This window comes from Cryptomeria japonica, chromosome 6 (genome assembly GCF_030272615.1).
Source record: "Cryptomeria japonica chromosome 6, Sugi_1.0, whole genome shotgun sequence".
In the NCBI taxonomy this organism is placed as follows: Eukaryota; Viridiplantae; Streptophyta; class Pinopsida; order Cupressales; family Cupressaceae; genus Cryptomeria; species Cryptomeria japonica.
In genome coordinates this window covers 276,027,622-276,171,800 of record NC_081410.1, presented here as the reverse complement: position 1 = coordinate 276,171,800, position 144,179 = coordinate 276,027,622, and the positions used below count along the sequence as shown (strand labels likewise).

General features: G+C 38.2%; 1 protein-coding gene across 1 annotated transcript; it reads left to right on the top strand.

Annotated features, from left to right (window-relative positions):
• Window positions 1-48,888: 48,888 nt before the first annotated feature.
• Window positions 48,889-143,405, top strand: LOC131062623 (uncharacterized). Its single transcript, XM_057996329.2, has 6 exons — window positions 48,889-49,313; window positions 70,999-71,155; window positions 96,373-96,423; window positions 136,728-136,820; window positions 141,651-141,741; window positions 142,866-143,405. Exons 1-5 carry the CDS (start codon window positions 49,168-49,170, stop codon window positions 141,720-141,722), a joined length of 519 nt encoding a protein of 172 aa, XP_057852312.2. The 5' UTR covers window positions 48,889-49,167; the 3' UTR covers window positions 141,723-141,741; window positions 142,866-143,405.
• The last annotated feature ends 774 nt before the right edge of the window (window positions 143,406-144,179 follow it).

The following is a 144,179-nucleotide window of genomic DNA, read 5'->3' as shown; positions in this document are numbered from 1 at the left end:
GTTAGACAAAACCTGTAGTGGTATAACACATATAAGAAACAACAAGAAACAAAGAGTTGTTAGTGTTAATCAACCAAAGACTATTCTAAGCAGGCATACCAAGAGAGACACTAAAAACATAATAAAGCATTTGACAATGAAAGAAAATACAATAAGGCATCTCCAAATGCCTTCCACCATGCTTGTAGCTCTTCCTCCCTTGTTCCTCTCCTCTCCAAGTTCCAAATTAGTGTAGCTCTTAGCATCTTTTTGCACTATGAATGCCTTATGGAGGTTCAAGATTGAAAAATGATTAATCTAATGTTATGCAAGTGTGAACAAAAGCTAAAATGCGAGATTATCTAATTAGCTAGTGTTGATTTTAAACCAAAAGAGTGAATATGATTGATTTATACTAAATGCTCTCTAAAAATGATTATAATGTAAATGCATACAAGTTTTTAGGATCTGGATTATGAAGAAATGGGCTCTATTTATAGGAAAAATGGAGCAATGGATGGTTGAGATTGAGTAATCTCAACAAGGGTCATGATTGAATGGTTTATGATCTATGTGAGGACTTTCAACCCAATCCCAGGATGGAAAGTGTCAACATGAGATGGGTTGAGAGGGGAGGGAAGAAGCATTAAATGCTTGACATGACCTGAGGGTTAACTTGAGAGGTAGGGTTAAGGTTGAGTTGAGAGAATAAATTCATTATTCAAAGAATAATGCTTTTATCCAATGGATAAACTCTTGTGCAAGAGCTAGTGAGGATAACCATGGTCAAAGCAATAAATGTTTGAGGAGACACATGGGTTACATGAGGTTTGAGTTAGGGGTCAAAGTCCCTAACCATGGGTGCAAGTGGATTTCACCATAAATGGTTATGTAAGAGCCTTTAATGGTTTGGAAGACTTTAGAGGTTAACCATTTGAAGACATAAAGCCTTAAATGATTTTCAAAGACTTTGGAGTCTTTGAGAAGTGACTTCAAGTTGCTTAGGAATGTGACAATATTTAGGGGATGGATTAGGCTAATTAGGAAGGGGTTAGAAGAATCTAGAAGGGGATTAGGTTTGTAAGTGGGTTTGGTGGGTGAGGAAAAATAGGATTTTTATTAAAATAAAAATCATTTATTTCAACAAATAGGTGCAACTTGCATTTCTACGAGAATGCAAGTGGGGGGGATTTAATGATTTAAATAAATGTTTTATTTAATTTATTTAAAACAGGAAGGGGATTAAATGAAATAAATAGGATTTATTCATTTAATTGATTGTGAATTTAGTTTAATGAATTAATTAAAATAAATTGAATAATTTATTTAATTAATAGGAGAATGTTTGAAGATGAATTAATTAAATATTAATTTAATTAACTGATGGCTAGTGGATTTTTAATCAAATAAATAGCAAATATTCATTTAATTAAATTGGACAGATTTATGTGACTACATTTGCCCCTCTTTGAGACGGTGCGATTTATCGCGTCGTTTCAAAGAAAGAAAAATAGATGTGAAGAAATATGCTTCATAAAATGTTAATTTAATGGGTGGTATGCGCCCTTGAGAGATGGGCCAAAAATTTCAAAAAATCGGGCGATCTCTTGAAAAAGAAGGAAAATTGGCGGGGTGGTAGAAGCGAAGAATTTAACAATATTGGTGAAAAAATAGAATAAAATCGGAAATAAAATGGGTAAATGGGAGGCTCTGGAAGTTCACGACGACCACGGCAGTGAGCAAGGTAAAATTAGGGTTACGACGAAGGGTATATATGGGGTGAAGGGGTAAAAACAGGGTCATTTGCATTCGTCTCGATAGTGATTTATGAGCTCTAATAGTGACCTTTTTGAAAGAGCAAGCAGCAGTCAGGATGCCGGTACCGATAGCAGATCATTGGCTAGAGTGAGTTCATCGATTCCAGTGACCAGATGACTACATACCAGCGGTATGTGAATTTGAAATTTTGTTTTTCATGCATTTTTTATATGTTTTTTAGGTTGTCCAAGTTGAGTCAAAATAATAGCACTAAAACCGTGTTTTGGCGTTGTTGTCAAGTTATTTAGTGCTATTGTGTCGCTATAGCGCTTCTGCATAGTGGTTTTAGCGTTTTTGTTTGTTTAGCGCATGTGCATAGTTATTTAGCGCTTTTGCAGGTTTAGCGCTATTGAGTCCTTCTTGTAGCGCTATTGTTTTTAAATGGCGCTTTTGCATAGTGTTTGTAGTGTTATTGTGTAGTTGGTTTAACGCGATTGTCAGAGTATTAGTGCTATTGTTTGTAGAGTAGCGCTATTGTTGGCAGAGTAGCATTATTGTTAGGAAAATAGATGCCCCATGGTTTTGAAAAATAATCTCTTGATACCAATGATGGATGGATGGAGAGGGGAGTTGTTTTGAACCATAGAAACCCTATTGAGACTAGGTCATTAGGATAAATGCTTGTTGTAGTCTAGGTGTGTCATGATTGCTTACCTGTTGAGACCCGAAGATACTAGATCAAAGTATCTATTGATAGTCTAGGTTTAAACTTAAGAAAATTTGAAACAAAACAACTGATGATGATGGTTGATGCACGTGTGTAGGAGGAGATTCGTATCTTACAGATGCAAGAGAGGCATCTAGCCACACAGGTGTTGCAAGATCGATTGACAGAGGCCGAGGTTGATTGCATTGCAATGATATGCATGTACAATGTGATGTATATGCCTGTGATTCGAATGAATCACGGTTTGATTACAGCATTGGCAGAGGGGTGGCATAGTGAGACGTGTACGTTTCACTTAGTGCAGGGGGAGATGACAGTGACATTGGAAGATGTGTGGCGCATCCTTCACATTCTTATTCGAGGAGAGCTGGTGACGTATGATCGAGCTTGGGGGACAGCAGCAGTGCAGAGATTTTTTGATGAGGATGTGTTTATTGATGATGACTCAGTAGCATGGGAGGATATAGTTGCCATGTATGAGCCACTACCGGCTGTGTTATTAGGGATTGTTGGGGGACTATTATGCCCAGATCGATGATCGCATGGACTGGTCATTGGTTGGGGCCAGGTTATAGAGCAGATGATGACTGAGGGGACCCTCTTTGCATGGGGATTGTGTGTTCTGTCGCACTTATATCAAGAGTTGCATTAGGTAGTATAGCGAGAGGTGAGCTCACTGAGAGTGGGGATCACTCTTCTTCATATTTGGGCATGGGAGCACCTACTTGTGACTCAACTAGTGAGGCTGAGATTTAGGGCAGTAGACCAGCTCTATGTATATATGTATGGCGGTATGATGAGTTAGCCCCACCTGGGGAAGTTAGAGTGGTGGCGGCAGGCACTTGACAATTTAGATACAGTGATCTGGAGGCCGTATATTGATTGTGAGCCCTGGGAGGATGATGCAGAGGCCTTGTCATATGTTTTTATGACACGATACCTCATTGGTAGGACAACCTACAATGTGGAGAGACAGGTACCTGGGAGAGTGTTGAGACAGTTTGGACGAAGGCAGGGGTTGTTGAGTGGGTCTGGAGAGTATGCACAGGTGGTCTGAGAGAGGTTCCAATGGGGGCCAGTATTACCCTATGATCAGGCTTTAGCCGAGTTTCAGACTCTATAGGAAAGACCATGGCAGATGAGGCCAGGGATGGTAGATGCAGGGGGTTATTGATGAGTATACGCAGTATATTGTGGCACATCTGATTTTGCGGATATCAGATCCAACAGAGCCTATTCCATCCTTCGAGGAGGAGAGGAGACAGAGACAGAGGAGGAGAGGAGGTCATGGAGTGGTAGTAGGTGGACAAGGGAGAGGGGATGGAGGTGGTGGCAATGGAGGAGGAGTGATGGAGGAGGCGGAGGAGGGGGTGGTGGATGGTTACAACAGAGAGGGAGAGGTGGTCAGTCATTGCGGCTATCACAGGGACCTTTGATGCAGGGAGGCATGAGATTAGGTGCTAGGGATGCGGGGGAGGGAGAGGCACCTATGGATATATGGGAGGGAGCCACTCGAGAGGGAGCCACTTGAGAGGCACCTATGGATATGGGGGAGGGAGCTATAGGTGGTGGAGATCTACGGGATCATATGATATTAGTTTTGCAGAGTCAGTTGGAGGATATGGAGGCAGAGGTGGCAGCTAGAGATGTACATCTTTTTGCACGGGAGTCAAAGTTGACTGTAGTGTTGCGGGAGAGAGATCAGGTCGTTGACAGGGTGATTCAGTTACAGGAGAGAGTTCAGGCCTTGGAGGGAGTACAGGGACATGGGTTGTCAACTGATTCCCTAGTGAGAGAGTTACAGAGAGTCGGTGCAAAGGTTGATTATTGGTGGGGTCTATATGAGCACGAGGTGCCATCTAGTTGTCGGGCACTGAGTTATTCAAAGATGCGTCGGGAGAGATCAGAGCGGTCTCAGAGGATGTAGAGCAATGGTGGTGTGATGGGTCCTCCACGGTGAGGTAGTGTAGGTGGTGCAAGGGGTAGTGGGGGAGCAGGTGGTGATGGTGGTGCAGCATCTAGTCAGAGTGGTATTTGAGAGAGCATTTATGTATGTTTTTACATTGTCATTTTGGACTGTATCTTGGATGGCTCTTGGTAGCTGATATTTTGGACTTCATTGTACTCTGATACATGTATGTTTTTGCAATGTGATATGATATATGAGGAGGTCCCATATTTTGTGATGATATGCATGTTGAGGATATGTATGGATTTTATGCAGGATGAGGATCTATGATGTATGCTTAGATGAATACTTGTACTTGCTATATGTAGGTGTTGATGAGATGTTTCTTATATGCATGTTATGTTTGATTTATATGATGTCTATATGCATGTTTTATGAATGTGATGCTAACATGTGGATGCAGGCTTATATATGCATGATTAGTTGGTGAAATGCTTTACGTATGTAATGCCATGATGATTATGTATGCATAATGAAATGGTGCTACCGATGATATAGACAATACTTGTGCTTTATGTCGATGAGATGATGAGATGATGAGATGATGAGATGATGATATGTAGTGATGTTTGATGCAATGTATGAATGATTTATGTAAATGCATCTAGATGGTTAAAAATGAATGCAATATGGATAAACAAATGTAAAGTACAAATGTTTATATGATGATTTCTAAATGAAGGCATATGTAAAATGTATAAACCAATGTTGAGAAGAATGGTTTTGTTTGTTATGATCTAAATGTTTGATACAATATGATTTGAGTGAAATGTTAATGTAATGATAATGCAACTCATGGGTAATGAATAACTAAACCTTAATGCAATTAAAAGGATAATGAATGCATTCTAATGAATCCTAAATGAAATTTGTTGTAAGATGAAATGAATGAGTATAAGAATATACGAGATGGATAGATGAATGCACTTTAACTAATGAATGAATACATGCAACTAAGGAAATCTAAACAAAGGTATGGTAAACAAGCTTAAATGATGGTGAATGATGATGTGTAAATGATACTAAATGAATGCACAATAATGGCTAATAATGATAAGATGTAATGATGAGAAATTTAGAAAATGAATCAAAATGTCATGATTGTTGCAATGATGAAAATGATGTAATGATACTAATATAAGTAAAGGATAATGAACTATATGTATGCAAATGCAACTAAATGATATTAAATTCCCCGTAATGAACATCTAAAAATTAAAGCTAATAAACCCATATGCACGTACATGATAATGAACTAGGTTTACTCAAATGCAACTAAATATAATGAAATGATGATGTGTTCATGATAGATGAATGCAAGGTTGTTTAGACTTTTGCATGATGCACTGATGATGTATAAGAGAACTTTGTCATGATTGTATCCAAGACCAATTCATTTTTCAAATAACTTCTCATATTAATCTTGTTCACACTTGCATACAAAACCATGCATATGAATAAAGAATGATTAAATGGACGGGTGATATGCCATGAAATGCAATATTAAATGGACGGGTGATATGCCATGAAATGCAATATAAACATATGAGATGGAATGACGATCCATAGTGCTTTATTTTTATCATTGAGCATGGTAGTATCAATCTTGGACGAGGCAGTAGGAACCGAGGATGGAGCATTGTACCTGCAAACAAACAACATAAATAAAGAATAAAGAATATGGACTCTCCATAATGGTTCATGCTCATATGGTCGAGGTATACGTTGTAGTCAGCAAGCCAAAATGATCCATGACTGTATTTTGCATATGATCACATAGCTTAGCGATTTTCCCACGTAGACACCATTAGTACATGCCCCAGAACTTCATTGGAATAATTTGCAGAATATAAACAAACAAAATGATACTTAGGAACCATCCTGGCCACTCTAATCACTTGTGGATATCCCCGAGTAGCGTAGGAAACTGATATAAATGAATAAATAACCTACAAACCAACCAAGTCCTTGATAGCTTAAACATAATTTTCTTGTCAAAGAAAAAATGTCATCTTGTCTTTGTTTTGGTAAGGAAGGATGCATCCTTGTTAAGGCAGTTTGCATGTTGATGTTGATTGTTTGGTTGATGTGATAAGTGGTCATCGTTTGAGTATTTCACATTGATTGCTTTGGTATCTACTTGGATGTGTATGTACAAAGGTGGTTCCATGTTTTTGATTGATTTTTCATGTTTTCTCATGTTTTTGGATTTTGTGAGTGTTTTTGAATGTTTTCGGTATTTTGTGAGATAGTTTTCCGAATGAAGAACCCAATGGATCATAAGTAATGCAAAACCCACTTCCATCAATAGGTTAAGGGCATTGCCCCCAATTTAGATATGACTATGAAAAAGCGGGATGCAAGACGCATGAAGTACTATCCTTGATTGCACATCAATAACAAGCCATGGTTTGAATGATGGATGAGTGGATGCAAAATCTGATCGCAACAAGTCTGAAAGACAATGGAGCCATAGCCTTTATGAGTGGTGCTTGTTTGCCAGGTTTTCACCATCGCACTTACCCAAGGTGCGACCGAAGTGGTTGTTCACCATTTGGATGCATGATTTTTCTTTACTATTTTGATTTTTTTATATTTTCTTCAGGACATTTATCTGAATGTTTTTGGTGTTTTTTTGGTATGTATGGGAGTCTGATGCTCTATACAGCTTATGTATAAAACCTTTTGAGGTGCATGTTGTTGATTGGATCTGCTAGCGGTTCTCCTTCTGAAGTAGCCAACTAATATGCCCCGAACCCAAATACAACAATGATAACATATGGACCCAGCCAGTTTGATTCAAACTTTCCTTAACATTCTTTGTTTGTTTGGTTACGAGGATTCTCTCGAAGAACAAGATCACCTACCTCAAATGTGCAAGGTCTAACTCGATGATTATAGCTTCTGCTCATGTGCTGCTGATAGGCTTCGAGGTGATTGTATGCAGCTTGTCATTTTTCATCAAGGAGCTCTAAATCTTGGAGACATGAGACTCTATATGCTTCATCATTTATGAGATTATGCAAGGAAACTCGTAGTGATGGTATCTCAACCTCAATAGGTAAGATAGCTTCTACTCCATGGACCAGTGAGTAGGGAGTTGCGCCTGTAGGGGTTCGAATTCTAATTCGATATGCCCATAGTGCTGGATTTAATTGAACGTGCCAATCATGACCAACATCATTGACTGTCTTCTTGAGGATTCTCAGTATGTTTTTGTTTGATGCTTCAGCCTGACCATTTCCTTGTGGGTAATAGGGAGTGGAAAAGCGAGGTTGGATGTGAAACTTTTCACAGAGCTCACGGACATCCTGATTTTTGAAAGGAAGACCATTATCTCTGATGATGGACATGGGTACACCATACCAGCAAATGATGTAATTTAGAATGAATGAGGCGATCTGCTTGCCGGTGACTTGGGTAAGTGGAACAACTTCGATCCATTTTGTGAAACATTCGGTGGCGGTAATAATGAACTTGTGGCCATTGGATGAAGATGGATGGATTTTACCCACAAGGTCAAGGCCCCATTGACAAAAGGGCCATGGTGTTGTGATTGGTTGCAATTCCTATGCTGGTGCATGTATCAGGTCTCCATGAACTTGGCATTTCTTGCATTTTTTGACAAAATAATAGGAGTCTTTTTCCATGGACGGCCAATAGTATCCAGCGCGTATGATTTTCTTTGCTAGGGACGGGCCGCTTGCGTGAGTTCCACAAATTCCTTCATGTACCTCTTCTAAGGCCTTTGTTATCTCATCATGTTCCAAACATTGAAGGAGAGTACCATCAAGACTACGTCGGTATAGGGTTTCAACAATGATGGTATATCGAGCGGTTTGTCGAATGAAGGTTTTACGTTGGTTATTTGAATGGTTAGGAGGAAGTGTGTGATCGCGTAGATAGGTGTAGAACTCACCATACCATGGGGATTCAAAACTGGCAAGGTGACATATCATCTCAGATTCGGGGATATCATAAGCAGGAATCAAAAATTATTCTACCAAGAACTCATAGCATGTTGAATTATGTGGAAGATCTAAGAGAGATGCAATGGTAGCCTTGGCGTCAGCAGCTCGATTCTGATCTTTGGGTATCTGCTCAAAGGTGATAGTAGTAAATGATGCATTTAAACTATCCACCATTTGTTTGTACAACATGAGTTTATCATCCTTGGTCTGATATTCATCTGTGACTTGTTAGATGACCAGTTGGGAGTTGCCATATATCTGTAACTCTTTCAGTTTTTATTGTATGGCTAGTTTGAGTCCTGTGATCAAGGCCTCATATTCTGCTATGTTGTTTGTACACGGAAAAATTAGCATGTAAGACTTCGGGATGTTGTCACCTTGAGGTGTGATAAATAGAATGCCTACCCCCGAGCCATGCTTAGTGTATGAACCATCAAAGTATGGTTTCCATGGTTGTGCGGTTGTGATCATGAATATCTCTTCATCTGGAAAATTGGAAATAAGAGGATGATTGCCTATGAGGGGTGCATCAGCCAACTGATTTGCAATAACTTGACCCTTGATAGCCTTACGGTCCACATACTTGATGTCAAATTCACTTAGAATCATCACCCATTTGGCCAAGCAGCCAGTCAATGCTGCTTTGCTGAGTAAGTACTCTAGTGGATCTATCTTTGCAATGAGTTGTACTTTATGTGTTAACAGGTAATGCCTCAATTTAGTGGCTACCAAGATTACTGCTAGGAAAGCTCACTCGATAGGGGTGTAATTGAGTTCATAGCCGACTAGTGTGCGAGAGATGTAGTAAACATCGCACTCTTTCCCTTCTGCATTGTGTTGAGCCAGTAGTACTCCCAATGTTGTATTTGTTGCTGAAATATAGATTAATAAAGGTTTACTCGGATCTAGTGGGATCGGCAATGGTGTATTCATGAGATAGTCTTTAAGCATCTGGAATGCTTGCTAGCATCTGGTATCCTATTGAAAGTGGATGTTCTTGTGTAATAAGTGTGTAAAGGGGTGACACTTATCTACCAATTGTGCAATGAATCTTTTGATGGATTGTAGTCGTCCTTGTAATGTCCTTAGCTGACTGATGTTCCATGGAGGTGGCATGTCCATGATTGCTTTGACCTTTGTAGGATGGGCCTTAATGTCTTTGCTTGAGACAATGTATCCTAGAAGTTTACCCAAGGTTACTCCAAAGACACATTTCTTTGGGTTGAGTCAAACATGATATTGTTCCATTCTATCAAAAAAATTCTCTAATATGGCTAGATGACCTTCTCTTGTGAGTGATTTTGCCAGTAAGTCATCAACATAATCTTCCATTATAGTATGCATCATATCATGAAAGATGGTAGCCATTGCTCTTTGATAGGTCGCTCCTGCATTCTTTAGACCGAAAGGCATTACATTCCAGCAGTATGTTCCCCATGGACATGTGAAGGTCATCTTATGTTGATCCTCTAGTGCGATCTTTATTTGGTTGTACCCTGAAAAAGCCATCCATGATAATCAATTGGTCTAATAAAACCAACATCCAGGAGTTTCTTAAGTTCTGCTTTGACTAGCACCGCAATCTAGGGGTGCATCTTGCAAATTTTCTGTTTGACAGGCTTGGCTCCTTCTGTGACGGTGAGGTGATGCATGACTAAATCTGGATCAAGACTAGGCATGTCTGCATATGACCATGTGAAGTTGATCTGATGCTTCTGGAAGAATTTGACAAACTTAGGTTGTTCCTCTGGAGTTAAAAGAGATGCTAGATGTATGTGGTGAGGAGTTTCAGGAGTCCCCGCGTTGTATTCTTTTGTCTCTTCAATAAGGATTGTTGATCGTTCCTGCTATGTACTAGAGGGGAGGATGTCAAACCTTTCATCCTTAGGCACCTGAGAGAGGTTTTCACCATTGGATACGCTCTTTCTTTTTACTTTTGTGGGATCAAATAGTGCCACAGTGTGGATTTCACTGGAAGATCCATGTTTTATTATTATATTTTTGCAGCTGAAAGGTTTGGCATCCGCCCCAAAGTATGTTGCGCTATTAAGTTCAATGGTGAATCCAACTTTGTGATCCCTGCTTGGTATGTTATCCCTTAGTTCCAAAAAGTCAATGATCGCCTCATCATTTTGAAATTGGTCAAGGCATGGGGGATTAGATTGGTTCCATTCGATGAGTTCAGGATGTTTAATAGGCAATACCTCACCGATCAGGTTAAGTTTATAAGAGGTGTCAGTGAGGGTTAAGACATTGTGGTAAAGGTCATTGATTGTACTCTCCCTATCAGAATCGGGCGTAGGATGTGATGTAGGGTCTGTGGAAGGTGTTTCCAGTTCAGGAACCCAAGAGGTCTTTATCTGTGCTTCTCCATAACCAGGGATGTCTTTGCGAGGTGGAGGTAGTGATGCATCTTCATCATCTAAAGTATTAAGATGTACTGAATCAAATTCCCACTCATGTGAGTCGGTCTCTAAGTTGCTTTCCAGTATCCAATTACTATACCATATTGGGATGTCCTTTGAGTTAAACACTACAAGTGTGATCAGTTGATGTACCCTTGTAGATGAAATGATTGGTGCTACAAGAAGGATTATGGGGATCAGTGAATCTGATATAGGTAGCATCGGCGTTGTTGAATCTATTGCTTCTGCTAGAATTGCCGGTGTTGTCAATACTGTTGGGGGTTCTCATATTGCTAATGGTGTTGTTGATGTGGTTGCTACTGTTGATGGAGTTGTTGGTTTGATTGGTGGGATGATTGGTGTTGTGGATGATATTGCTAGGATCTTTAGCCTCAGTGGGGCAATTGGTATGGTGCTTGGTGTTGTTGATATAATCAAAGGTGACCTCTTTATGTTTGTATTAGGTTGATATAGAGGTTTGTTGGGTTTCCCTTTGAATCCGAGCTTAGGAAGGATCTCCTTTTGAAAGCCTAATCCAGTGTTATCTTTAGGTTTAATTCTAGCTGTAGCGGCTCATGTCGTCCTTGCTTGCAAGGTCCCAAAGCACTCTGACCATCATAACCCATTCTTTGCATAATGAGAAGGCCTTTTCCATATTGATCTGTGGGAAGCTTAGCTTGTGGGATGTAGGGGGTGATAGGATCTTTATAAATCCATTCTGCTAAGTCCTCATCTCTGGTCTCTTCTTCTTAACTCTTTCCAAGATAAAAGGCATCAAAGTGCATGCTGGTTTGACCAGTGGCATTTGAAGTAACCTTTGAGGTTTACCATGAGTTCTAGGGGAAGTAGGTAGCTGCCAAAAACAAAAGAGTTGGCTTAGATTGTATTCCCTAGGACCTTCCTCTGCCATCTTCATCTTTATCTTCTCTTGCTTGGGTATAGTGGTGTTTGAACTGGAAAGAGAGGCTGGACTTACATATGATGTGGATGGGATAGCTTCTCTATTATTGGGAATGGTAATCTCTAGTTGATGGTTGATTTTGTTACAATATGCAAAGGGATTTGCATCACCCAGGATTGTAATTTCTACCCCATTATGAGGAAACTTGATACACCAGTGGTAGGTGGATCAAATGGCTTGCATGGCGTGTATCCAAGGTCTTCCTAACAATAAATTATACAACAGAGGAAGGTCCAGAACTTGACATATGAAGCGCTTCACCATTGGGCCCACTCAGATTAGTAACACAACTGCTCCTTTGGATGAACATTTTGCATCATCATAAGCTTTTATGGTTATCTTTTTGCGGGGATCCACTGATTCAACTGCATACCCCAATGTTGTGACCAATTGTAGTGTACAAATATTTAGGTCAGCTCCATTGTCGATCAAGACTCGCTTGATCCTATGTTGCTTGATAAATCCTTCAATATGGAGTGAGGCGTTATGAGGTTGCTGGAAGGACGTATTGTCACTTTTAGAGAAAGTGAGACATGGTGATGACCTCATATTTCCAACCATAGCTTGGAATTGATCTGTATTTAGATTTGCAGGGACTAATGCCTCTTGGAGAGCTTGATCCAAGATTTTTTTATGAGATGGGGATAGGTGCAAAATCTCTAAGATGGAGATAAGTGCAGGTGTCTTATCTAACTGTTCCACAAGGTTATACTGCTTTGGGATGGAAGGTGTGCCTTGTGGAGTTGCTTTGATGGTGATCTTGCTATGTCGCGTAACAACATTGCAAGTAGAGATTGTATTTTTTATGGTAATGTTTGCAATTTGTTCATTAGCGTCATATAGGTGATTCACAGTGTAATTATAGGCGGCTCATGTATAATCAGTGGTATCTGTGTTTCACCCTGAAGTGGAAGGACCCCTTTGATCTTGTGATGGAAGTGGATTTTTAAACATAAGATGATCATTGTTTGTTGTTTTTGGGTCGTGTCCTTCAATTACAATCTTGCCTCGATCAATAAGATCCTGAATAAGATCTTTTCATCTGTGACAATTTCTTGTTTTATGCCCTTTCCCTTGATGGAATTCACAATGTTCATTATCCCTCCACCATGAAGGTTTAACCTGAGGTTTGTAATTGGACATCTTTGGTAGGGTCGCCAGATTTGAAGAGACCAACTAACGTAACATTGTTTCAATAGGTTCCCCTAAGGGAGTGTATGTACGTTTTGGTTTATAATTTTGTTGTCTTTGCCTTGGTTCTTCTTGTTGAACATTGTGTCCTTGATTTGGGGGAACAACTGTGTTATTCTTGGGTGAGGGGTTTTGCCTTGCAAATCAGACCATAGGTTGTGCACTCTTAATATTCCTTGCATCTATAACCCCATCATTGACGATGTTTTTGTTTTTATTCCAAAAGTTAGGTTTATCACTGTTGAATTGCGGGCAAGGGGCATCTTTGGGTTCATTGTATATTTTGATAAGCCCCTTTTTGATGAGGGTCCGTTCACATTTTAAACCCTGGGTGATCATGTGGTGCAGGAGAACCCTTCAAAGGGCTCCCACCATTTGTTTTTGATTGTGTTCTTGCTTCTTTATGAAGCCATTGTATATAAAATAAAGAGCCATGTGCTCATTGGTCCTAGTTAGGGTCCTAGTTGAGGTCTTAGGGTCATAAGTCAAGATTGAGATTTTCTTGAAAATAGAGGGTATGTGTGTCTTTGTGGTGTTTAGGGGTCCTTCATAGCATGATGGTGTCCTTAGGTTAGCCAAATGTGGGCCTAGGAGTCAGGAAAAGCAACATTGAGAAAGTTGCTCAAAAGTTGCAAAAGTTGCATGACAACTTTTAAAAGTTGTCAAGCAACTTTTTCCACCTAGAGGTCAAAATCCTTAGGTTAGCATGGAAAACCCTAATATGGGCACACAGGCCAAGGAAATGGTAGTATAAGTAGTTGCAAACCCTAAGTTAATGGGTTGGATGTTAGATGTTGTACGGCCCAAGCAAAGTGACTTGACTGTGACTACAATTTTGTTGCCAATCGGCACAAATGGAGTAAAGGAAGATTGTTAATGGATTGATTCTTGTGCAAAAATATGTGGAGTGTCTTGTATGGTGTGTTCACTTTAATTTTAAGCATTTAGATTAGGTTTTGATTTGTAAGTGAGGTGTGTTTGTAAATACTTTGTAAATTGCCTTCTCACTATCCAGTTTTGGACTGTTTTGAGAAAATGGGTTCATAACTCCATTCCCCAATGTGGAATCACCATGAAACCATGGGGAATGGGAGTACAGACCATGTACTATACTTCACAGCAAGCAGGGCCCTTGAAAATGCAAGGAGGCCATTTAAAGACCCACTCCTAGGCGAGATTGGACAGTGCCCGGCTAGGAAGGGTTAAGTTGCAAAGGTCTTGGAGAGCAAGGAAGGTCAGAGGAGGAGGCACCCTTTGGAGGAGTTGTAGAGGGGTGAGTGAAGCACCATTGGTGTGAAGGAGGAGTTTCCACCAATATAGAAAAGGTGGCAAGAGCACCAAACCTACACTGTGACCCTGGCAGGCCTAAAAACCCTCTTCAAAAACCCTTAAAAACCTTAAAATCCACTTAGGGCAGTGTACGGACACATGGAGGCCTAAAACCTAAAAAATCCTTGAGTCCTTGCCAAATGAATAGCATGTCTTTTAGGAAGTTTCACAAGAAAGTGCATCGTTTGCAAGAGGGAGCCCTAAAGGACCGGGTAGGAGGCCTAATTGGTCACAATCCTTGTAGCCCTATTTTGTAGGCAAAACAAAAAATAGTGAAATCGGTAAGGGGTTGAAAGCTTGAAACCTCTTGGGGGCATATGAATGGGTGGAAAAACCATGTATTAGACCTGACCTATCCTTGCTAAGACCTAGGAAGGTGTGGAGCAAGCCAAACCCTTATTAGCCTAAGTAAGGTTTCTTGAATCTCATGAGTAGGTGAGACCTTAGGAGTAGTTTTTCAACTTGTTGGTGGGTGGATTGGGCAAGGTCAGGGGATTCCACAAGTAGGGGAAGTCCTAGAGACCCTAGGGTGTGGTTGGAACACCTGGTGACCCAAGGAAAGGATCCAAGAGCATAGACTAGACTATTCTATCCCAAACCCCTTCCCATCAAATTGGTATCAGAGCCAATTAAAGATTTGGTGGACTGTGTATGTCTCTGTACTCTGGTGAATCAGTAGGGGAAAGCACAATGGTCACCAATGCAGAGTTGGCTAGGGAGGTAGAAGAACAGAAGGAGAAGGATAGACTCCTTAAAGAAGCTATGAGCGAGATAAGGGATAAGCTGCAGGAAGTGGTGGATCAGAGGACACAAGGACCTTGGGGTGAAGACACCAAGGATAAAGGCAAGAAAACCATTGACATAGATGACTTTATACCTAAACCAGATCCCTTGTTCAATGAAGAACCTTTTGTAAAGGCTATTAAGGCTTTGAACACCAAAGCTTTTGAAGGATTGCCACATTTTAGTGGAAGGATGGACATTGACACTGTCATGGAATGGATTGAGGGCATGGAAAACCACTTTGAGTGTGAGGGAGTGACAAAGGCTCAAAAGGTTAAGGTTGCCAAATCAAGATTAAGGGGAGCAACTTTAACATGGTGGAAGTACCTGCAAGAAGAGAGAGTTAGCATGGGGAAGCTACCTATTGCCAATTGGAAGGCCATGGTGAGAAAGATCAAAGAGAACTACTTACCAGAGGATTATGAAGTCCAACTTCATAAGAAGAGATAGGGATTGAAGCAAAAAGACCTTGATGTGACCTCCTACACCGAAGAATTTCAAAAGCTTTGTCTTAGATCCAAAGTCCAAGAAGATGAATCTATTAAGGTGGCTAGGTATCTAAGCGGCCTAAAGTGGAACATTCAAGAGGGGATAAGCCTATGGACTCCTACTACTGTTCAAAAATGTCATCAACTTGCTGCCAAGGTGGAAGAGAGGAACAAAAGGAAAGGAGACTCCAATAACAGGGGTAGAGGTAGAGGTAGAGAACAAATGAGTCACCTTGGTGGTTACCAAAGCAAGGCAAATGAGCAGAGGAACCAAGGAGAAGCCAAGTTGACTGAGCATAACAGTGAAACCAATCTTAGAGGGGGCCATTCTAGAGGAAGAGGTGCACAAGGTGGTCCAAATAGGGGTAGAGGTACCGACAAAGGTAACTCCTATTTTGCAACTATGAAATGTTACAATTGTGGTCAATTGGGACACCCGGCCTATTGATGCCCGGACAAGCCTACATCATCAAACAGTGGAAAGAGGGTTGCTTATGCACATGAAGACTCTTCAAGTAGCAAGACACCTGAGGTGGACCATATTGAATTAGAGATTGGAGAAAACCTGATGTTCAATAGGGTCTTGATAAGACAGCCAATTAAGAATGAACCTAAGCATAGGAGAGCATTGTTTAGGGTGAGATGCAAGATCCTTGGTAAAGTTTGCAAGGTGATAGTTGATTCAGGGTCAACTGATAACATAATATCAGAGGAGGCAACCAAGAAGTTGAAACTCACAAGGAGACCCCACACTAACCCATATAAGGTGACATGGTTGAATCATGAGCAGAGTGTGCTTGTCAATGAACAGACTTGGGTAGAGTTCTCTATTGGAGGATACAAGGATAAGATCCTTTGTGATGTGTTACCCATGGATGCCTGTCACCTATTGCTAGGTAGACCCTGGCAATTTGATAGGAAGGTAATCTATGATGGAGAGGAGAACTCCATTTCCTTCAAGAAGGACAGCAAGACCTTTAAGATTCAGTCTTTGACAGAGAATGAAGAGGGAACTTCAAGAACATCTAGTGTCTTATTGGCTATTAGTAAAGAGTTCTTACACTTTCTACATGAGGAGGAGATAGTGAGGTGTGCCATCTTTGTGAAGCTAAAGGAGGAGGAAGACAAGTTGTACGCAGAAGTACCCAAGGAGGTGAAGCAAATGTTGCAAGAGTATAAGTACATAGTGAGTGATGGAGCACCTGCAACACTCCCACCAAGAAGGTCTATAAGCCATCAAATAGACTTTGTTCCTGGAGCATCCCTACCTAACAAAGTTGCATATAAGCTCACACCTGATCAAAACAAGGAGGTGGCAAGGCAAGTGCAGGGGTTATTGGAACAAGGACTAATTAAGAAGAGCATCAACCCATGTGCAGTCTCGGTAGTGCTAGCATCAAAGAAGGGAGGCAAGTGGAGACTTTGCACTGACTCAAGGGCAATCAATAGGATCACCATAAGGTATAGCTTCCCTATTCCTAGAATAGAGGATTTGATGGACTGTTTAGGAGGTGCTATGTATTTTACTAAGCTGGACCTCAAAAGTGGTTATCACCAGATTAGAATTAAGGAGGGAGATGAGTGGAAGATTGCTTTCAAGACCACAGAGGGATTGTATGAATGGCTTGTGATGCCATTTGGACTCACCAATGCCCCAAGCACCTTCATGAGGTTGATGAATGAGGTGTTGAAAGACTTCACAGGTAGGTTTGTGGTGGTGTACCTAGATGACATTCTTATCTATAGCAGAACCAAAGAGGAGCACCTTGAGCACTTGAGGTTAGTCTTAGAGAGGTTGCATGAGAAAAATTTATCCATCAACCTAGAAGTGTGACTTCTTGAAGCAAGAGCTTGTCTACTTAGGATTTGTGGTGTCTAAGGGAACCTTGAAGATGGATCCAAGCAAAGTGGAGGCAATCTTGAATTGGCCTGCACCTAGAACAGGGACTGAAGTTAGGAGTTTCCATGGTTTAGCCCAATTCTATAGGAAGTTTGTGAGGAACTTCAGTGGCATATGTGCAACAGTCCTTGACACCATAAAAGGAGGCCTTAAAACTAAGTTTAAATGGACTGAGCAGGCTGACAAAGCATTTCAATTATTGAAGCAAGAAGTAGCCACAAAACCTATCCTACTCTTACCTACTTTTGATAAGCTATTCACATTGGAGTGTGATGCAAGTGGAATTGCAGTAGGAGGTGTATTAAGTCAAGAGGGAAGACCTATGGCATTTTTCAGTGAGAAGCTCAATGAAGCAAACAAGAAGTACTCAGCCTATGACCTAGAGTTGTATGCATTAGTGTTGTCTCTAAAGAAATGGAGGTATTACCTACTTCCAAAGGAATTTGTGGTGTTCATAGACAACCAGGCATTGAGTTACATTAACACTCAAGAGAAGCTTAGCAATAGACATTTGAAATGGATGGAATACCTCCAATCCTTCACCTTCACCATCAAGCATAAGAAGGGGCAACTCAACAAGGTGGCAGATGCTTTAAGCAGGAAGTTGTTGACAGTTCAAGAACTATAGTTGCAGAGCATAGGAATAGAAGGTTTCAAGGACCTCTATGAAGGAGATGAAGACTTCTCATCAGCTTACAAGGTTTGCAAGGAGTTTGAGAACCATTTCCATGGTGAGTATGCAGATTACACTCTCCAAAATGGTCTCTTGTTCAAAGGTAATTAGTTGTGTGTGCCAAGAGGATCCATGAGGGAAAACCTCATCCAAGAGAAACACAATGGTAGTTTAAGTGGACACTTTAAAGTCAACAAAACCTTGGATTTAGTACAGAGGTACTACTATTGGCCAAAGTTTCCAAGAGATGTGAAAAGGTATGTAGAACAATGTGGTGTGTGCCAAAGAGCAAAAGGAGGATCAAGCAATGCTGGTCTCTATCAACTATTGTTGGTCCCAAATAGGCCTTGGGAATGTATAAGCATGGAATTTTTAGTAGGACTCCCTAAGACAAAGACAATTGTGCACAACATCTATGTGGTAGTAGATAGATTTTCCAAGATGAGCCATTTCATTCCATGTAAAACTACACATGATGCTAGCTATGTTGCACATCTCTTCTTTAAGGAGATTATGAGGATTCATGGACTCCCTTTAAGCATTATTTCAATAGGGACAACAAGTTCATGGGTCATTTTTGGCAAACATTATGGAGGAGACTTGGAACTAACTTGCCATTAGCTCAGCTTACCATCCACAAACTGATGGTCAAACTGAAGTCATTAATAGGGTGTTAGGCAACTTATTGAGGTGTTTAACTAAGGAGTATGGGCAGACATGGGACCTAATCATTCCTCAAGTAGAGTATGCATATAATGACAGTGTGAATAGGACCACTGGGAAGAGTCCTTTTGAGGTTGTCTATGGTAGACATCCAAGAGGAGTGTGTGAATTCAGGGAACTTGGTTCCATGGAGATGAAGAGTGGCCATGCAGAGGACTTCACTCAAACCATCAAGGAATTCCAAGAGCAGGTCAAGAAAGCCATCCTTGAATCCACTCAAAAATTGAAGGCCAAAATGGATGAGAAGAGGAGAGAGGTTCAGTTCAAGGTGGGTGACTTTGTGATGGTCCATTTGAGCAAAGCAAGAATGCAAAGTGGCAAGCCTACTAAACTGCCAATGAAGAGGGTAGGACCTTGTAGAATTCTGGCAAATTATGGTGAGAATGATTATAAGGTTGAACTTCCTTCAGAATTAGCCATTTCACCAGTCTTCCATGTTGTTGATCTGATCATGTACAAGGGTGAGATAGAAGGGCAGACTGAGAACCAAGCCAAGGTGCTACAAGACTTGGATGTGAATACCTTACCTCAAGTGAAGCAGCCTATAGCAGAGGATATTTTGGAGTCAAGGGTGAAGAAGTCTACTAGACAGTAGGTCTACATGGAGAATTTGGTGAAATGGGTAGGCCAACCTGTTTCTGAAGCTACTTGGGTGGAGAAGAGCAAGTTCAGGAAGCTTGGCATTGATCCAGCTCTTCTCACTCCCCTAATTCCTTAGCTTGTTGCAGAGGGGGAGTATGGTGCAGGAGCACCCTTCAAAGGGCTCCCACCATTTGTTTTTTATTGTGTTCTTGCTTCTTTATGAAGCCATTGAATATAAAATAAAGAGCCATGTGCTCATTGGTCCTAGTTAGGGTCCTAGTTGAGGTCTTTGGGTCATAAGTCAAGATTGAGATTTTCTTGAAAATAGAGGGCATGTGTGTCTTTGTGGTGTTTAGGGGTCCTTCATAGCATGATGGTGTCCTTGGGTTATCCCAATGTGGGCCTAGGAGTCAGGAAAAGCAACATTGAGAAAGTTGCTCAAAAGTTGCAAAAGTTGCATGACAACTTTTAAAAGTTGTCAAGCAACTTTTTCCACCTAGAGGTCAAAATCCTTAGGTTAGCATGGAAAACCCTAATATGGGCACACAAACCAAGGAAATGGTAGTATAAGTAGTTGCAAACCCTAATTTAATGGGTTGGATGTCAAATGTTGTACGGCCCAAGCAAAGTGACTTGACTGTGACTGCAATTTTGTTGCCAGTTGGTACAAATGGAGTAAAGGAAGATTGTTAATGGATTGATTCTCATGAAAAACTATGTGGAGTGTCTTGTATGGTGTATTCACTTTCATTTTAAGCATTTATATTAGGTTTTTATTTGTAAGTGGGGCATGTTTGTAAATACTTTGTAAATTGCCTTCTCATTGTCCAGTTTTGGACTATTTTGAGAAAATGGGTTCATAACTCCATTCCCCATTGTGGAATCACCATGAAACCATGGGGAATGGGAGTACAGACCCTGTACTATACTTCAAAGCAATCAGGGACCTTGAAAATGCAAGGAGGCCATTTAAAGACCCACTCCTAGGCGAGACTGGACAGTGCCCGGTTAGGAAGGGTTAAGTTGCAGAGGTCTTGGAGAGCAAGGAAGGTCAGAGGAGGAGGCACCCTTTGGAGGAGTTGTAGAGGGGTGAGTGAAGCACCATTGGTGTGAAGGAGGAGTTTCCACCAATCCAGACAAGGTGGAAAGAGCACCAAACCTACATTGTGACCCTGGCAGGCCTAAAAACCCTCTTCAAAAACCCTTAAAAACCTTAAAATCCACTTAGGGCAGTGTACGGACACATGGAGGTCTAAAACTTGAAAAATCCTTGAGTCCTTGCCAAATGAATAGCAAGTCTTTTAGGAAGTTTCACAAGCAAGGGCATCATTTTCAAGAGGGAGCCCTAAAGGACCGAGTAGGAGGCCTAATTGGTCACAATCCTTGTAGCCCTATTTTGCAGGCAAAACACAAAATAGTGAAATCGGTAAGGGGTTGAAAGCTTGAAACCTCTTGGGGGCATATGAATGGGTGGAAAAACCATGTATTAGACCTAACCTATCCTTTCTAAGACCTAGGAAGGTGTGGAGCAAGCCAAACCCTTATTAGCCTAAGTAAGGGTTCTTGAATCTCATGAGTAGGTGAGACCTTAGGAGTAGTTTTTCAACTTGTTGGTGGGTGCATTGGGCAAGGTCAGGGTATTACACAAGAAGGGGAAGTCCTAGAGACCCTAGGGTGTGGTTGGAACACCTGGTGACCCAAAGAAAGGATCCAAGAGCATAGACTAGGCTAGTCTATCCCAAACCCCTTCCCATCATCATGTCATTAAAGGACTATGTGCCTTTCATGTCTAAATGAAATTCCATTTCTTCGTTCAAGTTGGAAATAAATATTTCCACTAGCTCTTTTTCAGGTAGTTGAAGGGAACGTCAGCTAGACATTTATCGCCATCGTTGCAGGAAAGCTGAAAATAGCTCCCCTGGTTTTGCCTTGGTGTTACACAGATCGGCCATGGTGATATCACGTTCAATGTTATGTGAGTAATGTGCAAGGAATTTCTAGACCAGTTCTTCGAATGTTCTAATACCACCTACTCTTCAAGAAAACCATGATGTAGTTGTCCCTCCCAAACTTTGGGGAAAGAGTTGCATTAGGTATGTGTCCTCATATGCCACTTCTAGGCATGCTAAATGAAATTCTCTAACATGATCGCGAGGGTCTCCTTTTCCTCGATACTTTTCAAACTTAGGTGTTTCAAACCCTCATGGAAAAGGTGGCATATGTAGATTCCTATCAAAGGGATAGGGACAAATATCATTAAGTGAAAACTGGTTTGTTTTCACACCACTGTGGAGTTGTTGGGCGAGATTCTCGATTTGTTGCTGCAACATGTCAATGTCATTTCGAGGAGGAGGTGGAGGATTTCCTCGATGAAGGTTGTATCTAATGTGATCTCGACCTCTTTCATCCTCGTTATGACTTTGGCATTCCGATGCTTGCCTTAGTTGTGCAATATCAAAATCACAGGGCAGTTTGGCTCCCTCTTGGTCAAGTTTTAAAAAGTGAGCATTAGCGTTGCTCCTAAGTATTTCGTCAACAAGTCGATTAAAGAGAGGGTTGTGTTGTGCCCTTTCTATTGCTGCAGGAGTAGGAGTACTTGGATTTTCATCATTTACGTTTCCTCCAAGGGCTTCTTGGAATTCATTTAGATTTTCCTCCTCTTCCTCTTCAATTTCTAGTTGTTTAGACCTTGATCTGGTTTGAGCCATTTTTTTTACAAGTTTTTGTTGAAGTTTGGTGAAAATGATGACCAGTTGATGATGAAATGAGAGATTAATGTTTGGTGGAGTGTTTTGCATATGGATCTCTAGCACCAAAGGTAGATGTTACCAAAGTTCTTCCTTGAATAGCTTGTTGTGTTTTGTTGACAATGTTTGATATGATAAAGTTTAGAGAGATCTGAGATGTGTTACAGACCCAACTACCTAGTAATGAGAGGATTCACTCATAGACTAGTTTTAACCTACGTAGAAATGCCTCTTAGGATGAGTTTATCCTAGATGTAGAGACACTCTAAAAAGTGATGTGTTGTGTTTGATTCACGCAATATCGAAAAAGAACTTAGGACAAGACCTCTTTATGTTTTGAGAGTTGGAATGGATTGATGATGTGTGAATGTGAGAATGGATGAAATGTTAACTTCAATAAAAACTCTGTGTTATAAAAGGAACAAACTCTTCCTCTTCTCTTTCAGGGGTTGGTGGTTCTTCCCTAGATGAGTTATATGTGATGCAAATGTCTGAAAAGAAGGCGGGATTGATTTTGCCTCCCTTGTTTTTATGATAACTCAAAGCTCTATATTGAGTAAAAGCTTTGTGGTTTAAAGACTCTTGATGAAACTCGTTGGATTTTCCTTGAAGATATAGACGCATGTGACGTAAGAAGGTTCTATGTGAGACAAAGATTTGTCTATTAAGATAGAAGAATTTCCTTCTTTTGATGAAAGCCTTTGAGCTCAATGGTCTTTTCTTCAAGTTGATGTGTTGATGAAGATTCTTCTTTCTCAAAATGTGAAGAATGGTCATATAGTTTGATACTTTGTTGTTTGCATTTTGTTGTTGATTTTTGTTGGCTTTTGAAAATGTTTGTGTTGGATGAATACTTGTTTTGGAATTGATTTTTTATTTTTATTTGACAAGAAAACAAAGCAAGCACACAAACACAAGAATGTTGCCTCAAAAGGCACAAATAATTGTGGGTCTAGATCAACCCAATCTTTGGACTTTTTATGACCCTTTATTTCTAAATTTTTTTGAGTATGTTTTTCCAAAAGGCTTGAAGTTGGCTCAGTTTATCACTGGTCTTGACACAAAACGAAGACACTTCAAACACACTTTATCGCTAAGGTCAAATGGCCATTTGCGATAATTTCAGCCCACATCTTGATCTTTTTTCAACTTTGGTACAACATACCTTATGAATCTCACCGTGGCAGGTAAGGATGTGATATACTAAGTCTTGCACGAGCATAACAAATAGATGATCCCTATGATGGGGGAGTCACCACTTTTATCAAGCTACAAGTAGCCTTTCAAAAAGCTATGTTTCTATCAAGGAAATATGTATGGTGAGTATCTTCGGAGCAAAACCTTCTATGCTCTTGCACTGAATTTATCACAAATATCCTCAATCAATAGAACGGGTGGGCTACTACATAAAGGTGTTTAGTAAGTTTCGATGTCTTTGAACATAAGTTCATTCTGCAGTGACTCACTTCAGAGCCTTGGAACTTGTGGTGGGGCCCATTTGTCCTTTCGGCAAGTTACACTGTAGGAACAACTATACCCAAGGCTACAACTTTCGCTCACACCTGATTTCTATAGCGGCTAGAAGGATTTACCACGCGAGGTCGTTCCCAAGAGTGATGTGTCTCTTGGCAGGCCTCTCTTAAAAATATAAACTTTGAGTGTTACTAACACTTTTCTCTTGCACCTAGGGCCACGAAAGCCAAGGGAGAGGATAGTGTGTGTTAGAAGTAGGACCACTCAACAAACTTTTGCACAAGCATGCCAAACACAAAAGACACTTGTTCTTTTTAACTCATCATTGCAATGTGATCTAACTATTTGGAGATGTTGCTCCAACAATCATGGTGTTCTTTTTATCCTTCAAAGACAATATGTTGAGTAAACTAGGAATTTGAAATACTAGTCAACTGAATTTGGAAGCACGTTTGCTTGAAGTAAATCGCTTTGAACTTGAAGGAAAAGTGGCTTGTTATTATTACTTGCGCAAAAATTTGAAGTGTTGATTGTGAATTCCCTTATGTTTGATGCAAGAAAAGCAAAGTTTGTCTTGTTGATTTTAAGCACCAAAAAAAGTGTGTCCTAACTTGCAATGAAAGTAAAATTGTTTTGTTGAGTTTTAAAGCACCAAAATGAAGTTTTTGAAGTTCCCTGACTTGCAAGAAAATCAAAGTTTGTTTTGTTGAGTTTTAAACACCAAAATAAAGTTTGAGGTTGATTTTTAACTCGCAATAAAGGAAGTGAAGTTCTAAAGTCCTAAGAAAAATGGGGTTAGTTCGTACCTGCACAAAAAGCAAAAAGTTAGCAAAATCCGCATACATGGTGGGCCTCTACAAGCCTAATTTTTTTTATTTGTCGATTATAAGGTATTTTTTACAACTCTCTGTTACAATAGCGCTACTCTATGTGAGAACAAAAGCGCTATTTAACATGAAAGCGCAACAGTAAATACAAAAGTGCTAAAATAAATATTGTCGAACTGATTTACCTCTGTAAAACAGAAAACCAAAAGCGCTAATTCTAGAAAAATAGCACTACTTAAGGGTCAATAGCGCTAGACTATAAACACAAGCACTAATTTGGGGACAATAGCGCTATTGGGGAATAATAGTGCTAAAATACCAAATTGCGATAGTGCTAAAGCGTGAACAAAAGTGCAAGAGTGCTACCTGTGTGTCAATTGAAACAATAAAAAATTAGTAGTTTAAAAATAGTAGCTCTTCGATTCACGTCGTGTTCACCCAATGATGCTCTGCAAAATGGGAGATGTTAGACAAAACCTATAGTGGTATAACACATATAAGAAACAACAAGAAACAAAGAGTTTTTAGTGTTAATAAACCAAAGACTATTCTAAGCAGGCATACCAAGAGAGACACTAAAAACATAATAAAGCATTTGACTATGAAAGAAAATACAATAAGGTATCTCCAAATGCCTTCCACCATGCTTGTAGCTCTTCCTCCCTTGTTCCTCTCCTCTCCAAGTTCCAAATTAGTGTAGCTCTTAGCATCTTTTTGCACTATGGATGCCTTATGGAGGTTCAAGATTGAAAAATGATTAATGTAATGTTATGCAAGTGTGAACAAAAGCTAAAATAAGAGATTATCTAATTAGCTAGTGTTGATTTTAAACCAAAAGAGTGAATATGATTGATTTATACTAAACGCTCTCTAAAATGACTATAATGTAAATGCATACAAGTTTTTCAGGATCTGGATTATGAAGAAATGGGCTCTATTTATAGGAAAAATGGAGCAATGGATGGTTGAGATTGAGTAATCTCAACAAGGGTCAGGATTGAATGGTTTATGATCTATGTGAGGACTTTCAACCCAATCCCACAATGACAAGTGTCAACATGAGATGGGTTAAGAGGGGAGGGAAGAAGCATTAAATGCTTGACATGACCTGAGGGTTAACTTGAGAGGTAGGGTTAAGGTTGAGTTGAGTGAATAAATTCATTATTCAAAGAATAATGCTTTTATCCAATGGATAAACTCTTGTGCAAGAGTTAGTGAGGATAACCATGGTCAAAGCAATAAATGTTTGAGGAGACACATGGGTTACATGAGGGTTGAGTTAGGGGTCAAAGTCCCTAACCATGGGTGCAAGTGGATTTAACCATAAATGGTTATGTAAGAGCCTTTAATGGTTTGAAAGACTTTAGAGGTTAACCATTTGAAGACATAAAACCTTAAATGCTTTTCAAAGACTTTGGAGTCTTTGAGAAGTGACTTCAAGTTGCTTAGGAATGTGACAATATTTAGGGGATGGATTAGGCTAATTAGGAAGGGGTTAGAAGAATCTAGAAGGGGATTAGGTTTGCAAGTGGGTTTGGTGGGTGAGGGAAAATAGGATTTTTATTAAAATAAAATTCATTTATTTCAACAAATAGGTGCAACTTACATTTTTAGGAGAATGCAAGTGGGGGGATTTATTGATTTAAATAAATGTTTTATTTAATTTTTTTAAAAGAGGAAGGGGATTAAATGAAATAAATAGGATTTATTCATTTAATTGATTGTGAATTTAGTTTAATGAATTAATTAAAATAAATTGAATAATTTCTTTAATTAATATGAGAATGTTTGAAGACAAATTAATTAAATATTAATTTAATTAACTGATGGCTAGTGGATTTTTAATCAAATAAATAGCAAATATTCATTTAATTAAATTGGACAGATTTTTGTGACTACAACATGGATACCACAATCCATAATCAATTGTTCCCTTTAGATACCTAAGAATCCTCTTTACCACTACCAAGTGGGATTCTCTTGGACTTTTCTGAAAACGGGCCACTATGCCCACTGCATGAGTAATATCTGGTATGTGTCCACCACATAGTGCAACTTACGGATCATTGACCGGTACTCCTTCTCATTCACCAATGTTGAATCATCCTCCTTAGTCAATTTGCAACCAATCACCATCGATGTTCCAACCAATTTGCTCTCCTCCATGCCAAAGGTCTTCAATACCTCTTTGATATACTTGGACTGGGTAATGAAGATACCCTCTTTCATCTGTTGAATCTATAGACCAATGAAAAACTTTATCTCTCCAATCAGAGATATATCAAACTCCTTTTTCATCACATCTACAAATGCATGACTCATATCATCATCTCCACCGAAGATTATATCATCTACAAATACTTCACATATCAGTATTTGATCACCTTTAGATTTCAGGTAGATGTTGTTGTCCTCACTTGTTCTCTGAAATCCTATCTTCGCAAGATGAGAGTGTAAATGTCCATACCACGTCCTTGGTGCTTGTTTCAATCCATACAGGGCCTTGTGTAATCTACACACCATATTACTATCTTCTGACAAAGCAAACCCATCTGGTTGTTCTATATACACTTCTTCTTCTAGGATTCCATTCAAGAATGCATACTTCACATCCATATGGTATACCTTGAATCCTTTGAATGTTGCAAATGCAAGTAGCATTTGAGCACCTTCCAGTCTAGCCATTGGGGCAAAGGTTTCTCCATAGTCTTCTCCTTCTTCTTGAGCATATCCTTTGCATACAAGTCTTGCCTTGTTTCTTACCATAGTGCCTTCTTCATTCAGCTTATTTCTAAAGACCCATTTGGTGCCTATGACGTTCTTGTGTTTTGGTATGGGTACCAAGGACCATGTTGCATTCTTCTTTATCTGGTCCAACTCCTCTTCCATTGCTTTTATCCAGTCTTCATCGGTAAGTGCCTCTCTAGTGGTCTTAGGCTCAAATTTTGAAATCATGCAGGAGTTTTCTTTCACCTTTCTCCTCGTGATTATCCCTGCATCTTTGTCTCCAATGATCTGCTTTGGATCATGATGTAGTTTTACATACCTAGGAATGACCCTAGTTGGTTCCACTTGCTTTTCCTCTTCTTCTTCCACTTCATCTTCTTCTTCTCCTATTGCAGCTTCTATCAGTATAGAAACACTGAGGTCTTTGCAGTGTTTGTCACTTGTTTCTTTCTTGACCAGTTCCCAGAAGGCTGAACTAGGTTCATCTTCTTTTTGAATGTTATAGGTTTCCTCAAGCTTCTTAGGGGATTCATCAACCTTGACATTGATACTCTCAACAATTTTCTGAGTCCTATTGTTGTAACACTTGAGAGCATTGCTTTTAGTGGAATATCTCAGAAATATTCCTTCATCACACTTAGCATCAAACTTACTCAGATGCTCACCTCTCCTGATATAGCACTTACTGCCAAATACTTTGAAGTAACTTACATTAGGAGTTCTCCCATTCCAGTACTCATAGGGGGTTTTGTCTTTACCTTTCTTGATGAGTACCCAGTTCATAGTATAGACTGCAGTGCTTACCGCTTCTCTCCAAAATGTGTGAGCAACCTTTCCTTGGATCATCATAGTTCTGGCCACTTCCACTACAGTCTTGTTATTCCTCTCTACTATGTCATTCTCCTATGGTGTCCTTGGGGTAGACAACTACCTCTTGATGTCGTTCTCTTCACAGTACTTGTTGAATTCATCAAAAGTGAATTCACCTCCCTGATCAGTTCTAAGGCATTTTAGTCTTCTGTCGCTCTCCTTCTCCACCAATGCTCTAAAGGCTTTGAACTTTACAAACGCCTCAAAATTATCTTTCAAGAATGTGACCCACATCATTCTTGTGTAGTCATTGGTAAGAATTGTGAAATACCGATCTCCTTGAATACTTCTTGTTTTCATCGAACCACACAGATCGGTGTGCACTAGATCAAGTAAGTTCTCTGCTGAAAAAGACTTACCTTTGAATGTTGAGGAAGACATCTTCCCAAGTTGACATTCTCTACACAAGGCATTCTCTGGTTTGTTCAGCAAAGGCAATCCTCTTACTGCCTTGATCTTACTGGCCTTTACTATATTATCAAAGTTTATATGATAGAGTCTCCTATGCCATATCCAACTGTCATCAAAATTTGCCATCACACACTGATTGATCTGGGCATTTAGCTGAAATAGGTTTCCTTTGGTTTGTTTATCGGTGGCAATAAGTTCACCACTCTTTCTGATTATTTTGCAAACTCCACCTTTGAACTCCAGAATACGTCCTTTGTCGTTCAACTAAGCAACACTCAAAAGGTTGTGCTTAAGGCCTTCCACCTAGTAGACATCATTTGCACTGCTCTTTCCATTCAGTGAGATGGATCCTTTTCCTTTTACCATGCAAGGTGCATCGTTGCCAAAATGAACAACACCTCCATCATATTCTTCCTGAATTAAAAACTTTCTCCGGTCACCAATCATATGGTGAGAACACCCACTATCAATGATCCACTCATTAGAGTTGTCAATGCGAGAGACAAGGGCTTTCTGGTCAGACACCTCTTCCTTGACAACTACAAACACTATGTCCCCACTCTCTTCATCCTCAGATTCTTCATTGGTAACATCTTCATCCACTACAACAAGACAATTTCTCCTACCTCCTCCTTTATACTTTCTAAACCTTTCTGGTTTATCCTTATTGTCATTGTTAGGATAGTTAACAGCTATATGTCCTATCTTATTGCAGGAAAAACATTTTAGAGGAAGCTTACCTCTGTATTTTTTGGTGCCTTTTGGAAGTCTCTTGGCGAGAAGAGCTTCAAACTCCATCAGAATCTCCTCATCATCCATATCTCTTCTTGGCCTGGATTCATAACTAGTGCTAACCTCTTTTCCTCTCCTGGTAGGTGCAGAGGAAGAAGATGCTCTGAAGGCTGACTCAGTCTTCTGAATGCTACCAGCATAGCCATTCAATTCATATGCAGTTAATTTAGCAATAATAGATTCTAAGGATACCTTTCTTTTGTCAATAGACCTTAGAGCTTGGATAGCACCAACCTTGATTGCATAGACCGATAACAATGACCTCAAAACTTTACTGACAACTGTGGCATCATCAATTATTCCACCACTGTTCTTGATATATCCAACCATAGTCTTGATCCTTGTGCCATATTGTTGAATGGTCTCACCTTCAACCATCCCCATGTCTTAAAATTTTCCTCTGAGGCTTTCTTCCTTAGCCTGTTTGACATGCTCATCACCCCCATAAATGGTTTCCAGTGTGTCCCAAACATCCTTAGGATTGTCCTTATCTTGTACGTCAATGAACTCAATATCAGATAGGCTACTAATAAGGGCTTCCATGACTTGCCCATTTTCTTGAATCTCTCTTTTATGATCATCGGTCAGAGTGCCAATAGGAATTACATAGGCATTCTCAACATAGCTTCAATGTTGAGCACATACAAACAAGAGCACATAAGGGATCCACATATCTAGGATTATTATGTGCATAAGATAAACAATGTATATCAATATGATTATTTAGGATTGACTTGATCCCCCAAATATAGTGGAACTATGAGTATTGTTGTCACGAGGATTGTACCTTGAATGCTAAGTCTAAATCTCAGCAATCCTGTCAAAAATGGGATGATTTTCAAGCCCGTGGGTTGCTTATAATGAAAATCAACCTCCAGATAAAGGGTTGGTTCCCTTTGAAAACCTCCTAAAATACTATTGATTGCTTGAGGAAAGGGGAGAAGATTTACTTTAAACTGAAAACTACTTCTAATAGGAGGTGATATACCTGAAGGAATGATTATGATCGCTATCTTGAACCTACAGTCAACCTTAAACTAATAGGGTTTATTGTTCACAACTCAGATTTGAATATGTAATGCATAAATGTTTCATAGAAAGGTTTTGTTTTAGCACTTGCATAAAAGGAAACAATGTTTCACAGCCTCAACTTGCTTGAAACTAATAAACACAAACTATAACTTGTACTAATATGATATCTTTTGCCTTAATAATGCATAAATAAGACATATTTAGAGGTTTACAAGAAATAAAAAATAGTGAAATACATCAAATTATTCATTCACAATACCAAAACACGAGATATTTGAGAAGGAAAAGCTACTCTTTTATTTGAGAAGGAAAAACTATTCTTATTGTCTTTCATTCTTTGTTATTGTCCTTTATCTCTCTAGTTTTCAAACCTTGCCACTGTGAACATTCCCTTTGTTTGGGATTGCCATAATGTTGCATTAAAGTATTCTTTCCCTGCTCATTGCTTCTAATTTGTATTGAAATCCCTTTGTAAGTTCTTGCCCTCATAGTAATCATCAGATGGTCAACATATTCTTTTACTTGGACTGATTTTTCTTGTTAGGCTTTGTAACATATGCTTTGAACATTGTGTGATGCATCTATGGGAGATGATGAGCCTGTTCAATCTTATGTGCACTGTGTTCTTCTCTTTGTTGCACTATGACCCTTTTGAGGACTGCATTTTTTGATATTTTCTGAGATGATATCATCTATCCCATGGATAGTTTTTTGTGGCTACTGCTCTTTACTGTTCCAGGTCCGCGATAAGGTTGCCCACCATTGATTTCATGAATTTGCAGTATTTGATTGAGTGATCAATCATTATCTTTATATCAAAACTTTGCACCTTGGATTGGCTATCTCATAGAAGATCTAAGACTGCCTATATATCTCCTCTTATATGCTGACAACACTAACATCTTGATCACTAGATCCATACATTTGGTCAATGTTTGTATGTTTTTTCAAGGGCATGTTGTTGTAATGTTCAAAGACAAAATCATTAGTCTTATGTCATGACTGTGTTCTCATAACTACAATTTTGTATCAGACCTTTTCTTTTCTTCATTACCTTATGACTGTGAATGGCTCATTGATATCTTTGATAAGACTTCCTTAATCTATCCTCTATCTTCAACGTATGCCCTTTATGCCCTAACTTCCATTCCAAAGATGATGATCTCCATTCTTCTCTCAACTATTAAAAGCACTATCTTTTGAATGTATTAAGATGGTGATACTTTGATACCACTGCTCTTAGCTTATTTTCTATCATTGTGACGGTGTATGCTACGCATCAATACAAATGTGGAAGCCTTGTCTAGTGAAGGCCTTGCATGGCTAATTGATTGTTGCTTATGTCAAGGATAACAACCTCCCTAGGCATGGGTACAGTGACATGTCAATGACACATGATAGAACCATATAACAAGAGACTCTCTTTTTATTTGAGCTTTTGAACTAGAGAAAAATTTAAGAGAGAATCCTTCTTAACAGTGGACCATTACTTTAAGCAATACTGTCATCCGAGAATGCTTAGTAGATGATAATAATTTTTCCTATTCTTTGCAAAAAAGAGCTTCAAAATCCTACCTCTCGTGGACTTGACTGTGAATGAAGCCTTTTTGGAGGGTTGCTCAATTGTTTGATGGAGCTTTGGGGCTTTTCTTCAATACTCTTGGAAGATTTATCACCTGTTCTTTCACACATGGATCCCTACATGACTTTGAGAACTGCTCATTGATGACTCTTTGGTAGTGAAATATAAGTATGAACAACCTTCTATGCAACTCCTTTTTGCAAAAATCTTTATCTTACGATGAAAGACCAGAAGAAAAAGCAATCAAAAGTGAAAACTGAAATCCATAGTTATACTTTTTTCAAACTTTTACTTGCCCCTTCCAAGTGAGAAATATCTTTGAGAGCACTTCTTTTTTAGAGATTTTAAACAATTCCAACACTTCATTTATTTACTTTGACAACATAAAACAAGGTGTTGGAATTTTTTTAACATTTCTAAACCCATAACAACCCTCTCAACTCTGCTTAGGACTTGCTCAAAGCCTATTTTTGACTTGAAAGCAAAAAATAGGTAACAAGTACAAAGGAGGAAGAGCACATGAGAAGGACCAAATGATCTTTTTGGGTCAACATAGAAGAGAACAAAAAGCCTCAATGTTTCACATTGTCTTCAAAAGACACCACAAAATAATATTTAACATTTATATGATAAATAGAAGAATGAAGATATAAATAAAAGAATGTCACAACAAGATCAATCTCCTTGTATCTTTGTGCCAATGAAACCTCAAGGGTCATCAAAAGAGAGATTAACAAACGAAAGACACACCAAGCAAAACATTATATGAAATCACATTACATACAATCAAACACACAAAGACAAAGGGGTAATGTAGTTACAAGCCAATTTATAGAAAATCATCGACATCCCAATCTTGCTCATCATTATAAAGAGATGTTAGGCAAGATGCTAAAGGAGCTATGACTAGTACAATACACAAAGATATGTCTAGTTTCAAACAGGGACCACTCCCTAAGGAAGGATCACTATGTGTGTCACTAGGATCTAGTTTTAATGCTTTAGAAAACGTCAAGGACAATTCATAATCATTTTCTACAGTTTCAACCATGTCATTTGAATCATCATCCAAATTTATTATTGTAGGTGGTGCAATAGAAGGAGGAGGAGAAGCATTCCTTGGAATTGACAAATTCAACTTTTAGCTAGGTTGGGTAAGGCAAGGATCTTATAGTGCACTATACACACTAAAATCTCTAGGAAGAGGGAGGATTCTTGGTTTATGGAACCAAATACTCTTTGTTACAATATTTTTTAAATATAATAGTCATGTAGAGAGGTGATTTATGACTACCATAGTTTTATGTAATAATATTCTAGATAAAAATCAAAACATAACTAACAATTGTTTTATATATATGCATATAGAGACACATATATACATATATGTATATATACAATGTTGGCATTTTTGATGATTATGTTGTGATTGTCATTGATGGACACACACTTTCTATGAGATCACTTTTTGTATGTATGAGTTATGCTCAACCAGTATTTGTTTCAAACCGGTATTATGTTATAGTCTTTAGACTATCGGTGTCTTGCAGAAAGTGTTTATCGATCTCAAGCAGCATGAGGACCTCAAGCAGTTCGAGGATCTCAAGCGGAACGGAGAAAAGGAACTAGAAGCAGCAATTATCATTTTCCCAGTCTTCATTTTTGTCAACTGGTAATCTGTTTAATAGTTAAATCGATATTACTCTGAGTTACCAATCGATAATTGGTGTAAAGTTGTATAAACCGGTAATACTCTGTGATGAGTTACCAACCAGTATATTTTCATGATGAGTTACCATCCACCGACACTTTGATGGTGATTTTGTGTCATGTTACCAAATGCATCTAGATACAATGAACCTAGGAACTTGCAATGTAATCCTATTGGACCAACATGAAATCAGATTCCTTTTAAGGACATCATGTCTAGGGTTTTAGCATGTGTGTAGATGTTAGGGTTTGTGGTGGTTGATGAGTTCTTGAATGTGTGATCTTAATAGAAAAGATCAAGTCTGTGTGCTGTAACAGAGTGTGGATTTACTGAAGACTGAAGTAATGTTGAAATGCATTAGCAATGAGCTATCATGGATCTAACCAAGCAGACTGTGCCATTTGCTAGATCATTCACTTGTTGATTACTCACATCTTTGACAAGTTAGAAACCCTTAATCGGGTAGGCCCAAAAAAGCCTTTGTAAATCCTCTAACAAGGTGATTCACATCTATGGATATGAAATCCTCTCATAAGGTAGTCTTTAATCAGACTTATCTCCTAACAGAGATTGAGATTCCTAACAGGATCTGTTATGGTAAAGAATATTGTATGACCTTAACCGGTCTGACCTTAACTGATCTGGTTACTATTCTGCAGATAGTTACTTGTGAGTTTCATCTCACCGTGGTTTTTCCCATTTGGGTTTCCACGTCAAAATTTATTGTGTTATGGTGATTGTGCTTATGTGGGTGAATGCCTTACTTGCTATTTGGTTTGTATTTGTGTTAACTGATTTGTTAGTTAAACTATTATACTGGTTTGTTGCTAGACTGATAAAGTGTTTGAGTTCAGTATTTTTTGGTATACTTATTCACCCCCCCCCCTTAGTATTCATCAATTTGTATCAGAGCCAACCTTTCTATAAGTCTAACCACTTGGAAAGAGATATGGGGGAATACACTGTGAGGGAACTTACTCATCAGCTCACTCAGACTGAGCAAGCCTATGATGAACTTAAAGTCAAATATAAGGCCTCTCAGACAAAAAGAAGAGAGCATGCTGAAAAACTGATGCAGCTAACTGAAAACAGTTCTTCTGATGAAGCGGACATGGAAGCCCTAGTTCAAGAAGTTGAAAAACTGAATGAGTCTAATGCCAACCTAAGAAGGGAACTTGAAGGACTAACTATCAGAATGTGTCAAGAGCTTGAGAACCGGAGGAAAGCTGAAGATCTGGTAAAAGACAAAGATCATGAGATCTCCAAGCTGAAGTGAGAGATCAGTGCACTTACCACTCATATTCATGAAAATAAAATGGAAAAGGAAGAAATGCAAGGTGAACTACACATGGTTGTTTCTGAGAATGCAACCTTGAAGGAATCCAATGTTGTTATTACCAAAGAACTTACTGAGTCAAAGGAAATACTTGCCAAATCCAATAAGAGCACTGTCAAGCTAGAGCAGAAGCTTGAATCAGTTAAACCAGTAAAGAATGCCAATGGACTTGGTTTCTCTAAATATGAGGAAGGTGAGACCTTTGGAACAAAAGATGGAGCATCAAAGAAACAACCGGCACCAAAGGATGAAGGTAAGCAAAAGTTCAAACCTGTTTGCTTTAATTGTCTTAAGGAAGGACACACTGTTAATGTATGTAGAAGTAAGGCTTACAATAACTTTCCTTATTTTCTAAACGATAAGCCTAGACCCAATAGATTCAATGGTAATTGTTATGCATGCAACAAGTTTGGGCATAGAGCATTTGAATGCAGGTCTATCATGCACAACATCAGAAGGTATCCTCAAAGGAGTAAAGGAGCTTTTTCTGAACCCTCTGGGAATCAGAACCCAAACCGGTTTAATACCTATAATTATCAGTAAGGAAGCAGTGGCTATCAAGTGACAACTGGATGGAGAGCAACCTGTTTGATCTATCATGGTAATGGTCACACTGCTACAACATGCAGAAGGAAGAATGGAAACATGAACAATGGACCTTGGAGAGCACTTGGAATGATTTGCTATCATTGCAACAAACCGGGTCATACAACAAGATTCTGCAGAACGAGAAAGAATATATTGGATGATATACCAGTCACTCTAGAAGGAAAGATAGATGTTGAAATTGTTCAAGCGGATATGAAGAAAACTTGGAAGAAGAAGCCATACGAAGTGATTCAAGAAGAACCGATTTCTACACCTACTGTGGAAGTCATTGAACTGGCAAACTAAGCATCAGAAAAGCTTAGGGGGAGCAAATGGTGAAATGTCTTGAACCCCCAGTTTACACTGGTAAAAGACCTTAACCGACATGTGATACCTGTCAACTGGCAGAAGACCGGAAATGGTAAAAGGCAAATTAGGGTTTACACTCTAATAGTGGAGCATTTATTATGGTAGGTGGAGAACTTGTTTAAAAGGATTTTTCAAGTCATTTTTCACTTATCAGTTCTCGAGCGAAGAAGTTTTTAAGCATTGAAAGACGAAAAGTGATTTGGATTGCGATTTGAAGAATTTTCAAAACCTTGAAGAAGAATCAGAAGCAAATATCAATTGGTCAAGTGTAGAACACAAAGCGGTATTTTAGCAACCGAAGGAGTGTGTGGCGAAGTGTAATTTGCAAGCCCTAAATCCTGATTTACGAAGGTATTTTTCAAATTTCTCTGCTTATCATGGCTTCCGCATCACACTCTAGCTCTAATGCACCCGTTGATTCAGTAGACTTCATTCAACGGAAGGCAAAATACAATGCCCTATCTCAAATACTCGCTGGTGTTATAGTGGAGGAAGGCATTTCCGATTACATTGACAGTAAAATTGAAGACTAAGGATATCTTGTAATCCATTCCTAGTTGAGTTTGTTCTGCGAGAAGGACAAGAAGATTAAACTGGAATTTAGCATCCTGGAAAAGAAGAAGCTTCACAATACAGTCTATTTCCTTGAAGAGTTTTCAGATTATCACATCTGCATCATTTTGAGTAGCGTGCACGGTGATAAAATGTACTTAGAGCGGACGCATGACATCACACCGGAAGCGATTCATGCCATGACCGATTTCTGCAACGTCGGTGAAGTGCCAGCCCTAAGGAAGATCAGCAAGATGAAAATGATCAAGCTCACCAGTTCTGTGAGTGACCAACAGGGAATGACCATCAATCCCATCAAGGATGATCTGGTCAAATATGCCTACATGGTAATAGGTTACCAGACATTTTATGCTAGCAGGATCAACTCTGTCTCTGCTGCAACGGTAAATGCTACCTACCAGATGATCATGGAAGATGCATCATTTGACTTATGCACCTGTATGCAAAGGCAACTTCTGGTTAACCTAAAGTCAATTAAATAGGACAATGCCTTGAGATTTAAGTTTGGACAACTATTGGTTGTTTTGTTCTTCTACTTCCAAGGTTACTTCCCAAGAGTCGGAGATATTCAGTGGTCTGCCGACCAACCGGTTACAAAGAAAATCAAGGAAAGCCTTCAAGCGGTTGGAACCGGTTATCCAGAAGTTCTGAACAAATACTTTGATGAGTTCAGATGCAAAATGAGCCAAAGAGTGAGAATATCAGGTGATATTGTCAAGAAATATGAAGATGACATCTACTTCACCATCAGAGTTGATGAGTGCATAATGGAGGCAGTTAAGCCTAGACAGGAAGAAGTGCAACCGATGGGATATGAGGTAATGTATGACGTGCTAGATGGGTATGCCTCTACCCTACTCGCCTCGCCCCTTGATCCAAAGGCAAAGAGAACCGACACTTATTTGGAAAGGGTTACACCGGTTGAAGAACCGTCAGTAAAGAAGGGAAAGGCAGTGCCTTCAGTATCGACACCAGTTACCGCAACAAGTCCCAAAGTGACCAAGCGGTCACCAGCAAAGAAGAAACTGGAAACTGCACCTGCTAAAGTCTTTGAGAGAAAGCGGAAGACCAAAGACACCACATCGGACTCAAAGAACACTATGTCTGAAGAACAACCTAAGAAGACTAGGCAAACGAAGAAAAAGACAAAGAATGAACCGGCAACATCTGCACCGGTAAATATTGATATTTCCTCCTACAAACCTTTGACACATTGTCAAAGAACTATTAAGAATATTAGAAGAAAAGTACTTGGTGATTTGAAAGAGTTCTTTGATGATTTTAATGATGATGAAAAGAAGAAAGTTAAACAGGAAGTCATCAATTATTTATGTATTAATGACCGGTGGCCATCAGAAATTAAATCTGAGACACCTGATTCTTTATATAATTCTTTAGATAACAAGTGACATATTTCCATAGAGAAGGAACAAGAAATAAGAGAGGAAGTATTTGCACAATACTTTCCTGATGTGCCTAAAACAGAACTTTATGAAGTAGTGGAAAGATATAAGGGCCTCTTCTTCATGAGAAGAAGGAGACTCCTATTGCTAGAAGGAAAAGTCTCGAAAGTGGTAAAAGATACCCACTCCCTTGCTCAATCCGCTCTAAAGTTGCACCAAGTGGCAGAAGCCAACCGGAAAGTTGAGCAAGAACCAAAAATCAGTCAACCGGATGAAGCGTATGACAGTGAAGGAGTACCAATCACTGATCAAATGGAACCTATTGATGTTAATGCCTTGAACGGTGAAGATGTTACTCTAGGGACACCAACTGAAGTGACAAGACAAGAAAAACAGGCAGAGGAAGAGAAGAAGCAACAGGAAGAAGGAAAGAAGAAACAAGTAGATGAAGAGGCAAAGAGAAAAGAAGAAGAAAAGAAGAAACAGGCAGATGAAGAGGCAAAGAGAAAAGAGGAAATAGGAAGAGGACAGGAGGAAAGAAGAGGAAAATAAGAGACAAGAGAAGGAAGCGGAAAAAGAAGCGGAAGGAAGAAGAAAAGAGAGAAAAGGAAAAGAAGAAGAAGGAAGCGGAGAAGGAAGAAGAAAAGAAACATGAAGAGGAAAAGAGAAAGGAAGAGGAGAAGAGGAAGCAGGAAGAGGAGAAGAGAAAAGAAGAGGAGAAGAAGAAGAAGGATGAGGACGAAGAGAAGTGGAAAGAAGAAGAAGAGAAAAGAAAAACCGAGGAAGAGGAGAAAAAGAAGGCAGAAGAAGACAAGCTAAGAGCGAAAGAGAAGGAGGAAGCGGCGTAGAGCACTCAAGTGGAGACTCCAAAGGCAACCAGTCGTCAAGCCAAACTGGCTAACATTACCAGTCCCATTGACCTCTAATCTGCTAACGAATCAGAGCTGCTACAAAGCATTAAGCTTGCTCAAGAACACCTAGAGGTGATAAGGAGGAAGAAGGAGCAAGACGTGATCCAAGTTGCGGTGGACACTCTTACCGATTTGATACCCGATACCAACCTACCCAGTACCGATTCCTCTCTGGCCTAACTGAAACTCTTATGCACAGTTGTGGAGGACCAGGTACAAAGCCTGGAAGAGGTTGCCGAAGCGCATGCCAAGAAGGAGCATCAAAAGGCTTTGAACAATGCCTTGGTGAAAAAGTTACATGAGCTCCAGTTCGATCTGCAGAAGGTACAGAAGGACATCAGAGATGCAATGGATGAGGGGAAATTACTGCTCAGTAAGATATGTCTACCCCATCTATTTTGTGATGATGTGCTTGCCCAGAAAGACAAACTGCAAACTGATTTGCAGACATTCATATGCACCTTCAAGACCCCATATGATTCCTTTACCGCTTATGGGCAAACCGTTCATTGGTTTCAACTTCAGGCTGCAAGAATTGATTTGGAGATCAGCAACCGGACCAAGGATTTGTAGGAACTACAACTGGTTCTACTACCAAGACTGCAAATACTTCAGAAGTGCTATCTCAATCTAGATGCCTTGACGGTTACTCAAGAGATGAGTACCTTGGATGCCATGGAGGAACAGGTATCCCAGATGCAAACGGAGAGTGAGGTTTCTACCTCATTACTTGAGTCATGGTCCTTATCCATGAGGCAATTTATGCAGGACTTTAAATCTGTTTTTGAAAAATTTCACTCTTTATTGTCATAAACATTTATTCAACTAATAGAAACAGGGGTTATTCAGCTGTATTTTGTCATTGTTGGCAAAGGGGGAGAGGTATTCTGGTATTTAAAATTTTGATGCATGCTATGTATACTCATGTTTATCTATGTAAGGAAGTAGTATACATTGTTTTTTCTGCAAAGGGATAGTGTATATGCTTAGGGGGAGTATTTTTTGATTATGGCATATTTTTTTTGTAAAAACACTTAGACGTAAATTTTTTCCCTAAGTGTTGCCATCAATGCCAAAGGGGGAGATTGTTGGCATTTTTGATGATTATGTTGTGATTGTCATTGATGGACACACACTTGCTATGAGATCACTTTTTGTATGTATGAGTTATGCTCAACCGGTATTTGTTTCAAACTGGTATTATGTTATAGTCTTTAGACTATCGGTGTCTTGTAGAAGTGTTTATCGATCTCAAGCAGCATGAGGACCTCAAGCGGTTCGAGGATCTCAAGTGGAATGGAGCAAAGGAACTAGAAGCGACAGTTATCATTTTCCCAGTCTTCATTTTTGTCAATCGGTAATTTGTTTAATAGTTAAACCGGTATTACTCTGAGTTACCAATCGGTAATCGGTAAAGTTGTATAAACCGGTAATACTCTGTGATGAGTTACCAACCGATATATTTTCGTGATGAGTTACCATCCACCGACACTTTGACGGTGATTTTGTGTCGTGTTACCAAATGTGTCTAGCTACAATGAACCTAGGAACTTGCAATGTAATCCTATTGGACCAACATGAAATCAGATTCCTTTTAAGGACATCATGTCTAAGGTTTTAGCATGTGTGTAGTTGTTAGGGTTTGTGGTGGTTAATGAGTTCTTGAATGTGTGATCTTAACAGAAAAGATCAAGTCTGTGTGTTGTAACAAAGTGTGGATTTACTGAAGACTGAAGTAATGCTGAAATGCATTAGCAATGAGCTATCATGGATCTAACCAAGCAGACTGTGCCATTTGCTAGATCATTCACTTGTTGATTATTCACATCTTTGACAAGTCAGAAACCCTTAATCGGGTAGGCCCAGAAAAGCCTTTGTAAATCCTCTAACAAGGTGATTCACATCTGTGGATCTGAAATCCTCTCACAAGGTAGTCTTTAACTGGACTTATCTCCTAACAGAGATTGAGATTCCTAAAAGGATCTGTTCTGGTAAAGAACATTGTATGACCTTAACCGGTCTGGTTACTATTCTGTAGATAGTTACTTGTGAGTTTCATCTCATTGTGGTTTTTCCCATTTGGGTTTCCATGCCAAAATCTCTTGTGTTATGGTGATTGTGCTTATGTGGGTGAATGCCTTACTTGTTGTTTGGTTTGCATTTGTGTTAACCGGTTTGTTAGTTAAACTGTTATACCGGTTTGCTGCTAGACTGATAAAGTGTTTGAGTTCAGTATTTTTTGGTATACTAATTCATCCCCCCCTCTTAGTATTCATCATACACATTACATATATGTATACACATACATAAATACATATAATTAATATAATTAAATTAAAAATAATTATAAATTAACTATAATATTATTCGGTCTCAAATGACAATCATATAATACACAATTATTATGTATTTGATAATTTTGTAAAAGTAACTTATCTCATGTAGATTAAAAGAATTGCATGTCCATCATGTCCTTGTGATAGGTCATATAGTCTAATTTTTTTAAAAATTGCTCCCATTTTGCGTAAAATGAAAACACATCTTTGAGCATACAAGATTATGTATGAATCTTTATAGCCTTTGACCCATTCTCAAATTTTGCACTAGATTGTGTTGGCAAATGCACACTCCAATGAGAAATTGTAGGTGATTGAAGGTTTTGTTATTGATGGCAACCTTGCAATCATGTGATACCAACAAGACATGATACCGGCACCGGCAATGACAAACTCTACACCGACACTCAGAACACCGACAGTGAAAGGAAGGATACCGACACCTTGGCTGACAGGAATTTTGTTTATAATGTATTTTGTAATTAATTGTAAAATCATTGTAAGCCAACATGGCAAGTTGTAATATGACTCATATATGTATGAGATCATTTTGTAATAGAAAATATGTGTGGTAGGATGTGAGATAAGTAGACCTAATATGCGAATTATAGGTTAAGGGTTTATGTAAGTAGCAGAGCTTAAACCGGTACTGGATCTGGCATAACAGATGCTAATATGAAGCAGTACAAAGACATTGGATTAATATAATCCATTTTGTAAGTCAGTGTGACTTTTTGTAATTGAGCAGTGAGCTCTAGGCACTTGGCCTTCTTGCATGTGCAGACCCCTATTGTAAGAGTAATATTCCCTTATTGGCCAGTAAGCGAATATTGTGGGTCACAAATCCCATCGAGGTTTTTCCCACACCGGGTTTCCTCGTTAAAATATTGTGTTACGGTGTGCTTCTCATGTGGTTGTTGTTATTCTTGTTTACTGCTTTATTTTTGGTTTACCGATACACAGTTTTAATATGCTTTTCATGTTTTAAGTCAAGTAAATTTATTAACCGGTAAGATATTGATTCACCCCCCCTCTCACTATCTTTGGGAATCCTAATCCTAACAATTGGTATCAAAGCCCGATCCTCTATTTTTAGAAGCCTTACAACTTGATAAAGATCTTGTCACCGGTAGAGATGGAAAACTTGAGAGAACAATTGAAAACAACTCTTTCAAACTATGATGCATAAAAGGTGAAGAATATCAAACTTGAAGATGATCTAAAGGCTGCTTAGGATATCATTCAAGCACTTCAAGAAAATATTACCATTGCAAGAAATAAGAGAAGAGAACTTTGTGAAAAGATGCAGAATGAGAATGATGAAAAGGAAACTCTTAATGATCTAGTAAACAAGCTAAGACAAGAGATCAGTACAACACAAAATGAGATGCAGGATATGACTATGAGATTTTGTAAAGAAATTGAAGATAGAAAGAAGAATGAAGAAGACTTGGTTAGAAGACTAAATGATGCTGGAAATGAAAACACAAGACTTAGTCATGCAAATGATATGTTGAAGACATATCGAATGCACACACAAAATGACAGAACTGAACTCATAAGATAGAAAGGAATCTTGGAAAGTGAACTGACTGTTGCAAATCATCACAAGGAAAAATTCAAGAAAAGTTCAGAAGAACTTGGTGACATGATGAAGAATCAGAAACCTAATGGTGATAAAAATGGCCTTGGCTTTGAAGTTGGTGAAAGCTCCGGTACTGCAAACACTCATGATCATAGCAAACCAGTAAGACAACCTACTGCTTACAAGTTTAATGGCAAATGCTTTAACTGTAACAAGTATGGTCATAGAGCAAATAAGTGTAGATCTAGAAATTACCAGACCACTAATACACCCACCGATCAATGTTCTAAATGCAACAAAGTTGGCCATAATTCAGAAAATTGCAAAATGAATGTGAGATGTAATGTTTGTGGAAGATTTGGGCACTTATCTAATCAATGCAGAACACATACCGACATAGGATATGGGAAAGCTATTCAAAAGAACAATGTAACTTGTTATGCCTGTAACAAGATTGGACATATTGCTAAATTTTGCAGAAGTAAGGCATCATCGACAAATAACAAAGGTCCTAGTTTGAAAGGTAAAGAAAAAGTTGAAGAGGTAAAGCAAGAATTCTCAAAACAATGGATCAGAAAGTCAAATTAGAATGTTGATGTGAATACTCCACTAGAAGAACATAGTAACACTCCATCGGCAGGAGACTCTTCATCTAACTGAAGAAAATTCTTTTGGGGGTTTAGCAACAAAATGAAAAACATGCTATTATTCCCTCGATTGATGGTGAGAAGTTGAAATTACTTCTGTACTGACAGATGACTTAAGTTGTGACTTAACCGGCAAGCATTAAATGTGGTAGTTGGCAAAAATAACATTATAAAGCAAGTGTTTTGGCTCCTTTTTCACTCATCGAGCATTCAAATCTTTGAGAGCACGTAAATTCCCGAGTGAAGGTATTCCAAGCAAAGAAGTGAAGCAATCCATCCAAGCATTCATCCTTAATGCAGATTGAGATATTTATAGCTATGGCATCTTCATCCACTCCTAGATTTATTGCAAACCCTACTGTTGTTGAAGTTGTTAAGCGACCTAGACCCGTTTTTCAGCTAGTTCCTGAAATTGCTAAGAAAGATGATAACATAGGTGCATTCTCTCAAATCCCTAAAGGAGTAGTATATGCTGAAGACCCTAGAATGTATATACATTGTCATATTGATGAACTAGGTGATGATGAAATTAAAAATATGTATGAAACTGTAATCTGTGATGAATCCGAAAATGTCAAACCTAAACATAAGATAGTATAAACCCTAGGTTTCATTGAAATACTTAGTATCCCAGATTTCCCCAAGGATATCATAAGGATTGTGTTAAGCAGAGTACATGGTGAATTCTTCTGGTTAGACTCTATTCATAAAATCACAAAAGAAGCAGTAAAAGCTGTAACGGGGTTACCCTCCACTGGCAACAGACCTGACAAAACTAAGAAGGTCTCAAATGACTTAGTGACAAATCTAACTGGTGCAACATTTGATAAGAGATCTCTAAGGTTAAATGATTTGAAGGATACAAATATCAAAATTATCAGTATGATCTTAGGTTATAAGGCTACACATGCAAACAGGTTAAACTCAATTTCTAGCCTATGTATTAAGAGTGCCTATGATATGGTAAATGATAATGCAAGAATAGACATATGTGAATGGCTCAAAGATGAGTTGATAGACAATTTGGGTAAGATCAAAAAAGACAAAAAGGGGACATTCAGATTTGGAAACTTACTTGTTTGTCTAATGCTATACATAACCAAACAAGTACCCGGTATTGGTGCTAGAGATTTTGGATTTGATATACCGGTAGGAAAACAACTATCCGAACTATTGAACAATATGGGAGACAAAAGGGAGAAAAACATAAATGAACATTTTCAAGCATTTAAGGCTCGAATAAAGAACAAAGTAAGACTATCACAAGCTATTGTGGATAAGTATCAAAAGGAAATCTGTTTTGTGATCAAGAAAGATGAAATTTGGATGGAGGCAGTTATCCCTAGAACCATTTGGGTAACTGAAATGGGCTATGAGACAGATGATAACATCATAAAAACTTATGCAAAATCCCTCCTTGAAGCTCCTAAGGAATCTGAAGAGAAAGTATTTAGTAGTGCAGAAACAATTGAGAGCACTATAAAATCAAGGAAAAGAGTTAAGAAGGTAGAAGCAACCGTTAGAAAAGGAACCCAACAGGCAAAGGAAATCAAGGAAGATGTGCTAAAATAAATTGGTATAACTGAAAGTGAGTTGGAAGCACTTCAACCGGAAACTCACCTTTCACCGATTGGATCTTCTTCAGAAAGTGGCATACCTGTTGTATTCAAGAGAGTTGAGAGGAAAAGAAAACCTTCACCGACACCTTCTCCTACACCAAAAAGGACAAGGCAGAAGCAATAGGCAGTAAGGCCTCCGACAAAGAAGATGACTCCTAAGAAGAAGGTGAAACAAACTATTGCCCCCATTGACAAACTTCTTAGTGAAATTACAGAGGATGGTAAGCTGAAGAACATCAATAAAATGTACAATACACTATCAGCTGATGATAAGGAAAGTATAGAGAACAGTGTAATTCTACACTTAGATATATACAAGAAATTTTTGATGCAAATTGTTGATGAAATTCCAAATGACTTGTATAGGAGATTAGAAGCTAGAAGGTTATCTATTGTTGAACTAGACAAAAGATTAAAATTGAAAAATTATTGGCAGTGCATCTAGTTAACTCACCTGATGAAATAGACAAATTAATCAGTGAGGCTAACCAGACAGTATTCTATATTGCTCACCGACATGTAGCATTAATGGCTGGCAGAGTAATTGAAGTATCTGAGGAAACAACTGATAGATGGGATATTTTCTTTGTGGAGAAAGAAAAAGAGGAAGACTCAGACCTAAAACTATTAGAGTATATCAAAAGGACATAGACAAGGGTAAAGGCAAGGTAGGTGGACCACTAAGTTTAAAAATAACTGACAATATGCCCCCACCTCCTTCAAATACTCCACCGGTAGACACTACTGCAAATCAACCGACCACTGAGAGTATGGAGACTCCGATAGAAGATACAAAACCTGAATCAGAAATTCTGTATACTGTAAATGTAGATACTCAGGAAGTTAATGTTGTGGTTGACAGAGAGACCACTAAGGATAAGGAGAAAGATGTGACCATTGAGTCACCGACTGTAGAGGTTGAGTTAAACATAGAAAAACCTACATAAATAGAGCAATCGACAGAGGATACCACTGAGAAACCGATAGAAATAACAGACAAACCATCTGAAGAACCAACTAAGAAAAGTTCAGAGGCACAAACTGAGGAACCGACAACTGAAAGCTCAGAGAAACCGTCTGAGACACATTTGGAGAAACCCAAACCGGTACAGGTTGAAGCACAGGTACAGACAGAGACAATGCCACCCAACCAAACTGAAAAGCCTAAAACTTTGTTTGTGGAAATGTAAACTCAGACAGACCTACCAGAGGTAGAACCAAGCAAGGAAATAACTACAACCGGTAGCATGGGTATTGTAAAAACTGTTGGACAAACATCTAGTACATCTATGACAGAATTCAGACCTACTAATGTAACTGAGGTCTTATTAGATTCAATAAAGAAGATCACGAAATGCAATGCACAAACCTATAAGGCTATTGATGATACTATACCAATTCTTAAATTGATAGCACCAAAGTGCAGTATTGAGAATAAAGATTCTTTAGGTCAACTAGACACATTGTCTAAGTTTATCACCGACAACCTAGTAACTGTTGATCAACTAAATGAGGATACATTTAAGGAGAGAACGATAAAAGAAAAAGAAAAAATCTTTGAGGATATTGTAAATAAGAACAAGGAGAAAATGGATACTCTATTACCAGAACTTGGAGAAATAATTCTTGACTTCAAGAAATTGTACAGGGATACTTGCAAAACAAATGTCTTAACAAAGGATCTTGACAAGGAGATCAGCAAAGCTCAAGAGAAGTTAAATAATATTGTTGACAATTTGATTGGAACATCAGATTCATTTTTGGAATTAGAAAAGGAAATTGCAGAGCAGGAAGAGAAAATCAAGAAATTGGAGAAATACAAATAGGGAATAAAGGATAAGGCAAAGGACTTAAAATGCAGACTTAGTCCAAGACTAGAGTATCTTATTTCCTTAAGAAAATAAATATCTGAGGCTCTGGTTCCCAGACTGAAGACACCGGAAGAGCAAATGCACATACTCACTGGTATAGTGCAGAGAACACAAGAGGCAATAAAAGACTGCAAAACATTCAACAATGGCATAAATATAGTTTTGACAGATATCTTTCAGATTGTAACCCACCGATTACAATAATCCAGGCAAGACTCCACTGACAGCAAATGACAACCTTTGTCATTGATGTCAAAGGGGGAGAAGTGGCATGAGAAAAATGGTTAGAAGGAAGGGACTTCATCTGCTCAGGGGGAGCATACAGTTTTGGTAAGACAATTTTGACAGACTACTTTTGGATATCATTTTGGACACTTTTGTTTTCTCATGAGTGTTGCCATCAATGCCAAAGGGGGAGATTGTTGGCAAATGCACACTCCAATGAGAAATTGTAGGCGATTGAAGGTTTTGTCATTGATGGCAACCATGCAATCATGTGATACCAGCAAGACATGATACCGACACCGACAACGACAAACTCTACACCAGCACTCAGAACACCGGCAGTGAAAGGAAGGATATCGACACCCTGGCCGACATGAATTTTGTAATTAATTGTAAAATCATTGTAAGCCGACATGGCGAGTTGTAATATGACTCATATATGTATGCGATCATTTTGTAATAGAAAAGATGCGTGGTAGGATGCGAGATAAGCAGACCTAATATGTGAATTATAGGTTAAGGGTTTATGTAAGTAGCATAGCTTAAACCAGTACTGGATCTGGCATAGCAGATGCTAATCTGAAGCAGTACAAGACATTGGATTAATATAATCCATTTTGTAAGTCAGTGTGACTTCTTTTGTAATTGAGCAGTGAGCTCTAGGCACTTGGCCTTCCTGCATGTGCAGACCCCTATTGTAAGAGTAATATTCCCTTATTGGCCAGTAAGTGAATATTGTGGGTCACAAATCCCACTGAGGTTTTTCCTACACCGGGTTTCCTCGTTAAAATACTGTGTTATGGTGTGCTTCTCATGTGGTTGTTGTTATTCTTGTTTACTGCTTTATTTTTGGTTTACCGGTACACAGTTTTAATATGCTTTTCATGTTTTAAGTCAAGTAAATTTTTTAACCAGTAAGATACTGATTCACCCCCCCCTCTCAGTATCTTTGGGAATCCTAATCCTAACAGATTGACCTATAGAGCAAGTACAACTCTTTTTGGGTAGTATTAGTTGTATAAGGAACACATTCATTCTAGAAAACTTGGAACAACATTCCAACAAGCCAATTGACATCTATGCACTATTTTGACCAACAATTAATTGAGTCTTTGCATTATAGGACATAACAATGGTGATTTTCTCATCCTTGTTAATTATATTAATTGTAGCATTATTTGTATATCAATTTATACTTTTGTAAAAAAATAGAATTTTTAATATAAAAAATTAAATCTATGCTACCTATTCTTTTTTCTCATTACTTATATTCATATACTTCTTACGTTCATAATATAAAAATGACAATATATGCAATATGACAAAAAATACATATCATGGCTCCTATTTGACGTATATTAATAAGAAATAATGCACACTCTTCTATGTACAATCTTAAATTTTTTGTTTTGTCTCTATTTTGAACTTGTAATAAAAACCATCTTAGAATATTCTTTTATTCTTTATGAATTTATATAACTATCTATACAATTGTTCTATTTTTATTACATATCTATTAGCTTACTTATATACGAACTATTCTCAACTTTTTCAAAATATTTGACTAATCTAAAATAGATTAAAACAATTGACAGATTGTTTATTTTCTTAAGATCCAAAACATGAATCTTATTTTCCATACAACAAAATTCTTAGATGTGAAATGAGCAAATTTACTAGGGGACACTTTCATAAAATGCACAACATAAAAGAATATTCCCAAATAAAATAAACTATTTGAGAACAATCACATGAATTTTTTTTTCTAAAATGTGTTAATGTCATGACTTTTGTTCCCTCAAGACCCTTGGTGAACATCATTAAAATTCCATTTCATTTTCATTTCCCTTTCCTGTGGTGGATGGAAGGAAGGGAAAAACCAGGGGAGTCTGAGCGCGTTACGTCCGGCCCTCACACAGTTGAGTCGGGACAAGCTTCGAATATTCGCATAACTGCCATAGATGAGTCGGGACAAACGAAGGAACAAACGTACGGCTAACGCGTAGTAGAAAACAGAATTTATAGAAAACAGAATCTGATCTCCTGGAAGAAAAAATATTGAATCCAATTTCGAAGAAGCAGGCGAGAAAATAATGGAGGAAGTTGCAGTAGCGAGCGATGGACGGGCATTGACAGTTGGATCTCAGCAGCTGGCACATTCTCTTTTCGCCAATTATCCTTTGACGGCTGCATTTCTTTCCTTCGCCCTCGCTCAAACTCTCAAAGTCCTTACAACCTGGTATTTTTCTTTTACTCTCTTAATTTTTCAGTTTTCACCATCAAATAATCATCGCAGTTTCGGAAGAATAATATAATAAGGAAGAAAGTCCATTTATTTTTGTTTTTGTGAAATTTATTCGTAGCTTCGCTTACAAGTTATTTTTTACGATAGCGACGCTTAGCTGCTGTTGTATCGGCTTCTCTGTATCGAATTATTTATTGCTTAATGCTTGAGATTCGAACTTTCATCTCCTGGATTGCCGGCTTGTTGTATGGATCTATTAAATAAAAAACCTAGGTTTATGATCTTCATTTTCCTGGAACTAAAGGTTTTTCCTCATTAAATCATGTTTACTCTTATTTGTTTTATGAAAACAAGTGATTTGTTGATACGAAGTGCCAACGTTATAGAGAACACATCCTAAAAAGATTAGGGGTTACAAAACACAGGTTTATAAAGAGAGGAACATATCAGCAAATAAATTTGTCCATCAAAAAGCCTCTAAATTTGATTAGCATTGCTTTCCATATTTCTTTTTCCCTTTGATCGTTGAATCCAAGCTGGATTGCATATCAACATTTCTTGTCTTGGAAGTTTCATTATATTTGATTTCAGTATTCTTCTGCCTGATGATGGATCACAGATTATGATTTGAAATGTTTACAAAATTACTTATACAATTTTATCCAGAAGCATTCTCTATCAAAGGGCAATATTTTATATTTCTGATAAAAAAGCAGCATCAATAAGAGTCGTTACATGTTGTCTCTTATTGTTGATGCTATAGACTTTTCTTATTAAACTTCTGTTTACTTGATTGTGCTTGCTTTGAATATTGGGGTTTTATTGTCTGACCTATATTATGCAATCTGCTTATAATCATAAAAAATAAGACATCATTCATAGTGGATTAGGGCATCCGGCATACACATGTTTGTGTTCTTCTTTATTTTTATTTTTTTCATTTTTTATATCATTCTTGACAGACTTGTATGAGGCAATCAAAAGTGCCATGTCAACCCAGGCTAGGATTGGATCAGAAAGGCTTGGCAAATAAAAATTCATGAGATATATAAGTTAAGAGTATTATAGTAGAATAAAATCCTCAAGCTAACGGGACGGGCTACTTAGTTTGTAAATTGCTTGTAATTAGAAACTTGTATAAAAAACTTCAAACAAAATGAAGCCTGTTTTATCCGTTAACATGCAAAATACTGCAAAAAAGCATAAAGAGTAGATTTTAGAATATATAGGTATCTATTAGTTTTAAATAAAAAAGGAATACAAAACACATTTTAATGTCATATCATATGATGATTGATCATCATGAGAACTTACAAATCCATAATATACTCAACAAATTTTTGCTCCCTCTAAAGGTCCTCATATTCGTTAGTGGTGCCTTTAAAATGGCAGGTAAGGATTCTTCCTCTGATAAAATTCATCCTCAGGCTTGTCATCATCCTATCTAATCCCTCTTGATGCTTTCACCTTCATTTGCAATTTTCTTGCTGCTTCTCCTTCCACCACTTGCCTCCGAAAATTAGCAATCTAATGCCAATGTAAACAGGGGTTTCACATCCTTTACAATTCGGTTAGAAGACGTATCTAATGCCATCAAAGTTAATCACATCATGGGTTTCCTCATACTCCACCTTTTTGATATGACGATGAAGATTGTATTGTACAAAAATGAGGACATTGAGATGCTCTTGGACTTGTTTCACTTTTTCATGTGTTTAGCCTCAAATATGTTTCAATTGTGCACTCACACTAGAAGCACTACAAGGATGGCATGGAATGTGGATGGCTACGCTCACAAGATTTGCTGTTTTTGCACCATAATCTTTCCTACAAAAATACATAGAGGACATTTGTAACTGTGTTAGTAAATTAGAATTGAACTCGAGTATCTAAAATTTGTATTTAGAAATTGGGTGTAGGAAAAGCAAAGGACTCGAGTATCTAAAATTGGGGGCAAGAACTCTCACACCTGCACATTAGGAGAATATTCAACATCATCCAACAAGGATTTCCAAGAGATTGAATAACAAGCCTAACAAAATCTCTTTTGAAGACTGGTGATGTTTAATTTCTAATCAGGGATGTTGGCTGGTTACATCTGACAGCCATCTACGATCTTTTTATAGGGCAGGTATGACACCCTTAAATTTGGGTGCTGTATGATTGAAGTAACCTGTTGAATATTATCTCATTGATGTCAAAGCTAGTCAGCCATTTTTTTTATTAATGGCAACTTTTTTTTATTTGTGCTATTGTTTGGTGAAATAAATATCATCTGTTGGATGTGGTAATTTTGTAAGGCGTTATGGTATTATTGTTGGTGTATGACGGCTGCAAATCTCTGTATATTCTGACAGTTTCAGACTTTGATTCTTGGCGGCGCATTAATTTATTTATCCTTTTTGAGTGACGACAGATTTTATTTTTGACTGTGAGTGGGGCAGCTTATTCTTGACGATGGCTATGTAATGTCAGCATTAAAAAGGGAGTCGTTTTGAATTCTGAAGTAATTGATAAATACCTCAGCCTTTCCTTCCTTGTTTAGAGTTTATGGAGACAAGCATGTATGTTGCATGTTAAGCTTTTCAAGATTAATTTTTTGCATGTATGATAGCTTTGATTGATGCCCTTCATGGGAGGGAATTTTCTGTTAAATCCAAACAATTTGAGAGTTTAAGGATTAAGCTTAACACCTTGAGCTCTCTTCATCCTGATGATGGATCATGGGGTGTTATTCAAAACGTTGATGGTTCAAAATTTTTACACAATCAAATCCAGAAATTGTACACATTTATTTTTCTGCTGTTAATCACTATCTTCATTTTGGTGTGGGTTATATTTTGGTTGTCTTTTCAACTTGCCGTAAATAAGAAGTCAAGAACTATTTCAGTGTGATGTGTGTAATTTTTGTATGGTGATTGAAGTGCGCAATTTATTATGAAAAGTGTTATTAAGTTTCAGTGCATTTGAGTTTGTGTGAAAACTAAAGTTGGTGCTTCAAGTAGAGTTGTTGCTCACTTATGTAATCTGGGTTGGTGCCGATTTTGTGAATGAAAGCTATTGATTTGTTGTGGTTTTTTTCTCAAAAGGGGTTTCCATGTGAAATTTAGTGTTCTCCTTGTTGATGTTTGCTCTCTCTGTTCTATCTCTTTGTTTATGTGGTTTCATGTGTTTAAAAGTTCAAAATACTGATTTATCCCCCCTCTCAGTATTTTTTGTGTGCTTTTTATAACCTACCTTGGGCACATCCTTTACTGCAATAGAACATTATTGTTATTTGTGTTAATTTTGTAATGTCGGTCGTACTATTTCATGCTTCCGATATATATATATATATATATATATATATTTGATTTCATATACTAATATGTTAACGTTAAGTAATGATAAATAAAACCAAAGTTAACTTATCGCGTTTGACCAACGGTTACACCGTTCATGGTATTGGGTGGTAAAGCGATTCTCAAACAAGTCGCACTCCTTCCGATCGGGTAAGTAAACGGTGACTAGTTTATATACTGTGGTGAGAGGTACGTAGGGAAGAGATGTGTCTTCCCACGTGGGAAGACATATCTCTTCACTACGTAACCCCTCAGCCACTTATATAGCATGCTTACATTGAGGAGGATGTACACACCGAAATTGATAAGTGTGGTGCATCTTTAAAACACGCTATAGCAGATAAAATACAACTTTCAGATCATATCTCCATCTCTTCTATTTTGATCACAAAATTTTGAAAGAACTTAACATGGTATCAGAGCAAAGTTAAGGAAGATCATATTAAAATTCTGTAACGATCTCATAAACTTTCACCAGGCTCTTACTAAGATCACATTCCCATAATCTTAATGGCATCCGGAGTTAGGTTTGAAGATAGATTAGATGGAGCATCAAATTTTGTATCTTGGAAATTCAGGATCACGCTTGTTTTGAAAGAAAATAAAATTGACTCCCATGTCAAAAGTGAAATTCCTAAACCCTCTGATGATACAGAGAAAATTCAGTGGAGCAAGGATAGTGAGAAGGCCCTTAAGATAATTGTGGATTCAGTAAGAGACCACATTGTACCAGTTATTTCTAAATATGAGACGGCCTTTCAGATGTTCAAAGCACTAGCTGACATTTATGAAATCAATAACACTAGCAGGGCTCTCACCCTAAAGAATCAACTACACCATATAAAGATGAATAAAGGAGAAACAGTTACATCCTATTTCTTGAGGATCACTGAGCTTAGGGATCAACTATCCACTATTGGACATCTAGTAGACAACGAAGAACTTGCTATGATGGCCCTAAATGGACTTCCTACCTCATGGGAATCGTTCATTCAAGGAATCAGTGCTCGTTCTAAATTTCCTAGGTTTGATAGATTGAAAACCGATTGCATTCAAGAGGAATCTCGGCTTGTCACAAGAGGAATAAAACAAAACAATGGTAATGAAGACATTCAAGTTCTAAACTCTAATTCCCACAAGAAAGGAAAGAAGAAGAACTTTAAGAGAAAGAGGGACAACAACTCAAATGGGAAGAGGTCTTTAAAGAAGAAGAGATACATTTATGAAGTACAATGTTTCAGATGTGACCAATATGGGCACTATGCAATGAAGTGTCCAGACAGGATCAAACAACAACCTTCAATGGCAGAAATTAAGAAAGGGAGTAATTTCGAGAAGCTAGTCTTCAACTCAGCCATCTCTAGTCAAGTCACCTCCAGTTTCAACACATGGGTGATTGACAGCGGAGCATCTTGACACATCACTGGATTTCGTGAGCACCTAGATACACTTGTGGAAAGTTCAAATGAAGAAGTGACAATTGGTGATGACTCAAATTATCCAGTTATGGGAATAGGAACCTGCAATATCAACCTAAAGTCAGGCATATCCCTACAGCTGACTGGAGTTCTATTTGTACCTAGTATAAAGAGAAACCTTGTCTTAGTTTCTGCACTTGAAGATAAGGGTTACAGATTAACCTTTATGGAAGAAAAGGTACTTGCTTGGCCAAAGAACTCCACCATCAAGAAAGCCCACACCATTGGAGTAAGACAAGGGAGCCTCTACAGACTTTGCACCACTCCACCTCTAGCCTTGATTCATGAGACTCCAGATTCGAATGAACTTTGGCAAAGAAGATTAGGGCACCTTCATTTCCATGCCCTACCTAAGATAGAGAAGATGGTGATCGGCTTACCCAAGCTAAGTCAAAAATCTGAAGGAGCCTGCAAAGGTTGTGCCTTGGGAAAGAATACTAAAGGGTCTTTTAATTCTAGCAACAGTAAATCCAAAAATGTATTAGAATTAGTTCATTCTGATTTATGTGGACCAATGTATGTAGCCTCATTAGGGGGATTTTTATATTATGTAATATTTGTAGATGATTATTCTAGGAAGACTTGGATATATTTTCTGAGGTACAAAGGGTCTGAAGAAATCCTTTCTAAATTTAAGGAATTCAAAGCTCTTGCAGAAAATATGACAGGTAAGAAAATCATAACCTTAAGAACAGACAATGGGGGGGAATACACTTCTGATATGTTTAAAGATTATTGTATAAATGCTGGGATTAAGAGGGAGTTAACTGTACCTTATAACCCACAACAAAATGGGGTAGTTGAAAGAAAGAATAGGACTATAGTAGAAGCTGCTAGGGCTATGTTGTTTGACCAAAATATAGAAACCTCATTTTGGGCTGAAGCATCTAGGACAGCTGTGTACATTCAAAATAGATGTCCTCATTCTCTTCTTGACAATAAAACCCTTGAAGAAGCCTTTAGTGGCAACAAACCTGACATAAGTCATTTCCGGATCTTTGGGTGTCCAGTCTATATTCATGTCCCCAAAGAAAAGAGGTCAAAGTTAGAACCTTCTGGAAAGAAAGGAGTATTTGTTGGGTACAGTGAAACCTCTAAAGCCTACAAAATATACATACCTTGTCAAAGACAAATTGAACTAAGCAGAGATGTCATCTTTGAGGAAGACATAGCATTCAGGAGGTCCAAATGTTCTAATGAATTAGAACACCAAGATCCTCCTACAAGCTTGATGAGGATTCCACCCCTGAGATTCAGAGGGAGACCCTTGAAGATGCTGAGCATGAAGTTCAAGGCTTACCTTTAGAAGAAAATTATCCCGAAACTAGGAAGAGACCACTTTGGGCTAAAAAGATGCTTCAAGAAGCTGAAAATTATGCTGCTCCAAAGGGGACCTTCAGAGAAAGTAAGAGACCTAACCCATTTTCTAGTTATACTGCCTTGATGAGTGAGATCATTGATGCAAAACCTTCTTGTGTCGGAGATGCGCTCAAGCATCAAGTTTGGAATGATGCTATGTCAGAAGAGTATCAGTCAATTCTGAAAAATGATGTCTGCGATATTGTACCTAGGCCTAAAGGCAAATCTGTGGTATCTTTTAAATGACTCTTGAAAATCAAACATGCAGCAGATGGCAGCATTGAGAAGCACAAAGCAAGGTTTGTTGCCAGAGGTTTCTCACAGAAAGAAGGTATTGACTATGAAGAGACATTTGCTCTTGTTGCTAGATACACTTCTGTCCGAGCAGTTTTGGCTATTGCAGCATCTAAAGGATGGAAAGTCCATCAAATGGATGTCAAGACTACTTTTCTGAATGGTAAGATTGAAGAAGATGTCCAGAGCATGGTATGAAAGAATTGATCACTATCTCTTGGAATAAGGGTTTTTCAAGAATGAAGCAGATCCAAATCTCTACTACAAGGTATTCAATGGTGAATTATTAATTCTTATTCTTTATGTTGATGATCTACTAATCACAGGAGAGTATAATTGTATTTCTCGATGTAAGAAAGAATTAGCCTCTGAGTTTGATATGAAAGATTTAAGAATTCTTGACTACTTCCTTGGATTGGAAGTTTGGCAGCAGGGAGATGGTATAATCCTTAATCAAGGAAAATACACCATTGATATACTCAAGAGATTTAGAATGTTGGATTGTAGATCCATGACCACACCTATGGAGACAAATCTGCACAAGCTAAAGGAAACAATTGCAGAATCAGAGTTTGTAGATCCTACACTCTACAGACAAAAAATTGGATCTCTGATGTATTTGGTAAACACAAGATCTGATATGTGTTATGCTGTAAATGCACTAAGTCGGTTCATGTGTGAACCCAGGGAAATACATCTTGTTGCTGCAAAGCATATTTTGAGATATCTTCGAGGAACTATTGGTTTTGGTTTGAAATATAAACATGTAGAACTTGACCTACATGGATTCACTGATTCTGATTGGGCTGGAAGCATAGTTAACAGGAAAAGCACATCAGGATGTTGCTTTAGTTTAGGATCAGGAATGATCTCATGGATATGTAGAAAACAGTCTTCAGTTGCGCAGAGTTCTACAGAAGCTGAATACATTGCAGCCTCCATGGGAGCAAGAGAAGCTGTATGGCTCCGGAAATTGCTTGTAGGATTGTTTGGTCAGCCCTTAAATCCTAGTGTCATCTACTGTGACAATCAGAGTTGCATCAAGCTTTCAATGAATCCAGTATTTCATGACAAGTCTAAACACATTGAGATTCCTTATCACTATGTTCGAGATATGGTGGAAAGGAATGTGATCCGACTGAATTATATTAGTACAGGTGATCAAATTGCAGACATTCTTACCAAGCCTCTCTCCAGGATCAAGATTGAACACTTTAGAGATAAACTTGGTATGGTTGAAAATGTTATTTAATTTAGAGATAGAGTCTCATTTATTCTAATATACTAATATATTTAAAGATGTTTAGAGTGTAAACTCTTTTATTTGTCATGTGTGTGACTCCATGACTGCATGGGCCTTCTGTGAACATTATTGAAGGGTGACGACTTTTCAATAATGAACACTTGTTTCAAATTGATATTGTAAGGTGACGATTTTACAATTATCAATTTAACTATTTTGATGGATATCATGTGACTTGATATCTGTGGACGTGTCATGATAGTATGTATATCTCTGAGACATTATGGTAGATATCTATTGGTTGATATCATTAAATAAACCATAATTATGATAGAGATCTTCATGGTGAATATTATGAACATAATATTCGTGGACATGCCATGAAATCATTATCAGTATGGTAGGCATCATGTGACTTGATGCTAGTGCACATACCTTACTTGATAACTATGAGTTATGGTGAGTATCATGAGACTTGATATTCATTGTTGAACCATATCTCTGAATATCACTATGGTGTGATATCTCCTCTCTTCACAATCAATGGATGAATTGTGATGTTTTCTCTAACATGAAATGTGTCCTCCCTAGTTAAGAGGGAGTGTTAATTTTGTAACGTCGGTCGTACTATTTCATGATTCCGATATATATATATATTAATTTGATTACATATACTAATATGTTAACGTTAACTAATGATAAATAAAACCAAAGTTAACTTATCGCGTTTGACCAACGGTTACACTATTCATGGTATCGGGTGGTAAAGCGATTCTCAAACAAGTCGCACTCCTTCTGATCAGGTAAGTAAACGGTGACTAGTTTATATACTGTGGTGAGAGGTACGTAGGGAAGAGATGTGTCTTCCCACGTGGGAAGACATATCTCTTCACTACGTAACCCCCCATCCACTTATATAGCATGCTTCCATTGAGGAGGATGTACACACCGAAATTGATAAGTGTGGTGCATCTTTAAAACACGCTATAGCAGATAAAATACAACTTTCAGATCATATCTCCATCTCTTCTATTTTGATCACAGAATTTTGAAAGAACTTAACAATTTGTACATATTGTATTATGTGTACTGTGGTTTTTAGTTATTATCAGTTCATGGAATGTTAAAATCTTTGTATGGTATTAGACCTCCAGTTTATGAGCCTGACCTCACATGCAGACATAACCGAGCCAGATGCCAAACAGAAAATGATCATTTGACTAGTGGTTGTATTACTAAGTTCGTAGATCTTAGAATGCCACTCTCATGTGGACCCTCATTCACTTTGCTGTGAGGAGCTGTACAACAAGAATCACGAGCTTATGTGTATCTTGGTTCAATGATCTTCTGAAAAGAGAGTGCGTGGAGATTTGCAATTCCTTGTAAAAATATTTGGTTTCTATCAATAAATTTAAGTGTACTGAAAGTTTGTTTTTAAGCTTTAGCCTTTAAGTCAATGTTAGTTGGCAATTCACTTTCTATTATGATATCTCTTATCTAAGGTTGAAAGCAAAGCTATGATTAAATATCTATTTCTGCCTGATTGTTTGATGCTCTCTGCAATTACATACCAATTACTTTCTTGGCCCTTATGATTTCTGTATAAGCCTAAGGTATCTGGCAGCCTTATGGTTACTTATATTTTTTATCAAATTGAGCATCAACAAGAGAGGGAATGGTGAGTGAGTGTCTGGTGAGAGTTACTCTATTCCAAGACAAGCATAATAGACTAATTTTGATAGTAATGTGTAGAACTTTAGGCTTTGAATATTCTTTCTTTCCAAACTTCAAGAAGGGGTTGAAATAGAACTGTCATTGGTATGACAGAGGTTTTCTTATTCAATTAGATTAAACCCAGGAGTCGCAACCATAAGTATGGCTTTGCCATTGGTACCGATCAAATATCTATCACTTTAATGTTTTTGTGCAAAATCAAGATCGAAAGCTTCGTAGCATAAAGAATACGTCTCTTCTCAGAGACTTTCTTGCAGCATATGTGGTGGTTAATTGCTGAGTTGACCAATGCATTGTTAAATGGCAGAATGAAAGGGTGTTGTGAACCATATCAATCCTCAGGTTAATTAAGATACATCTACAGTTCTCTCAACAGCAGTTTTCTAAGGTCAAGGTGATTGCTGATTTTGGGTGGTAGGAAAGTTTCTAAAAGATGGGCTTTCTTCTTCCGAGGGTTGCCCCTTTAGGCTTCGGGTAGTAGGAAAGTTTCTAAAAGATAGGCTTTCTTCTTCCTAGGGTTGCCCCTTTAGGCTTCCTAAGCCTAGGTCATTCACCTATCAATATTATTAGGTCCTGTATTGTCTCCTTGATAGTGATTGGTGGCAGCATTAACCCATCTATTCTACACTTTGATTCCAATGTACCTGGGTCTATCTAATTGGATGTTCCTGTTGTGACGTTTTCACACATCGCCCCATTGCAAATGGGGACCCTTGCCTTTTTTTTTTTGCTGTTTAGGGTTTGTTTTTTGGTCTTTTAGGGTTTTGTTAGTTAGCCTTTGCTTTTTGAGTGTTGTTGGGGAGATCAATAGGATAGCAAGTCCGGCTTGAGTGAAGTCCTGATCCTGAAATTTGGCTAAGTCTGAAAGTCCTGATCCTAAAATTTGGCTAAGTCTGGAATGTCCTGATCTTGAAATTTGACTAAGTCTGGAAACTGAAAAACCTCAAAAAATTAGATTTTGCAATATAACTCCTGGAGGTCTGAAACCACTCTCAAACATCCTGAAAGTATATATGGAATATAACTTAAAGTATAAGTGACATTTTCTTATACTTAAATGTTATATTCCATAAAATTTATCCTGATGGAGAGTTCAAAAAGTCAAATTTCGCTCCTGTCCTTCACTGAGGATCCAGAGCGAAAAGCGCTCCTGTCCCTCTCCAAGGGTCCAAGGTGAATCGCTCATGTCCCTCACCAAGGGTCCAGAGCGAAAAAGCTTAGTGGAGTCATTCCTGACCTTGTTTGGACAAATTGAGACATCAAAGGCATGAAGGAGGACGTAATCAACCAATTGAAGATAGTTTTGAAAGTTAACAAGGCATAAATGAGCTCATAAAGGCCAGGGCGCTCCTGTCCCTCTCCAAGGGACCAGAGCGATTTTCCCTCAAGACAAGTTTTTGGCAAAAGGAAGGCAATTTTCGCGTTTGAGGTGGGTGAAGGAAGACGCAATCGATCCGTTGAAGATAATTTTCGAAGCTAGCAAAACACAAGTGAGCTTATAAATGCAAAATCGCTCCTGTCCCTCTCCCAGGGACCAGGGCGAAAAACACATTAGCTAACCTTCCTCTCCAAATTCGGACGAATCCAAGTCAAGACGCAAGGTCAAAATGATGTTTAAAAGGTTTCACGGAGGAATGAAGTAACAAAGGCCATCAAGTTGATGAAAAATGGCTAGGGCGCCCCTGTCCCTCACCAAGGGACCTGAGCGAAATTTTCAAAATACTTAATTACCTAGCATTGTGAAATACTATTTCTTGCTTCCAGAACTCAAGATGAAGGGGGGAAGGATATTCTACATCTAGAAAGTGATTCAAGGTTGATACGATTAAGAATTTGTGCAATAAACTAAAAGGCGCTCCTGTCCTTCAGTCAAGGACCAAGGCGATATTCATTAAAACAATCATTTCCTTCCAAGACCACGCCAAGGCAAGGTTGTGCAAAGTCAGAAATGCCTTTAAGAAGATGGTGAACAAAGAAATTACCCCAAGAATCAATAATCTTAGGCTCAAGTACAAAAATCGCTCCTGTCCTTCACTAGAGGACCAGGGCGAAAATCCTTAGAAGAGCTCGTTTTGTCTTGAGAGGGCGAATTGAACATGCATAGGACGAACAATAATGACCATTGCCTACCTCACAACTTGCATTGGCAATTGGAAAAGACAAAAACAAAGGGCAAAAGGCAAAATCGCTCCTGTCCCTCACCAAGGGACCAAGGCGAAAATGGTTCTAAGGAGCATTCGTTCCAAAAATTGAATAGATCAAACTCAAGATTTCAAGTAAAATACCATTTTGGACATCCAAGGATGAAGTGTTGAACGTGAAAAACAAGAATTGCAAGGCTAAAGTGTAAGGACGCTCCTGTCCCTCTCCCAGGGACCAGAGCGATCTTGTTGATGTCCATTATCTTGCCATGCCTAGGCGCCAATATCATCTATGACACATTAAATGCCAATTTCGATAAAACCTTGAAATATTTTTGAAATTAAATTGACATTTAATAAGTGCGCAAAACATTTAATAATTAATTTATGCCTTTAAAAAATCAAAATTTTAATTATAAAGGCATTTAAAATAAATAATTATTAATTTAAAAATAAAATTGGGGCGCTTGGGGTATTATTTAATGTTTTTATAAAGTCGGCCTCTTCTTTTATTAAATTTTTATTTATTTTTGGCCTATTTTCCAAGTCGGCCTATGGGAAATTGCAATGGTAAGCGCCTATATAGTGGGGGTATCTTGAGCGATGTTAATCCATCATTCACTCATTCACTCAAGTGCGATTTGGAGAAGAGCAACAAGGTGCGAAATTTGGTCTAGGAAAGAGCGATTTTTGTTGAAGGCTAGAGGTGGAGCGAATTTTCCTCAAGGCGTTGAAGGCTAGAGGTGGTGAAGTTGATAGAAGAAGCACATTTTGAAGACTTCGATCCACATTTTGCCTAAGCAAACTTGCTTAATTTTGCATCTTTTCTTAGATTTAGTTCTCAAGTGGAGGTATGGCGAGATTCTCCTAGTCTCAATGTTGAATTTTCAATTTTCAATTTCAAGTGGCTTAGTTAAATTTAGGAAATGATAATTCAAAGATTTATCATGAGGTTTCCTAATTTAAAACTTAAATCCTCTTTCTAGTCTATATTTCCACGTTGCAAAACATGTTATTAATTGTGAAATGTTGTGTAGGTATCAAGATGGCAACTCCCAAGCTCGAAAGATCTACAAGTCGGAAGGCTCTCATCAAGGAAAATCAAGCCAGATCAAGGACGGTCTCCTCCAGGACGATCAAGCAAGGACAAGGGCGACCTCCTCCAGCCTAGCATCGACAAGGATGGCCTTCTTTGGACTAACGTCATCAAGGGCGACTTCTCCAATCCAGTATTCCAAGGCGAGGTACAACAATCATCCTACACATCAAGGACACAAGAAGTTAGAACAAGGGTTCGTTGAAGAAGCAGATAGTTCCAGATGAATTAATTAAAGCTAGCTTCTCAACAACATTAAGTTGAATATCTACCAAGTTACAAGTGTCAGACAAGGTGGCATCCCAGTCATTGCTCATCCAGTCGGATTGTTCCACCTCTGCATGTCCAGATTCAATGTACCTAAGTCATGGAAGGTGGCACAAACTCCGATGTACCTACCCCAGCTATCCATTGGTGGAATTTTCTAGAGAGGACATGTGTCCAAGCAATACAATTTTATCATTGGTCAAGCATTAAATGTTATGTAATGGTTGTAACAAACCCTAATTAGGGTTTTCATTGTTGAATCTTGGCCATTGATCTCGAATTGATCTAAGCCATCGAATTGTATTGAGGGCACTATATAAGCCCTGGCATTTCATTTTGTAAAGGTAATTAGAGAGAGTTAGAATAGTTAGTAAGCAGTTGGAAGTATTAGAATAGCAATTAAAGTAGAGTAGAGAGAGAAGGCAAAGATTGTTGCCAAGATGTTGTTGTAAAAGACTTGTAACTTCATTGAAGAAATGGTGAAATTTATGGGTTGATTCGACAATTTGCATGGTCTTTATACTTCTCATATTTGATTTCATGTTAATAAATGAGTGGAAAAAATGTGCTTGATTGATGGTGGAATTTGTATATCCATACTACTAGCAGTTTGTTGATTGCAGACTTGCCTTGTGTAGTCAACTGGAATCATTCAGCTTAAGCTTAACTTCAATTGTCGCTTCTTCATTGATATGCATCAACCTGATGGTGTCTATGCCTGCAGTGATGATTTGAACATCATAAACCTTTCCTTCGAAGATCGCACTAACCTTTTGGAGATGTTCCTGTGATGTCAAAACGAGACTTAGTTAGAATTCCATCAAAGATCATTCATTGCTCTTACATTCTTAGTATTAGGATTAGATCCTCTCCTCGCCCTCGTCTTTTTTCTTTTTTTCAAATCAAAGCTAGTAAGAGCCTGTGTTCCAGCAATATTCAAAGCAAATCAGAAGTTCAATCATCAAATGTAAGTCCCCTTGTGATTCCAGCAAATCACATCATACCACAAAGAGCTTATCCACACGTAGAGACCCTACATGCAAGAACCTTGAAGTCATCCTGATTGATCCTTTTTCGCGATATCTTCAGCAATCAGAGGCTTTACTCAAGAGAGGATAAGGTACCTTTAGGTATTTTATTCTGTGTTGATAGTGTACAAAATACACGTCAACAGTTCCCCATTTGCTTTGCCATCTTGATTTATGTTTGTGGCTATGGGAGTTTCTTTTGCAGGGCCAATTATATAATATTTGTTTCATCTGTAATCCATGTTGATATGTTACTCAGCACATGTAAGGTTACCTTTCAAGGTTCACTCTAGTAGATAGACTTTTGTACACTAGTTAATTTGTAGTGTGTAGTTTGATTTTGGAGCTTTTTTTAGGGCTCTTCTTTATGATATTATAATTGGATGTATTTGTTGAGTCCAATTGACCTACTTTGGTCACGTTTGAACATTATCTCTCTCTCTCTCTCTCTCTCTCTCTCTCCCCTAATGGCTTGCAAAAGAAGCTTGATATACTTTCAGAGTTTTGTGATCTTTGCCAGCTTCTTGTCAATTTCAATAAAATGAGGTCATGATTCTATCTGTAATTTATGTTAATATGAACCCAGCATGTATAAGATTACCTTTCAAGGTGCCCTCTAGTTAGTTTGTAGTGTGTAGTTTGATTTTGGAGCTTTCTTTTGGGGTCTTCTTTTTAATATTTAATTGGATGTATTTGTTGAATCCCATTGACCTACTTTGGCAACTTCTAAACATTAATCTAATATCTCTCTCTCTCTCTCTCACACACACACACACACACACATTCATTTTCTGTCATTCCCCTAATGGCTTACAAAGACAGCTTGATATACTTTCAGAGTTTTGTGGTCTTTGTCAGCTTGTTGTCAACCTCAATAAAACTAAGCGCATGGTTGGCAACATCATTGAGGATGCTCTTTTATGTGTTTAGTTTACATGTCCTCTCTCTTTCTGGTTGTAGGATTTTGCCAAGATCAAGGGCACAATGAAAAGCATAAAAAGAGAGACAATAGAATGACAAGAACAAAACTGTATTCTCATCAATATGCAAATGATCAACTGGATTAACCAATACAATGAATATAGGCTTGCTTATATAGGCAAGGCCATATGGATGTACGAGCACACAATTATGACATGTGGCTCAATGAGAAACAAGGGTAGGTAAGAAATACTAGGGGTAGGTAGGAGAAATAATATAATATTCCACAAGAGGTGGATGACCCACCGAATGTGGAGTGTAACAGCAAAATAAGACCACAAAAGGTGGAATTTCTCCTACAAGCTCTATCCCTATGTGCACACTTCCCTAAGTGTCTCAAATCCAAATTACGAAGAGATGCATTATCCTAAGTTAAGTAAAGTGTAATAATATCCAAAATGAATATTTATTTACACCAACACCCCCCCTTAAGTGCAACTTAGGGGAATGAAGACTCAAGTCAACAATGCAAGATGGGTCCCGGCTACTAGGCATGATAGGTACCCATGTACAATATGCAAATGCAAGCAAAACCATGCAATGCAATCTCTCACAAATGGAGAAAGGGGGAAACCCCAGTGGGAAAAAAACTCCCCCCCAAAAGAGAGATGAATGTACAAAAGACTCTCAAAGAAGAAGGACAAAACCTCAAAGAGGAAAAAGTCCCCCCTATAAGAGAGGAAGGAGAAGTCAGTTGACCCCCCCTAATGACACATCCCGCACCCCCAAGAGAGCTCGCAACTGCTGGAATTTACTCTCGGTGAAAGGTTTGGTGAATATGTCAGCAACCTGCTCCGCTGTAGGACAATACTGCAAATCAATGACCTGCTCCTGAATGAGCTCTCGGATATAATGCATATGAATCTCGATGTGTTTGGTCTGCTGGTGCTGGATCGGGTTCTTCGAGATTGCAATAGCACTCTGATTGTCGCAATGTAGAACTGTCGGCCGTGGAGTGGTGAATCCAAACTCTGTGAGAATCTGTTGGAGCCAAATGGTCTCAGTTGCTGCGTTAACAGCGCCTCGATACTTAGCCTCAGTCGAAGAGAGAGCAATAGCATGTTGCTTCTTGCTCTGCCAACAAATGGGGCCCGAACCAAGGTGAAAACTATAACCAGAAGTAGACTTACGATCATCAAGATCGCCAGCCCAATCGGAGTCTGTGTAACCAACCAAGTGAAGTCCTGTGCCTGCTGCATAGTGAATCCCATAGTGATGTGTACCCTGGATGTAATGAAGGATGCGTTTGGCGGCTTTCCAATGAAGCTCATGTGGTTCCTGCATGAAGCGGGAAACCATGCCAACTGCAAATGAAATATTAGGGCGTGTATGAGTCAAGTAGATGAGACTACCCACAAGCTGACGATACAAAGTGGCATCAACTGGTGGAGAAGAACACTGAGCCTCAAGCTTGACTCCTAAAAGAAAGGGAGTCGGGGCAGGCTTACAATCAGCCATATGAAAGCATGCAAGTAGATCAAGAGCATACTTGGGCTTGCGATAGTGTAATCCCGGAAGATGACTGTGAAATCTCTATCTCGAGAAAGTAGTGCAAAAGACCCAAGTCAGTCATAGCAAATCTGTCATGCAAAGCAGATTTGACCCTGCTAATGATGGATGCGGTACTCCCTATAATGATCAAGTCATCAACATAGAGCACAGGTCCCAGGAGAGCCGGGCCAGCAGTAGGCGTCGGTGCCGGAGGGTCGGCGTCTGGAATCTGCAGGACGCTGGAGCTGGAGGCGCGGCGGTGTGCGGAGGTACACGGCGGCAGCGGGTACGGCCTTGCAACCTGCAACTTGCAGGGTACTGCGGGGTATGGGGGGGTCTGCGGACCCCTAAAAAACAACAACAAATTTTATTTTTTTTTGATTTTTTCCAAAAATTTTTTTTTTCTTTTTTTTTTGAAAAATAATTAATTTTTTTTTCGAAATCCGTACAATAATAGCCAAAATGGGGAAATTTTTTTTTCTCACCAAAATAGGTCGACTTTATAGTCGAAATTCATGGAAACGGCCTCCCGGATTCAATGGTGATGTCCAAATCGCTGAATGACGCCCCCTCAAAAATGAAGATCCCCAAATCCGAAAATAGAAGCCTCCAAAATGTCTCCAAAAAATAAATCAATGAAGCCCCAACAGCTCTGATACCATGTAGGATTTTGCCAAGATCAAGGGCACAATGAAAAGCATAAAAAGAGAGACAATAGAATGATAAGAACAAAACTGTATTCTCATCAATATGCAAATGATCAACTGTTTTAACCAATACAATGAATATAGGCCTGCTTATATAGGCAAGGCCATATGGATGTACGAGCACACAATTATGACATGTGGCTCAATGAGAAACAAGGGTAGGTAAGAAATACTAGGGGTAGGTAGGAGAAATAATATAATATTCCACAAGAGGTGGATGACCCATCGAATGTGGAGTGTAATAGTAAAATAAGACCACAAAAGGTGGAATTTCTCCTACAAGCTCTATCCCTATGTGCACACTTCCCTAAGTGTCTCAAATCCAAACTACGAAGAGATGCATTATCCTAAGTTAACTTAAGTAAAGTGTAATAATATCCAAAATGAATATTTATTTACACCAACACTGGCCTACTTCACAATCTTGTCTTTGCATGGGATGCACTTTGCTTTTTGTTCTTGGCACCAATGTTTCCAAATATACTTCTAGGATATCTCTTCTAAGATGTGTCTTTATGACTCAATGGTTAAGCTGGTAAGGTTTTATGGTTTTAAAGTTTGGGGTTTTGTTTTGAGTTCTCATGACTGCATTTGGGTTGAGAGGGTTCAAACATTTATGCTCCAACATATTGTTTGGTGCAAATAGATGATTGCTTGGTGTATTGTCAAGGTTGAATTTGCTGCTCAACCCCTTCATGTAGAGACTATTTTCAAGCTCACTTGATTTATATCGAGGTTGGGATCCATGGGCGGTTCTCCTTTGTCTTGTGTGAGATCCTTTCTTTGCGCCCTAGTCATTAGAGGAGATTAACTCTTTGGCCCCCCTTGGGCATCGTCATTGTTGGTTGTTTGAGGATTGCGTATTCTTCCAATTCATTAGCATTTCTTTGGATCAACTTCCTCCCTTCAAGTACTCTTTGTGTGCTCATCTCCTTTAGGGAAATAAATACTTAATCAATTTGTTAGAGAGGATATTTACAGTCAATACAAATAGATTCCTTCAACTTCTCTTAGAACCAAAGTAGGATTTCTTGTTGATAATTATTAATTCCTTATAGTTTGTTGATGGCGTCATTGTTTGATCCAGATATCCAAAACAACATTGGTCTAATAGTTTGAGACAAACCACCCTATTGACATAGTGAAAGACTGCCCACTTTGTTCTATTCAAGAGGTAGAATCTGAGGAGAATTTTAGTCTTTGGTGCCTCTTCTACTATGAAACTGGTGGGATGTACTATTGTCCATATAGAGATTTTGCTGGTTCTCTTTTCATTTTCTTTTGTTACCCTTTTTCTTCATAAGGTCTCTAGGTTCAAGCATAGGTCTCACTATGATGATCTCGAGCCTACTAGATTGATTACTTCTTTCTTTTAGACTGTCACTAGATTGGAGACATTAAGCACCCTTTATACACTTGATTTGTGTATGGATGAGCATAGATTGGTGAGGCATTGCTCTTCCTCTGTTTTAGTATGGTTGGGGCATTTTGACTCACTCTAGTGGTTGTGGTTCTATATCATACTAGCATTGGAGGTCCTCTCTCACCTTTGTTCAATGGTGCAAATCTCAATGAAATGCTCACTCTACTAGCTTGATCCTTGATTCCTCACATACCAATAGTTGTTCAGCCTCAAATGTTAGGGGGTTCTATGCAACATCAAGTACCTCGTAGGATTGTTTAGTTTGATAGCCTTGCATTCCCCTTGGTGATTTTTCTCAAACTTTACATTGGTACTCCCACTATGATTGATGGCATTGTCATTGGCTACTCCAAGGCATCTCAAAAAATGGACACTTGTGGATTTTAGTTGTTTACTTGGATGGTCTTCTTCTATTTGTTATCTTATGGCGTCTTTGGTCTCCTCTTTTATTATTGTACTTGGGGGATTTCCCCCTTTTTTAGGATAGTCCTCATTTGTCTTTACATTTTCTCGAGGGCCTCCTTTTACCTTAGTCCTTTGCTATGTACTTGCTGTATGTTCCAATTCCATTGATCTATTTTTGGTCATTTGTGAACAATAATATATTTTCTTTCTTTCATGGAGTTTAGTGATCTTCACCAATTTGTGGTAAACTTTAACAAAATTAAGGTTAGGGTTTTTAAGACCACCACCAATGCTCTTTCCATGTTTCATTTCTTCTTCAAAGCGAGCCTTGTGGAGTTAAACCACTATCATATTTATCAAGGAGTTTGGTTGATAAGTCCTTTCTCCTTTTGGATAGCCTCCTAGTCTCATCTTTACAAGGGATACGCCCCACTTTTTGTTCTTGAGCATTGGTGTTTTTAGGTTCATTTACATGATATCCATTCCAAGATACATCTTTTTGATGCAATTATTAAGTGTATAATATTGTATGGTTCTAAGCTAGTGGCCTAACTCAGCTCCTTTTAGCTGGGTTTGGGTTTAGAGGGTTCAAATGATAATACATTGACAGATGATTCAGTGCAAACAAATGGTTTGTCGATATATTGTCCAAGTTGATTTTTTCGCAACCCCTTATTCAGAAGAGTATCTTCAAAATGACTTGTTTTATACATAGGTTGAGGTGTATGGGTGATACTGATTTGTCATATGAGAAATGTATTTTTTTGGCATTGGGTTTCGTAGACGAGTTTGCCTCTTGGGTCACCTCAGATGTAGGTGATGTTGGTTCTTGAGGTCTGTTTGCTCTTTTAGTCTATTGAAATTTTGTTGGAGCAGCTTCCTCCCTATAGATACCTCTAATGTGCCTTTCATCACCTTCTTCTAGGGAACGAGCTGTCCAATCCTTATGGTTAAAGAGGACGTTTACCATCTATATATCTAAATAACTCAGACTTTCCTTTGAATACTTTCAGTCCAAAACTAGCTTTTTATATTGAGCATTTCTTACAGGTTTTTGATGGGACCATTGTTTGGCCCACCTCTCTTCAACATTATTGGTCTTATGGTTTGAGGATTCCCATTGGCTAGCCGTGGGTGTGCTCCCTTTAGCTTCTTGTCGAGAGGAACCAACATATTTTATCAAGTGAAAGATTTTGCTTCCTTTGTTCGCTTTAGGAGGTGGAGCTTGAGGAGACTATTGTTTATGTAGAGATTTTGACGTTCTCCATGCACCTTTCATTACCTTGATAAGAGGTTCTTAATACCTTTTCTTTGTTGGATAATGAGGTTTAGTTGTAGATATATGTGGTGGTCCTAGATCTACTATAATGATTACCTCCATTCAGCCTATCACCAATGTTAGAGGCATGAAGTGCCCTTTGGATGATATTGATTTGTCCATGGATGGAGACAGATCTGCAAGGTATTGCTTGTCCTTGTGATCTACTATGGCTAGGGCTCCTCTACACCTTTGTTCCCACTCTAATGCTTGTGGGTTTTTCTTTTCTTGATGTTGGGGATCCTCTCACACCACTTTCCATGACATAGATCTCAAGGGAAAACTCACTTTCTTTGGATTTGAGTGTTAGGAGGGACGCTATATGCAATCAATTGCTCCCTAGGATTGTCCATCATGCATTGGTACTCCTAGACTGGTTGATGATAATATCGTTGGCTCCTCCAACACGTTATTGAACATTGAAAATTGAGGATTTTTGTCTCTTTTGGGTGTTCGTCATCTGTCTTTACTGCATTAAAGGGTCTTAGCCCCTTCACCAAGGAATGATTGTACTATTTTGGGATTACTCTTTTTAGGTTAATTGGAATCCCTGTGTGAGTAGATTTTTCTGGCTTTTTTTGATTTTGCGTTGTGTCTGCTAGGGTTCCTTTTCCCTTAATCCTTTGCTATTGTACCTTCTGTATTTTTGTCTCTTTGATCTAATTTGTTCATTCATGGGCATTAATATATTTTCTTTCTCAATTGAAAATATTAAAGCTTGTTGCTTCCACCAACACATAAGCAAAATATGCACTTGCTTGGGTGTAATCAGTGGTGCATAGATTTTAATAATAATTGATCTTACTTTGGAAGTCCTAATTTAGTTTTAAATTAATGCAAAAATAATATTCAAGCAGAGGGAAATTTCAAGTCTTTTTAAAATATGAGTTGACCCAAACTATGCAGCTGAATAACAAAAATCCTATCAAAGTTTTACTTTCTTCTAAATGTCTGACATTTATGAATATGATTTCATGAATTGTGCAGTTTTGACTGCGAGTATGTTAAGTTCCATGGAATGATTTATACAGATGGAAAATATAAGTGATTGTGGTCTTAATTTGTAGAACCGTAATTCTCAAATCACAAATATATTAGTTCTTAATATTCCAAATTTCAAATCTTAAGCATAAAAATTGAGATCAGATTCTGTAACTTTTAGTGCAAGTTATTTTTGTCTTAATATGCTGAAAATCTGTCTTTTAATGTACTGTACTTGAAAATTTTGTTGTGATTAGTGCACGTTATAGATAAATCTTTTTCTAGGGCTATGAAAAGAATTTTGATTGTCGAGAAGAATAAAATTTTCAAATTGTAATATTGCTGAAACAATTGCTTTCTAATTGTTTACAGTTTTAATTCTAGATATGCAGGTATAAAGAAAGGCGGTGGGATGCTAAACGACTTCTTGGATCTGGTGGAATGCCCTCATCTCATTCTGCAGCTGTCTCTGCTTTAGCAGTAGCTATTGGTTTTCATGATGGGCCTGGATCATCATCCTTCGCCATTGCTTTAGTTCTGGCGTGTGTGGTAAGTCTCACTATATCACACATCACCACTGATAGAATCTGTATTGACCTGAGCACAGATATTGGCGTATGAATTGCATTTGGGTTGTTTCTTTAAAGCGTGAATTTTATCAGTTTTAGGGCTTGTTTTTATGTTTGTTTCTTTTCCTAACGTTACATTTGGTTTAAAAAAATTAACCAAGCCTTACTTAAGTATTAGATCTGAAGTTATGCATAAGGGTAAGCTTCTGTATTCTTGTCTAAGAGAAGTTTTTCCAAGTTGTCTTCTGGATTGGACCTGATGGTTTTCCCCAACAACTTAATAAAGTATATGAAAGCTGCTTGTTTGTTTTGCTTCATTGTCGAGGTCTTATGAACCAGAATCTGATCACTGATGATAAATGGTAAAACTACTGTAGAGATTGAATTCTGAAACATGAAACTAGTTTTTTTCCTTCAAAGGCTGAGAAATATTCAGGCAACACTTGCTATTTGAATCAAACTGAGGTATTGAAGAAAACACTTGAACAGGGTAATGCTTCTATTAAAATTATTCCTAAATAGTAAACAAACAAAACTTAACATTTTCAAGAAGGAATGGCAACTCAGGCCCAATTGAAGAGCAGTACAAGTGCTACAGTTCAAAGTCAGTTCTTCATGTCCCTGCTAAATAGTTTTTCATCCCTCAAAAAATCTTTTTAATTGAGGTTTGAAGACTTTTTATAACTATTGGAGACCTCAAGGTCACAGTGCAATTGACTTTATGTTCCTTTAGTGTAATTTATAAGGCCAAGCTCTAATTTGGTTTCAAAATCTTTACCTATTCTGTATTTTCTTCCAGCTCCTTTGAAGACAAGTCCCAAACAAACAACAATAAACTTATTGGTGCCCTTGAAGCTGGAAACTCCAATGACAATTTGAAGTGAATGTTTACCACTTGTTCAGGTCACATTATTGACCCATCTGGAGATGCTTGTCGTGCAGGAATCTCTACTTAGCTTGCAGGCTCAGCTAACCCTTAAGTTCACCACAATTTTCGATGGAATAATCCACTGCATGCCTTGTACCACCCATATACCATTTTTGAGGAACTCCAATCTCTCTCTACTGCTATCTTCCTTGGGGATCTATTGTATCTATGTTGGGATGAAAAGTTTCTCATTTCAATGAGCTTGCCTTGCCAAGGAGACACCTTATCAAAACACATTTGAGGTTCTTTGTACCTACGATGACCATTGTGAATCATGATGACCCCTTATTGAGCTTCAATTTGTTGGTGTTTCCTGACCCTAAAGTCCTTCAGGTGCAGGGTTGATTCCCCCTTTCCATAGAAACATCATTAGAAGTCATTGGATCCAGCATTGAATTGGTAGGGAAGTAATTGCTTTTAACATATGCTGATGCGGGTATTCAAATCTTTTTGGTGTTAATTGTATAAAGCTCTATAAATCCTCTTAGAATTGTGTGGTTTCAGTAACAACTTAGTGAAGTTAATGTCATAGGTGATTATAGCCAAAATTGTTACGGTTTAGTGTTCATGATCTCGATCCATTTTACAACTTTGGACTGTTTCCACGAATGCAATACCTTCTATTTCATTTTGTATGGGTCAACTCAAACATTATAACATAGTTTATGCCATTTTGATTGTTCTCGAGTGTAGGACTTGGAGTGAATATAATACCCAAATTCTAATGTCACACTTATAATTACCGTTGTGGGCTAAGAATCAGCTGTTAGTATTTGACATCATGGATGCTAACTTCACAGCTAGCGTATATAAGGAATTTTATGTAACAACTTAGTGAAGTTAATGTCATAGGTGATTATAGCCAAAATTATTACGGTTTAGTGTTCATGATCTAGATCCATTTTACAACTTTGGACTGTTTCCACGAATGCAATACCTTCTATTTCATTTTGTATGGGTCAACTGGCTAAGAATCAGCTGTTAGTATTTGACATCATGGATGCTAACTTCACAGCTAGTGTATATAAGGAATTTTATGTCTTGAACAATGCCGATTGTTCTCCATGCATACAAGGAAGCCCCAATTGCCTCTATATATCTATCCTCTCTCATCCCCATTTGAAGGCATTTTTTGGAGATATATCCATCATTGCATTTGGATGCAACTCCAGTTTGTTTCAATGCATTTGAGGTGCCAGTCAAGAATAAAGAACTCTTTCCCTGAGGAGTTACACTCATGTAGATCACCAAGTTGAGTATTGTCTCATACAACTTGATGGTAAGTATATCTTTTATGATCACAAATTTTAAAGAATTTAGCAGGTAATGCCTTGCCCCTCATTGCTAGCTTGGCTTTAAGGTTTCTTTGGTCATGTCAACTTTCCTGACAGCTAGTGGTGTATCTAAGATCTAGGCCTTTGAGGAAGGAAATGCCATGGCTGTCAGTGATCCTGTTGATACGAGTCATGAAGACAAATCCAGGATTTTCAAATCAGAATTAATCCTTCTTCTGAAGAAATAAAATTAATCTGTGATCGCTCTCAATTCAACAGTGTGTATACCTAGAAATACAAGAAAATGCGAGCAATGGATCCTTCTATTGTTGTCCACAACAGTCATCACTGACAACAATGCAAAGCTTGTTCATAAAAAATAATTACCCATGTTCCCAAGGGATTTGACTAGCCCAAACTGGTGTCCTATATTGTTCCTGTCCTTGAATAAAAAGGGATTTCCATGTAATGCATATATCTTTGAAATTTCAATCTTATCTGTCCTTGGGATAATATTCTTGTGCCATGTATTGTGGTACCACTGCTGACCATGTGATGCTCTTGCCTATTGATGGCTTTTTGGGGTTTGATCATATTGATATCTATCCCTGTGACCCACATGAATTGAAAATCACTTCCTCTTAATGCACATTTGCCATGTTGTTATGTTGTTTCTTCTTAAACAAAGTGGTGCTACTTATGAATATGCTATGACATGTTTTTAATGATCTGATTCATAGGATGACTGAATGTTCGAAATGATATCCTCACGAAATCTTGCAAGCATACAAACCATGTCCAAGTTCTAAGGACCATCTTCAAGAGGCTTCACAATTAACACATGAACTGATACCATGAGGAGCTTAAGTACATGTTTCATAACCCTCTTGTCCTCATGCCTCCCATCATAGGTCAAAAATTCATTATATAGGAAGAGCTTAAACAGTTGGCATGTTGTGGCTATTTAGGTGGGGAGAGGGGCTTCATGTAAATAACATGTCAGCTGCTTACATTCTGAAATAAAAAAACAATGTACTTTATTGAAAGAATAACAAGCCTTTTATATGTAATTACGAGGCGGTTGTACAAATTGGGACCAACCGTTCATAGAAGTCAATCTGACTCTAAAACAAACTCTAAAAATAGAAATTCTCAGTTACTCCCAGTTCTAACGCTAAGTCTCTAAAAATATAACAACCAACTAAATGACCATTAATAAACACACAACTAAAAATAACAATTAAATATTCTAATACCCTCCCTTAATGGTCATTCTATCAACTAGAAGGCTCACTCCTTCTCTTTAGAACACTCTGCGACATGTGCCTGCTCTTGCTCCCCAGACCCCCCTTGGTTGGACTTCTAATCAGCCAACCTCTTTCTACAGAATCTTTGGATATGTCTAGATCTACCACAGTAGTGACATGCAATTTTCTTCTTCAACCCCTCCTCAGGGTTGTGCTGTCCTTTTTGTAGAGTAGACTCGCCTTTGCCTTTGTCCTTGGTAGTAAACGCTTGTTCCACACTAGCCACGTCAATGCTGCTACCAAACTGCTCTCTCCACCTAGCTTGTTGCTATAGCTTATTGCACAACTCATCAAACTTCAAGTCAACATTAGTGGAGGTAATTAATATTGAGCGTCTCAATGAAGTGTTTGTAGGATTGGGTCAGGCTTTTCAGCGTGATCACTAGCATATCCTCTTCCTCCATCTTGCGACCAATAGCCTCCAACTGGTCACGAATATCCTTGATCTTCATAAGATGTTCTTGTAGTGACATCTTTTCATCCATCATAATTGAGAACATGTTCTTCAAACAGAACGCTCGGCTCTTGTTGGATGTCTCATGAAGATTCTTCAAGTGATTCCAAATCTCACTAGCTTTCTTGCATGATGGTACTTTTGGATGCATATCATCGGTGACTGATAATTTCAGTAACATAACCGTTTCTCAGTTACGCTCATCAAACTTGGTTTGGTGGTTGCTTGCCGTTGCAGGACAAGTTTCTTTACCCAGAACAATCTAGTCAAGGCACCGGTACTAAAAAATCGAAAGGATTCGTTGCTTCCAGGTATTGTAGTTCTTGCTGTTGAAGCGCTAACTACCTTCCAACAGGATGCTGGTCAATGACGCCATCCCTCCTGCTTTCTTATGCACGAAAAACGAGGCAAACTTGAGCTTCAAAAGAGGCTGAATTTTTTTTGTCAAAAACTAGGTAAAAACCTTCAACAATAGTTGGTACAAAATTCAAAAAATCTGATTTTTCAGGTTAAAACCAATCAAACCAGTTTGGCATGAATCCCAAGATAACTGCTCAAAATACAAAACTTCATTTTTTGAGGAAAAAGCGGTAAACCCTTCCAAAACTTAAAAACCCTGGAAAACCCTTGATTTTTCAATATTGTTCAAAACCGAAAATCTGCAAAACAAAACATTGCAGAAAATATAGAAGACCTACAAAATTTTCTGCAAAACCCTAGGTTGCAGAGGTCAAGCCCATGAAAATGCAGACCCACATATGAATGTCCGTCGTCAGAAACCCTAGGTAGAGCGAAGCGTCGGGTGTAGAATAATGTCTTAAAATCTCGTTGCGTAGAGAATAATGTGGAAATCGCACACAAGAAAACACAGAGGCACCCAAAAAATCATGGTGAACAGAAACCCAGTTGCATCGTCGGAAATCAGTGCCCAAAAAATCACACATAAATCGTTCAGAAAATGATGCATTATGGCTTGCAGGTTGTGCACAGAAAAAAGCATAGGCCGAAAAACCATTGCAAAAATTTCAAAAAATCGTCGCTCCAAAAATCCTGTAGAAGTTGCTGCGAGCCGGAAAAAAATTGCAGTTTTTGAACCAGAAGTCCAACACGATGGACATGGCGCCAAAAATTTGTGCCACGAAACATAGAGTCGCGCAACCTTAAAGTGCAAAAAAACAAAACCCTTGAATTTGGAATCAACAATCAGATTTTTTTCATTAAAAAATCACTTCAAATAATTTTTGGAATATTTTCTAGGTAGGTAGGGCACAATTTAAAAAAAAACCTTGTCACCCACTCTAATACTATGAAATAAAAAATAGCGTACTTTATTGAAAGAATAACAAGTCTTTTATAAGCAATTACAAGGCGATTGTCCAAATTGGGAATAGCTGTTCACAAAAGTCAAACTGACTCTAAAACAAACTCTAAAAATAGAAACTCTCAGTTACTCCCAGTTCTAACACTAAGTGTCTAAAAATATAACAACCAACTAAATGACCATTAATAAACACATAGCTAAAAATAACAATTAAATATTCTATAATACATTCAGCCCATTGTATGCACCTCTACCACTGACTATGTGATTGGGGTTATGTTAGCTCAGGTTGATGCTATTGGTGGAGGGAGCCGTCTATTAGATATCTTAAATGCCAATTGACTTTGAGGTTAATTACACTACCATTGAAAAGCAATATTAGATTAATATTTAGCATATTTAATATTAATGGAAAATTATGTAATAGTTAGTTAAGTTAGCTAGTTTCTAAATTAGTTTTTATTGTTTTGTTTAGAAACTTAATGTTTGTAATTTCTTTATAAGAGCTTTCTTCATTAATGTTAATATATACGATTACCATAACATGGTATCAGAGTCAAAATAAAAATTTTGAATTTTTTTCCTAAAAATTTTTCTTAGTTTTTTTGAAGATTTTCGAGCTTGTTGAAGGAGCTTTTGAAGGTTAAAATTTGTGGGTTGCTAAGCCCACAATTCATCCTTTTGTGCAGGTTTATTTGTTTGCTTTTTTGTCTAGTCGTTGTTTTCTGCAACTCGCACCTGTTTTCCTTTGATCCATGATGCCTTTTTTGGCCGCTGGTGCGCACAACCCTTCCAAAATCAGCGCGATCTTCCACCCTCATCTTTGTTTATTTCCCGCTGCAACCTGGTTATTTCATGAATTTCTGACTTTCGATGCATTTTCTCTGCGGATTTTTTCTCGGTGTCTGCGAGTTTTGTTCCTGGCCACGATTTCGTGTTATGACGCGATTTAAAATCGTGATTGCTTCTTTTCTTCATCACAGCTTGTTTTTTGACCTATGGATTCAGTTTTTTTGACGGCGATTTTTTTGTTTTCCCTCTGCACGCGTCGTGTTTGTGTTGCGATTCTGCGAAAGTTTTTTTGTTTAACGTCGGCTAGGGTTATATTATATTTGTAGATTGTTATCACAATTTTTTTACAAAATCGTTTTGTTCTTCAACAAATTTTTGTGCCCCTCTGTTTTTTTTTTCAGTGCCCAAAATAGCAATAAAAAATTTCAGGAAAATCTTTTTTCGAATTTTTTTTGGGTTTTCATTCAAGTTTTTTGGTCTTCACAAATATTTTCTGGGTTGTTAGGCAAATTTATAGGTTTTGATCAGAATTTTCTGGGCCCTCAGAAATCTGTACTTTGGAAATTGTGCCTTGGGATCCATGCATCTGATTTTTGCCATGACATTTGTGTTAGTTTCTTTTGCCTCGAGGATTGTGCCATTTTTTTTGTTTTCGACTATTTCTTGAAAATCGTGAAAAATGGCATCTTTGACAAATATTATGCTTGAAAGCAGTCAAAAATTTAATGGGTGCAATTATAATACCTGGAAGCAGCACATGCTAATGATATTTGAATATCGTTAGCATGTGACTGACTATTAGGTGCCCTAAGTGCCATCCAACAAGACAGACGCTGAGATTTGGAATCACATGAAAGATCTCCACTCCATGAAACGTTAGATAAGAGCCGTGCATTCTTTCTCAAGAATATGCTCTTCATGATCATGATGGAGGAGAAAACATCTCTTCAGGAGCATCCGACGAAGATAAAGTATATTTGCAACCAGTTGGAGCCTATTGGTCGAAAAATGGAGGAAGAAGATATGGTCGCGATTACTTTGAAAACTCTGAAATGCTCAACATTACTTCAACAACACATGCTAATGATATTTGAATATCATTAGCATGTGACTGGCGATTAGCTGCCCTAAGTGTCGTCCAACAAGACAGATGCTGAGATTTGGAAGCAATTGAAAGATCTCCAGTCCATGAAACGTCAGATAAGAGCCGTGCATTCTTTCTCAAGAATATGCTCTTCACGACGAGAAAACATCTCTTCAGGAGCATCTGACGAAGATAAAGGATATTTGCAACCAGTTGGAGGCTATTGGTTGAAAAATGGAGGAAGAAGATATGTTCATGATTACTTTGAAAACTCTGAAATGCTCAACATTACTTCAACAAATGTTGATTTGAAGTTTCCAGACCTTTGTAATAAGCTTCTACAGTAGGATCGTTGGAGACAACAGTTTGGTAGTAATGTCAGTTCATCCTCCACTGAACAAGCGTTCTTTGCTAAATCTTTTGTTAAGGACAGGGAAAGGTCAATCTTCTGAGCCAAAGGGCTCAGGTCCTTCTCAAGCAAGAAGAAAAAGAACGTTCAATGTAACTATTGTCACAAGTATGGTCACATGAAGGCTGACTATCGCAATTGATTGGTTTCTAAGCAAAAGAAGGGGGGGGTCTCAATCCAAAGCAAATGTCGTGGAACACTCTAATCAGAAAGAATTTGCCTTCTATGTCTTTATGGCCAAAAGAATTGTAGATCCAGTGAAATTTTTTGCTTGGTATATCAATTTAGGGGCTTCTCGGCATTTTCCTCATCGTTGGGATTGGTTCACAAAATTTGAACCATTCTTTGATTGTGATCGTTGGAGTAGGAGAGGAGTATACTATTGTACGTAATGGCAACGTACAGATTCACTTTGGGGGGAGAAATTTGATATTTCTCTATGTATACTATGTTCTAGGCATGGAACTTAATCTTCTCTCAGTTAGCTAGATAATGAGGCATTCTCCCTAGTTGGATATTGTTTTCACTTCCGACACTTGCAACATTGTTGATAGGGAGACTTGTACTACAGTCGCTATGGAATTTGAGGATCATGGTCTTTATAGACTTGTTGATTTAGGTGATCCTCAGGAACACGCCATGGTAGCCAAAAGTTCTTCCATTAGCAATCTTTGGCATCGACGTTATGGGCATTTGAATGTGCATTATCTCTCAGTTATCTCTGGAGGTTTTGGTTGCTGGTCTACCTAAGATCCAAACTCAAAATCATGGAATTTGCAGAGCTTGTCAAGTTGGGAAGTAGCATTGGACACCATTCTCGGATGGCGATTCTTGTTGAGCCTCCAAGGTACTTCAATTGGTTCACACTGATGTATGTTTACCAATGAGCACTCCTGTTACTAGGTCCAGGTACTTTTTATTATTTGTTGACGATTTTAGTAGAAAAATGTGGGTGTATTTTCTCAAGAATAAATCAGATGTGTTCACTACATTTCAGCAGTTAAGGCCTTAGTTGAGAAAGTGTCAGGTTCTCAGATTGTTACTAATGGGGGGGAGTTTTGTTTGTCTGATATCTCTACCTTTTGTGCTACACACGACATTAAACACCAACTTACCACACCATACACCCCTCAATGGAATGGTGTCATTGAGCGCCGAAATTGCACCATTACTGAAATGGCTCATTCTATGTTGGAGCATCGCAAGGTTCCTAAGAAATACCGGGCTGAAGCAGTTTATACTGCAGTCTATCTTCTAAATCGGTCACCTACATAGGCAGTTAAGAAGATGACTCTTGAAGAAGCCTGGTCAAGACGAAAGCCTAAGGTGGGCCATTTGAAAGTCTTTGGTTCTATTGCTCATGTATGGATTCCTGAAGCCAAGTGTGCCAAGCTGGATTCCAAGAGCCAGAAACTTATGTTTAGTGGTTACAACGACAATCACAAGGCACAAGTTGATTGACGTGGAAACAGATCATCTCATATTCATTCGTGATGTTGTTGAGTTGTGATGTTGTGGTTGATGAGACTACCGATCCTTTTCTTTCTTCTACTACTATGAGACTTGAGGATCAGCCTATGAAGGCTTTTGATTTGGGTGTTTGTCCTCCCTTAGGATCACTTGATGGGAGGGCTACAACTCATTTTGACTTTGAAGATGAGGAGTCTCCTAGGCATGTTACTGCACCACTTGACTTTCTTCAGGATCCTTTGTTTTAGTACCCTAGGAGATGCTGTTTCTCCTATTCCAGATGTTGGTACTTCTACTCTTTGGCCTAGAGGGCCAAGACTATAGGGGATCTTCATGATGATGAGCTCGTTGAGGGTAGATTAGTTCGCAAAAAGAGCAAGCAGCAAAACACAGTCAATTTTGCTCTTATGGCCAACATCCACGACATCTATGAGCCTCATACATATTCCGAGGCTAAAGGAATACTTGAGTGGGAAAAGGCTATGGAAGCTGAATACCATAGTCTTATGAGGAATAACACTTGGGGTCCTTTCTGATCTTCCTCGTGGGAAGAAACCTATCAGCTGCAAATGGGTTTACAAGGTCAAGTATCATGCAAATGGTACTCTGGATAAATAGAAGACATGGTTAGTATCTTGAGGATTCGCACAACAGGAGGGCATTGACTATGAGGAGACTTTTTCTCCTACTGCCAAGATGAGCACAATTCGTCTTTTTGCTATTGCAACCCAATTTGGATGGAAACTTCATCAAATGGATGTTAAGAGTGCATTCCTCAATGGTGAGTTGCAGGAAGAACTTTATATGATGTAGCCTCCTGGATTCAAGGTTCCTGGTAAGAAACATCAAGTTTGCAGATTGGTGAAAGCACTCTATGGCCTGAAACAGGCTCCTCGGGATTGGTACATCAAGATTGATAAGTACCTAGTTGATCATGGTTTTTAGCGTAGTTCCTCTGAGATTAATCTGTATGTCAAACACTCTGGTGATGATATTCTTTTTCTTGTTGTCTATGTTGATGACTTAATCATTATTGGCAGTTCAACACATTTGACTGCAGCAATCAAATAGGATTTGTGCTAGGATTTTGACATGATAGATTTGGGACTTTTCCATTACTGCTTAGATGTTGAGGTTTGGCAAACTGGTGACAGTATTTTTATTTCACAGTCCAAGTATGCCAAAAGTTTGCTTGAGAAGTTCCAAATGTAGGATTGTAAACTCGCTTCCACACCTATGGAGAAAGGGTTGAAGCTGTCAACCAAATTTTATTCACCTATGGTGGATGAAACAACATTCAGGCAACTAGTGGGCAGCCTCATCTACCTCATTGCCACTAGACTTGATCTTAGTTTTGTCGTGAGCTACATTTCTTGCTTCATGATAGGCCCAAAGGGCACTTCAAATTTTGGGATTCTGTATAACAAGTGCAAGGATCTAAAATTGATTGGTCATGTTCAGTGGATGATATAAAATTTACTTCTGGGTTTGTATTCAATTCGGGTATAGGTGCTGTAACATGGACCAGCAAGAAGCAACAGGCTATGGCTCTTTCCTCGACTAAAGCAGAATATTGAGGAACAATTAAGGCAGCGTGTGAGACAGTTTGGCTACGAAGGATGCTTTTAGATATGCAAATGACTCAAGAAGGTCCTTCTCCCTTGTACACTGATAATCAAGGGGTGCTCAAACTGGCCAAAAATCCAGTCTTCCATGAATGTACCAAGCACGTTGAGCTTCATTGTCACTCCGCAAGTTGGTAGAAGACGGAACAGTTCAGCTGCATTATGTTCTGATAGAGGATCAGACTGCAGATATTCTCACCAAGCCTCCGAGCCCGGATAAGTTTGTTAAATTTAGGGGGCAACTTGGTGTAGTTGACAGATTGACCATTAAGGGAGGGTATTAGATTAATATTTAGCATATTTAATATTAATGGTCAATTATGTAATAGCTAGTTAAGTTAGCTAGTTTTTAAATTAGTTTTTCTGTTTCGTTTAGAAACTTCATGTATGCAATCTCTTTATAAGAGCTTTCTTCATTAATGTTATTATATACAATTACCATAACAAGCAACATGTTTCTTTTAGATTTTCTGCTAAAATGCTTTGATACTACAATATATATAAAGTCATTGTGCAATTAGAAACTTCTTACTATCTTTTGAGATAATCAATGCTTTCTGACAAAATTACAAGATGGATAGTTCTACTTCAAGAATTGGGTATTGAGATTGTCAATACAAAAATCCAAAAATGGGTTAACTTTTTAGTTGAGGAACTCATTGACAATGTTGTAACCAATGGCTCTGGAACAGTTGATGACAATTTCTGTCTTAAAATTATCTTGTTCTTAGACTGCAATAAAATTGCCTAATGTGCTTGGTCTATTGATATTGTTCAGTATCTCCAAGACCAATCTTACCTTCAATGGTGCTGTAGCCAAATAGTGCCATTACGTCCGCATGCTTGCTATATGCTATTTTGTCACTGTCGGAATTCTCTTTAAGAGAGATATTGATGAAGTCCACATATTGGCAGCATCTCATAAGACTGCTTTGGTAGTCACTTCAGAAGCATGCTCACTATCCTGCACATTATTACGATGGGCTACTATTAGTCTGTCCTCACCAATGATGCTTAAAGCTATGTGAGGAAATGCAAACAATTGCAAAATCAGGTGGATGCCATTGACAACCCTGCTAGTTCTTTGCATTATATCTCACCTTCTTGACCATGCTCAGCTTGGGCTGTTGACTTCATTGGTGAATTCAGGCATGACTGTTTGGATGGCCATCCGCTGTTACTGATTACATTACCAAGTTGGTTCATACCATGTCTTTAAAAAAAGCATAGTTGGCCATACTTTCACCAAATTTGTACCTATAAAACTATCTATGGATTTGATATTCTTGTTATTATGGTGGTTAACACTATGTCAAGATTTTAGAGGCTCTATTTTCAAAATTTGTCTCTGCTTCTTTTCTACTTACCACCAATAATAAAACAGTCAAGAAAATACATCTCTAAACTATTTCAGAATCTTGACATGACTGGTATCTCCAACTTTTTAGCTCTCGGGCTGTTGGACTAATGTGTACATGGTCACAGGGCAACACTTTATGCGATAGTTAATGTTTTGAGGCTGTTCTCCCACCTCATGTTCTTAACCCATTGTTAAGGGGGAAAATCAAAGGTATATGTTGATATGGAGAGCGGAATGCTTGCCCAGCACAACTGGAATAGTTAGATGAGCAAAGGACTGATAAATTAGAACACAATTGTTCACTTCAGAAATGCCAATGAGAAGGCTTTGAAAAGCTTTTCCATTCATGCCCTTTTATAGTGAGTGACAAGGTGCTTGTTTTTCACAAGAATAGGAGGGAAAATTCGTTGCTAAACAGTGCTCCTTTGTTATCACTGAAAACTAAGACAATGGTGCTTGTGGCCTCACCTCCTTTGAGGCCTTGCCTCTCAAGATCCTAATCAATGGGTTTTGCATAAGGATTTTTCACATTGGATGGCCTACCTCAAAGTTTTAGGAGTCCTATATTTGGTGCAAGTGTGGATTTATCTCTCCCATTATGCTATGCCAGCCTATAATGGGTGCATCTGTGTGTGCGTGCTTATCTGGGTTCATTATAAACAGACATATATGTATTTCGATAATCACACATTGTGCTTGACTGATAGAAATATTGAATTCAAAAGCAAATATCTCACAACATATTGAAAGCAAAAACTGACTATATATCTGTTGTGACCATTTCACACATCGCCCCATCGCAAATGGGGACCCCCTCTTTTTGCTCGCCTTTTGCTTCGTTTTTTAGGATTTTGTTAGTCAGTTAGTTGTCTGGATTTAGGGTCAGCCTTAGGGTTTTCATTTCTGTCTTTTCAGGCCAAAATCCAGTCGTTTTTGAGAGCTTTCGAGCTTCCTTTTCTAGGATGCTAATTTTGAATGCAATAAATTCGCCAGAATGGTTTAATGTTCAATTGGAATGTTGATGCAGAGCTTAAATTTGTCTAAGTGTTGAAAGTGAAATGTGTATTTTGTCTGATTGAATATTCTTGACCAAATTTTGACCTTCATGATTTTTGATCCTAGGCATTTGAAATGACTTGTTGTCGCCTTGTGAAGTGTTTAAATGTGAAAAATCATGTTATTTTGGCCTGTAGGAGCAAATTCGCTCCTGTCCTCAGTGAAGGATGGGAGCTCGTTTTCAAATATCTCACTATTCCTGCAGAGTTCAGATGAATTACGAATTGTAAGTGATGGAGAAAGGCGAGATCTTTCCATTGAATATAAATTGAAGATTTTCATGAACACAGAAATGCCTCCAGGAGGAAAATCGCTCCTGTCCCTCAGTGAAGGACCGGAGCTACAAATCAAATTTTGCCTTGTCCTTGCGAGATTTCGACGACTTGATGATTTGAAGGGGTCCAAAGGGAGATGCTTTACCAGATGAATATAATTTGAGATGCAAACACGAAGGAGAATGGTCCAGAATGCAAAGTTCGCTCGTGTCCCTCAGGAAGGGACCAGAGCGAAGTACCTTATAGCTCCTGTCCCTCTCCCAGGGACCAGAGCGATGTCCTTCATTGGGCAAAATCCAGGCAAAAATCAAGACAAGTTTACGTTCAAAGGCAAGGAAGAGTGTGAGATGAACTCATTGAATACAAATTGAAGATTTTAAAACGTCTGCAAGGGTCCCAAAAGGCCTAGTTCGCTCCTGTCCCTCAGGAAGGGACCAGAGCGATTTTTGTTATAATTGATTTTCTTGCCAAGTTGCAGACGATATCAAGGCATGGATGAATGGGGTAGAGCATGACGAGTCCGTTGAATATAAATTTGGGACCTGACAAAGTGGAATGAAGGCCACAAGGGATGGATCGCTCCTGTCCCTCTCCAAGGGACCAGGGCGATACAGTGGTTCAAGGCCGTTCCTCCAAGTTCAAGACCTTCTAAGACAAGGAACGAGGGTGGCAAGGACATTTCAAGACATCTTCATTGAGCACAAGCGCTTAAAGGTCATCACAATGAAGAGATTTACACTCTAAGACCCAGATCGCTCCTGTCCCTCAGGAAGGGACCAGAGCGATATCTCTATAATGGCGTAAATTTCAAAAGGCAAACAAGTTTCGAGCAACCAAGAGGGTCGAAAGGACATCATTTCACGTAATGAAGATGATTGCAAGTTGGTAAAAACAAGAACAAGCACATAATGATGAACTTCGCTCCTGTCCCTCTCCAAGGGACCAGGGCGATTTGCTTTGGATTCTTCGTTTTGCTCCAAGTTCATGCCAAGTCAAAGCTTCGCAAGGTTATGCAAGGTCCAAGGCGTTCTTTGAAGAGGACATGCAAGTGTTTTGAACGTCCAAACATTGTTAAACATGCTAAAGATCTCATATCGCTCCTGTCCTTTGGACAAGGACCAAAGCGATCCCATCAAAAACACTCATATTCCTTCAAAGTCGAGGCAAGGCAAGGATGGACAAGGTAAAGGACGGCGTTTGGAAGACATCACAACAAAGATCGAAGTTTAAAGTTGCTAAGATTAAAGAGAAAGACATGGATCGCTCCTGTCCCTCTCCAAGGGACAAGGGCGATGATCCTCTAAAATGTCCGAACACTTCATGAAAACAAATGGAACAAGCGTAGAAGAAACGAGCAAAGATGTTATTCGCTTCACAATGAAAGATCGAAGATCAAAGATGCATATTGAACGTGAAAATATGGAGATCGCTCCTGTCCTTTGGACAAGGACCAGGGCGATGAACATCCAAAGGCACTTAAGCACACATGCAAGACGATCTAACTCAAAGGACCCATCAAAATGATCGATATTGAACATGGAAAGGAAGGAGATGAACGTTGAAGTTGCAAGAATCCAGACAAAAATCATGAGTCGCTCCTGTCCCTCTCCAAGGGACCAGGGCGATGAGGTACGTCCCTTTCATTTTCATAATTTTGGCACCAAATAAACATTTCAAATTTTCCTTAAATGCTAAGTTCGATAAAATTGAAAATCCTATTTAAATTAGCATTTAATATGGCGTTGATCATTTATTAATTATTTTGCCTTTATTAAAAAATCGAAATTTATAAATTAAAAACGAAAGGCATTTAATTAATTATTAATTAATCTATAAAAAATCGAATTGGAGCGCTTTGGCATGTAGGTCGGCCTTGTTATTTAATTAAAAATCATTTAAAAATCGTTCAAAATTGCTATATTTTATCAAGTCGGCCTAAGGGATGAATTGAGGTGCAAGCGCTATATATAGGGGGGTGAAAACTATTATTTTCACATCATTATTTTTATCCCTCTACATGCGAATTAAGGAGAAAGAAGATAGTGCGAAGTGTGCTTGAAGGGGTGCGAATTCCATTCAAACCAAAGGTGGCGCTAATACATCAAAGGTGGTGCGATACTTCATTTGAGTGAATTTGCCAAGAGTTGAAGACCACATCAAAGGCGAACTTGAAGATCACGTTGAAGACAAAGGTGGCGAAGTTGATCTTTTGAGGAGATAACATTGAAGATCATTTATACCTCAATTTTGCCTAGGCGAATTTTGTCTTTTTGCATTCTAGAGTTAGCTCTCTTTTGAGGTATGGCGATTTGATTTTATTGCTTTTATTCATTCATCGTCATATTTTAAATTTTGAAGTTTTGAATTTTGGTTCTCTTAGCTCAATCGTTGTTTTTTAGGAAATGATAACTCTAGAGACTTATCATGACGTTTCCTAAAAACTTCTCTCTCAAATTTTATTAATAGCAAAATCAAGTTCTTATAATGAAATGGTGTGTAGGTATGGCGACTCCGAAGACGGGAGCATCCACCAGCCGTTCAGCTCTCATGAAAGAAGATCAGAAGACCGAAGAAGTGGAGACCAAGATCGTGTCGAAGTGGAGCAACATTGGAGATACAAACTTGGGGAACTTTAGCACAAAGAAGTTTCGAGAGGTCCCTTACATTGGCAAGCCATCACCTGTCGCCCGGAGAATAATAGAGAGTGGCATCATCAAGGCGACCGGTTTTCCTCCAGCTATTCAGTGCCACGAGTTGATGATCGAGTGTGCCCGTCACTACAATCCACAGTCCAGGACAATTGTGTCCAATGAGGGAAACACTTTGGCGTACCTTTCAGAGGAAGCTATAAGTGAAGCTTTCCATCTTCCAGAGCACAGGGACATGATATACAAGAGCATTGAAGGAGCCAGATCAGTGTACGACGATGATCCAGATGCTTGCTTAAGCATAATCAACAAGAACTGGCTACTCAAGAGTCGTCCCCGTCTAAGCAAGGTACCGAACACACCGCACAGGATTGATTTCGAGGAGGAGTACAGAGATTTGATTACTATGCTCAACAGAGTTACAGGAGCACCTCATGCCTTCTATTTTGAGAAGTGGATGTTTTACTTCATCCAGGTGATTGTTCAAGGAAAGGGTACAATACATTGGGCTAGGATAATTAGCCATTGCTTAGACGTACAGTTGAGGAGACTCAGGGCTACTAAGTCCTTCCACATGAGTTCATACGTCATCTATGCTTTGATCAGGAGTGTTGAGTACGCAGGACTACCTCACAGAGGAGTGATTGGAAGAGGACCCGGCGAGGTCAGAGCTTGTGAATCCTATACCTACTTGCATCATCCGTCAGGGAAAAACTACAAGTTAGTCAATGATACCTTCACGATGAACATCACGAGGACGTTGCAAGGAGGGATTCACAATAGATTATCTCAGGATGCCCAGGAATTCATCAAGAGGTACGGTGCTTGGTTCATTCAGTTTCCCAAGTTTACTTACATTAGAGTGCATGGATGTCCTTTACCTCCATACATGTTGCCGAGATATCCGACAGATAGAATTGTGTTACTTGAAGTAACAAGACAGTTGGCAGCATATGTGAAGGCATTCAGACACAGACATCAGAATGGAGTCCAAGTACCTATTATTTTGGGTAATTCAGTTGAGGTATGTCCTAATGTCTTAGCCATGGATGACGCAGAGAAGGAGTTAGCCTTGTATTCTTTTTCATCTTTTGCTTGGAGAGAGAGTTTTGATCCACATGGACATTTAGAGGAGACCGTCGGTAGAAGATTTAGACATGAGCATCAAATTGAAGATTTTATGATGAACCTCCTAGATGATCTTGAAGTGAAACGAAAGATACATTCTAGATTGCCTTTGGATTTCATCAGGAAATGTAGGATTTACAGAGTGGCCGACCAAGCTCAGGACAATGGCAGGCATATCCAGTCTTCCTATGATAGAGAAAGCAAAACAATAAGGTTGGATTGGAATGAGCCCGAGGTCGTGGATTTAGATACTTTGATGGCACCAGTCTTGTCTTGTACTCGCAGATGGGTTGACATTCAGCATCAGAAGTTAAGAGAACAAGGCATAGCTATGTCTTTTACTTTGGAAGAGAAACCAGCCGAAGGTGGAGCTAGTGTGAGTGAAGGCAATCCTAATCCTAGGAATTCAGGTGAAGGTAACCTTCGATGTGCCAGTGAAGGCAATCTCCATCCGAGAGGTTCGAAGAGAAAGGAAAGATCAGAAAAGAAAGAGCCTTCCAAGAAAAAGCAAGGGGCCAACAAAGATCAAACACCAGGTACTTCTTCTAGACCAGAGAACAGAACAACTCAAGTGGAAGAGTCCATGGAGTCTATGGTACAGAATGACAGGCAGGAGGAAGGACAGGCACAGCATGTTTCGTCAGATGGATCTCTCCAAGACTATGAGTTAGATGAAGACAAAGAAGACAATGAAATAACATCTCCTCCCAGACAAGAAGAAATAGTGCATAAAGAGATTCAAGTTCAAGAGACAAGATCAAATATCCCAGATTGGTTGAAGGAAAGATTGACTAAGGTGATCGTAGTAGAAGACGAAGACAATGCAATTGATTTAGAGAGCCTTGTTGGACGTTCACGTGAGGTAACAGAGAAGAAGAAGGCTACAAAGATGTCCAAGATGATTCGAGATGAGACTGGATCCAGAAAACTGCAGATAGCTACACCGGCAGCAGACAAATATGAGGGTGAGATCCTAGCAGAGGATTATGATATACAGACTATTGAGTTAGGACCATCCACTGCAGAGCAGACAATGGATGATGCTACCGACACATTTGAGGCATTGAAGGACAAGCTTAGAGAAGAAGTGGAAAAGAATAGAAAGCTTGAGAGAGAGGTCGGTGCATGGAGAACATATTTCAGTCACATAAATGAACCTTTGGGACGTCAGGATCCAGTTAGATCACCAGTGCAAGCATTGCCACTTCAATCGATCAATGAAGCAGAAAGGTTCAGGAACCTGGTCCAGCGTACATGTAGTTGGATGGATAGATCTCATACAGTGGCCATAGAGTTTGTTACAAGGATGACGAAGATCATTCATCAGGCTATCCAAGTTCTTGAGATAATCCACAGATTGATGGTAACAGTAGCTGCATTTGCCCATACCAAGGACGTTATCATTCCTGTCTTGAAAGTTATAAGACACACATCCAGAAGAATTTTAGCGCAGGAGAGGATCTTGGAAGGTGATTCGCACAGTTTATTTCAGTGGTCAACCTTACTCCATATAAAGAATGTTCTCTTCGAGGACATCAGTGTTAGATGCGGTCAAGTTGAGGAGGTGATCAATCCGATCCAGGACAGAGTATTTGAGGTACTTCGTACCATTCTTGGCAGAAGGATCGAGGTCGAGACAGATGTGGATATGCAAGAATTTGAGGATAGAATCAAGATCATCTTTTGCAAGGACGCAGATGTTACAGATGAGCAGTATGATCAGATGTATGCCACCATGCTCCTGATTGATAGAATGAAGGAACTTGAACCTACATGGGACGCAGCTCTTCTAGATGCATTTGATCAGGTCATCCACTTAGAGGAGAGTATGAAGAATCTTCCCGAGATTCCAATCACAGAAATCGAAGGAATCGTGACAAAATTCATTGCATATGCTAAGAAAGAGAATTGGAAAGGGAATAAGATTCTAGATGAAAGGTTGTTACAGATGACATGACACCTTATTTCTCATTGGTTGATACCTCCTAGGTTTTTGTGCCGAATTTAATATTTGGCTATGTATTTAATATTGTTCAGTAAAAAGGAGGTCATTTGTAACAAACCCTAATTAGGGTTTAGGTGTCATGATCTTGTCCGTTGATTTACTTTTAATCTGGACCTTTCATTGTAACTAGGGATGCTATTTATACCCCCATTTTTCATTTCATTAAAAAGAGAGTAATAGTCAATAGTCGAATAGTGAAATAGCTGATGTAAGAGAGATTAGAGTTAGAAGCAATTTTATTTTGTAGCAAGATTGAGTCTTGAAGAGAGAAATTCAAGCAATTGTTGTACATGATGACTTGGAAATCAATAAAATATTGAAGTTATGGTGTTTTGTTGCAAATTTCTTGAGTTATCTTCATGGTTGTTTGATATACTTGAATCGTGCTCAATCGAAGTAGATTGTTAATTTGAAGGACTAAGTGTGAGATTTGATATTTGGTAGGATTCGTAATCCAAACCACTAGCTTCTTGCTGATTGTAGGAAAGCCTTGCGTGGTCGACTGGAGAAAACTTTGAGTCCTTTAATCTTCAACCATTATTGTGTCTTGGATATGTACCTTCGTAGTAGTGTCCTTGATCTTTGATGCATTGAATACCATTATATTACCTTAGAAGATCGCACTAATTTCAATTGAGTTGTTATCTTATGGCAAAATTGAAGTTGGTTGAATCTTACCAAGTCTCGTCCATACTAAGTCATTCATAGGGTTAGGCTAGATTAGACCTCTTTTTAAACCCTATCCTTTTTTTTTTTTTTTTTTTTGAAAGTTCCTTTTTAGTTTAGTAAAATCTTCGAGCTTTAGAATGCGTAAGACCCCTTGGAGGAAATAGCAAATCACATCATACCACTAAAAAAGCTTGTCCACACGTAGAGACCCTACTAAAAGAACCTTGGAGTCTACCTAACTGATCCTTTTTGCAGATCTTCAGCAGTTAGAGACTATTTTCTCAAGAGAGGATAAGATGCCTATTGGTATTTTATTCTGTGTATGATTGTGTATAAAATACATGTCAACAATATCCTATTGTTTCAAAGCCATATATGATAATAGTCTGATAGATCTGGCTTCATGTTAAGCTGGGCAATGCATGCCACAGAAAATATTATATATCATATACAATCAATAAAATAATATATAAAATGCTACAAAATTGGTCAATATGGAACCTATCTAAGAATGAGAAGATCTATCTTTCTCCTACTCTAGTTGGTCTCTAACAACCCTTACTAGTAGAGCCACCAACTTGCCCTCAACTATAAGTGGCCTCATTTATGGCTTGTGCTTCGATTGTTCAATATCTGAATGTAATTGTGCATGGGATAGTCCAAGCACAAAGTTGTCTAATAATGCATTGGTAATAGTGTATTACTTTGCTGAGTTCTTTGGCTTGCTCAATAGATAGTAACAAACTGGCTGATTTTGTTACCCCAAAACTTATCAATAGTCCAGAACATTGCTGTGGGTCCCAAATTGCCTTGACTAACTCCATCAATGCCGATCATCATTGAGTAGAGGTACATGTAAGTAAACAAAGGAAATTGAGTGGAAAAACTAGTCACAGTGATAGTCATGGTTATCATATGGGTAGAAAGTAAAATGAAGACTTAATCCAAAAAGAGAATATTGCAAAACATGGAAGGAAACAAAAGATGTAAGGCAAAACTTAAAGAAGCCAACTGGTCATAACCTTTGAGAATGAAGGTAGAAGTTGATTGATTGATTCAGATTGTAGATAGAATCATAAAAATATGCATGATCATAAAACATGACGCAACCACACTCAAGGCAATGATATAATCATGAAAACACATGGTCCAGAAAGCAAAGCTGAAGCAGATTTCTAAGATGGTCAATCAGGGTGATATACCCAACACAAGGAATGGCTGGAAAACAACAAGAAGAGGTGTTGAGGCCTAAAACGCCCATGAGTTTTGAGCGAGGTGAACAAAGTAGGGGAGTAGAGTCTTTGAAATATTGATTGCATGAAGCATTTGCTACAAAATGACTAGGAAATTGAAGGGGGGCAATAAGAAGGGGTGTCAAGGTTTACCAACCCAAAGATGGTTGGCAAGTCTAGTAGTGTTGTAGTTACAACTTACAAGACTTGGACTTGGTAAGCTGATTTTTGATGTGGACTTGGATAAAGTACTCAGACTTGGCCAAAACTTGACAAATTGAAAAAGCCATGAAATATTGAGATTATTTAAGATTTAAAGACAATAAATTAATCAAATAGAAGCTACTTTGATCACATACACAGCTTTAGCAAATTAGAAGTATAAATGTAATTTAATTACTAGGAATTTGATTGGGAGAATGTTGAAAGATTAAAAAAGTGTTGTTCTTCCATCCAACATGGCCCAAAAAGATTTTCATATCTTTGACTTGCATGATTTTATGTGTAAGCATTTTCAGAATTTTATGCTTTTTTCTCCCTAATTTTCATAGACCTAGCCAAGTTTATGCGTTGGGACTTGCTGTGGACCTGCGTCATGAGCCCTCAGGCCTCAAATTGGTTTGCTTGGTTTGGGACTTGCAGAGTCTTGTAACTATGAGTAGGATATTTGAAAACAGATGTCGAGAGACACCAAGATCACAACCAATGGGGCATGAGGAGGTTGGAGATAGAAGATCTTGCCTCAAAAGTGCAAAAAAAGGAATTCATAGTAGTGTTTATGGGGATTGAGCAGGGTATAGAATGCAAAATGGTTCAATGTTTACCTTGCAATTGAGTGTAAAGCACAATAAGACCTTTGTAGGAGACGTTTTGTGACCCACAGAATATAGAAGAGTGGCAAATGGATGGGACTATTGGTAGAATATTTTTTTGAGAGGATCTGGTGAAAAATCCAATATTCAGATGCTCTTTTTCAACCCTGGTCAACGGCATGAAATGAAAAGTTGCAACTCCTCAAACATGAGATATAAAAGGGAGAAGAGAACCTCATTTGAGGCGGATAATTTGGGAATCAGAACTGCAGATCAGATTTAAATAAGAAGCGCTGATCTGATTGTGAAAGGTTGTGTCCCTTTCAAAGGGCAGAAATAATGAAGAGTTGCACTCTTTCAAAGGGTGCTAATGGTGAAATGGCGTGTCTCTTGCCAAAGGGCATACATGATGAAGAGGTGTGACCCCTCCCTCACATTGAGAGATATAAAGGAAAGGAATCGAAGCATCCAGTAAGAACACCATTGATCAGATCAGATCAGAACTGTTATTAAGTTACAGGCAGTAACATCCTTGTTCTTAGAGGTATGCATGGGGATTCGATTAATGAAGAGACCACAAGGAGTGCACCAGTATTACAGGCAGGTTATTCAATAAGCAGTTACAGCAAGTGGTATGAATATTTAATGAGGTTCTGTGCACATGTGAAATGAATATAACAGATTTAATATGCAGACATCTATATATATTTTTACGATGAATATGAATACATAATAGAACATTATGCAGAATTTACATATCCATAATATAATAAACACAAATACAGAATGAACAGGTTTATGTATCGATAAGTTTAGATATTCATAGTGATTGTGTAAATGGCTCTATATCTATATCTATGAATTGGTAATGGACATCAAACAGTCCTTGAAGAAGAGAGCATAAAAGGAAAGATTGAATCTGCAATATCATTAAGACAAGGCGATACTTTGGGTTTTCCTATTAAAGAGATAAAGTTATTTCCTCTCTAACCCCTCCTTATTGGCTGAGAATTGTAATCTAGGGCAAACTAGGGTATTTTATAAAAGGGCACATTACACTAGCCTCAGTTATACTTAGGAAAGATAATAATAATTACGTATAATATATAAGTTTTACATGTGTGACCACTTTAAAACTTGCTGAGTCTTGATGAGTCTTGTAACTATGAGTAGGATATTTGAAAACAGATGTTGAGAGACACCTAGGCCGCATCCAATGGGGGATGAGCAGGTTGGTGATAGATCATCTTGCCTTACAAGTGCAAAAAAGGGAAGTCATAGTAGTGTTTATGGTGATTGAGGAGGGTATAGAATGCAAAATGGTTCAATGTTTACCTTGCAATTGAGTGTAAAGCACAACAAGACCTTTGGAGGAGAATTTTTGTGACCCACAGAATATAGAAGAGTGGCAAATGGATGGGACTAATGGTAGAATATTTTTTTGAGAGGATCTGGTGGAAAATCCAACATTTAGATGCTCTTTTTAATGGCTATTTGGTGCCTAGCCCTAGTTATACATACGAAAAAATTAATATATAAATTTTATGTGTGACCACTTTGGAACTTGTCTCTAATGGAATGCGGTACAGGTTCAATTGCTGTTGAGATCAACACATACAAGGCAAAGCAATAGTGTTGCAAGGTCATCCAGGGTTTTGAAACAATTTGTCTTTTGTCTTTTCATATGGGGGATGATTCAACTACTCTTTTTGACTTTTGTGCTCATCCTTGGTCTTAAAGCACCCACTAGAGTAAGGAGTATATATAAGCATAAGTGTGTGTATGCAAGAACAAGAGATTTGTGAACGTTGAAAGAACTTAGAACAGCTCAGATTTGAAAATTTCTGATTGTAATCCTGATGTGATGCTAGATAGTGTGGTTGTAGTCCATTGCCATGCGTTCTTAGGATTGACAGGCTAGGCTTAGCCATGAAGTTCACTTGGTGCAACTACTAAGACACTAGAATAGTCTTGAGGGCACTCATGAAGGGTGCAAGCATGTACGGTTTGATGATAGTTGATTATTTGATAGAGTTTTCTTCCCACATTGAGTTTCTATAATGTAAAATATATAAATATTTGTGTTGATATACTTTTACAGGCAATCTTTCTTTCACTTATGCTATATCCTGCAAGTTTGCAAACAATCCACAACACAGGTAGATATGATGCAGCTGTGTCTAAGGATGATCAGTTATTGACAAGCATAGTTAATGTTTTTTGGAATCAATCCCATCATAAGTATACTCTCGTTTGACCATGATTTTGTGAATTTTAAATGTGCAGTACCATGTTTGGAGTATGAATTGATGTATGTATGGATGTGGGCATGTTAACATTTGGATCAGGATTCTAAGGCGCTAGTCAACCATATTTTCTTTACTTACATCTTAGTTTTGTAGCCTGTAAAGTTTTTCAAATATTCACAAAACTTGTGGACAACAAAGTTATGGAAAGAAATCTATGTTGATAGAGCTACTTATGGAATACCCATGGAGTTAATGGATTAATAATGTGTTATGTATGTTTTGGTCTCACAATAGGTTATCCACAAGTAGCCTCAACTCCTGTGGGTAAGACTGTAACTGGTTCATAGAAGTTGTTTGAACTTTGATGGTTGGTAGGCAGAGTTCAAGGTTATCAAGGTAATGATTAAACCTGTCTTGCAGTTGTATCCTATCAAAATTTTTTAAGCACACATCCAAGATGATAGTTTCTCTTAAACCAAACTTCAAGGGCTAGAAAAATGTGAGATAGAGAATGAAGAGAGTTTTGTTTGGCCACAATGAATGTCGCAGACAGTGGATGTGGAATGGAGGTGAGATAGGTGAGATCTAAGATGGCTCAAGCATGTGCTCATAGGTTTTCCCTCCAACTTATAAGTATTAGGAACATCTTCATAGAGTGTGGAATGTGGAGGATCTTGCTTGGCATTTATGCAAATTTTGAAGATGAAAATCATCAATGACATTTACTACTTTGGCTTTCACCTCATCTTTATAACTCATATTTCTCTTTGATGGGTTGCCTCTTCTGAGTGTTGTTATGATGTAATTGATTAAATACTGGAGCAGGCAACTGGGAAATATATAGTGAATTTTTTTTCTTCTTTTCCTAGTTCTTGTCCCTATAGCATAATCAAATCATCACTCATGTCTTATTCCTTAGATCTTCATTCATTATGTTCTATCTATCAATGAATTAACTTCAGATTATGGTATTTCCTTTGGTTGAGATGTCTATGTTTTCAGTCAGTTGCAATTTGGACGGATTTCCATATCATATTTCTTCGTGAAAATTAGGTGGGATGTATGGAAAACATTAACTAATTAAATTTCAAATGTGTAGGTTATGTATGATGCATTTGGTGTTCGATTACATGCTGGTCGCCAAGCAGAGGTATATCTGAGTTATATCTTATGTTGAAGAGTTCACTAATTTTTGTAAATCATGTGTTAGTCTTAATTTGTCACATATTTCTCCTTATTTTCTTACACAAAATTTCCTATCCTTTCATTTGCAGGTCTTTATTTAGATACTTTGAATTTTCTTATGATGTTTTTTTAAGGAAAATTGTCTTCATATCTATATTTCAAGAATTTTAAAATTAGTTTGGAAACGCAACTTGCTTATTGTCACTTTTTGTTACCATCTAATCAATCGGTTACATGCAAATCATTAAATAAGTACTTTTTGAAATTGTAAAAAAGCTTTATCGTTTGAAAACTTGATTTATCCATTCCAATAATTCAGAGATAATGACTAATTTGAACACATGAAATGTATGCCCGCTGCTGGGATAAGAGATCATTGTTACCTTAATTCACTTTTTTGCTTAAGTTGTTTTGTTCTGTTCAAGCACTTCATCATTTCAACTAATTTTTGTCATGAATTAAAACACCTAAACAAAATGCTTAGGTGGCTTGGAAGGATTCTTATTTTCTCTGTCAATAAATAACACTTTGATTGAGCATGAATCAAGATTTTTTTTTAGTCTTATAGGGATGTTAAATAGATCTGTTCACTGCTTTTTAAATACAAATTTGTCCAATGTCTTTAGTATGTTATGCCAGCATCTTTTATTTATTAGTGAAAAAATGACACTGTGTCTTAAACGTCATTTGCTTCATTGCATGATCTTCATCATACATATCCACTAGATTATCTGAGTTGAAGTGAAATCTCTGGACCTTTCTATCACATCAGTGCTTCCTTCTTATCTATACATTTTCAATTTACAGAATGAACCCGCCTTCATTTGGTTGTGAGTAAAGTGGTTTTACTCATAATTTATTTCGTAGGTAGGTGTCAAGATTCTTACCATTTTAATTAGATACATTGTCTTTACTATGTAATTACATTGGTGCAAATCAATTGTTTCCTGACAGACCTATATGTTGAAACCTCACTGTTCAAATAGTTCTTGTGGCTGCTTGGGTTATAAGGACAGGAAATCTCTTTCAGTGGCTTATTAGTCCTTTAGCTTGAATCGGATGCAACTGTGCTGTAACAACCCTAGTAATTGAATTGAAAAGATTTGCAAAATGTGTTTTGTTGTCAATCCAAAATTCATGAATCAATGGGGGTCAATTTCCTTGTTGGTTCTGTAGGCATTACAAACACTAACTATAAGTCCATGTAGGTTTCCTCCATCCATCAAATCTTAAATTTTTAAAATAGCTAAAACCTAATACTATCAGGCTAAAGAAAACACCTCAATTATGCTATAAATCATATCAAAGATTTCATGATGCACTTAGGAGGCATATGTAACTACTGGAAGATGTTAATTTCAAATACCATAATGGGCATTACAAACATGTATCTTATGATCGTTAACAAGAATTCTATTAATTAACACCTTTCTTTGCTTTAAATGGATATACAAGACTCACTTTACTCAACTGTTAACTACCGAAGCTCTGAAAACAAACTCCATTTATAAAAAAAATTCCATCTCTAGATAACAATTGGTGTATCACAACTTGTCAACATAGTTTTTTGTATACAATGAGTAAGGGATGAACTTAAGAGACTTTTAGATGTTTAGGACCCTAGGAAGGTGAGGTGGGGGATAATAACATGCTACATTGTCAGTCTGAACTTTCATTGTACCTGTCTAGTTAGTCCCCGAGGATTAATTTATTACCCTGGTTATCAAATCCATTTGGGCTCAATTTAACTTCACTTTAAATCCCATGGACCAATTGGCATGATGCTTCAATTCTAGATAGCATCAGACCATCCAAAAAACGCTTGCCATTGTTCCTCATAAATGGTTCATTTTCCACATATAGGGTTTACAAGTGTAGGATGATTGCTAATTTAATTGAGTCTGTTGTAAGTACCACAAGTTGTCAATGACAAAGTAAATATATTTTATAGTTGGTATAATAGTTACCATGGGGCAGAATTATTGTTAAATCAAAATAACTGTTACAATCCTGATTACAATTACGATTACAATTACATTTACAATTACAATTGCAATCACCATCATAGTTACAATGCCGATTACAATTACAATTAAGGACTGATCTGCCCATCAAATAGCGCTTCAGCAAGGTACAACTGATTTGGATGTATTTATTCCAAGAGGCCTTGTCAACTATCAAGGCACATACTAATTCTACCACACAAGTTGCCTGTATAGATAGAACCTGGAAAGGAGTAGAGAGGATATATATATATATATATATATAGATGTATTTATTCCAAGAGGCCTTGTCAACTATCAAGGCACATACTAATTCTACCACACAAGTTGCCTGTATAGATAGAACCTGGAAGGAGTAGAGAGGATATATATATATATATATATATATTTTAATAGGTAATGGGCCAAAGCCGAATTGCGTACATACCCTACCCCCTTGTGGGATTTGAACTTGCGACCTCTCTTTCAGGTGCACAACTTCTCCACCACTAGGCCAACTCAGGTTGTACGAGTAGAGAGTAGAGAGGATATTATGGACCTGAGTTTTTGCTATATACAGAGGCATGGGCTCCCTGATTTAAAATGGATCATACAAGCTAGTAAAATCAGTTAAGACTGCTTTCTCTGGAGTTTTTTCTGCAGCGGATTTAATCTTTCAAAAAATCGCAATGTTTGAACAGAAAAAATCGCGCACAATTGGGCCAAAAATCGCGGAAAAAAAGGCGATGTGTTTTATGAGATGCAACCCTAAAACACGATTTCGTATTTTTTTTTTAATGCCCGAAAACGATTTAGGCGATGTTCATATTTAATTTTTAATGCACCAAAAACGTTTTTGTTTTTTCTAAGCATGGCAGTCGATGGATTTAGTGGAGGATTTGACGGGATCATTTGCTATCGATGGGTGTTTTTGGGTATTCAAAAATCAGAATCACGTCTGATCGAAGGATGTTTGGGTTTTTTTTTTACTTGGAACTCTCATATCCGGGTTTCTTTATTCTATTGCTCTAAATAGTGTCCGTGTTTGATGGTTTTTTAATAAAAATAAGGTAAATATATTATATTTAATTGTTATTATATGAATAACTATCAAATTTAAATCTTGATTTGAAAATAAATTAAATATATTATAATTTAATAAAAATAAAGTAAATATATTATATTTAATTATTATTTAATAAATATATTATGATAGGTATATTATATGTATTTGACTCAAACTATGATTTATATACGATGGAAGTAATATGTTATTATGTTCTATAAATTTAGTGTATATGTGTGTTTTTTTAAGAATATTTTAAGAAATTATATATTTTCAAATGTTCGATAAATTTGCCGATTTATTGCCGATTTTTTCCCGATTTTTCATGTAGTCCCAATTTAGAAAAAAATTTGGGCCAAAAGATTTATTGCCGATTAAGAGTTTTTCATCTTTGCTCTTAAGAATCATTTTTCTAAGAAAAACAACAGAAATAGAGTTGCTCAGTCTTAACATTTTAATGTGTACCTTGCAGTACAACAGATAATAACACAACATTTTTTTTTGAATAAAAGGGGTAAAAACTTTATTGAAAATCAGACACAAAAATTACAAGGAGGACTAGAGCCCCAAGGCCCCAAAAAAGAGCCTCAAACCCGGTCCAAGATCAGCCAACATCATAGCTATCCATGTTCTCAGCAAAAATCTTCTGCAAGACCTGACAGTAATCCGAGGAGAGATGCTCCCAACCTTCAATTTTCCAATCACTGTTATGTTCCGAGGCCCACTTAGCCAAACAATCAACTACTCTATTCCATTCACGAGGAATGTGGATGAAAGACACCTGCTCCATTAAAGAACTAATTTGAAGAATTTGATGAACAATCCGTGCCAGCTGCCAATGAATCCCACTCACCTTCTGCTCTGTCAACAAATTAACAATAATTTGTGAATCCGATTCACAGATAACCTTCCTTCGACCCAACTCCCAAGCCCGCTCTAGGGCATAGAGAATAGCAAGTCCCTCCATAAAATTATTAGATTGCCTCCCTTTATGCACCGAAAAGAAGAAAACCACCTCCCCCATACAATTCCTACCAACACCACCAACCCCTGCAGGGCCTGGGTTGCCCCTGGAGGAGCCATCGGTGTTAATCTTGACAAACTCATTCTGAGGGGGTCTCCACTTTCCCACCCTTTGGACCTTCTCCAAAGCCCGTCTACCTCTCCTGACACAAGCGGAAGCGGGAGACAACTCCTACCAGCCAAACCTACTCACAATATCCGCCTCATCTCTATCTAGGGGAAAATTCACCTCACATTTAGCTTCCACCGTCTCTTGAATCATAACCATGATTCTATTCCACACTTGCTGCACTAACAGTCTGGCCTCACGAAACATCCTCCTATTCCTCTCAAGCGAGATCTGCCAAAGTATGAAAATGGGCCCAATATACCAGACAACCTGAAGGAAGGAGGACAAAATAGGAGGTCTGCCCAAACTGCTCCAAAACTCCACCGGAGAATCAACGTGGACACAAGGACGCTTCCACACCCCCCACCAGTAATGCCAAATAAGCATAGAGAAGGGGCATCTGAAGAACAGATGAGAGGAATCTTCCTCCCCATAACCTCACAGAGCACGAATAGAAGGCCCCAAGAATCCCCGCTTGCGAATATTGTCCCAAGTTAGGCATCTATTCAAGGCCAGAGTCCAAGCAAAGCAGTTGCACTTCGGCCAAGAAAGATTATTCCAAACCTGTTTCCACCAGTGCACCTCTCTTCCCTCTGATCTACGGTTCAACAGTTCCCGGTATCCACTAGCAATAGTAAAGAAACCCTTAGGATTCGGAGCCCAGGCAAGTCCATCCCTACCCTTGAGGGCACTACAGTGTCTACTTGCCAGAATGCCATGCAACTCAGCACACTCTTCCTCCATCCCAGCAACCGGCCATTCATTAGGAGCCTTCCAGCTCTCCAACTACAGCCGCCCACACCTATAAGCAACCTTGAACTCACTCACCCTTGACCATCCTGCCTCCAAAAACCTTTGGCTAAGGTTCCCAAGATTAGGAAACTGATCAAGGATGGGGGGGTAACCATCCCAAGAGTCGTTCCAGAAAAGAACCTCGTTCCCCCTCCTACAGATCCAAAAGAGTCCTTCCTTAATGAGAGAAGCCCCCTTCTTCAGAGTATACCAAATCGTTGAGCCTTTTCCCTCAAGCGGATATCTTGGAACCTCCTACACTGGGATCCTCTGCATATATTTGTAGGCCAAAATATTAGCTCAGCCTCGATCGTGCTCGACACACCACCTCTAGTACAGTTTAGCCGCCAAAGCCTCCCCGAATAAAATAGCCTGCCTTAAACCAAGCCCCCCCATCTGCTTCGGGCTACACACCAAGTCCCGATTGACAAGTCTCCATTTGGAAGAGGATAGATTGCCTGCCCATAAGAATTGCCTTGCCAAAGAGTCCAAACCCCTCAAGAATCACTTAGGAGCCACTTGAAGCATACATCAATAAATCGGAAGAGCTTGAACCACCGATCGAATCAGTTGAACCCTCCCAACAAATGATAACCATCTGTGAGTCCAGTGATCAACCTTCGAGCGAAATTTATCCAAGATACCCTGCCATGACTCTCGAGGAGGGTTACCAGGAGAAATAGGAATACCCAAATAAGTCAAGGGCAAAGAGCCAACCTGGAATCTCAAGATAAGGGCAATCCTCCTTTGAATAGGTCTAGGAGTGTTGAAGAAAAGGATAGAAGATTTATCCTCATTGATCAATAGGCCCAAGGCCACTAGATAAACATCCAAAACCTTACGCAGATTAGTAGCTTCTCTGATCCGAGCAAGTTCCATTAGGGCCGTGTCATCAACAAACTGCAAATGAGACTGTGGCTGCAAGTCATTACCCCAACTCCAACCCTGAATACTACCCAGACCCACTTTATGCTTGATCAGCCTCCCTAGACCCTCCGCTAGGAGAATGAATAAGTAAGGGGAAAGGGGGTCCCCCTGGCGAAGACCCCTAGACGCACCAAATTGTTCAGTATGATCACCATTGATTAGCATTGAGAAAGAATTGGACGTAACACAACTCATAACCCATTGGATCCATTCCTCAACAAAGCCAAAAGCCCTGAGGATCTTCTGGAGGAAGGACCAACGAACTCTATCGTAAGCCTTAGCCATGTCCAATTTGATAAACATAGCTTTTTCCTTGGAGGTTGCCATAGAATGAATGGTCTCCGTAGCAATGACCACACCATCCAGAATTTGGCGCCCTTCCACAAACCCGCTCTGCTCCTTCGAGATAACATCCCCTAGACACTTCTTCAACCTATCCGCTATCAGCTTAGAGATGATCTTATAAATCACATTGCAGAGAGAGATAGGGCGGAACTGGCCTAACCTATCGGCCCCATCACACTTGGGGATTAGCGCAATGAATGTCGCATTCAGGGCCCAAAGCATCTGTTTATTCCTCTGGGACTCTTGGACTACTTCCAGTAAGTCCAGTTTGATGATATCCCAGAACTCTTGAAAGAATTCAACCGGGAACCCATCCGGGCCAGGAGCTTTTCCTTTCCTCATGTGAAAAACAATCCTCTCGAGTTCTTCCAGCAAAATAGGACCCATAAGCTGCTCATTCATCTCCCCAGTAACAAGAGGAGGAATGCAAGCGAGAACTTGATTCTCCTCCACCACTTCCCCTTGAGGATCCTCACTGAAGAGGGATCAGAAATACTGTAAGGCCTCCCTAGAGATCTCCTACAAGGATAATAACATCTCACCTCTATCATTGACTAGAGTAGGAATGGAATTTCCATGCCTTCTTTCTTTCACAGAGTTGAAAAAGAATGCAGTGTTCTTATCGCCCGCTTGAAGCCAATCAATACGGGCTCTCTGTTTCCAGTATATTTCTTCCCTGAGCTCCCATTCCTCTAAAGCCTTGACAACCCTGTCCTCCTCCCTAAGCAAGACTTCAGACAAACCATGCTCTCTGATTTCACTGGTGATGCCATTCAACACTATTTGGGCAGCTTTCTTAGCGTGAAAAATGTTCCCGAAACCCTGCCGGTTCCATTGTTTAAGCTGAAACTTAACAAACTGCAGCTGCTTGGCAAAAGTGTACATAGCTGTGCCAAAGGTTGGCCTCCCCTTCATCCACCACTGCTCAACAAGAGTCTGCAAAGCAGGGTCCCGAAGCCACATAAGTTGGAATTTGAAGGAAGGAGAGCGAGCAACCCAGGCAGAAGAAGAAACCAGCTTGATAGGCCAGTGATCTGACCCTCTCCAGTCAAGAATCTCAGAACTTGTGGACCACCCCCCACCATCCCAAAAACTGGAAACCAGAAATCGATCTAGCCGCTTTGCAATCCAATACTCCCCCACTCCTATTGTTCCAAGTGAACAAACCATTACCAGGCTTAATGTCAACAAGATGCAGCGAAGATATACTATCCCGAAAAAGGAAAGAAGGTGGTTCCAACCGCATGACACCTCCCTTCTTCTCACTCAACTCAAGGATAGCATTGCAATCTCCCGCCATAATCCAAGGATGAAAAGGGACCAGCCTTCGCATACAAGAAATGTGAGACCATAAGTTTTGCTTGCCCTGAAAATCGGTCGGGGCATAGATATTAGTAAACAAGATAAGATCCCCGGTCTCAAGACTGGAGGCAACCCCGGATAATGAGGATCTGGAAGCCACCCACTAAACAGGGCGAATCCTTACAGGGTTCCAAAGACAGGCCACCCCTCCAGAGGAACTGACACTCGCCTCACCTCCAGAGCTTCGACACCAGACCCATCATACTTTCCACCGAGAGTTTAGTTTCTTGCAAGAATAGGACATCAGGTGAATGATTCCTAATCAATTCTCGAACAACTTTTTGTCTAGGGCCGCTATTCAAGCCCCTCACATTCCATGAAAGCACAATCATTTTGGAGGATTGGAAAAGTGAGAACCCAGAGTCTTTACTGACCCTGACTCAACCAAATTCTCTCCCATCAATTTGATTTTATCCAAATCTTTCTTTCTGCCAACCTTTGAGTTCTTCTCCGTAGCACTTTTCTTAATATCTTTCTGATGCAGACCCAAGTGAACGAAGGACTTATTACTTTTAGCCTCAGCTGGTTCCAATTTCTGAGCTATCGGAGAACCCTCCCCCCAACCAAATTCACCTCCGAACTAGGAGTGAGTCCCAACTGGACCCCTACTGTTTGATCCATCTCCATTTGTTGGCTTCCAACCACTTGTAGGGCCTGGGTAAAGTCCTCAATACCTCTTTCTGGACCCCCCCTGAAGCACCTTGATCCAAAGGGGGTAACCCCGGATTCACTTCCTGTTGGCTAAGGTCATCCAAGGCCTCAAATCTGTTAAAGGTATCCTCCTTCTGTCTCTCTTGTAAGGACCTCTTTTGTCGTCGATTCCTATTCCTTGTCTTAAGTGAGACAAAACCATCATCACCCACTACCTCGACTGACATAGCCACTTTTCCTTTATCAACACTATCTTGGCTCTGGGCCGGCTGTTGAGGTTGGCGCACCACCGGTTTATATCTAGGGCACTTACGCTGTAAATGGCCATACTCATGACACAGACGACAACGAAAAGGTAAAGTCTCATAATCTAACTGCTGAACCCATGAGTAAGAACACACACACATAGCTATAGCATCTGGCAGAGGTTTACTAAGATCAATTTCGACACAGATACGCGCAAAGGTCATTACCTTTCTCCCTAGGGTTTGCGTTGAAGAACCCACTGGCCTCCCAAGCAGTGCGGCAAGCATCCGTAGCACATCCTCCCGACAACATTCCATTGGAAAACGTGGTAACCGAACCCAAACTGGAACCCTATTTGGGAGTTCCTCCGAAGGATTAAACCTCGCATGCCAAGGTTTGATGAACAATACCACCTGGTTGTAAAAATACGGGCCTCCTTCAAAGACCCTATTGCGATCCTCCATGCAATTGAAAGTAACCATGAAGTAGTTATTTGCCAACAGCATAATCTCCATTTCCCCTTCCGGTGCCCAAGTCCTCTGCGCCCAGTTTTCCAAAAATTGCAAGGAAACCCTCATTCCCAAAAACTTGCAGTATAGCGAGTGTTTTGAAAAATATTCAACGTCTTTAGCTATCATCTTAGGAGGAATAACTAGCTTCGGCCTCTCACTGCATCTCTCCAGACAACCATTAATCTTCATAATGCGAGAGAGCTACCAGCACTCCCAGACCTCGATTTTGATGAGAAAAGATTATTGTTAAAAGTCTTCATACTCTGAAGTGGGGGTTTGAGCCCACCGCAGCACGGAAATCCATGGCGGGAGCAACCTGCGAGGCCTCACCACCAATACTCGACATCGGAGCGCAAAAAAAATAAAAATAAAAAATTAAACAAGAGTGCCAAGGACCCACACCCCAAAGGGCCACTCAAGAAGGCTCGGCACCCAAGTCACCACCCCTCCCAAGCATCACCGAAGGAAGGGGCCAGCCGTATCCCCCTGACCCATGGGAAAACCTCGGGCCACAGTAAACCGGAACCCCACCCCCGCGCAGCCTAAACCCCACTTGACGACCACCGCTTCTCCCCCCACACCCACGACCGATCCCTACCTGTTGTGACCATTTCACACATCGCCCCATCGCAAATGGGGACCCCCTCTTTTTGCTTGTTTTTTCGCTCGTTTTCGCTTTCGTTTTAGGGTTTTGTTAGTCAGTTAGTTGTCTGGATTTAGGGCCAAGCCTTAGGGTTTTAAATTTTGCCTTTTCAAGCCAAAATCCAGTCATTTTTGAGAGCTTTTGAGCTTCTTTTCTAGAATGCAAATTTTGAATGCAATGAATTCGCCAAAATGGTCTAATTTTCAATTGGAATGTTCATGCAGAGCTTAAACTTGTCTAAATGATGACCGTCAATATGAATTTTTGTCTGACTGAATATTTTGACCAAATTTTGACTTTTTTGAAGTTTGATCCTGGGCATTGGAATTGATTTGTTTTCGCCTCGTGAAGTGTTAAAATGTGAAAAATCTTGTTATTTTGGCCTGTAGGAGCAAAATCGCTCCTGTCCCTCAGTGAAGGACGGGAGCTCAATTTCAAATATCTCATCATCCTTGCAGAGTCCAGACAAATTTTACGTTTGAAGTGATAGAGAACGACAAGATCTTTCCATTGAATATAAATTGAAGATTTTCATGAGCACAGAAAGGCCTCCAGGAAGAAAATCGCCCCTGTCCCTCAGTGAAGGACCGGAGCTACAATTCAAATTTCGCCTTGTCCTTGCAAGATTTTGAAAACTTAATGATTTGAGGACGTCCGAAGGAAGATACTTTGCCAAATGAATATAATTTGAGATGCAAAAAACGAAGGAAAATGACCTATATTGACTAAATCGCTCCTGTCCCTCTCCAAGGGACCAGGGCGAGGTACCTTGTAGCTCTCGTCCCTCTCCTAGGGACCAGAGCGATTTCCTCCATTTTGCAAAATCCAGACAAGGGTCAAGGCAAGTTTACATTCAAAAACGAAGGAGAACATGAGATGAACGCATTGAATATAATTTGAAGATTTTTTGGACGTCCATACCCGTGCTAAATGCCTAGTTCGCTCCTGTCCTTCAGGAAGGGACCAGAGCGATTTTTGATATAATTGCTTTTCTTGCAAAGTTACAAATAATGTAAAGGCATGGGTGGATAGAGTGAGGAAGGACGACTCCGTTGAATATAAACTTGGAACCTGGCAAAGTAAGATAAAGGCCACAAAGGGAGGATCGCTCCTGTCCCTCTCCAAGGGACCAGGGCGATACAATGGTGATGATACGTCCCTTCAAAGTTCAAGGTCGTCCCTCCAAGGTTCAAGGCCGATCCAAGTCAAGACGAAGGGTGGCGAAGACATCTCAAGGCATTTCCATCAAGCGCAATGTTGCAAAGGTCATCACATGGAAGGATTTGCGCTCTAAGACCCAGATCGCTCCTGTCCTTTGGGAGAGGACTAGAGCGATATCTACATAATATCGTTGATTTCAAAAGGCAAACAAGTTTCGAGCAACCAAGAAGGTCCAAAGGACATCATTCCACGCAATGAAGATAATTGCAAGTTGGTATAAACAAGAACAAGCTCATAATGATGAACTTCGCTCCTGTCCCTCAGGAAGGGACCAGAGCGATATTAGATGTATTGATCAATTCATGCAAAATCCACGTAAGGACAATATATTGCAATGTTCTGGAGGGTCCATGGTATGATAACAAGGTGATAGACAAGAGTTTTGAACGTCCAAACATCGCCAAATGGTGTAAAGGCCTCACATCGCTCCTGTCCTTTGGACAAGGACCAGGGCGATCCTATCAAAAGCGCTCATATTCCTCCAAAATCGAACCAAGGCGAGGTTAAGCAAGACAAGGGACGGCGTTTGGAAAACATCACAATGAAGGATCGAAGGTCAAAAATGCATATTGAACGTAAAAAAATCAAGATCGCTCCTGTCCTTTGGACAAGGACCAAGGCGATCCTATCAAAACACTCACGTTCCTTCAAAGATCAAGGCGAAATGAGGATAGGAAATGCGAAGGACGACGTTTGAAAGACATTGCAAAGGAGATCGAAGTTTTAAAATCGCCAAGACCAAGGAGAAATGTGGATCGCTCCTGTCCCTCTCCAAGGGACAAGGGCGATGATCCTTATAACATCGAAGGTACCTTGCAAAAGCGAGTGAGACGTGCGCAAAGGACACAAGTATTGATAAGTTCAAAGGTCAAAGATACAAGATGAACATAAAGACATGGAGATCGCTCCTGTCCCTCTCCAAGGGACAAAGGGCGATGTTAGATAAAACACATGACATTCTTTGAAAGTCACGTTAAGACAAGGACGCACAGGATTTTAATTGGCATCTGGAAGATAATACAAGGAAAGGATCGTACCAAAATGAAGAATTTCAAGCAAAAACATGGGGATCGCTCCTGTCCCTCTCCAAGGGACCAGGGCGATAATGGTCATGGGATGCATTTGCTCGCACAAGAAAAGAGATCCAAGTTAGAAGGACCACCAGATGATCGATTTGGGACGTGGAAATGAAGGGATTGAATGTTGAAAACGCAAGAATCATGCCAAGAATCATGGATCGCTCCTGTCCCTCTTCAAGGGACCAGAGCGATGAGGTATGTCCCTTTATTTTCATATTTTGTGGCGCCAAATTAAACAATTCGAATTTCATTAAATGCTTAATCGATTTAAAAATTGAAAATCTTGTTTTTTATTGGCATTTAATATGGCGTTAAACACTTATTAATTATTTTTGCCTTTATTTAAAATCGAAATCCTCAATTTAAAAAACGCAAGGCATTAATAAATAATTATTTAATTAATAAAAAATCGATTTCAATCGCTCATATGTGGAGGTCGGCCTTATTATTTCATTGCAAATCATTTAAAAATCATTCAAAAAATGGTTTTATTTTTATTAAGTCGGCCTAAGGGGTAAAGGATGCAAGCGCTATATAAGAGGGGTAAAAGTTATCATTTCTACATCATTATTTTACCTTCTCTACATGCGAATTAAGGAGGCGAATATAGTGCGAAGTGTGTTCAAGGGTGGTGCGAGTTTCATTCATCCAAGGGTGGCGCACTTAGACATTCAAAGGTGGTGCGATTGCAAACCAAAGGTGGCGTAGACATTCCCAAGGTGTTGCGAACTTGAAAATCCATTTGAGACCACGTCCAAGGCGATAAGTGAAGATCACATTCTCTCCAGAGGTGGCGAAGTCAATTTTGAGGAGATCATATTGAAGACTATCTTTATACCTCAATTTTGCCTAGGCAAATTTTGTTTTTGCATTCTAGAGTTAGCTCTCTATCGAGGTATGGCGATTTTATTGTTATTGCTTTATTCATTTATCGTCATATTTCAAAATTTTGAAATTTTTGAGTCTTGAATTTCTTTTGGCTCAATCGTTGTATTTTAGGAAATGATAACTCTAGAGACTTATCATAAGGTTTCCTAAAATTTATCTCTCTTATCTACGTTATGTATTGCAAAATCTATTTCTTATAATGAAATGTTGTGTAGGTATGGCGACCCCAAAGGCGGGAGCATCCACCAGTCGCTCGGCTCTCATGAAAGAAGATCAGAAGACCGAAGAAGTGGAGACCAAGATCGTGTCCAAGTGGAGCAACATTGGAGATACAAACTTGGGGAACTTTAGCACGAAGAAGTTCCGAGAGGTCCCTTACATCGGCAAGCCATCACCTGTCGCCCGGAGAATAATAGAAAGTGGCATCATTAAGGCGGCCGGTTTTCCTCCAGCCATTCAGTGTCACGAGTTGATGATCGAGTGTGCCCGTCATTACAATCCACAGTCCAGGACAATTGTGTCCAATGAGGGAAACATTTTGGCGTACCTTTCAGAGGAAGCCATAAGTGAAGCCTTCCATCTTCCAGAGCACAGGGACATGATATACAAGAGTATTGAAGGAGCCAGATCAGTGTACGATGATGATCCAGATGCTTGCTTAAGCATAATCAACAAGAACTGGCTACTTAAGAGTCGTCCCCGTCTGAGCAAAGTACCGAACACACCACACCGGATTGATTTCCAAGAGGAGTACAGAGATTTGATTACCATGCTCAACAGAGTTACAGGAGCACCTCATGCCTTCTATTTTGAGAAATGGATGTTTTATTTCATCCAGGTGATTGTTCAAGGAAAGGGTACAATACATTGGGCTAGGATAATTAGCCATTGCTTAGACGTACAGTTGAGAAGACTCAGGGCTACTAAGTCCTTCCACTTGAGTTCATACGTCATCTATGCCTTAATTAGGAGCGTTGAGTACGCAGGACTACCTCACAGAGGAGTGATTGGAAGAGGACCTGGCGAGGTCAGAGTTTGTGAATCCTATGCCTACTTGCATCATCCACCAGGGAAGAACTACAAGTTAATCAATGATACTTTCACGATGAACATCACAAGGACGTTGCAAGGAGGGATTCACAACAGATTATCTCAGGATGCCCAGGAGTTAATCAAGAGGTACGGTGCTTGGTTCATTCAGTTTCCCAAGTTCACTTACATTAGAGTGTATGGATGTCCTTTACCTCCATACATGTTGCCGAGGTACCCTACAGATAGAATTGTGTTACTTGAAGTAACAAGGCAGTTGGCAGCATATGTGAAGGCATTCAGACACAGACATCAGAATGGAGTTCAGGTACCTATTATTTTGGGTAATTCAGTTGAGGTATGTCCCAATGTCTCAGCCATGGATGACGCAGAGAGGGAGTTAGCCTTGTATCCTTTTTCATCTTTTGCTTGGAGGAATAGTTTTGATCCACATGGACATTTAGAGGAGACAGTCGGTAGAAGATTTAGACATGAGTACCAGATTGAAGATTTTATGATGAATCTCCTAGATGATCTCGAAGTGAAACGAAAGATACATTCTAGATTGCCTTTGGATTTCATCAGGAAATGTAAGATTTACAGAGTGGTCGACCAAGCTCAGGACAACGGCAGGCACATCCAATCTTCATGTGATAGAGAAAGCAAAACAATAAGTTTGAATTGGAATGAGCCCGAGGCCGTGGATTTAGATGAATTGATGGCACCAGTCTTGTCTTGTACTCGCAGATGGGTAGACGTTCAACATCAGAAGTTGAGAGAACAAGGCATAGCCATGTCTTTTACTTTGGAAGAAAAGCCAGCCGAAGGTGGAGCCAGTGTTAGTGAAGGCAATCCTAATCCTAGGAATTCAGGTGAAGGTAACCTTCGATGTGCCAGTGAGGGCAATCTCCATTCGAGAGGTTCAAAGAGAAAGGAAAGATCAGAAAAGAAAGAGCCTTCCAAGAAAAAGCAAGGTGCTAACAAAGATCAAACACCAGGTACTTCTTCCAGGCCAGAGGATAGAACGATTCGAGTGGAAGAGTCCATGGAATCGATGGTACAGAATGATAGACAGGAAGAGGAACAGGCACAGCATGTTTCATCCGATGGATCTCTTCAAGACTATGATTTAGATAATGATAACGAAGTAACATCTCCTCCCAGACAAGAAGAAATAGTACATAAAGAGATTCAAGTTCAAGAGACGAGATCAAATATCCCAGATTGGTTGAAGGAAAGATTGACTAAGGTGATCGTAATTGAGGACGAGGACAGTGCAATTGATTTAGAGAGCCTTGTTGGACGCTCACATATGACAACAGAGAAGAAGAAGGCTACAAAGATGTCCAAGATGATTCGAGATGAGACTGGATCTAGAAAACTGCAGATAGCTACACCGGCAGCAGACAAATATGAGGGTGAGATCCTAGCAGAGGACTATCATATACAGACTATTGAGTTAGGACCATCCACAGCAGAGCAGACTTTAGATGATGCCACCGACACATTTGAGGCATTGAAGGATAAGTTTAGAGAAGAAGTAGAAAAGAATAGAAAGCTTGAGAAAGAGGTCGGTGCATGGAGGACATATTTCAGTCACATCAATGAACCTTTGGGATGTCAGGATCCAGTTAGATCACCATTGCAGGCATTGCCCCTTCAATCAATCAATGAAGCAGAAAGATTCAGGAATATGGTCCAGCATACATGTAGTTGGATGGATAGATCTCACACGGTGGCCATTGAGTTTGTTACAAGGATGTCGAAGATCACCCATCAGGCTATCCAAGTTCTTGAGATTATTCACAGATTGATGGCAACAGTAGCTGCATTTGCCCATACCAAGGACGTTGTCATTCCTGTCTTGAAAGTTATAAGACATACATCCAGAAGAATTCTAGCACAAGAGAAGATCTTAGAAGGTGATTCTCACAGTTTGTTTCAGTGGTCAACCTTACTCCATATAAAGAGTGTTCTCTTTGAGGACATCAGTGTTAGATGTGGTCAAGTTGAGGAGGTGATCAATCCGATCCAGGACAGAGTATTTGAGGTACTTCGTACCATTCTTGGCAGAAGGATCGAGGTCGAGACAGATGTGGATTTACAAGAATTTGAAGATAGAATCAAGATCATCTTTCGCAAGGACGCAGATGTTATGGATGAGCAATATGATCAGATGTATGCTACCATGCTCTTGATTGATAGAACGAAGGAACTTGAACCCACTTGGGACACAGCTCTTCTAGATGCATTTGATCAGGTTATCCACTTAGAAGAGAGTATCAAGAATCTTCCCGAGATTCCAAGCACAGAAATCGAAGGAATCGTGACAAAATTCATTGCATATGCTAAGAAAGAGAATTGGAAAGGGAATAAGATTCTAGATGAAAGGTTGTTACAGATGACATGACATCTTATTTCTCATTGGTTGATACCTCCTAGATTTTTGTGCCAAATTTAATATTTGGCTATGTATTTAATATTGTTCAGTAAAAAGGAGGTCATTTGTAACAAACCCTAATTAGGGTTTAGGTGTCATGATCTTGTCCATTGATTTACTTTCAATCTGGACCTTTCATTGTAACTGGGGATGCTATTTATACCCCCCATTTTCCATTTCATTTGTAATAGAATAGTCAATAGAAAAAATAGAGAATAGAGTTAAGAGTGAAATAGAGAGATTAGAGTTATAAGCAATTTTATTTTGTAGCAAGATTGAGTCTTGAAGAGAGAAGTTCAAGCAATTGTTGTATATGATGACTTGGAAATCAATAAAATATTGAAGTTATGGTGTTTTGTTGCAAATTTCATAAGTTATCTTCATGGTTGTTGGATGTACTTGAATCATGCTCAATCAAAGTAGTTTGTTAATTTGAAAGGCTAAGTGTGAGGTCTGATATTTGGTAGGATTCACAATCCAAACCACTAGCTTCTTGCTGATTGTAGGAACGCCTTGCGTGGTCGACTGGAAAACATTTTGAGTCCTTAACCTTCAAGCATTTTTGCATCTAGGAGATGTACTTTCATAGTAGTGTCCTCGGTCTTTGATGCATTGAATACCATTATTACCTTAGAAGATCGCACTAATTTCAATTGAGTTGTTACCTTATGGCAAAATTGAAGTTAGTTGAGTCTTGCCAAATCTCATTCATGCTAAGTCGTTCATAGGGTTAGACTAGACTTCCTTAAACCCTATCTTTTTCATTTTTTTAAAGTTCCTTTAGATTAGTAAAATCTTCGAGCTTTTGAATCCGTAAGACACCTTGAAGGAAACAGCAAATCACATCATACCACTAAAAAGCTTGTCCACACGTGGAGACCCCACTAAAAGAACCTTGGAGTCCATCTAACTGATCCTTTTTGCAGATCTTCAGCAGTTAGAGACTATTTTCTCAAGAGAGGATAAGATGCCTGTCGGTATTTTATTCTGTGTATGATTGTGTACAAAATACACGTCAACACTACCCAACACCGTCTACCATTACTCTCCCCCAACACCCTGTAGTTCCCTCCCCCGCCGCACCTGCAACACTGCCTCCCATGAGCTAGGGCATCGAAACCCTAGCTCGGCCGCCCGCGAGGCCCCGCCCGCACGACGCCATCCTTTTCCAAATTATCGATAATAAAACAACATTTAAGGTAAAATCATTATTTGAATTTATAGGGGAAAGTATCTTTCGAAGAGTGCAGTTAATGATAAATAACCTTAAAACAAAAATATATAGTGACACCTAGAAATAGTGAGACTTCTTTTAGCATGCAAAGTAAATAAACTGAAAGTAAACCTGTTTTTGTTTTCAGGTTTGTCATAAGCACCACAAGTTACCAATGAAACAGAAAATATATATTATAGAATTATAATAGTTGCCATGGGCAGCATTATGATGAAATCAAAATCACTATTACAAGTATAATTAAATTACAATCACCATCATAGTTCCAATCACTTGCAATTAAGGAGTGATCTGCCCATTGAAAAAGGGCTTAAGCAAGGTACAACTTATTTGGATGTATTAATGTTAACAGGGGTTGTCAACGATTATGTCATATAGTAATTCTACCACACAAGTTTGATGCTCAAAGAGAAACATGAAAAGGAGAGGATATCATCGAGGTACCTTTTTGTTAGCCATAGAGGCAGGAGCTCCCTCATTTAAAAAGGATCATACAAGCTATTGAAATCAGCTAACACTGCCACAAATCGACTTGCTTGAACACTTGTAAGAATCGTTTTTGATAAACAACCATCAGAAATAGAATTGCTCGATGTTAGTGTTTTAATTTGTAGTTGTTGTACAAGTGACCTACATACCCTGGGGATGTGTCCCCTGCATTTTCAGATCCCAGGTTGGAAATGTTACCCAGGTGTCCCTGATTTGTTGACATTTTTGGAAACATACCTGTTAAATCAATATTTTTTAGTAAATGCTAGGCTTTCCCCTATGGCCCAGACTTAAAAAAGATAATTCAAAGAAAACCGAAAAAATGCTTGATGTTCAAGGGTTTCTGTGTCAACTAGTTTCTCTTATACTTGAGTTGGCTTACTCATTCCTCTATTAAAGTTGCAGCTTTGTAATACATAGTTATCTGTCATATTTGGTCAATCTCATCTTGTTTCCTGTCAAATTAGATTCTCTTTGTTAATTTTTCCACTGCCAATCCTGTCAGGACAAGAAGCTGAGAATGAAGATAGAGCTATTATTGCACATTTTTGGAGTTACAGTGAGAAAATTGGGTGAAGTCTTTATCAATGCATGTTCTTTGTCCTATAGATTGCATATACAGGTAGATGGTTGAACCTAAGGTTGACACTTTGTTGTACTTGGGTTAGCCATGGAATTGGGTAAGGAATAAATGCTTCTTGTTCCTTGTTTGGCCATGACAGGTGTTGTTCTCTAAGAAATTGAGAATGTTTAGTTTCAATTCTGGTTGTACTAAGGTTTCCTATAGCTGCAAGGCCTTATGATATTCATAAGAAATTGGAAGGAAGTTGGCTCTGGATTACTGACAACTATTGGTCTTGATTATTGACTAGTTGTTGATCATTTTCCTTTTCCCTGTAAGTGGATTGTGGGGATGCTTTAGTAACATGTTCTAATTGTTTGATAAGAATGTGATTATGATTTTTCTTGTGGAGAATGTGTTGTGTTAAAGTTGGGTTTGAGCCATCATTTGTTTGTGGCTGAGCTGGATCCTATCTGAATTTGTCATGGCATGGCTACTTGAGAAGCACACAGTGGCAAGTCTCACTGGCTAAGTCACAGGCTCCTGTGGTTCAATCCGTCATTGTGTTAAATTAAAATGTTGGGTTTTATGAGTACTTGTGACATTGGTGTTGGTTGATTGGCCTTGGGTTGTTGGTCCGAGGTTGGAACCCAATTGTCCAGTTTTCCATTTGTGCTTAAGCAAAGAATCATTAATCGTTTGGGAATTAATCGGCAAACCAAAAGTATAAGATTTTTTGAAAAAATTGGGAAAAAATCGGCAAAAAACCTGATGTACATAAAAAGTAAAAAATTTGAACAAAAACAATAAAAAAATAATTTTTTTGTATCTAAGGGTATTTCCATGGTATAGAGATATTATAAGCAAATAAAACTAAGTTGTCAGTTGAGGTACGACAATTTTTTTTTTTATTAATGATAATATGACAATTTTTGGAGGTTGGGTACACGCGGTACAAAAAACATATAAAAATAAATATATACATTTTTACAACCTAAAAACAAGAATTAAAAAAATGTAATTACAATATAATTACTTTATATAATTTAATTTATTAATAATATGATAAGAAATAATAAATATAAATTAAAACATTATATATTATATAATATTAATATATGTTAAATTGAATTAACAATATAATATTAATAATTACTTATTATACTATAAATATAATCCATCCTGAACATGTATAATAATCATATATTATTAAATATTTATATTTATTATAATTTAAATTATTAAATATTAAATATTAAACTATTATATTTATATTAAACATCTATATTTATTCTAATTTAAATTATTAAATATTAAACTTTTAATCTATTAAAATGTATATTTTTTTTTTTTGATTGGTAATTGGCCGAAGCCTGAAGCTTTTGACTGGAGCTATGAATCAGTGGGGACACAGTAGGGGGCCCCATCCCCATTACGTATCTTTGAATTATTATTATTATTATGTTTGATAAGATTGACCCTAAGACCTTCCCATCCTATGGAAGGCCAAGAGTCACAGCTTAGAGTTCCATTAGATTGACCCCAAGACCTTCCCCATCCTATGGAAGGGCAAGTTTCACAACTTAGAATTCCATTTCAGATGTCCCTATTGGGAATTGAACTTGGGTCTCCACAGTGAGAACCCAGTGTTTTAGCCAGTTAAGTTCAACCCCTTGGACAAAAATTTTAAAAGAAAACAAAAAGATTTCCATAATAACAAGTTATGCTTAAAAATTTAATAAAATCAAATTAATATTTATTTTCTCTAAACAATAATGAAATTATGAATATGAATTTTAACCATTTTAGATGTCCGTATTGGGAATTGAACTTGGGTCTCCACAGTGAGAACCTAATGTTTTAACCAATTAAGCTCAACCCCTTGGACCTATTAAAATGTATATTTAATATTTTAAACATTATAAATTAAATTATGTATATTATTATAATTATATCAATAAATTAAAATATTGTATATTATATAATATTAATATATGTTAATTTGACAATATAATATTAGTAAGTAGTTATTATACTATTAATATAATCTATTTGAACATATATAATTATCATATATTATTAAACATTTATATTAATCATAATTAAAAATATTAAAATATTAAATATTAAACTATTAATCTATTACAATGTATATTAATATTTTAAACATTTATTAAACATTATAAATTAAATTATGTATATTAGAATAATTATATTAATAAATTAAAATCATATATTCTAATTAACAAATAAAATTTTTAAACCTAAAACTATTAAAAAAAATCTATTTAAAACAATTAAATCTAATGTTAAAATCAGTCAAATAAATTAAAAAAAAAAACTATTGCCCGAAGAATTTACAAGGGGCAACATTTAAAGTGGTGACCTAGAAAAATGAAAACCATGCTCAAACCATCGAATCATGGAAACCCCATCTCATGTCTAAAAAAACCGTCAATTTTTTCATTCTTTCTCCTCTGCAACGAATCAAATGGTCTATCTCCTGCCGCGTGACATGATAAATAGCAGATTCATGGCTTAAATCTGCATTTTCCCGGGCATTTTAGGGTTTTCGCGAGCTGTTTAGGGATACCTTGCATGTTCACGATTTTTTTCCGATTAGACGCGTGATTTTTTCGTGAGGAAAACGCAGTAAAAATCATTGACAATCATTGACCTGATTTTGGCGATTTTTTTGGGGTATAAATCGGGACCAGTGACGATTCCTGATTAATTGCGTCTGATCGCGATTTTTTCCAGATTTATGCTTCTGCTAAGGACTCTCAATTGTTAGCAGGGAAGTGTGGAAAATTGTTTTAACTTAGTAATACAAGAATTCTAAATTTTTTTTGTTTTTTTGATCGGTAATTTTTGTAGTATATTGATTTAGAAAAAGATATACAATCATTCAAGGCCATACAAGATTTAAACATCGGCCCAAAATCTAACAGTTCTGACCTACTATGTAGAACATTCAAGGCTAAAAACAAGGAAATAAAAAACCGGTTCTGTGCATCTCTGCACCAAATATTACAGTCATCCAGAAAAGTATAGTTTTTTTAAAAACCAGTAGTGGAAGTAAAAGAAGAAACAGAAGCAGAACAAATACTATAGACCCGTGGCTGCTCAGTCGCTATCGCTTGGGGTCGCCTGCTCCTCATCCGCAATATCTGCCAAAGCTTTACCCTTTGCTGCTTCACTCTTCATTTTCGGGATGCAATCCAAACTCCCAAAATCAGGGTCACCTTCTAGGCTAGCTAACAGTTGGACGGCCCGCCCTTCCTCAAATCGGTCTCGCAACTCTCTCCCAACCTCCATGTGCGCCACCACCTTGAGGGCCTTCAAAACTTCATCTGTTCTGATTAGCTTGACGCAAAGCTTCATGGCTTCCCATCCTATGCGAGCTCGCTCACGACATTGCTCCTTAATACGGTTTTAATTTCTGTTCTTTTTACTAATTGCCATCCCCTATAGTTCCTTATAAAGGGCTGTCCAGAAAAAGACATCTTGGAAACTTGGTGGAACATTGGGTACAACAAAAAGTGGAACAACATTTAAGGTAAAACCTTCAAATTTGTAGGGGAAGCTCCCTTTGAAGAGTGAAGGAAATGATAAATTTCCTTAGCACAAAAAATTCTAATGACACCTAGAACAAGTGGGATTTCTTTTAGCATGCAAAGCAAGCAAATTGAAAGTAAATTTGCTATTTTGTTATCAGGCTCAGGCAAAAGGCTAATCAGCACTTCCACAGAAGACGAGGCTTTTTTCTATTTATCTAGTGCAGAAAATATAATCTAGAGGAAGCAAAGACATGCTCACTTCTAGCTAAAACCTATTAGAAGAAGATGAGTGCGCACTGGAATTCAATTTATGAAAGCACACATGCAAAACAACAAATTGAATTAAAAAATTGCATAGCTACAGTTATCTATCTCAATAATGACAAGAATATAAAGCTTGCAGTATTTCACAAAGTTATTCAACTCACAAAGCATAAGATAACATAAGACAACTCTTGAACAACAATCTTAGCTGCTAGTTGTGCCTTTTCGCAACACACCCAATTTTGTTTTTGGCAAAATATGAACTCCCTCTTTTGCTTAGGTTTGAGCTGGTCCTAGGTGTCATTTTTTCCAAAAGCAGTCAAGTTCCTAAAATTACCTGATCTATGTGCCAAAATTTTATCATGGTTGGATAGAGCATCCAAAATAATGCCTTGATCCATTTGGAAGTTTGTGAAGATTCGCTGAGGCAAGAGAGAAATTCGCTTGTGGGTTTTATCCTTCCAACCGGACCAAAAATTGGTTCTTTTTTCTGCAAGATCCGGGTTAACTTGAACATTTCTGCATTGTTCAAGTCTTCGTGGAAATCCAACTTTTTCTCTAAATGTAATTAATAGGTTCAGTTTACTTGACTTTTTCTGCACCTGACCTTTTATAAACCAAAACTTAATTTTCTTGGAAGTCCAAGGTCCATTTGAACATGATCGTTAATGTCTTTTGCACTAAGTATGTTCACTTGAAATTTTTTGCATATTGTACACCCATGATATCATCACCACTTGCGGAGATCCCTTTAGCCAGTTGACCATAATCTTTGTAAGTCAAATACATAAACTGTTAAGTTGGAATTTTTTTCATCCATACAATGCTTACATCATGTTGATGCTATCTTTTCCTTTCGATGATGTCATCATCGAAACTATTAGTTTGAACTAGATATTAATACATATCGAAATTAATAGGTTCAATTCGCTTGAGTTTTTCTGCATAACTAGTTGAAATTAAAATTCCTGCATGAGACAACGTTGTGGAAAAGTAACCCTCATCTAGACAACATGCTTAAAGTGTTATTATGGGGTTGGTTCACTTGGAAAATCCTGCATTTGAAATATTGAAAGGAAATAAGGGATATTGTAATGTCCCCTCCCTAGGTGATAGGCATTTGAGTAGGGATAGGCCAATCATTGGGTTCCGTAGGCTAGTGGAGTGGAAAGGAGTATTCCATACTGGGGCTTGTAGAGCTATGCATGGGGCTTTATAAGCCATTCTGGACAGTCTGGGGCAGTCTCCTAAATTTTAGGAGGGTGACATTTTTTATGGATTGATTGGGACTTGACCGAGATGCAGCAAGGGACCCCAGGAACCATTTTGGAGGTTTTGGTTGTAGTTCCTATTTTTTAGGGGAGATACCTAATTTTTAGGGAGGCATTGGCAGTTAGCTTGTTGGCCTTACCAGAGCCAGTGGAGTGTGGCAAGGCTTTGTGAGTCATTTTGGGCGATCAAGGATCTCCTAATTTTAAGGAGAATCGCTATTTTGTAGGAGTTGACTGGCAAGGGGGGTCGCCACACTAAGTCATCATCTTGGTATGGATAGCAGCTTCAGTTTTTTAGTTGGGAGACCAATTGGTGTATTCAGGAATAAAAATGAAATATTAAAGTTATTACTTTAATATTTTAATTTAAATAAAATAAAGTGATGCTCATATAATAATTCTTTATAAAGTGACCCTCTTGACACTTTTCTCTAGGAGGCATCAACTTAAAGTTGTTTTTAAAGGTGGTCTTTGCTAATGATGAAATAAAACCCTTAAGAGGTTTGAAGTTTGAACCTCCTAGAGGAAGATAAATATTTAATAAAACTTCATAAAGTATATTATGTGGCAAAGTGTTGATGTGTCTTTTATACACGATCAAACACAAAATAAAATACCCAAAGGTACCTTATCCTCTCTTGAACAAAGTTTCCCCGAATGCTGAAGATTTCGCCTTAGGATCAATCGAGGCAACTCCAAGGTTCTGGTATGTAGGTTATCTACGAGTGGATAAGCACCAGTGTTCTTTGTGTTTGCTGTTTCATCAAGGGGCCTTGCTGGATTTTCCTAATACTAACCAATGTTTCAAAAAAAGGACAAAAGATAAGGAATTAGAGAGGGCTATGCTAAACTTAGCGTACGAATGACTAAATGAAGGGCAATCTTAGTGAAACTCTACTGGAATCGGTGCGATCTTCTAAGGGAATTCAAAGATTTTCAAATCATTCATGAACATAGATATTATCAATGGGATAAATATCAATATTCAAGTAATGATTGAACCCTAAACAATTTTAATATCTCCAGTGGACCACACAAGGCACACTTACAATCAGTAAGAGGCTAGTGGTTTGGACTATGAGCTTCACTAAAAGATCAAGCACAACATTTATCACTCAATCTAACTCTAACATCTAAATACTATCTTCAATAAAAGTGATTCAAGAAGATAAACGACCATGTAAGAAGCCACAAAGATTGCAATAAAATACCATAACTTCAATGTTTCATTAATCTCATAGCAAAATATAACAACAATTGTTCAACTTTCTCTCTTCACCAAATTTGTATTCTCTATGAATAACTACTCTTCTTCTCTGCTGCTAATAACCTTATTCTTAACCCTACAAATGAAATGAGTGAGAGCTTATATAGCATTCTAAAATACAATGAATGGCCCAGATTTAAAGAAGATCAAGGGCTAAGATTTTGACACCTAAACCCTAATTAGGGTTTGTTACACAAATAACCCTATTTGGATAAGCATTATCATAACATAGCCAATAGAAATTGGCACAAATAACGAGGAAGCATCCTCCAATAGGGATTGAATCGCCACATCATTTCATAACAACTTTTCATCTAGAATTTTGTTCAGTTTTCCCTGTTCCTTTCTGGCATATTCAATGAATCTGGACGTAATCCCTTCAATCTCTGCAATGGGAATCTCAGGCAGGTTCTTCATTCGTTCCTCCAAGTGAAGGACCTCATGAAAGGCCGCAAGAAGAGTCATCTCCCATCCGTGCTCCATCTCTTTTGTTTTCTCAATCACGAACATAGTAGTATACATCTGATCTCGCTGCTCTTTTGTGATTATGCTATCTTCTCTACAAAAGATGACCTTGATCCTGTCCTCCAATTCTTGGATATCCACATCTGTTTCAATCTCTATCCTTCTATCAAGGATTGCACACAATACATCAAACACCTTATCTTGAATAGGATGGATAGCGTCCTCAACTCGGGTGCACCTACTATTAATGTCCTTGAATAGAATCTCCTTCATTTGGAGCAAAGTTGACCATTGTAGGAGATTATGGGTTCCACCATCAATTATCCTTTCTTGTGCTAAAACCTGTCTTGATGTCTTCCTTACCACTTGCAATACTGGGATGGTAATGTCTCTAGTGTGAGTGAATGCATCGACAGTTACCACTAGATTATGAATGATCTCAAGGACTTGGATGGCCCTGTGGATTGTTTTCATCATTCTTCTGACAAATTCCTTGGCTACCATGTAGGATTTATCAATCCATGTATCCATGAGTCGAGTTGAGTTCATCTTTTCTACTTGATTTATTGACTCAAGAGGGAGTGCTTGCAAGGGTGAGACTACTGGATCCTGTCGCCCTAATGGCTCATTAAGCTGGCTAAAATAATTCCTCCAAGCATTAATCTCCTTTTCCAACCTTTTATTCTTTTCTCTTTCTTCCTTTAGCTTATCATTGACTGCCCTCACCGAATCAGTCGCATCTTCCATGGCTTGCTCGGAGGTAAGTGGACCAAGATCAAATGTCTCTAAATCATATTCTTCTGCCATGATCTCATCATCATACTTGTCCATCGATGGTGTAGCTATTTGTATCTTTCTGGAGCCTGTATCATCTTTGATCACCTTAGATATTTTTGTAGCTTTCTTCTTTTCAATCCCCTCTTGACACTTGCTTAGAAGACTTTCCAAACCGAATACTTGCTCTTCTTCAACTACAACTTCCCTTGTAAGCCTTTCTCTAAGTCAATCTGGAATGGAAGATTTTCCTTCTTTTACTCGCACTTCCTCAGGCAATGGCTGCTCGCCTCTAAAAGGAGATGTTGCTTCATCATCATTTCTTTCTTCTTGCTGATCATTATCACAAACTTGGAGAGGAAGAGACTGACTTGATGATTGTTGAATTGTCTTTCCTTTGTCTTGTTTATCATTCTGTACTATGGACTCCATGGACTCATCTATCTCATACACCTTCTCTCTTTGATCCTCTCCTTGACTTATCTCCTTTTCATGTCTAAAAGAAGCACTAGAGGGATGATCAGGATTTACTCTTTGTTTCTTCTTGGACAACTCTCTCTTTTCAGGTCCCTCCTTTCTCTTCGACCCCTTAGAATGAGAAGTGTTCTCACTTGCACTCGCCTCTCCTCCTTCCGTTCTTGTTTCTAAGCTGAATGTCATAGCTATGTTCTGTTCCTTCAACTTTTGATGCTGGACATCCACCCATCTGCGAGTACAACTCAAGACTGGATCCATCAATGCTCTCAAGTCGGCGACCTCTTGTTCATCCCAATCGATCTTTACTTCTTTGTCTTCTTTCTCATAGGAAGATTGAAGATATTTGCCACTGTCTTGTCCCTGATCTGCTACTCTATAGATCTTACATTTTCTAATGAGATCGAGGGATAATCGAGAGTGCATCTTTCTTTTTACCTCTACATCATCCTGAACATTCATCCAAAAGTCTTCTACTTGAAATACATGCTTGTACTTCTTCCCGATTGTTTCTTCCATATGACCACTAGGATCAAAATTATCTCTCGAAGCAAAAGATGTGAATGAGTAGAGAGATAGCTCCTTTTCTGCATCTTCAGTTGCTTGAGAATTAGGACAAATTTCAATTGAATTTCCAAGTGAAATAGGTATAGGGATACCATTCCCATGCTTATGTCTTGATGCCTTAGCACAAGTTGCCAATTGTCTAGTCACTTCAAGTAGTACTACTCTATCCGTAGGATACCTTGGCAACATATAAGGAGGTGAAGGACATCCATGAATTCTGATGTAGGTGAATTTAGGAAATTGAATGAACCATGCTCCATGTTTCTTGATGAGCTCTTGTGCTTCTGGAGTCAATTGTTGGTGAATTCCTCCTTGTAGTGTCCTGGTGATATGCATTGTGAAAGTATCGTTGACTAACTTGTAGTAATTCTTAGGTGGATGATGCAATTGGGCATAAGAATCACATATTCTTATCTCTCCGGGTCCTCTCCCAACAATTCCTTTGTGTGGTAGTCCTGCATACTCGTAGCATCTGGCTAAAGAATATATAACATATGAGCTCATGTGGAATGACTTAGTAGGGACTAACCTTCTCAACTGCACGTCTAGGTTGTTACTGATAATCTTGGCCCAATTGAACATCCCTTTCCCTTGAACGATCACTTGTATAAAGAAAAACATCCACCTGTCGAAAAAGAAGGCTTGAGAGGCACCTATAATTCGATTAAGCATGGTTATCAAGTCTCTGAATTCTTCTTGGAAATTAATTCTAAGAGGTGTATTGGGTATCTTATTTGGGCGAGGCCTACTCTTGAGCAACCAATTCTTATTGACGAAATTCGGACAAGTATCAGGATCATCTTCGTAGATAGACTTGGCTCCTTCTAGGCTCTTGTAGATCATATCCCTCTGCTTTGGAAGATGAAAAGCTTCACTTATAGCTCCCTCTGACAGATAGGCGAGTATAGTCCCATCTTTGGCCACAATTGTTCTTGAATGCGAATCATAGTGCCTGGCACATTCGATCATTAGCTAATGACATCTGATTGCGGGAGGGAAACCTGCCGCCTTGATGATTCCACTCTCAATTATCTTCTTGGCTATGGGTGATGGCTTGCCGATGTAGGGTGCTCCTCGAAATTTCTTCACATTGAAGTTTCCTAAGTTGTTGTCTCCAATATTGCTCCACTTGGACGTGATCCTCGTCTCCAAGTCGTCACTCCGTTGATCTTCCTTAATGAGGGCTTGCCAAGTAGAGGATCCGCTTGCCCTGGGGTTTGCCATTTATCACCTATATAGATACCTCAAGTTAGGGTTTTAAAGGGATAGGTCACAAAGAAGATTAAATCAAGACCTAAAAAAGCAGCTATGCCTATACTATGAACTTCAATTTGAAAATAAAAATGATAAGCCTTTAAAATTATGAATTTTCAAATTGATATCACATATGAATCAAGCTAAATCATGAAGACCTAACTTTACAAAAATAATCTTTATTGAACTAAATCAGATCTTCATTCAAATTCCTTAAATAAATCAGATTGCACATACCTTAACCTTGATTTTAAAGATAGCAACCCGAAAAGATGGATAAATAGTGAGTGGCTGCTGAATTCACCTCCCTTCCCAGCGATGCTTTCACAAGATAGCTGTCTTAGACCTGCATCTCAAACATGTTAGAGCCTTCTTAGAAGAATCGGCATTCTCTTAATTCATCCCCTTAAATCTGAATTTTATACCCATTGTTCCTTGAATTCGTACATTTGGAGAATTAGGTATAGGTTTGAAGATTATTAAATTTGCATTGACCTGCCCTATGAAGCTATGAAATTCGCCTACAAATCAGCTGCTAAAATTCGGCTCATGAAGATTATAAGCTTCCTTCTTAGGGTCTGCAATGAAATCTGCTGATGAAGTTTCGCCTCCCAAGTCTGCTTTTTTAAATTCGCTCTAAGGAAGAATTCGCTTGAATGAATGATGAGTGATCAAGGATCAACTCTCCTTTATAGGCGCCTTCACCTCTCCCTTAAAAAGCCGACTTTGTTATTCATAAAAAAATATTATTATTACACCTTCTCCAAGCTGGCCGACTTTGTTCTAAAATTTGAAAATTGCTTTGGCGCCAAAGGTGCATATTTAAAATTTTGAATCTAGCAAGTGTTTAATTTAGGCGAATTTGCTTCCTTAGTTGCTCAAAATAAGGTTTGATTATCGATTTGAGTGAGGAATAAAGTGTTTTGAGGAAATTCGCTCTTGTACCTTTGAAAGGGACAAGAGCAAACTAGGGGTATGAGGCTTGGACAAGCATTAAATCACTTTAACATCACCTTCATCCATGTTGTTCTACCCTTGAGGCTTGCTAGGAAGGCATCTTGGAGGTTTCCTTGTGCAAATTTTGATGTTCAAAGGCAACTATAAGCAAACTTGTTTGTGTATCCTTGGAAGGACAGGTCCTATTGAGGAAATTTTGCTCTGGACCCTTTGAGAGGGTCAGGAGCGAAATTTTCCTATGCTCAATTCATTTTCCATTTCCTTCATTTAGCCTTAGATTTGTCTTTAATTTTGTTCAAAATGATATTCTTTCAATGCTTTAGGTGGAGTATGAAGTCTTTCAAAGAAGTTCGCTTTGGTACCCTTAGAAGGACATGATCTATTGAGAGAATTTCGCTCTGGACCCTTTGGAAGGGTCAGGAGTGAAATAGTTATTTGCACTCAACCTTTCATCATTTCCTTCAACTTTGCTCCTAGGCTTGGCTTTTGGGTCCTCCCTCCATCTTGATCAAGCCCATATGCCTTCAAAGTGATGTCCACTCAATGCATTTGGTGGGAAATTAGGCTATTCTAAGGATTTCGCTCTGGACCCTTTGGAAGGGTCAGGAGCGAAATGAAATTCGCTTTGGACCCTTTGAGAGGGTCAGGAGCGAAATTGCCCTTTTAGACTCAAATCCTTCACTTTCCCACCCTTCAATTGCTTCCAAGGCATGATAACATCCTAGTTAAGGCTAGAAGGCATAAAATTAGTCCAAATTCGAAGCAAAAGGGAGGATCCTATGAAAATTCGCATTGGACCCTTTGAGAGGGTCAAGAGCGATTTTTGTCATTTAGCCTCAATTCATCATTGCCTTCACTTCAATTCACTTCTCAAGGCAAGTATACATTAATCCTCCCTCAACCATGCCTTATGAACAAAAACTTTGATTTGAACAAGGAAGAAATATGTGTTTATAGGAGAATTCGCTTCGAACCCTTTAAGAGGGTCAGGAGAGAAATTCTTCCTAGGCTCATTTCATCTTCCATTCATCCTTCCTTTGCCTTGAATTTAACTTGTCAAACCTCCTTCTATCACCATCAAGTCAATTCGCTATAAAAAACAAGGTTCTTTTAGTGCACTAGGCGAAATTGAGAGTTCATCTAAGGATTTTACTCTGGACCCTTTGAGAGGGTTAGAAACTTAGATGAATTTCGCCCCGGACCCTTTGGAAGGGTTAGGAGCGAATTTTGCTTTTCTAGACTCAATTTACACTCAACTTGCCTTGGACTTGTCTTTTCATCCTTACCTTATCAAGATCAAGTCAATTCGCCTTCAAAAACTCTTGAGAATGAATTAGTTCAAAGGTTTGAGCAAAGTATAATGCTTTATGAAGAAATTCGCTCTGGACCCTTTGGAAGGGTCAGGAGCGAATTTTTCCTTCTAGGCTCAATTCACATCCCTTTTCACTTAGGTTTGTTTTAGACTTGACTTTTGAATCTTTTCCTTGCCATGCATGACCACCATTCAATGTCTCTAGTGAAGAATTAGGTCTTTTGGAGGATTTTGCTCTGGACCCTCTGGAAGGGTCAGGAGCGAAATCTAGGGATTAGTCTTGGACATCAATCAAACATTCAAACTTCATCCTCATTCACATTGTTCTCACCTTAGGACATGCTAATAAATTATCTCAAGGAAGTGCCCAGTTCAGAATGATGGATCACAAGTACATCTTAATAATTTCGCTTAGGTACCTTTTGAAGGTACATGACCTCAAAAGGAATTTCGCTTTGGACCCTTAGGAAGGGTCAGGAGCGAAATTTGCTTTTTAGCTCAAATTCCTAACATTTTGATCTTCAAGTTTGTTTCCGTTCATTTATAAGGCTTGGATAGATCCTTCTTCGTTCAATTGAAGCTTGGAAGCAAGGGTTACAACCCAAGTTAGGACCAAGAGAGGCTCTTAGGAGAATTCGCTCTAGACCCTTTGGAAGGGTCAGAAGTGAAATTCTTCTTTAGGCTCAAATTCTAAACTCTCCCTCAAATTTTCAAATCTATCTCTCACAATTACATTCCTCCAAACTTGCCCTTGCTAGCCTTAATCGTTTGGGCCTACACCTCGATTATTCGCTTCATCACACCAACTCAGACTCCACAGAAGACAAGACTTTGGCCTAACAACTCACAACCCTAACTCATCTAGGCTTAAACCCCTCAAGACTTCCTCTATAAAATATACATTCTCCAACTTTCTAAGGCAAGATCTTGTTAAAATTTACATCAGGGTTTTAGGCAGAGAATAATGACTTTCTGAAGCTTAGGCCAGACTTGGCCGTAAAAAGAACCCTAGGCAAGCTCCACGAAGGAAACCCTAACTTACCTAACCTAGGCCATCACTAACTCACTCAAAACACCAAACAAGCAGAGAGAAGCTAAGCAAAGAGAAAGCAAAACCCAAAAAAGAGAGTGGGTACCCATTTTGATGGGGCGATGTGTGAAATGGTCACAACACAAAGGAGAATCTCCAGAAAGGATCAAACCATTTGGAGGGAAAAGGAAAAAGATTAAAAAGGCAAATCTGGGGTTTCATTCATTCATTCATGAGCATTTGTTTTGGAGAGCAGCAGCTGTGTGGAGAAGAAATTCTCAGTATTCTGTGGAGGACAAAAACCCTTCATAGATTGGTGGCCTATGGGGGTGAGAGATCATCCAAGGGTCATAATTCTCCAGTTTTGGACAGGTTAACAGCCATTATATTGCAGGAAGAAGGTATTTTCTTGGCTGGTTGGTGGAGACAGCAGTGAACAGCACCTTGTTTGAGCAGATCAGGGGCAGCCATCAGTAGATCAGGCCTTTCCAAGGTCATTACTACTTCATCTTTGCATTATTTCAGCCAGCTGTACCATGTTGAGGTCAAGGTTATCAAACCCTAGGTGGCACGTGGGGTTTCTTGTTGGTTTTGGAGCTGATCTACACTCTACATCAGCTGGAAACTTCAGATCAGACTTGGAGCAGATTTGTGTAGCTGTGAATTAAGCTGGAAAAGGTTGTATTTGCTGTCCCAGACTTGTATCAGACTCTTGCATACAGTTTGGGGTATGTATATCAGCTACTTATTTGAATAATAATCATCCATATTGTCCTCTATTTGCATTATATGTTTACTTTCTTTCTTATCAGCAATTTCTTTAGATTAGTGTTCATTAAACTCTTGCAAAAGCAAGCAAATCATCAAAAAACCAAAAAATCAGCAAACACCAAAAGAAAAAATCAAAACAAATTTCCTTATTTGCTGGTCAAAGGCAATCCAGAAACAAAAATCAGAATTCTGCTACAGCAGATTGGGGTGTTATCTGACAGATATCGCAGAGAATTTATTATTGGGTATGGAGCCTGATCTTGTTGGTCTTGGAGTCCATTTCCTCGTGGGGATACCCCCCATAATGGTGTCTGGGATATATATATATATATGTGTGTGTGTGTGTGTGTGTGTGTGTGTGTAAATTTAGGTCGTTCATCATTAGGTCATAGATCTAACTGTAGAAATTATGCTGGGTTTTCTTGCCCTAGAAGGCAACCGTCTTTTATGAGGGCATTGATTATGATTGTGTATTGGATTGTATTGTGTGTGGAGATTGTGATAGAGAGAAGGGGAAGTTACAGCAGATGTTCTGTAGGTAGTGTCCCTTTGTTTTACTGGATAAATAAAAAGGAAGGATTGGCTGTTTCTCCATGGGCATAGCCCATATTGGGTGAACCATGTATATCTGTCTATGTGTTTTGTGCTATTTTTTGTTTTATATTTGCATTCATTTTATTGTATATTTCTCTGCATTTCTACCCCTAACATCAACTGCAATTTGAATTCCCAAGAGTGGTCATCTTGCCTTGAGTATTAATTGTCCACCAACGTCTGCAGCATATTGATTGCAAACCAATATTCATTAGTTCCCTAAGTTCAAAGAGGATTTTCACAATCCAAGCTTCACCAAAAACATTCAAAGAACACAAACATCCAAAGGAGCACATTTTCTCAGAGAAAAGCATCTAAGCAGTCACACAAAGTTATCTTGTTGCCGAGAGGTTAGAAAGATGAATTATTGTGTAGTTTAGAGCATTTGTATTGCGCTCGTGTCAACAGAAGGTTTGAATTCATTTGTAAAGACATGTGCAAAAAGCCTGATTCAAATCACAATTTCTTTTATGGAAATTTCAAAGTTTCTATTCAAAATTGTTAATTCAAGGAAAATTTAGATAATAGAAATTGTGAAATTCTGGAAAACTCTTGTTAGACTCAATAGTTGGAAGCATAGCTGAACTACCCGCCAAAAGCAAAAGCTCGCCAATGCCCCCCCAAAAAAAAACACGATGAAAACTCAGCAAGTACTTGGCAACTTGAAAAATTGCTTAAATTTAATTAGAAATGCATTTTTTTTGCAAAATTCAATGAGGAGATGCGTCCAATGAGTCAATAAATGAGTACACATAAGAAACAAGCTGCGTCTAGATATATTTGATTCATTTAAATGCAAATTGGGTACAAAATGGCATCCTCTTGTGGAATGCTGATGGTCGATAGACTGCAACAAAATGAAATAGCAAATTATTCTTGTAAAACTAAAATTAAATACTACATCAAAACATTTTACATCTTCCTCTTCCTAGCTCTAGTGAAAACCAGGGGACAGATAAAATTAGAGGGTCTTGTCCTAGGAGTCCAATGTGGCTCCACCTCGCCAAAATGAGGTTGAGGGTAGCACCCCTTGCGGGGGGTCTGAGGGTGAGAGGAAAGGGGTAGAGAGATAGGTCTAGATCTTGGGGGAGAGAGGAGAAAGTGAGATAGAGAGTGGTAGAGAGAGGGGATAGAGGAAGAGTGATAGGAAGATAGATAGGTCTAAAATTCGGGGCAGATAAAGTGAGTGAGATAGAGAGAGTGAGAGAATGATGAAAGGAGCCTATTGATTATTGAAATCTGACTGTCTGAAAATTTAAAAGATCGTCTAAAACCTAGAATTTGCATTATAACTCCTAGAGATCTGAAACCACTCAAAAACATCCTGCCAATATATGCATATATATACACGAAATTTATATAACTTTACTTAAATGTTATATTTCATGTATATATTCTAATGAAGAGAATGAGACTGACTTGAAAAAAAAATTTAGATAATTTTTTGATGCTTTTGGGCCCTTTTTTTTAATGCAGCCGAGTTTTTGTGAAAAAATCGCCAAAACTCTACAAGTTTGTTGTGTGAGTTAATGGCATAAATACTTGCCGAGCAAAAAAACTCACAAATTTTTCAAAACTTGCTGAGTATTCTGCGAGTATTCCATCTATTATTGAAAGCACTAAAATTGAATTCAATTGTCAAAAAAAATAGAACCTTACGTAAAAATTGAATCATATGGAATCGTGGGGCTATTAAGAAAAATCTTGGAAAATCATGAAATGTGGTCTCAATTGAACGAAATCCTAAATGATAAAACAGGTTTCAAACCTTATGTAAACAGAATTGTAATACATGGATTTTGTGTGTCATGTAGGTTTAAAGGACTGCCAGAGCCAAAAGTATGAAGTACGAGTTTCAAAGGCATCACTCCTCCATCCCAAATCACTATGGGGTGGGGAGTCATATCAGACACAAATCTAGGTCATGTTAGCCTAGAAGATTTCTATCAGAGGATGATCAGCCAAGATGCAACAATTAGACCCAAAGAAATAGTGCTTAATGGGTCGGACAAGGTTGCAACATCTCCTACACCTCTACAATGCCCTGAATTGAGAATTCATCAAACATTATTATACTAAAAGACAAGTAGTTGCAGGTGGGAGGGTTTTCGCAGAACTAAACATTGAGTCAATCAGGAACATATTGAATATCCTCTTCTTTGCTAGAATTGGAAGTATCGAGAAAGACAAAGTAGAAAAGTAGTTTAATGACACCATAGGCCAATGCGAGAGGCTCACAACATCAAATGAGTGGAGAACCCCAATAAGTCAGTCTCTAAAATGCATATAGTATTGTACAGAAGCGATTCTTAACAAGAGATCGAGGATATTGTTCTAGAGTGATGGGTCTTCCAACTGCTGCAACCTTTGAGTTGTGGATGTATTCCTGTTAAGATCATCTTGGAAGGGAAAACTGTTGCATTGGGAAGGAATATTTAGAGATAATATGCATGGGCAGCTATACTTGGTCTATGCCTTAGCAGTGAGAACCACTTTTGGTGGCTTGGAGAGAAAAGGAATCCTGGGATTAAAACTAGTGCAAAATTTGGTTTATGAGTACTACCCCTATTTGGAAAATAAAGTCTTTGAAACATTACAGAAGGGTGAATGATGTCTTTTCCACGTGGTTGGTAAGAACAATGGAAGGAGACAAATCCACTGCTATAGAGAAGCATGGAAGCTGGTTTATTCAGTTCCCCAGTTTACTTATATTGCAATTGAGGGTTTAACAAACACCCCATACAAACTGCCATATATCCCATTGACAAAATGATTTTATTAGAGATTTTGAAACAGTTGATTGAATTATATAAGCTACTGGAAGCCAAGCATAAAGCAAGGATAAAGTTTCCATTGTCATTGTATGGTATGCTTGTTATAGCATTAACTGTGCTAAAGCTTCTGACATGGAACTGCAACTACATAATCTGCAATATTACAATGAATCAAGGCCTAATTATGATGTTTTGGAAGGTTGGAGAAGTGGGTTTCATCTTCCTTGAAACTTGCGTCCAATATAGAAGAATTTTGGGTTGATTGCACAAATGATCATGAGGTCAGAAGTGTGAGTCTTGTTGTCATTGATGTCAAAAATTTTCCAGGGCTGCTTGTACTATTGTTGAAAGTTATCCACTTGGCAGTTTGTTAAGTATGTTTGTATGTGTCTTCAATTCTGTGTTTGTGAGTTCAGATCCTCACTTTGTTTGCGGCCATGTGTTGTTCTCTTTATGTTTGTCTGTTGATGACAGTAGTGGTTTGACAGTTGTTTTTAAGACAAGTGGAGTTTGTGCATATAGTGGATTTCGAATATCAGTTATTCTTGGGTATGGTTACAGATTTGTCTAGGCTGCATTTTTCAGTGAAGTGAATGTCTGATGTGGTGATCAGACTGGAGGCAGATTTGTCCAGTTTATACAGATTTGGTTCTTCCTAAATTTTTTAATGCCAAGACTTATTTATTATAATCATTCTTTTCTGATAATGAGTTACATTGTTTTTGCTCAGATCAGTTTCTTTACTTTGCGTGATTCTTTCCCAGAAGAAGGCGTTAAATTTGGAGATACTGCAGTGTCAGAAGGGGGATGTAAAAATTGTGATTTTTCCTGAGTATCGAAGAACAGTTTTGATTCAGCATCAAATAAAGCTTCTTTTCTCTGCGAAAAATGATTTTCTGGACAAGTTGCTGGTAGTATTATTTTTTTTTGTGGCAAATCTGTATGATATGCTTGGCTATCATTTCTTTTGCTTCACAAAACAGCTATGCTATATCCATTGATGAATGAATGTGTGGCGGATTTTGTCCTACTAGCATTTCTTCTTGGAGATTAGATTCGCCAAAAACCTTTCAGTTTTTGTTTGAGTATTGAGCTGCTCGACATTTTTTGTGCGATATTGGTGGAGGTGTTAAAAATATATCGACTCCTTGTATGTTTGGAAGAGAGCAAGTGATTTGCGTAATTATTTTTTTTTTTTGAAAATGTGTAGTTCGATTTTACTTTTGTGGTCCTTTTTCATGTATGACTAAAGGGAGTTGGGTGCTTGTAAGTCCGAGAATACAAATCTGGGTTAAAAAACGCAGAGTTTTGTAGTATGCATTATAACTTTCAAGTCCGTTTTTATACTTTGAGCAGTGATACGCTTTGTTGGAGGGCAGTGATATGTTTTGAAGTAGTGCAGTGATTTTAGATTTTGAAGCGTGAGCTGCTTTTAAATTTTTTTGAACTGGATGTGTGGTGTGTGCTGGTAAATGTATTCATCTTCAGCATACAGCGTGTGTTGAGTTTTTGAATATAAAGACTAAATTTGAATATAGTATTTGAAAGAGTGTGACTGAGTTGGAGTACAAAATTTTCTGCTCACACAGAATTATGAGGGTGAGATGTTCTGTTTCAGAATAAACTATTTTTCTGGGTTTTCTTTTTTGAGGTTGGTGCCTCTGTGAACTGAAGTTTGTGCTTCAGTATTCTGAAGGTTGATGCCTTTGTAAGTTTTGTAAGCTGAGGTTGGTGCCTCTGTCTTTGAAGAGTTGGAGCTCTTACTTGTGTATGGGTTGGTGCCCTTGATTATAAATGAGAGCTTTAACACCGTGGTTTTTTACCCGAGAGGGTTTTCCATGAGAAAAATCTTGTGTTATGCTTTAAGTTTGTTTACTTTTATCTTTTATCTGGTCTTGTCTGTTCAAAGTTTGTAAAATACTGATTCACCCCCCTCTCAGTATTTTTGGGTTTTGTTTTCAAGAAGAACCTATTGCAGATTGATTGATTGTCAAACAAATGAAAACATCGGGTAACCATAAAGTACCAATAGTCTTGCACACGAGTTATGATATGAATAGAATTTTCAATGAGCCTATTTTAGATCCCAATTGATTTGGACAGGAAGTTTTTTCAATCAAACAGCTTACACAACACATTTTAGACAACAACACTAACTATTGAATGCACATATCAAGGCATTGAAGACAATGAGTTGCCTTAACTCTTAACAGAGATGCAGGGAAGAAAATAAAAGAAAGATTAAAAAAGGAAGACGAAGATTTTGATGAATTCCTGGTGAAAAAAAGAAGGGTACAAGAGACCACCATAATACAGCCAAGGGAAAGATCTAGTGTTGAAGGAGGAGAGATACTTGAAGGAGTTCCCTTGGAGCTCAGAGTAACAATTGCAACAACTCCACAAGAGAACATTCCCACTACTCCTTTACAAGCACAAGTTATTGCATCCATCATGATGCAAGTTGTCCAGGAGCCACTCACTCCTCTAAATAGTGTGCATATCTCTATATATACTGTCTTCTCTCAGAACTTTCCTTGTGCATCCTTGGTAATGTTTTTCAGGGATATCAGAGTGTAATCATGTACAGTTATGTCAAACTTATCTTATATATATTGTTGCAGTTGTGATCTTATTGATCACAACCCTGGGTAATAAGTAAACAACAAGTAGATGTCAATAAGGAAATTTGGCACCTTTGAATGGATCTCCGCTAATGGTGCTAATGTAACTAGCAATGGTATACAAGAGGATTACATTGTGTTAGGTGATGATCTCTCCTACATAAGAATCCATGCCTTTCTATACATCATCTCACACCATACATACTGTACATTGTCACACATCATTCATGCCACATATTTCCTTTGATCTTTTGGATTTCATTCCTCACCACTCTTCACAAATTTGTTGGTTATTGTGTTTGTGGTTTACTTCTAAGGTTGACAACCATGGATACAACATCACATATGCACATATGTGACTACTCAATGTGTCAAGAATGTGGCATTTAAGCATGGTGATGGAGAATGAGAACATAACAAAAGTCGTGAGATTATTCTGAAAGCCAACAAAAATTAGCATGCTAACTGATTTGGGTTCTGGTGAGGATACAATATGATTCCAGGATGCTGCTAATTTTTTAGCTGAAATCTGTCTCAAAAAGGGCAGAAAGGACCTCTAGCATTAATACAATAGGGTTTAGGCTGTTTGCAGACCAAACAAAGTGCTAGCTTCTAATTAAGTTGCTGTATCGAAATACAAAAACTTCTGCTTTGTGATAGACATGATATGCTGCAACTAAGTGACATTTATTGTGAGGTGCAGTCATGCTTATATAGCTTCTTGATGATGGAGTTTGTCCAAATATGCTTGTGAAAGGGTTCATGGCTTGCCTTTCTTTAAAGAGTACACAATTGACTTATCTCTGGACTATCTATTGGGGCTAGGATATAGATGGATCCATTAAGTTCAGTTTCCTTATAAGTTTATAAGCTAGGATACAAGGTTGAAACTTGAGGGGTATGACCGTGGGTTCCAAGGGGAGTCCCATACATCAAACCAGTTCTGGTTGTTGGGCTGGGATCTAAGAAGAATCTTGTTACTTTTTTTTATGTGTATTTAGTTGCATTCAATGCAATTTTTGGGTTCATCGTTTGGAATATTAAAGTGGGGATAGGAGTTGTAGTTTTTGATACTTAATATTCTTTTACAAGTCACAGCATTACACTAAATGGAAACTAAGTTAAGAGAATCTGGGAACAGGATTGCTATTAAGGAACTGCAACTTAAAACCTAAGAGTTATAAAGTTTAAGTGATTTAGTTCTTTGTGCTTCTCTTCAACAATTTATGAGTTGTCTTCTGGTCTATGTTTACAGTTGCATTATGTAGTATCAAAAGAAAGCATGTTTATAGACATTTAAATAATTTGTTGTAACTTGGATTCTTGCATTGTATTTTCTTTTTTCTTCTGATCATGGTTGGAACATGCTTCATATATGTTTTCTCCTATTGAAATTTGTAAATTTAAAGGTCTTCTTGCTAGTATGGGTTATATTTGCACACCTTTTTACTTAAAAAGATGTTTATTCTGATGTATATGCCTTTTTTTTTTCTCGTCCAATTGTTCCAAAAAAATGACAATTTAATATATAGATTGAAAAGTTATTTAAAAAAAATCAGTTACCTAAAAGGCTAATTGCTTAGATGAAATGCCTAATTTATGTTCTATTTAGATGAAATTTGTATGTTTTTAAGATTCATTTACTGATGTTTTTCTGCTACAAGTTAGTATCTTGGCATACTTTTTTCATTTATTGAGATATTGTATTTTTAAGGTGCTGAATCAAATAGTGTTTGAGCTGCCTGCGGAGCATCCACTAGCTGACACAAGGCCTCTTCGTGAGCCTCTTGGACATACACCTCCTCAGGTGAGAGTCGTTGGTATTTGCAAATGCATAGAAGGAACTACTGTTTTATCAAAGCAAAAAGCTCTGCCTTAGTGTCATTTTCTGATTGCTTCTGCAGTATAATGCCAAAATCTTATAATGACCAATTAGTCTTCAATGTAGAAATACATGCATTGATCTCTTGATGCGTGATAGCAAAAGATAAAAATTTAAAACCTCATAAATCTTTTTATAGTGTTGGTTGGTGAGGAACACTGCATTACATTAATTTACTCTAATATTTACAAAATGAAGGGTTACTATTTTTTCTTGCTTAGCAGCAAAAGATTGCTTGCCAAAGATAGTTTGTTGAAATGACCTTTGCAACTTTCTCTCTTAAGGCCTAAACCATAAGTATTGATACAAGCTCTTAAACATTGTTATATTAATAGAAAAATATGCATGCTTGTCATTTTATCATATATACTAGATTTGAACTGCCATAGCTGCTTCCCAGATGATCTGACAATGGATAAGTTATGTTGGCTTGAAGGATTGACAACCCCACTAAGTCATTCCTTTGAAGACTTCCTAATGAGCTAGACTTAAGAAAGATTCTTTTCCTGAGGATTTTGATCAATAATCAGTTTACAGGAAAAACAGAGATGTAAGCTATGGACAAAAGCCATCCAGGTGATCCAGACACCCAAGGGACTTCTAATCAGCTTAAACAAATGCATATCTGACAAGTTCGACTGCAGCCAAACCTGTCTATATTGGGACAGAATGTAGGACATATGTTCAACCACATTGAACACATGCATATCTGGAGTAAGACATAACTGTGGGCAAGATGGAGATTTGGTGTTTCTAGTTTGACTTTGGACTTTTGTGAGTGTGGACACTTCTGGAAATGCTCTTATAAGTAACTCATCTATAAAGCCACTTTGAATCTTGTAGAATGGGTTCCTTTCAGCTGTATGGATTGCATTTTGTAACAGTCTTGTAGGTGTTGAAGTGTAACTAGAAAGGTTCGGGAGTAATGGCAATTGCTGTCTAGGTGTTTGGGCATCACATTCATCTTGTTAAGGTGTCCATGGAGGCCTCAAATTGACAGTAAACCTTGTGACCAGCAAAGGAGATAGTTGCTAGAGGAGGTCTGAACTCTCTCCTGGATTTTTCACGTACGTTGGGTTTCTCTAGGTCAATTTTGGTGTTTTCTCTCCTCTTGCTATTGTTACAATCTTCTGTAATGCTGTTTTGTAGTGAGCAACGTCAATTTTAGGACTCTTGCAACTTTTTATGCAAGTTGTTTTCTAAACCAGTAAGTAGATCTGCTAAGGTTTGATAGGGGCAGTAGAGATTTGTGTTGATAAGATGAGTGGAATATCCATCCTCAATAGATCAGCAGATGTCCTTTGAAACTGATGAATATCATTTAATGTTGCCGAACTGAGATTATTGCCTCATATTCTGCATAGATTCAGCAAATTTGGCTACATCTCTGCCCAAAATATTACAAAGTGCATTTAGAAATTCATGAAGTGTTCAATTATTAGGTACATTTAACCATAGAAGCAATAACTGGGGACACAACCATGGTTACCTGTTGCCAGACATGTGGTCTGTGCCAGTTCTTAATGTGCATTGTGGACTGATCTTTTCAGTCAAAAACCTGCAGTGTTTTGAAAACACTGCCAAAAAAATGAGGTTTCTTTGGCAGTTCTGAAAAGAGAAAAGAAAACAGAAACATAAAAGTGCATTTTTGAAGAATTTGGAACTTGGTTTAAATTGTTAAATTCAAAAAAATGTTCTGGGTTTTCTAGATGGAAAAACAGCATTTTTTGTATTCTTAAGACCTAGGTTGTAATTGGTGCACCACACTAATCAAGAATTTGAGTGTGATTGGCAACATTGAATCTTTGTTTTGTGTCTAATATTTGAACTTTGTTCCTCTATATATGCATTACATTTGGGATGAAATAAGAGTAACAGTTTTCTCGGCATTTTATCATTTTTTAATTTGCCAAGTTCTTGTGTTTTTCTTGTTTAAAACCCAAACATTTCAATTCCATTTATACTTTCAGCTTTACATGTGAATGCTTTGTAAATGGAATGGTACTATGCATTTAACATTGAACAATTTTAAAAAGCAAAAAATAAAGTAAAAAATATTGATGTCCTTGGACAACCAAAGTTGGTCAAAGGTAATCCAGAGGACACCGACTTACTAAAGAATAGCTGGTGCTAAAAGTGCTTCAACAATCAAAAATAAAGTGCAACAATAACACTTCAAATATTCCTAGAAATTAGAAGGAACTAAGAAGAAAGGGTTATAACTCAAATTGATAAACCCTAGTCAAATTAGAATATACAGAGGCCACATGCAAACAAAGAGAGAAAGGGAGGGAGGGAGGCAGGGCTTTGGTAGACCAAGGTTGACAGAGATCCCAGCTAAAACACAAAATAATTATGGGAAAGGAAGGAATGTCCCATGCTAAGTTTGGGTTTCTAGTAGGATCTGGGAAAGAGAGCCGCAGGAGAATGAGGTTCTAATTTGTATTGGAGGCAAGTTTAGAAATAGACCATCATCCCTGTTGGCCACTAGACAATGGCTAAAAAGCAAGTTCAGAAATTTGATCCTCCAAGTAAATTTTTTTATGGTGTCAATGTGGTCCATCAACATTTTATTTGTCATGTCAAGAGACTAAGTATAGTGGCAGCAGGGGGTGGAGATAAGTGTGCTAACAAAAATTATTGAAAATCTGACATCAAAATAAAAACAAATAAACACAGCCAACATAAGTTTGAAAAAACAAACAAACTATATAATAGCTATTAAGTAAATAAAATAAATTAAATCTTGAGTAAATAGAAATAAAATAAAATATCTTATAAATAAGTAAATAAATAATTCTTAAATAGTTTTAAATTAAAACTATCATTCCTATCTTTAGAAAAATCTGTGATATCATTTTTGAGGGGCCTATTCTGCTTTAGTAAAAAATATATGAAATATAGGCACCTAAAGAATGGTATCTCTTGGTATATTTTACATAGATTTTTCTGAAGATAAGTATGCTAGAACATTGTACATAGAAAGCATTTGTTCATTGGCAACCCAGATAAATTCATTCTTCTATTGTTAACATACTTTTATGAGTGTGACAATTATATGATGCTAAGATGTTGTGGGAATAGTAATTGGGGCAGCTAGGGCTGGACAATGTCATAACAAAAGGGGTAGGATCTGGGACTGGTGGTTGTCTTGTTTGATGAGATGGTGCTGTAAATGGTTCAGTGATGCTGAAATGTGATGGGACGATGGAGCTTGGCATGTGTTCTGGTTGATGAATCTAAAAAATACACAATTTGTTGAAGCATTCATTCCCTTCAAGGCTATTTTATAAATGTGCTTTGTGTTATGACTTAAGGTTTTAACAAATTTGGTTAACACCCTCATGCTTGGTTCATCTTTCTCTTGCACTTTGTGTTCAGTTACTTTGCATAACCTAGGTTCTTTTTACTCTAGGACTCATAATTATTGATTGAGCTCTGAGTACCATTGACCTAAATTAGTTATTCTCGGATATCAATATAATGTCATTCTTTCTTTCTTTGAGCATCTTAAATCAACCATATACCTTCTGAGCCAACTAGAAGTTATGCTATCTTCTGTTTAGTAATTATAAGCTAAGTTGCTGAATTGGGTATGGGAATGGGTATGTGGGTACGAAACGCCGGTATGGCAGAAATCTTTTTGGGGGTTGGGTATGTTTTTGGTACATTCATACAAATATATATATATATATATATATATATATATATATAGCTAGAAAATAGAATTAAGTTTAGAATGTCATATACCAATACATATGCTAAACAATTCCATTACAAATTTCAAATTTTGAAACATAACATACTAATTTAAATTCAGTTTTCAATATCAAAAAGATCAAACTAGAATCACTAAACATTTCGGAAACATTTTGGCATCTAAAAACACGAACCCTGGATGCACACACAAGAGGTTCGTTTCAGAATCTGATTCCGGTACGTTTCATACCTGGAATCGCCCAAAAAATCCCACGATTCAGCAGCTTATCTTATAAGTAAATACCCATGGTTTGAATGCTTGTTGACTTATTACTAAAAATCACTTCATATTTTGTGCTATATTGGATGTGTAATGGGAAACACAAAAAGAGTCAAGAGGCTGTGGTACTGTTTGCCATATCTTAGTTGTAATCTTCTATCTGCTGGTTTACCCGAGTTCCAATGAATATGACAAAATTGAAGGGTAACTGAGTTGACTTATGAAAGAAAGTGTTGCCAAAGCTCCCTGGTATAAACCGACAAATTCTTAAAATTCAGGAATTTAATTTTCACCTGAGACAAGCTAAGAAAACCGAGAATTTATTCATCTATTAAACCTTTGAAGTTCCAATTGTCAGTCCTAGGAGCAACATATCTAATGAAAAATTGTAAACATGGATTTACATCTCACTGTTTATTGGGAGGAGAAAGAGTGCATTGTATCAGAAACACTTATTGTGTATAGACTTAAGAAGATAGTGTGTCTGATGAGGGTGAGAGGACGTTTTAATCCATATTAGTCTAGTCTTTATACATGATGACCATTTTTCATGCATCTCTCCTCACTACTCTTTCGTATGGTGAGTGACAGGGCTATAAGATTGTTGTAGGTGTGCTTGTTTTTCTAAAAGAAAATGGATGAGCAGCATGAAATTTTCCTTAAACAATAAAACTTGGATTTATAATTTCTTTTAAGTTTTATGTATTTTCAATTGAGATTGTAAATCTTCAGTTGTTTTGCAAGTTTAACCAGGCACATTATTGCTTACTTTGCAGGTAGCTGCTGGTGCAGCCTTGGGTCTCATCATGGCCTATCTTATGCATGTCACAACAAATTTGTCATCCTAGTGTAATGTTTTCTCATCTGGTAAATTGCTTTTCTTTTAAACTTCAATTTTGGTTTGTTTCCAAGATTGTTGAAGGGTGAATTGTTCTTAGTTAGTAATTTGAAATTTACAAGGCACATATCTTGGTGTAGCCCATCTTTGCTAATCTATATAATTATATATAGATAGATAGATAGATAGAGATTTCTACGAGTTAATGAACTGCAGTATAACAGCAGCAATATAACATGACAGAATTAAAATGATGTGAGATGATGTCTGCAGAAGCTTGCATGCCAACCACATCCCAAGAAGACATTGTTTGTACTTCTCACACAATACCACATTGGAGTAGACCATGGCAAATGCACCTTTAATCTCTCTTGCAACTGACAATAACAATCAACTCTAATACCATATCAAGAATTGTGAAGCTTGAGACTTTTTTGAACAGTGAAATATAACTTATATCATTATCAATGATTCTGAATCATGATATATTTGTTGCTGTTATACTACAGTTGTTGCCATCACTGCTGTCAAATTGCTGTTAGATTGCTGTCATGATATATTTAAGTCATTTTTGAATGTAATGAACAATTTCTTGTTAAAACATTATAAAAAAATGTTTTTCCTTGGGGGCTGTCTGGCCTTCCGTATGATGGTTGAGGGACGTGCCGGGGACGGCCAGGTGCATTGTCCCTGCTTTTAACAATGCGTTCCATTATATTTCTGCATTTTCTTAATGGGGTTATAGCCAGGGGATGTCCCCTGATGTCCTCCCAATCTCCGAATGCTTCAGGGGCTGGCGACGGGGGTTTGAGAGGTGGGGATGCGTCCCCGTGTAACACAAATATTAAATTATTCAAATAGTTGCACATTATAAAGGACCTATCCCTTATGTATATCTGTATTTTGCAGTTTGTTTTTTCTTAAATTTTAATTTTATTTATTTGACATGGCAAATATTATTACTCGAATTCGTTAGATGCTTTTGTTGCAAAGGAAACAAAAAATATATCGACAAAAACATGTCCTCAAGCTTTATTTAAGAAAAGTCTAAATAACACTTTGAGGTGAAATGTGTTTATCGGTGGTTTCCAGTCTGAATGTTTTATGATAAATATACATGAATATAATAACATCTATCTGTTTCTTATTGCAGGCCATCCTTGGAAAAGCACATGCTATATGTGCCTATTGCATACCTTTATTTTTGAACTGAAGAAGCTAATACAGAGAGATCGGAACATTTATAGGAAGCTTTATTAGTGCCAAGACTGCAAAGAGATTTTGGTAGTATTCGAAGAAATTTATGGAAACAAGCATACTACTTGGAAGAAACTCAGATGTTACTTTTGGGTTAAGAACTCTTGATTGTATGGAGCATTATTAGTAAACGTGACTACAGGACAACATTGGCAACACATGGAAACTATATTAAGATTTGGCCTCAAGTGTTTTAAATGGGAATAGAATATTAAAAAAGCCTTGAAATAGTTTAATGGTCTATAATGGCCTTAAAGGTCAACAGTCCTAAGGTATATCAGTTTGCTTCCAAGAACACTTGTAATTTAGCATGGGAACATAATTCTGTTATCTTGCATCATTTTCCTATGCATGTAGCAACGCTTACCTTGCAAAATTGAAGAATTTATGTTGTATTATTTTTTAATCCATTTGAAGAAAATATTTGCTTACATCATTTATGGAAATTTATAGTTCCCTGAATGATTTATTTTATTTAATTTGTTATATTATTCTTCTCACAGTTGTAATGGTCAGTGGGATACAGTTTCGACCTAGCCTGAATAATAGTCTGCAATAAGTTTAGATGGACCTCACGCAATTCCTGATAAACTCTCATGTTGCTGTTGCCAAAACAATTGGAAAAGGAAAATGTCATGCTCAAAATCAACTTTTCACATGCGAATAACAATCAACATTCTAAGGTTACCCTGAGTTTCTGGGACGGGGGGATGGGGGGACACATCCTCAAGTCCCTGATTTTTCAAGCCAATTTTTGGGATGGCTAGGGGATGGGAAAGGGAATGGCTATATAAATTATAGGAAAAATTTAAAATATATAGGGAAATTTAAAATGTTCATACAAAAACATGGATAAAGCATGCATATATACATTATGTATGCATTTGAGGAATAATCTTTCGTTATTTTTGTACTTTGTCATAAATGCTTAGTTGGGCTTCATAGTTCATACTATCTCTGTTTATGCATATAAATTCATTGAATTGAAATCAGCAATTGTAAGATGCTATCCCTGTTTTGTATGAATTATTTTTTGCAGCTGTCCGACAGGTTTAGGTTTCGAGCATTATGACAGACAATTTGTATAGTTTGATTGATGAATCTTATATAGCAAATATTTTACAAACATTGATAACAATGCTTGACAGGTTTTACATGAAATAAAAGATGATTACAACAATATTTCAACTGATGTCATTTAACATAAATA

Excerpts from the sequence above, each read along its gene's own strand:
- LOC131062623 (XM_057996329.2), top strand. The coding sequence starts at position 49,168 with ATGGAGGAAGTTGCAGTAGCGAGCGATGGACGGGCATTGACAGTTGGA. Across the intron at positions 49,314-70,998 it reads CTCAAAGTCCTTACAACCTG|GTATAAAGAAAGGCGGTGGG; the intron begins GTATTTTTCTTT and ends CTAGATATGCAG. Across the intron at positions 71,156-96,372 it reads CTTTAGTTCTGGCGTGTGTG|GTTATGTATGATGCATTTGG; the intron begins GTAAGTCTCACT and ends TCAAATGTGTAG.